The sequence below is a fragment of the Eubalaena glacialis genome, chromosome 11, assembly GCF_028564815.1.
Source record: "Eubalaena glacialis isolate mEubGla1 chromosome 11, mEubGla1.1.hap2.+ XY, whole genome shotgun sequence".
NCBI lineage: Eukaryota > Metazoa > Chordata > Mammalia > Artiodactyla > Balaenidae > Eubalaena > Eubalaena glacialis.
Genome location: NC_083726.1, coordinates 53,333,640 through 53,477,818, shown reverse-complemented (window position 1 = coordinate 53,477,818; position 144,179 = coordinate 53,333,640). Strand labels below are relative to the sequence as shown.

Below are 144,179 nucleotides of genomic sequence, written 5' to 3'. Positions count from 1 at the left end.
CCGTTACCCCCCATCCCCCTTGGCAACCACAGGTCTGTTCTCTATGTATGTAAGTCTGTTTCTGTTTTATAGATATGTTCATTTGTATTGTATTTTAGATTCCACATATAAGTGATATCATATGGTATTTGTCTTTCTCTTTCTGACTTACTTTGCTTAGTATGATAATCTCTAGGTCCATCCATGTTGCTGCAAATGGCATTATTTCATTCTTTTTTATGTCTGAATAATATTCTGTTGTATTTATATACCACATCTTCTTTATCCATTCATGTGTTGATGAACATTTAGATTGTTTCCATGTCTTGGCTATTGTAAATAGTGCTGCTGTGAACATAGAGGTGCATGTATCTTTTCAAATTCGAGTTTTGTCTGGGCATATGCCCAGGAGTGGGATTGCTGGATCATATGGCAACTTTATTTTTTATTTTTTCGAGGAAACTCCATACTGTTTTCCATAGTGGCTGCACCAATTTACCTTCCCACCAACAGTGTAAGAGAGTTCCCTTTTCTCCACACCCTCTCTAACATTTATTATTTGTAGACTTCTAATCGGTATGAGGTGATACCTCATTGTGTTGTAGTCCTGATTTGCATTTCTCTAATAATTAGCGATGATGAGCATCTTTTCATGTGCCTATTGGCCATCTGTATGTCTTCTTTGGAGAAATGTCTCTTTAGATCTTCTGCCCATTTTTCGACTCGGTTGTTTGGTTTTTTGTTGTTGGATTATATGAGCTGTTTGTATATTTTGGAACTTACGCCCTTGGTGGTTGCATCATTTGCAAATATTTTCTCCCATTCAGTAGGTTGTCTTTTCATTTTGTTTACGATTTCCTTTGCTGTGCAAAAGCTTATAAGTTTAACTATGTTCCATTTGTTTATTTTTGCTTTTATTTCTATTGCCTTGGGAGACTGACCTAAGAAAACATTGCTACGATTTATGTTTTGTCTATGTTCAGAGAACGTTTTGCTTACGTTCTCTTCTAGGAGTTTTATGGTGTCATGTCTTATATTTAAGTCTTTAAGCCCTAAAATGGTGAATTTTATATTACATAAATTTTATCTCAATTTTTAAATTGCAAAAAAGATATTTATAGTAATCTAATCTGTCTTTCTGAAATGTATTCACTGGTATTATGTTTGGATTTCAGAGAAGGCCAGCTTTATATAAATGGCCCAGCACACTGCTATGAAAGAATGGGTCCTACACAGACACATCTCCACTACTCTGGGTCAGATGCTGGGTTTTGGTTTGGGGGCTAATTTCCCTTTGCCTGTCAGATGGACAGAGACCCATATACATCTAACCAGGAAACTTTTGCACTTACTCTTTCAGAGGGGAAATACATATGTCATTCTTACTGCCGAGACCTGGTACATCTGGATTATCCACAAAATGGCAAATTAGCAAGCTGTATGCCCACTTGTGAAGTAAGGCACTCAAGCCAAAAGAACCCTCAGGTAGGTGCTACGTGGTGCTTGCAGTGTTCTGGGTTGGGGGCAGTGCCATCACTTGAATGCCAGTAGAATGGAGAGTGGGCTCCTTATCCCCATGGCTTACCTGTATTTCTTCACAAGTTCTAGCTCATGTTCATTCTTTGCCATGACTCCTTTCCTCAGGGCCTGTTGCATCAGAAGCTTAACCATGGGTCGTGATTCTAGAAATAACAGGATAGAATGTGCCGATAGTTTATCCAACAGATTTTGGATAAGATGCAAGGCGTCGATCTGTACAATTATTGATCCATGTTCAGGATGCGTTCTGGTTGACAGGTGTGCTCACTGCCGCTGAAAATAGGACTTGAACTTTGAATGAGTATGTTGGTTGTTTCTTCATCTGATAAAGAACCTCAGCGTGAACACTCTGTTCAGGAATCCATCATTTTTTTTTTTACTGGTTCTACTAAGGCAAAAGGATCTGCAGCTAGTTGGTCGTGATCTACTTCTGATCGATCCTTAGCCTGGTTTCTGCCAGACCTCCCTCCTCACTGTCCTCCCTGGTTTGCTGAGATTCCCAGAAGGAAGGCGATACCACTGGCAGTGAAATCCACTCCTCTGCAAACTTGACTATTTCTAGCATCTTCTCTCCTGACCTGTCAAGATTTTTCTTTAAAAGTTAGCTTTTTTCCCCCCAGGTGGTTGGGGTCAGTGGCATTAAATGATCCTTGAGTGTCTTGTCAATTTCTGGGAGCTCATTTTCGTGTCTGAATTGGATTACCGAAATCAGGCAGCAATATTCACCTTTCCTTCACATGTGTATGAGGTTATTATTCAGTCTGAGACCAAGAGGCTGATTCTCTACAGCCCCCTGACCAATGCTGAGCACAAAAGACCAGATCCATGATTTTGCCACTTGTTTTTCCCCTAACAAAGTTAACTTTTTAAAAAATATATTTATTTATTTGTTTGTTTATTTATTTAGACTGTGTCAGGTCTTAGTTGCAGTATGCAAACTCTTAGTTGCGGCATGCATGTGGGATCTAGTTCTAGTTCGATCTAGGGGATCGAACCTGGGCCCCCTGCATTGGGAGCGAGGAGTCTTAACCACTGGACCACCAGGGAAGTCCCCAAAGTTAACTTTTGATCAGAGCGGTAATAGCTGTTGTGATGAGTTTGTTCAGCGTGTGTGGCTCTCACATCTGCTAAATTCCCATTTAACCTAATTATGCTTGGCAGGGGCGTAGGGAACGAATGGGGAATCTGTAAAGGGCACGAATAATAGCTTTTCTGGCAAACTGATGGCTTCATTTTAACTAGTGACTGATGTGAATTTTACAACTGGAGTAGATTGGAATTCCTGCAAAGTTGTACCAGCTTTAAAACTGACTTCAGAAAATGCCTTCATCTCCGAAAGAAAAGCTTGGATTAGGGATGCAGCTTGTAATTTAATAGGATGCCTTTGGAGAGAGCAGAGAGAATAATAGAGGTATTGTGCGAAGCTCTAGGGAGAACAAATATATGCTTGTTCGGCTTGAAAAAAAAATGTAGAGTTCAAGTGTAAGGTTTAAACAAATTCTTTAGGAAGTTTCTTAAAAGGTACCTGAACTCTCAGTGCTTGACTAATTCATATTATTTTCTTATATAGATTTTTAAAAAGTAACACTGAGCTCTCCTATGTGGCTCTAAAAGTTTTAGAAAATTATAAAGTAATTTGATATTTAATTGATTTTAGTTCAATTATTTTTAAGTTGTAGAATTTAAGATTTAAAAGTTGATGTTCTGGGGAGCTGCAGATTCAGTTTGCTAGGTAGGGCCAAAGCAGAACATGTGAAAAATGGCTTCCCAACAGGCTGAGTATAAAATTTCTCTATTTTAAGGTAAGAATGCCCCCAACTGAGAATGCCAGTCTAGCATATAATTTCCTGCAAGTACATCTAGGGGATAATGATATGTACCTCACAGGGGGTGATGAGAATTAAATTCAATTTGGAGTATTTTTTATTTTCATAAGGCATACCCAATATAATACATTGTTTTAATATTCTACCTAATTAATCTGCTCTTGTGAGTTGAGTTGGGATTTGATACTGTACTTAGCTTTTCTCATGGGCTTTAAAGGTGCAAAATGATCAATGCAATGGTTCCAAAGTCATTTACAGGATTCTGAGTCCTGGCGATATCTCAAGACTCAGGATATTAACTTTTTGGAAGTGTGTGTCTCAGCTGATTGTGTTATAAGAGCTCTCAGACTAATTATAATCCCAGTGCTATTAGCTTTGGCCACTGCTAGAAGGATATACTTCAGAATGGTTTCAAGTCTGTGGAGACCCTCAAGAAGATTATTTCAAGCAGAATCACCTAGAAGCTGTAGAATTTGGCCAAGAACCAAGAAAATTATTCTCTCTTATTTTGCAACTGCTATTTGATATGGTGAGGACTTTGAAAGATGGGTGATGGAATAGACCCAAACGCAATCATTTTTCCACCTCACTCACCAAATCTTAAGGGACTATGCCTTTAAAAACAACAACAACAAATTTTGAATGCAATCCACTATGCGGGAGACTACATAAAAGTTTAAGATCTGGTGAGTGACGTTGGGAAATGATTGAATGGTTGGGTCTCTTCCGATTTTCCAAAATTGTAATCAGTAAAGTCAGGACTCAGAGAAGTTGTTGATTTTGTGACCTTCCACCCCTGAAATCTGGTCTTTCTCAGAAGGGCTACACAGACGGCGTGGGCTTCACAATCATTTATCCTCTTGAGGCTCTGAGAGTGGATCTTTTCTCAAAGTAGGGGAAAGAAATGGGAGGTCTTAGTGAACTAGCAGAAAAGGGGGTACAGAAGCCCCACCACCTGTGCTTCTGACTGAGGTAAGGATGGGCTTTAAGGATGAAAGATGCTAGAAAAGTTACAGGGGATTAGGGAAACAGCCCATTATTAAAATCCCTGAGGAGAGGTTGTCTTTTCCTCTTTCAGCTCCAGATCCCACGGGCCACAAAGTCATTCTTTCAGTCATTGTGTTTTGTTTCCGTTGTTTTGAGCATTTTAAATGACACACTCCGATTTTGAATTACAATGATTAGGTGCAACCATACAAAATTGCCATTTTCGTAGGTTAGAAATGGCTGAATAGCAGCTAATTTCGTAAGGCCCAAACTCAGACTAAGGGAATTATTCTTAATCATTGTGAGTCAATGATAACATTTTCTTTTTTTTTTTTTAACTTAAGTATAGTTGACTTACAATATTGTGTCGGTTTCAGGCTTCTCTCCTTTGGGTGCCTGCAGACTGGGGTCAACAGCAGGGCAGAGCCTTCATGTTAGGGTCCAGGGAGGCCGGGGTCAGGATAGTAGGTTTTGTTTGTGACAGCAGAGCCACCAGAGGGCGCTCTAGCACTAGCTACCATATGTTTGAGCGTTTGCCGCGGATTCCAATGGAAAAAACAGTAGACATACAAAGAATGCTAGTTTTTATAGAGCATGTATGGGCAGAACTAAGGTTTAGACATATCTTTATTATGTTTATTGCTAATATTAATTAAGCTTCTGTGTGCTTGTCACATATTATTTCATTTTATGCTTACTACAATTCCATCAGCAAGATATTTTCATTTTTACAGATGAGGAGATCAAGGTTTACAGAGGATAAGTGATCTTACAAATGAGAAAACTAAAACAGTGATTTTATCCAGAGGCTCAGCCCGCCACTAAAGCTCCCTTGCCTTCCCTTCCTCACCCCCCTTTTTTTTTAAATCCTTGCTTTAAAAGAAAAAGAGAAGAGTGGAAGCTCGTGTCCAAGAGGTCGGTAAACTTTCCAGTTCTGTCTGCCCGCTGCAGGATACCATGTCCTGCTCGGACAGCCCTGCTCCCACACATTTCTTAGGCTACTGTTTCTATGACTCCTTCCCCTCCCCCCCACCTCGAGCTTGCCCTAGAAGACTATTTGATCTCGGTTTCACCCTTATTTAAATTCAGAGGGGTGGGGGCCGATGAAAGGAGAGTGCTAGGGACCTCCATACCCTCAAAGATGGCAGCTCTCCTTCTATTGCACTTTACATTATATCCACTACCCACAGTGACCAAAGGCAAGGAGATAAAGGCATGCAGCCCCCTGCTAGCCGGGTGGCCTTGGTTACCAAGTCATTTAACCTCATCTATAAATGGTATGTAACCAATGTAGTAATATCTCATTCTTAGGGTCGTTGTGGAGATATAGACAATCCATCGAGAAGTACTTAGCCCAGTACTTGGCAGGAACCAATTCACCTAATGTTGCCTAATATTACTATTTTCTTTAATTCTCCCAACAAGCCTATAAGGTAGGCATTTCGCAGAGAACCTGGCTTAGACCATGATTCACTGAGTGCGAGTGCTTAACAGAAGAGGAAGTCTGAGTTCCAAAGGGCTAAGTGACTTGCCAAAGGTCCACAGCTAGTGTTACAACTACAGGTATTTCCAAAATTGTTTTCAGTTTCTCAGTAGGCGAGACTGAGAGATACCATTTTCAAATAAATCACGAGACGTGTGCCTTACACAAGTGCAAAAGGTCTTCCAACAGCCATCAGAAAACCCCTGGTGTTGGTCAGTAGGGAAACAACATCCCAAATTTAGGGGAGCCTTGAAATTGATCTAACTTAAATATTGTAATGTGACTCTCAGAACAATTAACATTTTCTTTATGGTTTGGTTGTGTTTAAAAGGATGTGGGAGGGGACTTCCCTGGCTGTCCAGTGGTTAGGACTCCGTGCTGCCACTGCAGGGGGCACGGGTTTGATCCCTGGTCGGGGAACTAAGATCCCACATTCCATGCAGTGCGGCCAAAAAAAAAGAAAAAGGATGTGGGATAATATAATTTTGGAGGCTGGGGGACTAGGTAGAAGGGGGGAGGGAGAAAGAGAAATAAAATGTGGTGGGAACACCAAGAACTGAGGCACAGAAGACCCTGAGCAAGAACTTTGAACCCTGGCTTCATTGTCCTTTTTTTCCAAAGTGAGCAACTTGGATTCTACTTCTAAAGTCCTGTGATTTGAATATTTTCTTTCTACCCTTATCTTGTAGATCTTTCCACCTTCTCTTTTAGATATCACACAGTGCTTTATATTCTCAGTATCAGTGTTAAAGGTCTGAAAGTGATCCACTTTTCCCCCAGTAACTTTATTATTATACTCTTAAAAGCCTACTCAATAATGCACCAGGTTCAGTCATTAACTAAAGTGAAGAGGTAAAGTCCTTTTGTAGATTACAAATGGTTGAGCAATAAGTAGGAAGTAAACAGCTGTATGTGTAATGATTCTGGGGTATGGAACTACTGGGCAGCGAGGCTGGACCAGGGTGTTAAATACCCAAAAGGGCAGTGTTTTTGGATCACTGTGGTGCTGGTAAATTACTGCTAGGAAATTTGGAATTTTTATCAAGAATTATAGTAGGGCTTCCCTGGTGGCGCAGTGGTTGAGAATCTGCCTGCTAATGCAGGGGACACGGGTTCGAGCCCTGGTCTGGGAAGATCCCACATGCCGCGGAGCAACTAGGCCCGTGAGCCACAACTACTGAGCCTGCGCGTCTGGAGCCTGTGCTCCGCAACAAGAGAGGCCACGACAGTGAGAGGCCTGCGCACCGCGATGAAGAGTGGCCCCCGCTCGCCGCAACTAGAGGAAGCCCTCACACAGAAACGAAGACCCAACACAGCCAAAAATAAAAATTAATTAATTAATTAATTAAAAAAAAAAAAGAATTATAGTAAAATAGAGAAATATGCCATTTGGGGTTACAAACATTTGGTGCTCTGTCAGGCCACAGAACCACCACATCTCGGGGGGAGACGAGACCTTGGGTGTCAATCCACCCAACAGCCTTCCCCATCGGGCTTACAGCCTGAGCCAGATGACCATCCAGTCTCTGCTTAAACATCTCCCCTGAAGGGGAGCTTATTAATTCAAGAAGTCATCTTCTACATGGTCAGGGCTGCAGACTTCTTGATACTGAATACGATATGTCTCCCTGAGGTTTTAGCGCACTGGTCCAATCTCTGATCCGAGGAACAATACAGAACATATCCTTCATCTCTTTTCAGACTTCTGACCATCTCCTTGTTTTCTGGGTCATTGTTCCCCTTAAAACGTGACAAGAATAAAAATTCAGGGTCAGTGCTGTCAGAATGCAGAAGGATCTGGTGTAAAGGTTTTCTTAAGTGCGGAATTCTGGCAGGTACAGAAACAGACGTGGGCAGATTCCTGGAGGTATCACAGCTAAGTGAGTGTTAAGAGGAGCCAATAAACAGTTCCTTTAGGACCATCCTAAGGAGATGCCTGGTCCCACCTCTGGCTCAATTCAATCAATGAGATTCAACAAGTATTTACTGTGTCTCCACTCTGAGTAGGACACTGATGATTCCTTGAAGAAACGGCCCTGTCTTCAAGGAGCTCGTCGTCCAGGGAGCAATCTTGACTGAGGTAGCCCTCCCCAGGCACTCTCCATCACGTCTTCCTATCTTCAAGGCAGAATTGTCTTCACTCAGGAAATATGCATTGAATACCAACCATGTGAACAAAATAGACAACAGTACCTGCCTTTGTGCAGTTTACATTCTGGTGGGAAAAAAACAGACCATAAACAGTAAACAAAATATATAATTGAATTATACAGCGTAATAAATGCTGATAAGTGCTTTGGAAAAAGAAAAAAAAGTAGAAAAAGGATAAGGGAATCTTGAGTGCCGAGGGGTAAGTGGTTTTCAAATGTTCTAGTGTGGTCAGGGTAGGTCTCATTGAGAAGGTGACATCCAGAAAGACTTGAAGAAGATGAAGAGTGAGCCATACAGATAACTGTGGAAGGAGCATTCCAGTTGCTGGTGCAAAGGCCCTGGGCAGGAGTGGGTCTGGCATGTTGGAAGCCAGTGTGGCTTGAGCAGAGTTGATGAAGAGGAGAGGTAAGGGAAGAGGTGTGGGTGATGGTGGGTGATCATGTAGCCCACTACACAGATTTGATTTTTACTCTGAGTGAAATGAAGAGCCATCACATGGCTTTGAAAAGAGAGTGACATGTTCTAATTTCTCTTTTAAAAGAATCACTGGGGTTCCTGGGTTGAGAATAAACTATAGAGGGGCAAGCATAGAATCGAGGAGACTCACTGAGAGGTTATTGTAGAAACCCAAGCAGAGGACTTGCCTGGCGGTCCAGTGATTAAGACTCTGGGCTTCCACTGCCGAGGGCATGGGTTCGATCCCTGGTCAGGGAACTAAGATCCCGCAGGCTGCGAGGCGTGGTCAAACAAACAAACAAACCCAAGCAGGAGTGTATGGTGGCTCAGACCAGGTAGCAGTAAAGGAGGGGAGATGTAGTCTGATTCTGGATATATTTGGAAGATGTAGCTGACACTGATGAGCAACTGGAAAGACGGAGTTTCCATCAATTGAGAGGGGGAAGGCTGAGGAGAACAGTTTTGCACATGTTGAGTTTGGGATGTTTGTTAGAGACCAAATGAGATGTAAATAGTTGAATATAAGAGGCTGTCTCCTCCACTAGAATATAAGGGAGGGAGGTGGGTTTTTGTGGATCCCAGATGTGCTCACATCTGCCTCCTTATAGGAAGCAGTAGACTTTCATTCAATCATCAGCAGGACTTTGTCTTTCCCCATCACTGTGATCTCAGTGTGTGGCACATAGTAGAGGCTCAGTGAATATTTGTTGGATGAATGAATAATTAATTTTGATATAATACTGCTATAACTGAAAACTGGAAGAGTCTGACTCTCAAAGTTTTAAACAAGAGATTTATTCCTCTTAAGAAACTCTTTGATAAAACTGTTATCTTTGTTATAGTGTCGAAAATCTCCATCTTAAAGTAGATTAATGCGATTTCATGATACACTATGTTAGTTTAGATCCTCAAAGAAGCAGAAGCCAGGAGGGGATTAGACAGGTAAGAGATTTACTATGGGACCATCTGTGACAGGGGGAAGGAGAGGGAGCCAGGGAAAGTGGGAAGAGACTCCAGGCAGCAACAGACCTGACACCTGAAGAGGAAGGGGAAAGAAAGAGATTGGGTAGAAGAGCCGGAGGCTGCAGCAGTTCTGAAAAATCCTTGAGTGGAGAGTCCTTGAGTCCATTTTAAAAATGGACTAAAAAAAAAAAATCTTGGACTTCCCTGGTGGCACAGTGGTTAAGAATCCGCCTGCCAGTGCAGGGGACACGGGTTCAAGCCCTGGTCCGGGAAGATCCCCCATGCTGCAGAGCAACTAAGCCCATGCGCCACAACTACTGAGCCTGCGCTCTAGAGCCTGCAAGCCACAACCAGTGAAGCCTGCGTGCCACAACTACTGAGCCCATGTGCCATAACTACTGAAGCCCGTGTGCCTAGAGCCCGTGCTCTGCAACAAGAGAAGCCACCACAATAAGAAGCCTGAACACCGCAACAAAGAGCAGCCCCCGCTCAACGCACTTAGAGAAAGCCCACGCTCACAGCAATGAAGACCCAACGCAGCCATAAATTAATTAATTAACTAAAAAAAAAGTCTTGGGGCTTCCCTGGTGGCGCAGTGGTTGAGAATCTGCCTGCCAGTGCAGGGGACACGGGTTCGAGCCCTGGTCTGGGAAGATCCCACATGCCGCGGAGCAACTAGGCCCGTGAGCCACAACTACTGAGCCTGCGCGTCTGGAGCCTGTGCTCCGCAACAAGAGAGGCCGCAATAGTGAGGGGCCCGCGCACCGCGATGAAGAGTGGCCCCTGCTCGCCGCAACTAGAGAAAGCCCTCGCACAGAAACGAAGACCCAACACGGCCAAAAATAAAAATAAATAAATAAATAAAAAATCTTGCCATTTGTGACGACATGGATGAACCTGGATGACATTATGCTAAGTGAAATAAACCAGACACAGAAGGACAAACACTGCGTGATTCTACTTATATGAGGGGTGTAAAATAGACAAACTCATAGAAGCAGAGAGTATAAAGGTGGTTGCCATGGACTGGAGGGCGGGGTGAGTGGGGAGGTATTAGCCAAAGGGTGTAGAGTTTCAGTTACGCAAGATGACTAAGTCCTAGAGCTCCAGGTACAGCAGAGTGCCTGTAGTTAACAATACTGTATGCACACTTAAAATTTTGCTAAAAGAGTAGATTTTATGTTAAGTGTTTGTATCACAAAATAATAATAAAAAGGAAACTTTTGGAGGTGATGGACATGTTTATGGCATAGATTGTGGTGTGGTTTCACAGGTATATACTTACCTCCAAACTCATTAAGTTGTATACCTTAAGTATGTGCAGCTTTTTTTATATGTCAATCATACTTCAATAAAGTGGTTTTTAAACAAATGTAAAGGATGGTGACTTGAAAAAAAATTGATCACTAAAGGAGTCTGCATCTTGCAGGAATGGGCCCACATTAGTCCCCTGTCCTTGCTCAGTCATTGACCGGAAGCAGCCTGTGGGAGGAGGGGCTCTGATCCAGAAGGTCAGCAGCTCTGGCCCTCAGTCCTACAAGCTCCCCACAGCAGGAGAGCTGAACCGTGCATTGGCTTATGGCCACCACAACCTCCCACCAGGCCCCTTAAAGCCTGCTTATACCACTGTTGTTCATACATCTTGTGAGTCATAGGATAAGGAAGCTGGCTCTAACCTCAGAAGTGATTTCATCTAATGTCTTCGTTTTAAAGATGAAGAAAGAGAGAAGCAGCAATCTTTAATAAGCTTTCCAAAGGTACAGGCATTTTGGATTGGACATTTGTTCTTCTGTGAAGACTGTCCAGCACACTGTAGCACATGGTGTGTTCCTGGCCCCAGGGACTGGATGCCAGTGGTCACATAGACCCCATATCCTGACAAGCAAAACTGCCTCTTCCCTTTTGTTGCAGGCAGTAGAGTTCCAAGTGGTACCATTGAACAGCTCATTGATACCAAAGTCAGAATTATTATGCAGATACGACCCCTATACAATGCACTTCTGTAACAACGGGAGCACATATAACAAAAAATGCCCCAGGGAGCCTTCCCCATTCCTGCTTCAGAGAGTGGTCTGCATCTTGATAGCGTTTATCTTGTATATAAATGCTCCTTAGACATGCTGGTGAGGAGGACCATTCTAGGCAATTCTGTGCTAGTTCAACTGGCCTTCTTTGTATCGCCACATGAGTGAGTGAAAAGTTCCTCAAAACCAAACTGTAGGGCTTCCCTGGTGGCGCAGTGGTTAAGAATCCGCCTGCCAATGCAGGGGGACGTGGGTTCGATCCCTGGTCCGGGAAGATCCCACATGCTGCGGAGCAACTAAACCCGTGCTCCACAACTACTGAGCCTGCGCTCTAGAGCCCGTGAGCCACAGCTACTGAGCCCACATGCCACAACTACTGAAGAGCCTGTGCTCCGCAACGAGAGAAGCCACTGCAATGAGAAGCCTGCGCACCACAACGAAGAGTAGCCCCCGCTCGCCACAACTAGAGAAGAGCCCACGTGCAGCAACGAAGACCCAACGCAGCCAAAAATAAATAAATAAATAAATAAATAAAATTTATTTAAAAAAAAAAACAAAAACTGTAGCTTTCCATCCTTTCCACGTAAGGCTCCTTCCTTCCCACCTCTGCCCCCATCTTTCCCTTCTAAATACATGACACCTCTCTGCAGCTAGCTGTTCACACTAAAAACCTGGGAACCTTCCTCCATTCTTCTCTTTCTCCCCACATCCAAAGAGCAGATTCAGTTGGCTCTGTCTCCAAAATATAACCAATATCTATCTACTCTCCTCCATGTCCCCTGGTGCCACCCTGTCCAAGCCACCATCATCTGTCACTTGCACCACTATGACAGGCTCCTGTGTTCCCTACTGGGGAGCATAGCAGCCAGAGAATATTTTTTAAATGTAAACCAGATTTTTTAATTTTTATTTTTATTTTACATTAGAGTATAGTTCACTTACAATGTTGTGTTAGTTTCAGGTGTACAGCACAGTGATTTAGTTATACATATATACATTCTTTTTCATATTCTTTTCCCATATAGGTTATTACAGAATATTGAGTAGAGTTCCCTGTACTATACAGTAGGTCCTTGTTGATTATCTATTTTATTTTTGTTGTTGTTGTTAGTATTTATTTATTTGGCTGCATCAGGTCTTAGCTGTGGCATGCGGGAGCCGAGTGCACACACACACGCGGGCTTAGTTGCTCCGCGGCATGTGGGATCTTCCCAGACCAGGGCTCGAACCCGTGTCTCCTGCACTGGCAGGCAGATTCTTAACCACTGTGCCACCAGAGAAGCCCTGGAAGACAGATTCTTAACTGCTGGACCACCAAGGAAGTCCGATTATCTATTTTATATAGAGTAGTGTGTACATGTTAATCTTAAACTCCTAATTTATCCCTCTCCCACCTTTCCCCTTTGGTAACCATAAGTTTGTTTTGTTTTTGAAGTCTGTGAGTCTGTGTTTTGTAAATAAGTTCATTTGTATCATTTTTTTAGATTCCACGTATAAGTGATATCATCTGATATTTGTCTTTCTCTGTCTGACTTACTTCACTTAGTATGGCAATCTCTAGGTCCATCCATGTTGCTGCAAATGGCATTATTTCATTCTTTTTTATGGCTGAGTAACAGTCCGTTGTATATATGTACCACATCTTCCTTATCTATTCTTCTGTTGATGGACATTTAGGTTGCTTCCATGTCTTGGCTATTGTAAATAGTGCTGCAATGAACATTGGGGTGCATGTATCTTTTCGAATTATGGTTTTCTCCAGGTATATGCCCAGGAGTGGGATTGCAGGATCATTTGGTAGCTCTGTTTTTAGTTTTTTAAGGAAACTCCACACTGTTCTCTATAGTGGCTATACCAATTTACATTCCCATCAATAGTGTAGGAGGGTTCCCTTTTCTCTGCACCCTCTCCAGCATTGATTGTTTGTAGGCTTTTTGATGATGGCCATTCTGACTGGTGTGAGGTGATACCTCACTGTAGTTTTAATTTGTATTTCTCTAATAATTAGTGACGTTGAGCATCTTTTCATGTGCTTTTTTGGTCATCTGTATGTCTTCTTTGGAGAAATGTCTGTTTAGATCTTCTGCCCATTTTTCGATTGGGTTGTTTGTTTTTTTGATATTGAGCTGCATGAGCTGTTTGTATATTCTGGAGATTAATCCCTTTTTGGCTGCTTCGTTTGCAAATATTTTCTCCCATTCTGTGGGTTGTCTTTTTGTTTCGTTTATGGTTTCCTTTGCCGTGCAAAAGTTTTAAGTTTAATTATGTCCCATTTGTTTATTTTTGTTTTTATTTTCATTACTCTAGGAGATGGATCCAAAAGGATATTGCTGTGGTTTATGTCAAAAGAGTGTTCTGCCTATGTTTTCTTCTAACAGTTTTATAGTATCCGGTTTTATAAATATAAGCCAGATTACATGACACACCTGTTTAAACCCCTACTGCCCTTAGAATAAAATATGCATTCTTTTTTTTTTTTTTTTGGTGGGATCTTAGTTCCCCAACCAGGGATCGAACCCATGCCCCCTGCAGTGGAAGCACAGAGTCTTAACCAAGGCACCTCTAGGGAAGTCCCTAAAACATGCATTCTTTACCATGCCTTACAAGGTCGTCCGTGATCTAGCCCCTGCCTACCTTGCTGATCGTGGCTCATACCACTGCCTCACTCAGTAACTATATACCAGCTCCCCTGACTCCTGCTGGACCTCTTAAATGGCCCAAACTCAGTCCTGAGTTCCTTTGCTGTTCACTCTGCCTAGAATATTCCCCCCAGATGGTCTCTCAACTGGCTCCTTGATCTAGGACTCAGATTAAATGTCACTTTCTCCATGAAGTCTTCCTTGACCACTCAGACTAAAACACCCCTCCCCCCATCATTATCCTCTAATATCCCTGTCTTGTCTTCTTCATGTCGTTTACCACCATCTGACTTTATTTTGTTTATTTCTTGTTTCCCCCTTGTAGAACGTAAGTTTCAGGGGAGGAGAGGCTCTGTCTGTTTTGTTCAAGGCTGCATCCCTAGTGCCTATCCCAGCCTGTAAAGATTGGGTTCTCAAAAATATGAATAATACTTTTGATATGCACAGTCACCGATTCCAATCAATTGACTAGATCTTTTGGCTTTCAATATACAGCCTCCAAAGTGCTGGGGTTGTTGTCTTAAACACTGCCAATTGTCAACATGGACTTCAACTCACAACTGGTAGACAATATTTGCTATTTGACTATGGAACATGTAATTTCAAAAGAATTTTTTTATAAACAAACAAGTGAGGGGCCCTTGCTCTCTGATAACTGCTATCGTACCTTTATTAGGTTGGGGGCTAATTCTTCCTGGCTAATCTTCCTCCTCTCCCCCATCACATTTCTACAAGCTGCCATCACTAACAGAGAAACAATCATGTTCTTTGAGAAAACAATTGGCTTTCTCTCCGTATATTTCCATACTTTTTTTTTTTCTTTTTTCTGTTTTTTTGGCTGCGCTGCGTGGCTTGTGGGATGTTAGTTCCCTGACCAGGGATTGAACCTGGACCCTCGGCAGTGAAAGCCCAGAGTCCTAACCACTGGAGTGCCAGGGAATTCCCTCACATACATTTTTAACAACCTCAAAACTATACTCTGCATACGTAAAAGAAGGTAAACTACAACTATCCTGCAAGCAAGAAACAAAAGGCTCGTTCATGAGCAGAGAAAATTTTCTTGCTTCAGTTGTGGTGTGTGTGTTAGGAGAGCACTGGGGGGACCTCTTTTTGCACCAGTCACCGATCCCTGAAGGACTGAAGTCTTGCTGATGGAACTCTACCCAGAATAAGAGAGGAGAGAAACTTTTCTAAGAATGCTCACCATCCTAGACATTTCTGGGTTTTTTTCCCCCCAAGGAATGTGAACTATCTTGTTACATTTTTTTATTTTATCATTTAATCCATTTGCATGGCACTGTTGCAAAGCAACTGAAAAACACATTCCAAAGCAGAACTCATTGGAAGTAAAGCCACTGGCCTCAAAATTCAGTGTTCAGCAGGCCTGGCACCTAGTGGACACTCAGTAAGTATATTAACCAAACCCAGAAGTTTGAGGGGGTCCTGAAAGGAGACCGAGCCCCAATTCCCAATGGCTCAATGATGAGTTCATTGCCACAATTACCAAGAGAGTAGGTGGAAATGTGGAGGCTGAGGTGGTAGTAAATAAATCCTAAGATGGCAATGCTGAGAACTCTAATCAAATATGAACTGAGGGTTCCATATGCAGACACTCCAAGAATTTTCCCAGGCAGAGACCAATAGACCACAGACTATTACTGTCAGAAGCCCATAGTGAGACTTAAACATAAAGATGGCGGCAGGTTTGCTGCAGATAAACAAGACTTTGCTTTTCTAACCCTTCTGTACATGCTGCACGTGTAAAATGGAGATTAGTATGCATGTCTGTCCCTATCCTCCTTGAGGGCTAGGGATCCTAGACTCTTGAAAGTCTGAGGTGGTGTTTTGTTGTTGCCAGGTGGGGATCACGGGTAAAAAGCAGTTGTTCAAGTGATTAGGTCCAGATTAAGTACAGCTTTATGGGCGGGGGGCTGAGACCTCGCATCCTATCCTTGGGCAGATCAGCAGCCGCTGCAGTTCACTGAGGGCAGGGATAATTGATTCTCTAGCTACTCGCCAAGGAATAAAAGAACAGCTGGGGTTTGCAACTGTTGCGGCAGATCGATTTCAACCGAGGCCTGGGGAGAAGGAGCTTGTGGCAGGAGCTGGGCTGGAGATAAAGGCTTGGGTGAGCACAGCGATTCCCATGGGAGGGACCTGGGTGACATTTCACCTGAAGCTGAGAGGGTGAGAGTCACACCCTGGTTCTTGGTCCTGCCTTTATCAGTCACAGCGACAGCAGCAACTCTCTTGCTTGAGCAGGTGCAAGTACAAAGAAATGGAAGGACCTCCCCCCGCCGTGGGCCACAAACTAGAACGTCCTCTGTGCAGAGAGGCAGTGACTGGCTGCACTCACGTGTCTACGGCCTGCTCTTCTTCCCTGGCACATAGCTGCCTTACGTTACCCAGGCGCCCTAGCGTCGATGGCCGTGCACTTGCTGTTCCTGCCCAGGAAACGTGGTGGAAGTGCCGGCCACACTCAGGCCCGGCCCCCAGGTGCAACCGGTCCTCTCTCCTCATCCACCAGCTGACCGGAGACGACTTCGGGAAGCTGAGGGGTGGCGGGAGCCCCGGGCCCCAGTGACTGCCCACCCATGAGGACTACGGCAGGGAGACTAGGACTTGGGGGTGCCCTACGACAGCTAACATACTCCGAACAGCACCCTTCTAGAGCTGCAACTGCTGGAAACCCCATTCCCTGAACGAGCCTCACCAAGTCCCGTTGAGGGAACTGCGCGTCTGGGAGATGGGGCTCCACACGCCCGAGCTGCCTCTCGGGGTGCTGGGCCTGCGGGGCTTCCCGGCCTCCACCTTCGAGCCTGCTGCCCGGGCTCGCTGCGGGGGAGAGGCAGCTTCGTCCCCCAGGCCGGCTCAAGTGCTGCTGTTTCTCTAAGTCGAGCCGATGCCGGAAGAGCCTGTGGGTAGGCTCTCCTGCCTTTGCCTGCATACCCTGGGCTGTGTCCATGTGCGTATGTCTGTGTGTGTGTGCTTGCCTGCTTTTTGTTTTTTAATTGTGTGCGTCTGTGTGTAACATAAAATTTTGCTATTTATTTTTTTCCCCAGAAATATCTAGTTTTTATCTAATATGAAACAATGAAACTCTGGTTATTAACTAGTTTAAGATAACACAAGGTCACTAAACACTTCATGAAAGAACATGAAACAAGATATAAAATTTGCTGTTTTAACCACTTGCTTGTTTTTCTTTCTTTCTTTCTTTCTTTTTGGCTGTGTTGGGTCTTTGTTGCTGCACGCGGGCTTTCTCTAGTTGCGGTGAGCAGGGGCTACTCTTCGTTGCAGTGCGCGGGCTTCTCATTGCAGTGGCTTCTCTTGTTGCGGAGCACAGGCCCTAGGCACCGGGGCTTCAGTAGTTACAACACGCGGGCTCAGTAGTTGTGGCTCGCAGGCCCTAGAGCACAGGTTCAGTAGTTGTGGCGCACGGCCTTAGCTGCTCCGTGGCATGTGGGATCTTCCCAAACCAGGGCTCGAACTCGTGTCCCCTGAATTGACAGGCGGATTCTTAACCAGTGCGCCACCAGGGAAGCCCCTTGTTTTTCTTCTTGCTATTAAAACAGAGGGCCCTAGGCCTTTGTAAGGATCACTCATCCCCATTGGAGTTGAGATAGGGTCATTTTTCCCAGCTCCTTTTCCTCATAGCCCCCAGCGTAGCACATAGTGGCCATTCCTCCTTCCCCCTTCCCTGTTTCCAGAACAGCCTCTGGACTCTGCCTGAGTAGGAGCCACAGCCGTGCGTTGCCTCATCTCTTTGGGGGTCACGTTCTATGGAAATTCCAAAAGGTGTCCCATTTTCATTCACCCCCGGCACCAGCCCTACGGTGTAAAGAGCCTTTGCCGAGGTAGCTGCCATGCCCTCACTGAAGTAGCCAGTTGGCAGAGGAAGTCTCATGGTGGAATGCGAGAACAGCTGACAGGGACCAAGTGTTGCCCCCAGAAGAGGTTCTGGTCAGGACGTGTTTGTGCCCACTCCAGCATTCAGTGACCCAGACTCAGAAATGCGTATGTGGGTGGCGGCTTTCGTCTCTTCCCCACCACTGATGTCCTCTTGTGCCCAAGTTTCCTTCCACTCTCGATACCCTCTTCTAGAAGAGCTGTCTTTCGCTGTTGCAGCTGAAGCCTCCAGAGTTCCTTTGGAGCATAGCTTTTGAGCACAAATTAGAAAAAAGCTCCTCCTCTGGCAGCCGCAGGTGCCTCGCTTCGGCTGGAGGAGGACGGACTGGATCCCAGCCCCAACCTGGCCTTCAGCCGGGCGCTTTGTGCGGTGCACCGCAGGCCCCTTCCATCTGGCTGCGGAGTCTTCCCGGCAGCGGTGCCGCGAGTTACAAATAAGCAGTCCCCCTCCTCCAGCTCATCACCGTCACCCAGGGGCTCAAAGGCACAGGCTTGGGGGCTTTACAATGACCAGAGGTGCTTTCGATTACACTGCGGCAAACAGAATTCTGTGGACTGATGAGAGAACACAGCTACCGTAACACTGTTGCTCCTGTGGGGAAATGTATTCCTAGGTCTTTTCAAACAACCAGCTGAAAAATAAGTCTCTAGGGGACAATCCGCCCATGAAAAACACAGGACCTGGGAATTCCCTGGCGGTCCAGGGGTTAGGATTCCACACTCTTCACTGCTGAGGGCCTGGATTCAGTCCCTGGTCTGAGAACTAAAATCCCACAAGCTGTGCGGCACGGCCAAAACCAGAACAAAACACAGGACCTATAGTGTGTGCGACTTTCTTTTCCTCATCCTGAAGCTTGTGAATGTCTATGGCTTACTCTGACTTTGGCCTTAGTTGGCTCAGATTTGATCTTGGCTCTCACAGACGCTGCCCTACAAGTTGTACAAGCTTTGGAGAATAGACATCTGCATGTAGGATTTTCTTTGCAACTTGAACCCCAAGCACAGGATGTATCTTTGTAAATGATTTTATTTATTTATTTATTTAGTTGCGGCACGCGGGATCTTTTCTCGCGGCGCATGGGCTTCTCTCTGCTTGTGCGCAGGCTCATTAGTTGCAGCACACAGACTCTCTAGTTGTGGCAGTCAGGCTTAGTTGCCCCGCGGCATGTGGCGTCTTAGTTCTCCGATCAGGGATCGAACCGGCATTGCATTCCCTGCATTGCAAGACGGACTCTTAACCACTGGACCACCAGGGGCGTCCCCTGTAAATGACTGATTTAATTAAAAAAGTGGACAGACGCTGATGATATGCATGGCTCCTCTCAGAATGCTTATTTTGGTGCCATCCTAAAGCTGATGTTTAGTGGCTGATGGGTTAGGAGGGCAGATGTTTTAGCTTAGCCTTTTCTCCTGGGTAGTTCTCATCTGGGCATCATATTGATATCAAGGGACAGACAAAGCTGAACTCAACACCATCACTTGACCTCTTTTCTGATTTAGGAATTCTCCCCACGACTGTGCAATTTGAGGAGGAGGCCATCTCTGAAGTGTGTTTTGAATTTTAATATCTTTTCATACTGGCCTCTTTCTTTGTCAAGGCACCATGTGCGCATCTGGCTTAACTTGCTGACTAGAAAATTGAAACATACTTCTAGCTGGTAGTCAGAAACAAAGGGAAAAATTGTCTGTCTAAAGAGCCATTGAGCTGCCTGCCTTCCCCCTCCCCTCACACTCTCTCCTATATGAGCAACCCCACAGGAACCTCACTGCTTTTGTATTAACGTCAGTCATGGCATTGCCCACAGGGATCTGTTGAGCGTTGAAAAAGTGAATCAGGTTCTGTTATTTCAGCGTGGTTCATCGCAGCCCGGTGAAGCCTGCCACAGGGGAGGGTCTTGAGAGGGTCTCAAGTCATCTGCCAAGCCAGATCCTGGCTTAAGATGTATCTAGAAACCTCGCTCAAGGTCGTGTCCCTTTACCTCTGACTGCTTCTCCGCTCCTTAGACACCACTCCGGATAGGTTCAAGGAGTTGGCAGTGATTTCATCTGGAACCATTTTCCTGAAACACGTAAATATTTGTACCTCAGGGGACTCTCCGACTCCAGAAAAGCTTACACCAGTGTACATGCTGTGGAGGTGAAGCCTAACTCATGGGACACTCTGAGGGGGGACCAAGTTTTACCTAAGCAATAAGAGAATTTTGAATTCCAGCAACAGGAATAACCCATGACAGGAAAGATCTACAGGAATAGAGAGGCAGGGTGGGTATGAAACTGGCAGTACCTGAAAGTCAAGCTTCCAGATGTTAACTGGCCTGTGGAAGAGGCGCCTGGGGAATGTCATCTCAGTTTGTCCTGCCCTGACCTTTATAGTGACACGCCGCAGATGCTGGGCCCCGACATCCTGCGTAGAGTAGAAAGGCTGTCAGGTTTTCAAGACAAGGGCTTCAGAGGACTGGGAGGCCACCGGGCAACAGGAAATGAGAACAACCCTCCTCCAACGTGAAGGCAGCTGTGAAGCCTCACTATTCCCTGGCACCGGAGGAAGAAGAGAAAGGCCCTGCGATGAATTCTGTCTGGAGATGGGCTGAGGCTTCAGCACTCGAGAGTTTCCTGATCATTCAGCACTTTCCTGTGCACTTTCTTTTCTTGAAGACACCTGTGTTTTTTGGCTACCATGAGCGGGGAGAAAGCCAGGCTCTTGGCAGCCTCCTCTGATCTGGTGTTCACAGCATCACACTGGTCATTTCCAGCAGTTATCTTCCTACCACAGGTGTTCTGTGGAGAGATTTGTGACATTTTCTTTGTACCGTTCCAACGCGTTCATTAAAACTGGGAGTTGAATTCTGTTCAAATGGTCTCTGCTCTCTTCTTGTCAGGTTCCCAGATGCTGGCCGCGCCTGGCTGTAAGTGGCTACATACACAGACCAAGGCGTGCTGGAGGACGGTGGGGACAAACAGAGCGAGTTTTGAGATTCTGTTGGTGCTAGAATCACTCGCTTTATTATTTTTTTTAAACATTTTTTAAATTGGTTCTTTTATTTTTTTATTTATTTTTGGCTGAGTTGGGTCTTTGTTGCTGGGCGCGGGCTTTCTCTAGTTGCGGCGAGCGGGGGCTACTCTTCGTTCCGGTGCGCGGGTTTCTCATTGCGGTGGCTTCTCTTGTTGCGGAGCACGGGCTCTAGGCATGCGGGCTCAGCAGTTGTGGCTCGCGGGCTCAGTAGTTGTGGCTTGCGGACTCTAGAGCACAGGCTCAGTAGTTGTGGCGCACGGGCTTAGTTGCTCCGTGGCATGTGGGATCTTCCCGGACCAGGGCTCAAACCCGTGTCCTCTGCATTGGCAGGCGGATTCTTAATCACTGCGCCACCAGGGAAGCCCTAGAATCACTCACTTTAATCTATTCTTTCTGATAGGTAAAGGGCAAACGTCCTTCTACCGAGCTCAGACTTCATAGTTTATGAGGTTTATAAGCTTCCTCTTACCCTGAATTAGGCCCAGTTTCCCCTTTGATTTCTCCCATGGCTCCCTGAACCTTTCTTTCACGGCTCCTACATCACAGTTTGTGATTGTAGATTTGTGTGTATGTATGTGATTATTTATTTTATGTCTTCCTCCCATTAGACTGTAAACTTTATGAGAGCATGAGTCACATCTGTTCTCCTCGTGATTGAATCCCAGCACTAAGCACAGAGACTGGCATATGGTTGGGGTCCAATAAATATTTATTGAACTAATGAACAAGTGAATGAATGAATGAATGAATGGAGCTTGAAGAAACCATAGAGAGTAAGTCTAGTGCCGTTGTTCAATAGATGAAAATACAGAACTTAAATTATTCAAGTCTATGAAGCTTGTTTTTTTTAATTTTACATGTATGAAGACAGATTGAATTTGTCAATTAATTCCAAAGCATTGATTGAACATGTATTCTGTTGTGAGTGTTAGGGAACTCAAGGATGACTAAAATTCAATTCCTACTTTTAGGAAACAGCAGTTAAACTGTTAAGAGAACAATAGTGACTATTCATTAAGTGCTTACTACTACGTTATTTCATTTATGAAATAGGTTTTAATGTTCCCATTTAATAGATACAAAAGGCAGGCTCAGAGGTAATATTGCTCAATTGTATTGAGCTTTTACTAGGTGCCAAAGGATTTCTACATGTTTTACCTCCATTCATAAATTTATTTACTCCTCAAGGCTTGACTCGGGGAGGATCCACATCCAAGCTTGGTCATGTGACTATTGACATCTTTACTCACTGTTGGCCAGAGGCTGCTCCTTGCCAAATGGACCTCTCCATAGCAGACTCACAACATGGCACCTTGCTCTTCCCGAGAGAGACAGAGAGATACAGAGAGAGACTGAAGTTAAAGTCTTTGTAACATAATCTCAGAAGTGACTTCCTATCACATCATTATTATCATTTTCTATTCATTAGTAGTGAGTCACTAGGTCCAGCCCACACTCAGTGGGAGAGTATTACACAAGGGTGTGAATACCAGGAGGCAGGGATCACAGGTCGTCCTAGAGACTGCCAACCACAATAAGGTTGGTTTAATAATCCAAAATCATTGTAATTCACCATGTTAAGAAAAGTATGAACACCTCAATATATGCAAAAAAAAAAAGTATTTGATAAAATGTGACACCACTGATGACAAAAACCCTCAACAAACTAGAAATGGAAGGGCTTGGTCTTATTCTGATAAAGATGTGATAGACTGCATTAATGGCCTGACTTCCTCACCCCTCCTGTGTCACACCCTTTGCCATGTAACTTTACGGTGCCCTTCCACCATGGGCAAGATTACTGTTGACTCTGGACTCAGCCATATGACTAATTTTGGCCATATTTGGCCATAATATTTAGGATATTTACAGATGGGATGCCAGCAGAGTTCTGAAATGAGACTGCCTATTGGGGCTTGCTCTTTTGTTCTTCTACCATTTACTATGAGAAGGACCTACTCAAGCTAGCCCACTGACCCCAGGAAGGGGATTAGAAACAGATGGAACACAGCTGGCCCAGCTGCGGTACTCAGTCAAGCCCAGGTGAGAACGTAGCCCCTAGCGACCTGCAGATGCATGTGTGAGCCCAGCCAAGGCCAGCAGAACAACCCAATGAGTCCCAGCCCAGATCAGCTGATTGCCACAAATGTCTATCGTTATATGACCCTGGGTTTTTGTGGTTCTTTCGTTATGCAACAAATGCAGGTTATCTGCAAAAGTACTGTCAACTAATATCAACTTAATAGTGGTATGTTGAAAGTTTTCCTCTGAGACTGGAAACTTGTTAAATTTGACTGCAATTGATGCTTCTTTTTAACTTGGTTCTGGACACTTTCGCCAGTGTAATAAGGCAAGAAATAGAAAAAAAACGATAGAAGGATAGAAAGAAAAAAAGAAAGTTGTCCTAATTTGCAGATGACATGACTATGTACACGAACAACCCTGAAGAATCTTCAGATCAATTATCAGAATCAATAAGTGAATTTATTTAGGTCACTGGATTCAAAGTCAATACACAAAACCAATTGTATTTCTATATGCCAGCAATAAAAAAATTGTAAAATAAAATTTTAAAAATACAACATTTATAGTGGCATGAACAAGAATCAAATACCTAGGAATAAAACAAAAATTTTCAACACATCTGTACAGAAGACTATTGAGAGAAACTAAAGAAGCTACACTGAAAGAAAAAAGGAGAGCTATGTTGTGTTCACGGAATTGAAGACTCAACATTGTAAATATGTCAGTTATCCCCAAATTGATCTCCCCAGTGCAATCCCAATAGAATTCTCAACAGGTCTTTTGTGAAAATTTACATATCAATTCCAAAATATATTTGGAAACACAAAGAGCCAAGAATAGCTAAGACCATCTTGAAGAAAACAATATGGAAATTATTTTTTTCTCAGAAAAATTAAATCAATATAATTAAGGCTGTGTGACTTTTTGGCTCAAGGATAAGCAAATAAACCAATGGAACAGAATTGAGAGCCCAGAAACAGACTCACACATTTATGGATATTTAATTTAGGACAAATGTGATGTTCTGAACAGTCTTTTAAATAAATGCTTCTGGATCAATTGGATATCTATATGAAAAAAGAAAAAGAAACTTGACTCCTATCTGACTGTATACACAAAAAATAAATTCCAGTTAGACTGTAGATCTAAAAGTGAAAACTAAACAATAATGTTTCTAGAAGATATCATAAGGTGTCCCCATGAGCTTGGGGTAGGCAAAGATTTATAAAGTAGGATGCAAAAAAACACTAACCATAAAGGAAATGATTGATATTGATAAATAGATTAAGGACTGGTAAACTACAGCCCACAGGCCAAATCTGGCCACTTGTTTTTGTAAATAAAGTTTTACTGGAAAGCAGCCATGCCCATTCATTTACATATTAACTATGGCTGCTTTCATGCTGCAGTGGCAGAGTTGAGTAGTTGTGTCAGAAATCTAATGGCCCACAAAGCCTAAAATATTTACTATCTGGTACTTTTCAGAAAAAGTTTGCCAACCACTGAATTAGACTAAATTAAAATTAGGAATTTCAGGTCATCGAAGAGCATCATTAAGAAGGTGAAAAGGCAAGTCTCAGAGTGGGAAAAACATATATCTGACAAAGGTCTCCTGTCCAAAATATATAATGAACACCTGTAAATTAGTAAGAAAAACAGCTCAATAGAAAAATGGGGGAGGTGCTTCCCTGGTGGTTCAGTGGGTACGACTCCGTGCTCCCAATGCAGAGGGTCCGTGTTCAGTCCCCGGTCAGGGAACTAGATCCCGCATGCATGCCACAACTAAGAGTTCGCATGTTGCAACTAAGACCTGGGACAGCCAAAATAAATAAATAAATAAATATTTTTTTTAAAAACAAGAAAAGAAAAATGGGGGAAAGAGATGAATAGGTACTCATCTCACAATAGAAGAATGGCCAACACATTTTTTTTTTTTGGCCACACTGCGTGGCTTATGGGATCTTAGTTTCCCGACCAGGAATTGAACCCAGGCACCCTGCAGTGGAAGCACGGGGTCCGAACCACTGGACCTCCAGGGAATGCCCTGGCCAACACATATATTAAAATGTGCTCAACAGCATTAGTCAGGAAATGCAGATCGAGAAATTGCTAATCAAAGGAGTTCCCTGGTGGTCTAGTGGTTAGGATTCTGTGCTTTCACTGCCTTGGCCCAGGTTCAATCCTTGTTTGGGGAACTGCAAGCCATGCAGCGTGACCACAAAAAAGAAAAGAAAAAAAGAAATTGTTAATCAAAACCGTAAAGAGATAGCACTATACCACAGAGTGACTAAAATTAAAAGACTGAAAATATCAAGTGATGACAAGAATATGGAGCAACTGGAACTCCCATATGCTGCTGGTGGGAGTGTAAATTAGCACAAGTACTTTGAAAAACTATTTGGCAGTATCTACTAAAGATGCAGATACTATAACCCATTATCTTCACTCCTAGGTATATGATGAACAGGTAAGCATGTGTTCTCCATAAGTCATGTACAAGATGGTAATAACAACATTATTTATAATAGCCAAAAACTTGTAACAATCCAAACATCCATCAGTAGTCAAATAAATTGTGGTAGTGAATGGAATACTATACAACAATAAAAATTGAGTAACTGCTACACTCAACACTGTGGATAAATCTCACAAACCAAGTGTTGAGTCTTAGAAGCCAGACTCAAGTAAAAACATACTATACGATTCCAATTAGAATTGGTTGAAAATCAGGCAAAACGAATCTGTGATGTCAGAAGTCTAGAAAGTAATTTCCTTTGGGGAAGATGGAAGTGATCATAACTGGAGGGGGCCTGAGGGGCTTGATGCTGCCAATGTTCTACATTTTAATCTAGGTGGTTACATGGGTATATTTACTTTGTGATGATTCATTGAGCTGTACTCCTAAGCATTACACATTTTATGTATGTAAATTATACTTAATTAAAAGACTTCAGTTTTGAGTTTCTGGGACTGAGTAGGGGAATGGCAAGGTCTGATTAGCTGAAGACTGGACACCTCAACCAATCACTGTGGCAAGGGCAATGAGTCTATCTAGACTGATTGTTGACAAGTATTTTTCAACAGGGGTGCTATTGGCATTTTGAGAAGTTAGGTCTTCAAGGTGCAAGACTGTCCCACAGCATCCCTGGCCCCCCAAACAGTAAATGCCAGTAGACGCCTCACCATCCCCCCATTTCTCAATTTGGTGTGTAGGGTGTGGGGGAGGGCACATTCTGCTTTGTTTGAAGGCAACCCCTTTATTGATTGATTGATTTTAAAGAATTTAGGTATTTATTTATTTATTTTTGGCTGTGTTGGGTCTTTGTTGCTGCACGCGGGGGCTACTCTTCATTGCGGTGCGCGGGCTTCTCATTGCGGTGGCTTCTCTTGTTGCAGAGCACGGGCTCTAGGCACGCGGGCTTCAGTAGTTGTGGCACACAGAACTCAGTAGTTGTGGCTCGTGGGCTCTAGAGTGCAGGCTCAGTAGTTGTGGTGCACAGGACTCAGTAGTTGTGGCTCGTGGGCTCTAGAGCGCAGGCTCAGTAGTTGTGGCGCACGGGCTTGGTTACTCTGCAGCATGTGGATCTTCCCGGACCAGGGCTCGAACCCATGTCCTCTGCATTGGAAGGCGGATTCTTAACCATATGCCACCAGGGAAGCCCAGGCAACCCCTTTAGACTAATCAGGACCAACTTTTGGAGCTGGAGTAAATCCTACCAAAGCCACAAGGCTGATACATAATTAAAAATGACGGATGGCTTTGGGGAGAAAACCACAAAGGCCACAACACACTGATGAAAAACTGGGACCGAAAAAAACACCCTTCACCCCTTTCTGCCTGCTCTACTGTCTTTCTTACAATGAGAGGGAAATTCCATCTTCCAGGGGAGATAGTGTGTTATGTTAGTGAAAATACTGATTTAATTGCTTTGATTGTGAGAAGTAGGTCAATGAAAAATAACTGATGGGCTGGTAAGTCTTATTTGCAAGTTAGTCTAATATCTCAAATGTCCATAAATGTGCTTCTGCTCACAGGAGGAAGGGAGTTAATTTGACACAAATGCTTTTGTGAATATATACTTAACTCCTGAAAACTAGTTTACATGACAAAAAATGGGGGAATGGCTTAGTAAATGATAGCGTACTCGCACAGTGGCCTAAGATGCAGCCATTAAAAATAATTTTTCTAGGAATTCCCTGGCGGTCCGGCGGTTAGGACTCTGTGTTTCACTGCCAAGGGCCAAGGTTCAATCCCTGGTCGGGGGACTAAGATCCCACAAGCTGCAGGGCACAGCCAAAAAAAAAAAAAAAAAATTCTTCTGATGAAGTGTAGGACCCTGGAAAATGATCTATATTTTGCAGAGTAAAGGATGCAGGATGCACAGAGGTACACACGCTATGATGGCAGATACGTAAAGTGTGCGTGCCTCTGACCAAGGACTGAAAGGTATTTTGCAAAAGCAAAAATAGTTGGTAGGATGATTTTTTTCTTTTCTGCAAATGATTCCTAAATTTGTTGCGTGGTCTTCCCATGAATGACAAACTAAAAGAAGGGAAAGCCTTTCTTCCCTTTCAGAAATCCCATTTCCCCCAGAAATGTACTGTAGTTTATTAAGCTCTACTCTGATGAGGTTCTTTAAAAAGGACTAGCCCACCCCATAGGGGTCGTGCTGTCAGGAATTCTACCTTCTGTTTCCAGCCCTGCTGACAGACAGATGATGGACCTCACGTGGGTCCTTTAAGTTTTTCCCATCTTTGAAGTTGAGAACAGTTCCACTTGCTGCTGCCATTTAGATTAATGAGGTACACTTAATGCCCATGAAGTTCATTGTGGCATTTCAGATTAGTCTTCCTTTGAGAAATTGGCGATGTTTATGCAGGAGAAAGAAACAGTAGGAGTGGTGTGTGTTCTCAGAAGTGAATTCCTTCAACCAATATTATTGCACAACGGCCCTGTGCAAGGCACTGTGTTGGAGTTATGCAGTGGATGCAAAGATGTCTAAATCATGGTTTCTGCCTTCAGGGAGCTTACAGTCTTTTTTTTTTTTTTTTGGCTGCATTGGGTCTTCGTTGCTGTGTGCAGGCTTTCTCTAGCTGAGGTGAGTGGGGGCCACTCTTGTTGCGGTGCGTGGGCTTCTCATTGCGGTGGCTTCTCTTGTTGTGGAGCACAGGCTCTAGGAGAGGGGGCTTAAGTAGTTGTGGCACACGGGCTCAGTAGTTGCAGCTCACGGGCTCTAGCAGGCTCAGTAGTTGTGGCGCACGGGCTTAGTTGTTCTGCCGCATGTGGGATCTTCCCAGACCAGGGCTCGAACCCGTGTTCCCTGCATTGGCAGGTGGATTCTTAACCACTGTGCCACCAGGGAAGTCCCCGAGCTTACAGCCTTATAATGATAAAAACATCTAATATTTACTGAGGGTTTACAATGTGACACGCACTATGTTTTATGCACATAAATTCTGTACTAATTATGTAATAGTTACCATTAGTAATATATATTAATTAATAGATAATGAATTTATTTGATCCCAAGGAGGTGGGGGTTATTATCATCACTGTAAGAGATAAGTAAATTGAAGCTGAGAGAGGCTAAATAAGAACCCAAGGTTGTGACCCTAAATCGACCTAACACTGATGGGCAACCTGACAGAAAAGTTGATGCCCTTTGTCATGCTGCTAGACTGTCTCCCGAGCATTAGCCAAGTTGGGAAGCGACTGCCTCCCTCAGCTGGCTCGCAGTTGATCAGCCCTGCAGGTAGGTTCTGATCTACAAATGAAAGAGTCTTTAAATTCTATAGTGCTTTATAATGTTCAAGTTTCACCTACATGATTTCATAAAATCCCATAGTAACCCTTTCTTTCCCCCTACTTCTATATTGCCCCTCCCTCCTTCCCTTTCTCCACTGGTAACCACTAGTTTGTTCTCTATAACCATGAGTCTGCTTCTTTTTTGTTTTATTCACTAGTTTGTTGTATTTTTTAGATTCCACATATGAATGATATCATACGATATTTGTCTTTCTCTGTCTGACTTACTTCACTTAGCACAATGCCCTCCAAGTCCATCCATGTTGCTGCAAATGGCAAAATTTCGTTCTTTTTTATGTCTGAGTAGTATTCCATTGTGTGTGTATATGTGTGTGTGTGTGTGTGTGTATACACACACCACATCTTTTTTTTGGGGGGCCGTGCTTCACGGCTTGCGGGATCCTAGGTCCCCAACCATGGATCAAACCCAGGCCCTGGCAGTGAACGTGCTGAATCCCAACCGCTGTACGATCAGGGAATTCCCTGTACCACATCTTCTTTATCCATTCACTTGTCGATGGACACTTAGGTTGCTGTTATACCTTGGCAATTGAAAATAATGCTGCTCTGAACACTGGGGTGCATATTTTTTGAATTAGAAAACAATGCCTTTTTGATAGGGGACTAGTCAAATCCACTTACCAAATAACCAGGTTGGAAAGTCTGGGTGCCCCCTCTTAGCTTCAGAGGCATTTCTAATAGGGCTGAAATTGTCAGTTTTTTAAAAAATTGAGATATAATTGACTTTATAGGAAGTTTAAGGTGTATAGCATGTTGATTTGATACATGTATATTTGCAATATGATTACCACATTAGCATTAGCTAATATCTCCATCACGTCACATAATTATTATTTCTTTTTTTGTGGTGAGTACATTTAAGATCTAGTCTCTTAGCAACTTTCAAGTATGAAATACAGTATTAACTATAATCACCATGCTGTGTATTAGATCCCCAGAATGTATTCATCTTCTAACTGCAAGTTTGTACCCTTTGACCAACATCTCTGGAATTGTAAATTAACCTAGAATGTTGGGATAAAATCATCACATTTAGGTTATAATTAGGTGGAGTTTTTAAAAAATAAATAAATTTATTTATTTATTTTTAATTTTGGCTGCGTTGTGTCTTCGTTGCTGCGCACGTGCTTTCTCTAATTGTGGCGAGCGGGGGCTACTCTTCAATGCGGTGCCCAGGCTTCTCATTGCGGTGGCTTCTGTTGCAGAGCACGGGCTCTAGGCACCCGGGCTTCAGTAGTTGTGGCACGTGGGCTCAGTAGTTGTGGCTCCGCGGCATGTGGGGTCGTCCCGGACCACGGCTCGAACCCGTGTCCCCTGCATTGGCAGGAGGATTCCTAACCACTGCGTCACCAGGGAAGTCCCATAATTAGTGTTTTAATAGCTGTTATTTGAAGGAGTTATGAGCAATAGCCAAATGTTATTAAAAAACAATCTCTTCTTAATGTTATAGCTTTGTGTTGTCTAAGATTAAAATATTTTTTTCCAGAATCTATAAGGAATTATAGGGTAAAGCTTGGTTATACTGAGAATAGAGTACAAAACTAGGTCTTTTTTGCGTTCTGCTGCTTCTGATCTACATCCCATTTGTGTGTCATAGAGTTACAGACTCTCAAGTTTTGAAAGAGCCTAAAGAGCACTTCTAGTCCAGTATTTTCATACTGTGGGTTGTGAAATCAGTGGACTGGGTTATGACAGCATTTTCAACAAATACAACAGAATATAATAAAATTGCACATGGTAAAGATAAGTATCATTTAGCAAAAACCCTGTTTTAATGATTGTATTAGTTGCATAGGGCTGCCATAACAAAGTACTACAAACTGGGTGGCTTAAAGCAACAGAAATTTATTCTTTCACAGTTTTGGAAACTAGAAGTCCAAAATCAAGATGTCAGTAAGACCATGTTCCCTCTGAAACTCTGGGTGGAATTCTTCCTTTCCTCTTCCTAGTTCCCCATGATGGCTAGAAATCCTTGGCATTCCTTGGCTTAACGGCTGCATCACTCATCTCTGCCTCTGCTGTCACATGGTGTTCTCTGTGTGTGTGTCTGTATCCAAATTTCCCTCTTCTCATAAGGACACCAGTCATACTGGATTAGGGCCCACCCTAATGACTTCATCTTAACTTGATTACATCTGCAAAGACCCTATTTCCAAATAAAGTCACATTTACAGGTACTGGGGATTCCAACTTCAATATACCTTTGGAGGGTGGACACAATTCAACCTATAACAATTATATATATGTAAAACCTATGTATTGAGTCACAATGTAAAGTGTGCTTAATATTAGCCGTGATTTAAGAAGAAGAGGCTTGATAAACACTGTTTAATCTAACCAGTCATCCAGTTCTTGACTTTTCTGTAATAAGTTCACAATGGTAGTTGGGGCCACATGGAGCACATCAAAAGTGGCTGAGCATCTCAGTAGACACCCTGTGGGTCTGTGGACAATTCTGATTGTTGGCAGGACTTTTATCAGGGAAGAATTTATTAGGACTGTATACACAGCTCATAAGAGATCTAACAGAGCACCGTAAACCATCAGATTGGTTTTTGGTGTTTTTTTTGTAGCAGCGGTTACAGATAAAGTGCTCTTTCAGAACAAAGTAAAATATGGAAATAATAATAAAATTCAATAATTTAATGATAATAATAATTATTATTATATGGAATTATAATACCAGAAAGTAGTCACATCTAGTAATGGAAAAAATAAAGATTTAAAAAAATCCGTTTTGGGAATACCCTGGTGGTCCAGTGGTTAGGACTCATCGCTTTCACTGCTGTGGGCCCGGGTTCAATCCCTGATCAGGGAACTAAGATCCCACAAGCCACGTGGTATGGCCAAAAAAAAAAAAAAAATCAGTTTTAGAGGCAAGTTTTAAATGTTACATATAAGGAAGATATCATTGCCAAAGCCTGAAGGATGCATCATCTTTTCAAATCTGAAAGCATTATTCAGAGATCAAGATACTTTTTATTGTAGAAGACAGAAAAAATGAACTAGGTCAAAGGCTCCCCAAGCAGTAGATCCAGGTCTGCTGTAAAATCGTGGAGCCTTCCCTTTACAGATCTCCCACTGTGTCACCACCAGTCTGCCCAGCTCTTTGAAATTCACCACATTTTCTTCCTCTGCTTAGACACCTGGCCACCAGCACCGGCCAGCTCACTCTAGTGAAAAGACTACGTCCGGAAAAGGGTACCTAGACTGACCTTTCCTTAGGTAATTTCTAAATAAATCATTATGTCTATTTTTACATTAAAAGCTTTACCATTTGATTCATAGGAGATCATTTTTAGAGTTTGAAGAACACTCTAGGTAACAATATTTTTTTGTCTCTAAGGCATTCAGGCTACAAACAGTCCTATCAGTGATAACTCGTCACCCTGCAGAGATTCTTGGAGGGGTGGGACTTAGGGGGGAGTGGCGGGGGGTACATCTTAAGATGAGAGAAAAGAAGGTATGGAGTTCGAAAAAATCTCATTCTGAAACAACCTCCCTCCCAACACCCACCTTCACACCTGCTGCAGAATCATACCTGGGGTCTTTGGTGGCTCCTGTGCTTTGGGCATCGCAGGGCAGGAAGGATGCTGAAGGTTGGGCCAGAGTTTTGATTTGGCTCTGCCAGTGATTTTCCTACCATTTTGGCCAGTTTGTATGCCCATGTATTTTCTCACCTCTCCCTGGGAAGGCTGAAAGCGCAGAAGGAGCTTTGAGCCACCACTCATTTTGAAGGGCTTGATCCACACTAGTACACAGTGGCGTAAACCCTAAGTACGCCTTTCAGAGAGAACCCTCTACTTTCTTTTTGCTTTCAACACGAGCAGTTTTCAACCCTCCAGAGATCTCCTTTACCCCACCTCCCCTCCACTCCCTACACAAGGTAATGAGAGGGACTCGGGAACATACACAAGGCACAGAGTATTTAGTCTTTGTCCCAAAGTGGGAACAAAATGGTCTCCACCCTCTGGCATAGTTAATGCAGCTGCTTTGTTTGGGCTCTTTCTGAAATGAAAAAGAATCCCTTTTTTTACTCGCTGTTCATGGGGTAAAGAGCTCAAGCGTTCCGTGTCAGGTAGGGGAAATCAGGCTTGTGTTTTAGTCATCCACACGATATTTGCTGGCACCAGGCACACCTCTCCACCCCCCTGTCCCTCAGGTCTTCCATCCTGGCAACCCTCACTGTACTAGACTAGAAGAGACCAAGGCTTCTGCGTGGAGTTTGCTTGACGTCTTGTCCCCCAGTCCTGTCCTATCCCCCCGAGTCCTCTTTTCTTTTGAACCTCACTGCCAAGGTCTTATTTTGCATGAAAAACATGGTGGGTTTATCTGTGCTATCAATTTCTGATAAACGTACATTTTAATCTTCGTCAGCCAATGTTCCAGGCTCTAACCTTGCTTCAGTGTAGCTGCACAGCTCTTGCCCAGAAATGCTGTCGGCCAACTAAAACCATGTATTCAGGCAGCTGATTACAGCCAGAGACCCTGACCTTGAGCTGCGTTGCTGTGCAGTAATCCAAGCCATCTGTACTCAGCAACAATTAAAACCTTCAGATCTCTCAGGCGTTTCCTTCCTTTGATGATAACTTATGGGTTGCAGCAAAACTCTGAGGGAAGCAGAGCAGTCTTTGGTGCCAGCTTGATTTCTGCAGGGCAGTTCTAAACAGAGAAATCCCCACTTGATGCAACAGTTCTTTTCTCAGCTGAATTGCAGGTACTTAACATCTAACAAACCCTGAACATTTAATTATTCTGATTGCCTCTTTTGCCCAGAGGGGCAGAGGGACCTTTTGTTTATGAAGCCAGAGTCAGACAAAATTATGAGGTAAAGTTTGTCGTGAAGAGCTCATGTCTCCCCTGTTGTCCAAATTTCTTTTTTTGGCCTCTCCTGCCAGCTTTCCATACCCTCAGAGGTCTTGCTGCCTCCTACTAATGAGATCCAAAAAAAAAAAGAAAGTTATTGTTCCACTCCTTATCTCCTTACCTCCTTTCTTTCCCTTCAAAATTCTTGAATCTTTATGCTTGTGACCTTTCCTATGAATTCCAGGGGAAATGCATATAATAAATACATTCAATCAAAGTGTCCAAGAAAGTCTGTCACCCTTGGGAGATGGAGGTGAGGAGTTATAAGGAAAAGTCCTTACAGGGAAAAGAATTTGAAAAAGAAGAGTTATATGTATATGTATAACTGAATCACTTTGCTGTACACCTGGAACTAACACATTATAAATCAACTACAGTCCAATATAAAATAAAAATTAAAAAAAAAAAAAAGAAAGAAAGAAAGGTCCTTACAGAGAATTGCTTTCTAATGGAAAGCATCAAAGCCTTAGCAAATCCCTGGGGAGGAGGAAAGAGTTGGTTGGCTGGAGTGTAGCAACTTACACTGTGTCCATTGCACTATTATTCTGTAGGAGCAAGCTGTTTTATCTATAAGACTGCTATGTTGCCTGGCCAGGGTATTGTTAAGTGGAATGTAAAATACATAATTTAATTTAGTTTTTATTTTATTTTTAAAAATATATTGAAGTATAGTTAATTTACAGTGTTATAGTTTTTTAATGTTATTTCTTTTTTAAAAAATTTATTTTATTGATGTGTAGTTGATTTACAATGTTGTGTTTATAATTTAATTTTAAAGTCCTGGGTTTTGATAGTGGTGGGTCACCATCCAGAGGACTAATGTGCCTGGAGCTTGGTGGTGTCACCCGGCCTCCACCCCCATTTCACGTGTGGGTTAAGGGACAGATGCTTCTAGTGCAGAGGGTGGTATTCTGTTGGTATTTGCCAGGCGCTTGAGCTTGCACAGTTGTGGCTTCTATACTAAGAGGCAAGGTCCTGGTTGGTTTTTATCATTCCAACAACTTACAGCATGTAACTGTGTGAAGAAAATGGAAACTGTAACAGTTCTATTTTTGCTCTAGTTAAAAATACCTCAACACAGACAATGGCATCTCTCAACCCAGTATTTTTTCAAGATCATAGTATTCAGTTCTTTCATGGCTGACCTTATTTATGTCTTTAAATAAACATGGCTGCATCTTTAGCTTTCTATATTTATCAAAATCCATTTGATAAATTAGTACATCAGGGAAGAGCAAATTATTCCAAGTTTTATTCACATGGTTACTGAGAATAAAGAAAGGGAATAAAGGAAGATGTCACAGGGGAATATTTCTTTACATTTGGGCTTTTGCTGCTGTGATGGATAGAAAACTGGAAAAGTGAACTGTGAACTGTCCAGTCAATTGTACATTTTGTAGTCCATTTCTACATGCCACAGAGTTGGTGAGGGCTCTGTATAATCACTATTTAAAATATTCATTCGTGTAGATTAAAATCTGGCATAGAAAAGATTTTTAAATATATTTTTCTTATAAAAGCAATATATATCTATTATAGAAAATCCATTAAATGTAAAAAAACATAAAAAAAGAAAAGAAAAATGACCCATAATTCCTCCAGGCTAAGATGATATATATAAATATTCTAGGCTTTTAATCATTTTTCTGTGCATAAATTATTTTTAGACAAAATTGGGGTTGTGCCATGTATTTAGTTTTGTATCCTACATTTTTTACTTGATATGAAATCGTGGATGTTTCTCCATGATACTAAATAAGATGATTTTAATGCCTATATAATATACATATATAAAAACCTGTTTTTATGTAACTTCTAATGTGGTTGAATATTTTTATTGGGGTAAAAATATTTACCTTTTAATTCCTATAATTTTTTCCATGACTTGCTTTTAGTTTTTAATTTGTAAAAAGTTTCTGTGACCAAAATTTTAAAAAACACTGAAGGGAATATAGCTGATATTTTATAATAACTATAAATGGAATATAACCTTTAAAAATTGTGAATCACTATGTTGTATACCTGAAACATATAATATTGTACACCAACTATACCTCAATAAGAAATTTTTAAAATAAAAATAATAAAAAATAAAAAAACTTAAGGAAAAATTAGAAATAATTATACTGTCTTTTGAAAAATAGTAAAACAAAGTATTCAAATAATACCAAATGTGTTGGGCTTCCCTGGTGGCGCAGTGGTTAAGAATCCACCTGTCAATGCAGGGGACACGGGTTCGAGCCCTGGTCTGGGAAGATCCCACATGCCGCGGAGCAACTAAGCCTGTGCGCCACAACTACTGAGCCTGTTCTCTAGAGCCTTTGAGCCACAGCTACTGAAGCCCGTGTGCTTAGAGCCTGTGCTCCGCAACAAGAGAAGCCTGCGCACCGCAATGAAGAGTAGACCCTGCTCGCCGCAGCTAGAGAAAGCCTGTGCACAGCAACGAAGACCCAATGCAGCCAAAAATAAATAAATAAATAAATTTATCAAAAAAAAGAAAAAGAAGAAGAGGAGGTGTTCAAGACTTCGGCTTGCCCTGTAACAGTGCATTCTGTGATGATTTGATGAACATTAACCTCCTAGCTCAATTCTTCCCTATATAAAGGAAAGGATAGTTTGTGCTATCTTGTGTCAAGATAGCACAAACACATTAAATAACCACTGTGTTCTGCCCCGATTATTTTGTAGACATATGCCCATGAACCTGACTTTCAAATAAACGGGAAGGGACACCCTTGATTTCCTAGTAGTGTTGAAAAGGAAGACAGGTGGACAAACACATACACACCCACCCCCCCACCCCCACCCCCCCACACACACGAAGGAAAAGCCCAAATGCATAGCAAGGTTTTTAACTAGTTCTAGACTATTCATTACATATGAAATTTAGGAGTTTAAGGTGATCTTTCTAATGTGTATACTATTTAACCAGAGTGCTCAAGTAAAAGCTAAAATATCATGAATTTTAATCTCATCTCTTGCTGTTAATTTCCTCTGTAGTCAGTATAAAATAGTTGAACGGGCTGGTGGGAAACCTGAGTCCCAGGGTCAGTTCAGCTGTGATCATGGGCCCATCGCTGAAATTCTCCAAGACTCAGTTTCCCACCTGTGAAGTGGCAATAATTACAGAGCCTTTAGGTGAAGCTGAGATAACTACGTGAGGAAGTGCCATGAGCATTTTAAAAACCATGGCCCAAGATACATCAAACTATTATTATTATACTCCTATTGTTTAATTTCTCCACGTAGAAATGCAGCAATTAACTGAAATACCCCCCAATGACACAATAAAACTCTTATCTTTGAGGTTTTTAAAGAGCTTTGAAGATGAAAGTATGCTAAGAGGTTTCTTCATCGGAGATCGGGTCGCAGCTGAATTTATTTTTAAATAATGTAAGAGAGTCGGTGATTGTATTCAAGTGGAGGTACTAAAAATAGCATCTTTGAAAAATTTTTATTATAAAACTTAACATGAGAACGAATTGTATAATGAATTCCCACGTACCCATCAGGAACATTCAACAGTTGTCAATATTTTGCCACCCTTGTTTTATCCATTCCCTTTTCCTTTCTTTTGCTCAAGCAATTCCCAGACATCATATCATCCATACATACTTCAAAATATATTTCTAAAAACTATGCACATAAAAACAATGCCTTCATTGTCACTTAATAACTTTATCCTACAAATATTCCTATAATCATTTAAAAATAATAATACCATTATAACACTTTTGCAGCTTAAGAGTACTTGGTAAATGTTTTATACTTAGAACATCTCACTAAGGGACATACAGTCAAAATACTATTTTAAAGACATTCAGAACAATTATTTTCTTTGTGTGTCTGCAATACTAAATATCGTTAGTTTCATTTATCTTAATGTGCTTTCAGTTTGTAGGGGGGTTGCTTTTTCCCCCTTTTGATAAAACTTTGATTTTAATTATGTAAACATTCACACAGTTCCAAAATCCAAACTATATACCAAGATATGTTCACATAGTTGTGATTCTATCTCCTGTGCCTCCACTGGTTCCCTCCATCCCTCTAGAAGTAACTAATTTTTATTATTTCTTTTTTTGGTTTATCCTTCTGTTGCTTCTTTTAAAAAATATTCTCCAAATAGATAGCATGTGACAAACTGTTCTGCACTATTCTATTGGAATGATTAATGCTGGAGATCATTCCATAGCAATAGGTTGAGATTGTTCTCATTTCTTTTTATGGCTACATAGTATTATTTAGCCCATTGCCCAATTGATGGATACTTGGGTTTTTCCATTCTTTTAATTGTTGTTATAAATAATGGTACAGTCATAACCTTGACCATGAAACATTTTATATTTTCGTCAGTGTGTCTTTGAAATTGTTTCCCACAAGAGGAAATGTATATGTAATTTTGCTAGATATTGCTAGATTATCCTCCCCTAGAGTTGTACCCATTTTGCATTCAAACAACCATATGTGATGTACAGCATAGAGAAATATAGCCGTTATTTTGTAATAACTTTTTTTTTGTGGCCACACCACGCAGCTTGTGGGATCTTAGTTCCCCGACCAGGGATCGAACCCAGGCCCTGGCAGTGAAAGCAGCAAGTTCTAACCACTGGACTGCCAGGGAATTCCCTGTAATAACTTTAAATGGAGTATAATCTATAAAAGTATTGAAACCCTATGCTGCACACCTGAAACTAATATAACATTGTAAATCAACTATACTGCAATTTAGAAAAAGAAACAAAGAGGATTGTATAATTGAAGATGTAATATAATGACAAGAATTAACTGAGTAAAAGACAAAATACTCTCATGATAAAAAAGAAAAAATAGTCACTGTGATGGTTAATTTTATGCATCAACTTGACTGGTCTGAGGGATGCCCAGATAGTTGGTAGAACATTATTTCTGAATGTGTCTGTGAGGGTTTCTTTTTTTTTTTTTTTTTTTTTTTATTTATTTTTGGCTGCGTTGGGTCTTCGTTGCTGTGCAGGGGCTTTCTCTAGTTGCGGCGAGCAGGGGCTACTCTTCGTTGAGGTACACGGGCTTCTTACTGCGGTGGCTTCTCTTGTTGCGGAGCACGGGCTCTAGGCACTCGGGCTTCAGTAGTTGTGGCTCACGGGCTCTAGAGCGCGTGCTCAGTAGTTGTGGCTCAGGGGCTTAGTTGCTCCACAACATGTGGGATCTTCCCGGACCAGGGCTTGAACCCGTGTCCCCTGCATTGGCAGGCGGATTCTTAACCACTGCACCACCAGGGAAGCCCTCTGTGAGGGTTTCTGGAGCAGATTAGTATTTGAGTTAGTACACTGAGTAAAGAAGACCCCCTCACCAGTGTGGGTAGGCATTATCTAATCCGTTGAGGGCACAAATAGGGCAGAAGGGTCAATTAGCTCTCTCGGCTTGAGTGGGGATGTTTATCTTCTCCTGCCTTCAAACATCGGCACTCCTGGTTCTTGAGCCATCCGACTCAGACTGGGACTTACATACATCATTGGCTATCCTGGTTCAGAGACCATCAAGCTTGGATGGGGACTATACCACTGGCTTTCCGAAGCCTCTGGCTGGCAGACCAGATCATGGGGCTTCTCAACCTCCATAACCGTGTGAGCCAGTTCTTCATAATAAATCTCTTCTTATACACCTAAAAAACCAAAAAACCAAACCAAAACAAGAAAACAATCATGTGAGAATGCCTGTTTCCCTGCAACCTCAATAACAAAGTTGTCTAACTTTTTTGGATTTTTGCCAATTTGATAGAAAAGATGTTGTATCTCGCAGTAGTTTTAGTTTGCTTTTTTTCCCTTTCCAGTTTTATTGAGATATAATTGACACACAGCATTGTATATGTTTAAGGTCTACAGCATAATGATTTGACTTACACGTATCATGAAATTATTACCACAATAAGTTTAGTGAACATCCACCATCTCATATAGATACAAAATTAAAGAAATAGAAAAAATTGTTTTTCCTTGTGATGAGAACTCTTAGGATTTATGCTCTTAACTTTCACATATAACATACAGCAGTGTTAATTTTATTTATCGTCTACATTATATCCCTAGTACTTGTCTCATAACTGGAAACTTGTACCGTTTGATTGCCTTCAGCCCATTCCCCCTCCCCCACCCCCATTTTGCATTTTTATTGTGAGGTTGCACATTTTTTTTGTAGGTTTAAGGGCTATTTTCCTTTGTTTTTCTGTGAACTATCTGAACTTATCTTTTGCCTATTTTTCTGTTGGGTTACTGCTCTTCTTGATGTTCAGGAACATTTTTTGGATTATGGATATTTGCTGTTTGTTACAAAATTTGCATTATTTTTGCCTGGTTTGTTAATTACCTTTCCCCTTATTTAAAAAATTAGGGCATAATTTATATACAGCCCAACTCACCCTTTTTAGAGCACCATTCGATGAGTTTTGACAAATGTATACAATTGTGTAACCCACCATGACCACAATCAAGATTTAGAATAGTTCCTGTCATTTATCTTTGACTCTACCCATTGTATTCTATTTTGCCATGATTTTGTACTTTTTTTTTAGCTGCTACAACCATAATTTAATGTAAACAGTTTCTTTCAACAAATATCTCATTATTCTTTTCTGGGTTTTAAACAAACATTACCTAGTCTGAATGTACATTCTACCTGGTAAGGACACATATAACTAATAAAGTGCATTTTTTTTTTTTTTCTGTTAAAGCTGTTAAAGCAAAGCTGAATAGGGTTGCTCTTTTTTATTTGAGGGGTTGGTTGTGGGACAAGCAGTGGTGTTGCAGGAAAGGGGGACCCCTTCCAGGGCCCGAGAGTGGGAAATGAATTGTCTGAGGAGACACACGTGCTGACAAAGCAAGAGACTTTATTGGGAAGGGGCGCCAGGGTGGAGAGCAGCAGGGTAAGGGAACCCAGGAGGACTGCTCTGTCACGTGGCTCCCAGTCTCCGGCTTTATGGTGATGGGGTTAGTTTCCGGGTTGTCTCTGGCCAGTGACTCTGACTCAGGGTCCTTCCTGGTGGCGCACGCATTGCTCAGCCAAGATGGGTTTCAGCAAGAAGGATTCTGGGAGGTTGGTAGGACATATGGACTGGAGTCTCCTCTCTCATTTTGACCTTTCCAGAATTCTTCCAGTTGGTGGTAGCTTGTTAGTTCTGCATTCCTTACCAGGGCCTCCTGTTTAAGATAACTCATGCAAGTGGTTACTATCGGGCCTGGCCGGGGTGGGCGGTTTCGGTCAGTGGTTCCCCCAATAGTAGGTTGAAGGTGCAAAAAGGAATATGGCAGCCTTTAAAGGACTTTTGGTAGTTTTGCTATTTCCAATGTGCTACTGCGGGGGGGTCAGGACACAACACACCAAAATACTAAAGATCCTTTTGAGTGGAAAGCAACTGAGAAACAGCCAACTCCAGAAAAGCTCTAAAACCAGAGTATAAATTTCCCTTTTGTAAAGGAAATTTCCATTTTTATAAAGGAGATTTCCATTTGTAAAGGTGTCTTCCTCTCCTGTAGGCAGAGAATGGCCAGAGACTCTTATCATATGAGAGGACTTAAGTCTGCTTAACTAATCCTACTAAACAACCCTTATTTACCTGGTGCCCTTCCTACAACCTCCCCTCCTCCTTTGCCGTAGTCCAAAACCCCCTTCACACTGATAGAAAGATATTTAAACCCTGGGTCTATCTGCCCCTTTGGGCTTTCCATCGTTTTCTGGGAAGCTCCCTCATGCCTATGTAACAAATCCTTTTCTCTAAATGTGTCTTTTGTCAGTTTAATTTGTAGGGCCCTAGAACCTGGACCTAAGAGGATAAAGGAAAAATTTTCTTCCTCCCCCTGTGACCTCCCCAGGTAAAATGTACATTCAGGCTGTATAATGATCATTTAAAATCCAGAAGAGAAACATGAGATAATTGTTGAAAGAAACCGTTGACATTAAATCATGGTTGTAGTAGGTTTTAAAAAAAAAGGACAAAATCATGGTAAAATAGAATACAATAGGCAGAGTCAAAGATACGTGATGGGAACTGTCCTAAATCTTGATTATGGTCATGGTAGGTTACACAGTTGTATACAATTGTCAAAACTCATTGAACTGTCATTATCACTTGCATTTTTTGAGTTTAGCGGGAGATTGAATTTTGCTAGGTTGTTTTTGACAGCAGCAGTCAGTGATACAAAGTTCAAGGATTTGGAGTCATGTCTCACAATGCAAAACCAGCACTCATCCTCTCTGCACTGTGAGAGTCCCTCACAAAACCACAGGAAGTTTCACAAGAGATGGTCAAGCTTGTTTGTTCTTCTCTGGTTGGTGTTACAACACAAGCCCCCAACCCTGCCTCCCAACACTCTCCTTCATGTCAAACCCGGGCTGGTAGTTCCCAAATGCCTGGCAGATAAAGTCTTAACTCTTTGGCTTATATTTATTTATTTATTTATTTATTTATTAAATTAATTAATTTATTTTATTTATTTTTGGCTGTTTTGGGTCTTCGTTTCTGTGCGAAGGCTTTCTCTAGTTGCGGCAAACGGGGGCCACTCTTCATCGCAGTGCATGGGCCTCTCACTATCGCGGCCTGTCTTGTCGCAGAGCACAAGCTCCAGACGCGCAGGCTCGGTAGTTGTGGCTCACGGGCCCAATTGCTCCGCGGCATGTGGGATCTTCCCAGACCAGGGCTCGAACCCGTGTCCCCTGCATTGGCAGGCAGATTCTCAACCACTGCGCCACCAGGGAAGCCCCTTGGCTTATATTTCTACACCATGGCCCCTCATCTCTCTTGTCAACTTTTCTTCTCCAAGTGTTTGAATCAGCCATTTAATAGGCTGTGCTTAGGTTTTTGCTGGTGACCTTTCCTCTCGTCCCTGAACTTCCTACTCTCTTCTCCACTTGTCTCTCTGCTTTATGTCTCACCAAATCTCTTCACATTTTCTGATCTTTGGGTTATATTTTGACACATCTTCGTAGATGGCCTTGGCACAGTCTGTCTGTCACCATTATGTAATGGTTCCCTTGGGTATGTTTTTCTCACCAACTGAAGTATGAACTTTCGAAGGGCAGGGAACCTACCTTACACTTCTTTTTTACTTTACCTGGTTTCTCTGGTGCTGTGCACATAGTGAGGTCTGAAATGGTACTTAATGCAACAAAAGAATGGAGGTTACAGAGCACCAGAGGAGAGCAGGGGAGAGCTTTAATCCTCCTCCAGAAATCTAGCCCCATCAGCAGTTCGTCTCTTCTTTTTTTTTTTTTAATGTAACTTTTTTTTTTTTAATTCATTTAATTTATTTTATTTTTTTGGCTGCGTTGGGTCTTCGTTGCTGCACGGGCTTTCTCTGGTTGCGGGGAGCAGGGGCTACTCTTTGTTGCAGTGCATGGGCTTCTCATTGCAGTGGCCTCTCTTGTTGCAGAGCATGGGCTCTAGGCATATGGGCTTCAGTAGTTGTGGCTCACGGGCTCTAGAGCGCAGGCTCAGTAGTTGTGGCGCATGGGCTTAGTTGCTCCGTGGCATGTGGGATCTTCCCAGACCAGGGCTTGAACCCGTGACCCCTGCATTGGCAGGCGGATTCTTAACCACTGCACCACCAGGGAAGCCCTCTTCTCTTCTTTTATGTGGACAATTTATGTAGCCCAGTTTATGCTGCCCCTAAGGCCTCCTCCATAGAAATTCTGAAGCCACCATTAACCTTTCTTGGACAAAAAAAAAAAAAGCATTAATATTTACCTAAAGCAGTTGTCTTAAGACACAGATTTCAAAGTCAGACATTTTGGGCTCTGGGTATAGGTACTATTTACTGAAAAACAGTCATCAGATCTCTGCCTTGTGTTTGTGATAAATGTTCCACAGTCAACTAGTGTTGAGGAGAATTTTCCTCTACCCTTCAAAGGTTCTTTTGGCTGGTCTAATAATCAGATTGACATCAGACAGATTAACAGGAGAAAAGCAAATTTAATTTCATATGTATGGGAAGTTCGAAGACAGAAGGCTAAAATGAGGTATATATGCCATCCCGAGCTAAGGAATGGGAAAGGGGCCTGGGTCTTCACAGGGAAGGAGGGCAGTTCACAGGACAAGAAGGAGAGCAGATGTTTGGTAATCAGACGTTTGCCCTGCCATGCAGATAGGTCACGCAGATAAATTTCTCTCTGGTAATAATTATCATTCTGGGAAGGACCCCCAATTTAAATTCTTCTAGCTAGTTAAGGCAGAGGCAGACGTTTCTCTTGAGCCTGCAGGGTTTTGACTGCCTTTAGCTCAAAATAATCCACATGCCAAAGTGGCACATTTGGGGGAAGCTTGTTCTGAACCCCTTCACCACAGAGCTCTCCCAATTCTCCATTCTTCCCTCCACCTCCCAGCCCCTTGAGATTAGTTAAATTTTAAGCAAAAATTGCAGAAAATGTCCTTTTATTCTTCACAGGTTATAAAGTGAACATGTCTGTGGAGAGAACATCCCTTGACAAGTAGGCTCAGCAATGGATAGTGACTCCTTTTTTTAAAATCTCCCGGTCACAGCTCTGCTTTTAGAGGCCCCTGCAAGAGATGATGCCCGTGTGAATGGGCCATAATAATGGTGACTATTCCATGGCCGAATGAGTGCAGGTTCTCCCTACCTGTATTCAAAATAAAAGATCTGGAGCTAAAAGCCCTTGGCAGAAGTGTCGGGGTAGGGTGGGGACTTAAATTAGTTGGAAGGACTGGTCAAAATAAATATTGGAAACTTCGAAGTCCCAGCCAATTGAATAAGAATAATCATTTCTCTCATTTAAAAACTTCAGATAGCAAATATTTTTCACACAAATACACTCTATTATAACGCATTTCAAATCAATTCACTACAAATCATTCTGGCTGGCAGAAACCTGGTTTTTCTCTGAGGCAGTCTGACTAGATTGGTCAAGTCCCAAAGGCAATGTAGTACAGTGGTAAGGAGGGCAAACGTAGGAGCTAAGACTGTTTCATCCAGGGTAGCTCTTAGAGTTACTCCATGCTTCTTCTTCATCAGGGTATAACGATGGGGCTTTGGGGGATTAAATGAGTTAATACAGACCAAGCACTCAGAATAGTGCCTGGCACATAGTAAAAGTTCAATAAATGTTCAGTGAATTTTATTTATTTATTTATTTTTAATTGAAGTACAGTTGATTTACAATGTTTAGTTTCAGGTATACAGAAAAGTGATTCATATACATATATAATTTTTCAGATTCTTTTCCATTGTAGATTATTATAAGATATTGCATATAGTTTCCTGTGCTATACATAGGTCCTTGTTGTTTATCTATATTTACTTTTGCCTTGTCTGAGTGATCCTCTATGGTAATAATATCTTAGGAATTAAAAAACAAGATACCAATCGCTTCAGGTTTTTTCCTATAGGATTTCTTTCATTGAACGTGACTAAACTAGTACTTTAATGAAGGCAAACAAAGTATGTTTACTCAGCAAAATTCCCAACTATTTGAGGAACAACTCACCTAATTAAGTTTTAGTTTCAAATGCCCTTTGGAAGTCCTGTATCTTTGCCAAAATGATTCAAAATGATGTTTTTAATGTTTCGTTTTGGGTTTTGGGGTTTTTTTGCTCATTTGAGGGCAACTAGAGTTTTCATTCTAGAATTTTCATTCACCATGTATAGGTCCATCTTTTTAGCTTGGCTTATAAAAATTGTCAGCTGACCCATATGTAGTTAATGGTAAGTGGAAAATACCAATGAACGTCTTAGACCCCCGTGGTGGTTTTGTGTGGTGTTGGGTTTTTACAATTTATGAAGCTATAGCAAACAAAATTTTATTTTTGCTATATTTGGTTTTTCAGTCTTAAACTGATTTTTACTCTGGGGTATTTTTGCTTGTTTTCTGTTGAGATTTGCATGAGAAAAGAAACGCTTAGGCATTGAAGTGCTAAATGTTTTTTCTCCTGTCTTCATAATTTTCTCTTACCACCATCGCAAACCCCCAGAGTGCCTAAACCAAGATCATATTAGATTTTTATCCATCTGGGCCTTATTGAAACTATTCTAGTAGTTATTGCCTTTTAAAATAAAATATTTTTCACAAAATAGTGAGTCTTCAGATGTTTTGGGTCTGAGACCCCCTCCTCTTATTCTATAATCCATGGATGAAGTTCCTTGTAGTGTTAAAATGTAATTGTTTAAAAAGTTGCAGTTACTATCTTTTAGTTTCCTTTTGATTTTAAAATTAAGAAATATTCCAGGCATACAAAAAAACACAGAAAATACCATAAAAAAATCTCTCTTCAATACCTATATAAAATATTTATTAACATTTTTAACATATTTGCTTTGCTCTTTTCCTTTTTAAAGAAATAAAATGCCACAGATTGCTCCCCGTTCTTCTTCTGAAGGGACGCCTTCTCATCTGTCTTTTGTTTATCTTTTAATGGAGACAAGCAATTATCACTTGAGAGTTCGTGTTAACGTCAAGGGCTTTGAGGGTCCGAGAAAGAAGGTAACATGATAAAGTATCATCATGATAAAGGACTTTTTCATCAGCTCTGTGCTTTCCCTTGGCCAGTTCTTATCAGAGTAATGAGGAAATGCAGAAGCCCAAGATGAAATCTACTTGGACACAGACACCAAACTATGGGGTTAATTTGGGAATAATCATGCCAGGTAGTATCCTTTGTGTAAAATATTTTGGCTCATTCTAGTAGGTCCTAGTTAGGTTGGATTGGCAAATCTAGCGATGGGAAAGACCATTTGTTTTTTCCTTCATCTTGTCCTATACACCTGGGTAACCTCCAGGTTCATAGGTAGTGTATCATTTTCTTGTGTACTGGGGATGTATCCAAACATGGAAATATTATCCGTACCTGTAAGCATATTAGCTGACATTAATTGAGTTGTTTTTATGTGCCAGGCACAGTGTATTATGAGCCTCATTTTATTTATTCCCTGTAAGAACTCTTCAAGATAAGTACTATTATCCCCCATTTTCCAGATATGGAATGGAAGGTAACCAAGTTAGACAATATGCTGTTGGTTACACCATCTTGGCCTGCATTTCAACATAGGCAGTCTGATTTCCAAGCCCATATAGTTAACCACCAAACACACAGCCTTCCGGTTATTATATTGTTTATTTCTGTTGTCATGAACAAAATGGATGTAACAAGAGTGATAGTTGATGCCACAGTCCCTGTTTGTGTTGAGACAGAAGAGTTACTGATTGTACTAGTGTAGCTACCCTGGTGCATATCCTCTAAGTATCAGCCCTGAAGTGATGAACTGCCATCATCTTTAAGTTTGAGCATCATAGAATTTTTGAGAGAAATTTTAGCATGTCTCGTTTCCTTTTATAAGCCATTTTATTTTTTAAAATTTTATTTTTATTATTATTTTAGGCCACGCCATGCAGCATGCAGGATCTTAGTTCCCCAACCAGGGATTGAAACCGTGTCCCTGCACTGGGAGCACGGAGTCTTAACCACTGGACCACCAGGGAAGTCCGTAAAGCCATTTTAAAGACCAATCCCTTTGGATGGGTTCTGTTTGTTTCAATGTGAGAGAATGACCTTTCTAAATTATTTTCAGGGGAACAATTTATCATTTTGAAAATCTTACTTCTGATTCTCTCTGTGTCTCTATTGATTCTATCCAATGTCAAGGAGAACAGAACTTGGCAGAAACATGATGAGAGGGACTTTCCAGCAGGAAAAAAAAAAAAAAAAAGATATGATGGGACTATCTCAAGATAATATGGGCTGACTCAACTGGCTTAAACAGTTTTAAAAAATATATTATCTCACATAACAAGGAGTCCTAATTGGGGCATCTTCAAAGTTGGTAAATTCAAAGACCCGTGCCAGTTCTTTGCATCATTCTGCTTTGCCATCTTTAGCCTCTCAGTTTTGTCTACAAAATGGCTACAGAACTCTCGGGAACCACATTTAGGGATGACAAGATCCAGTGGAAGAGAGCCTTATTTGGTGAGTCTCTTTTCAAGGTGAGGAAAATTTTCCCAAAAGCCACCCAGCTGACGTTCCCTCAGGTCTCAAAGTCTCAATGGCCAGGTCTGTAGGAGACCCGCTCACACCTAAAGGGATCCCTGGCAAGGGCCATGGGACACCACAACTGACTGAAAATCAGGCTTTCCTCCCAAGCTGGAATTGGATCACCTTCCCTGGGAGGGGAGGATTCCTGAACTAAAGTCCTTGTTCGGTTAACAAGGAAGTGAGTAGTGGATATTGAGTATGTAACAAGGTCTAATATTTAGGGCAAGAAAGACTAATATTTGCTTGGCCTTATTTTTATGCCAAGGGCTTTACATGGATTCTCTTGTTTAATCCTTAAAGTAAACTAAAGGAGCTAAAACAGGGACATTGTTATTTCCATTTTACTCATGATGAACCCGAGGCAGAGAAGCTAATTAAATTATTAAAGATCACACAAGAGTAAGTGACAGTGTTATTCAAATTCAGGTCTGTCTAACCTCTGAGGACACGCTTCTTCCATAGGACAAAGGTATCAAAGCAACAGTTGTCTGTTAATGTGACCTTTATTATAAATCTCCCAGATAAATTACCTCAGTTTTTAGCATAACTTAAGAATATTACCTACAATTATGGTTACACAAATGTAGTCATAGCGTACATGCTGTTTCATGACCTGTTTTAAAAATTACTTGCTAATCTCATGAGTGAAAAATGTACCTTGTTGTTTTCATTTGCTTGAGTTTTCATAAGCCTTAACAGTTTATTTTCTGCCCAGCAACCAAAGGATTCCTTTAAAAAGGTAAGTCAAATCATGTCATTCCTCTGCTCAAAACCTCCAGTGGTTTCTCATCTCAGAGTAAAAAGCAAAATCAAAGTCCCTATAATTGTTTTCAAGGTACTATAGGAACAGTAACCTTTCTGTCCCTGTAACCTTTTGTATCGCAATTCCTATAACTCTTCCACTCACCCATGTCAGACACACTGACTTCTCTGCTCTTATTCAAACATGCCAATGCACTCCTGCCTCAGGGCCTTTGCACTTGCTGTTCTCTGCCTGAAATATTTTCCCCAAGGATATCTGCATGGCTAGCTCCCTTACCTCCTACATCTCTGCTGAAAAGTGACCTTTTTGGCGAGAGTGTCAATAACAAGTATATTTAAAACATTCTTCATCTTTCTTCCATAATTTTTATGTGAGAGTACTTATTACCTTCTAACATATAATTTCCTTATTCATTTTGCCTATCTCCCTCTAACCTTCACTAAAATACATGCTCTCCTAAAACAAAGATTTTTGCCTCTTTTGTCCAGTGATATATCCTGTGCTGAAATTAGTGTTTGGCAGATAGCATGTGCTCAATAAATACTTGATGACTGAATGAATGTTTTAATTTATAAGTGACTGATAAGGTATTTCTATTTCTCCTTTTTTTAATAGTTTTTATATACTTTAAAAAATATTTATTTATTTGGTTGCACTGGGTCTTAGTTGCAGCAGGCAGGCCCCTTAGTTGTGGCATGCAAACTCTTAGTTGTGGCATGCATGTGGGATCTAGTTCCCCGACCAGGGATCAAACCCGGTCCCCCTGCATTGGGAGCACAGATTCTCAACCACTGCACCACCAGGGAAGTCCCTATTTCTCCTTTTATAAACTGATCGTCATGTCCCTTGCTTATTTTTTCATTAGGTGTCGAAATTCTAATAGATTTATATAAGCTCTTTGTATTTTAAGGATACAGTTATGTACAAAATATTTCCCCCAGTTTTTCCCTGTCTTTCGCCATTATGTGTGTTAAAATATTAAAAATTTTACATAGTCAAACCTAGAAGTCTTTTCCTCTGTGATCTTGTGTTTTATTAGGACAAGTAGACAAAAGAAAAATTTTACCTCTAAATATATTTAATCAAAGGGTGAGCTGTGTCTAAATTTTTTTTCTACATTTATTATATTGATATTTGAGTTTCTACTATTTGTGGATATATAGTACTTAAGGAATCTGATTTAAACTTCGTGATTTATAATCACATTTATAGGATTATTTTTCTCCTGGGTGGTTTATTTGGTGAGCAAAAAGGGTTAAAACTGTTACTAAAGTCTCTTCTTACAAATTCTTACAAATTCTCCTGTGTATTTGACAGTAAGTCCATTCAGCTGAACTTGGTTGCACACATTTTAGTTATTCCATCCCCTTCCCTGAATTTTAAATGTTAAAAATGCTTAATGTGACATTTTGAATTTTTACAGACAAATACTAATTTCATGAACCAAATTTTAAATTCATAATATTTTTTTATCAAGAATACTACCAGGGGAACTGCCTGGCCGTCCAGTGGTTAGGACTCCACGCTCTCACTGCCTAGGGACCAGATTCAATCCCTGGTCAGGGAACTAAGACCCCACAAGACACGTGGTGTAGCCGAAAAAAAAAAAAAGGTACTAAAGTTTGCCCAAGTGTTTAAAAAAAAATACTATCAGAAAAATATAGATATATGATTACTATGCTGATTTAGGAAACAGAATGCCAATTCTTCCTTCCTTTATTTATTTATTGCTTTTTGTTGTTTAAAAGCAGTGCTTCTACTTCATTATTCAATTATGCCTTTTTGTTACACCTGATTCTAATGGTGTGCTGACAGGTATAAAAATTAATTCTGTCCTTTGGAACTTAAAAACAATAACCAGGAAAAAATCCTATTTATGGTATTGTGGATCACAAAGCACTTTAATGTATTTTTTCTTTTAATATGTTTCTTCAGAGTATTCAGAAACTGCGTAAAATAATTTGTTCTGTGTGGGGTTATTTCCTTCTTTCCATTCACAATAAAACAAGTTATTTAAATTCTTTAACGTACACATGACTCAAATTGGAGTATTTAATGAGGATTATGTTAATGAAATAATGGAAACCAAATGACAAAAATCTATCATAAAGTAAGTATATCATCTCATTCCCTTACATTAGGTTATGTGCATGGCATACATAGGGATCAGCTTAGACTGGGTGAAACAATATAAAATTAGAATTCCTGGTTTCTAATTATTCAGTAGCTGTGTGGCTGGGAAGGCTTTAATGTTGCAGGATCTTTAAAATGGGCTGTAACTCCAAGGCCTGCCTCCTGGGGTTGCTGTGAATCCCTTGGGTTAATAGACAACTTTGCAAACTGGATGTGAGTAAGCCTGAAGGAAGATAGAGCAGGTATGCAAGCCTTCTTTCTGCCTGAAATAGGATGACTCAAGAGCCAATTCTCTCCTTCTTGTCATCTCTGGGCCAGCTCTCCGTCCCAGCTAGTCCACAAGCGACCATGGCTGACACGGACCAAGCAGAGGACCTAGAAGGGTATCTGAAGATCTTCAGATCAGAATGATCCCAGCCCTGCCACCTTACAGCGCCCTTCCTTTCTTTAAGCCTCAGCTGCTCTAGGTGTAAAATGAGCATAAAATAGTCCTAACTACCTTATAGAGTTGTTTTGAGGACTAAAGGAGATAATGCAAGAAAGTTTAGCTATAATGGCTGAAAAATTTGTTTTCTAACCCGTCTCTTCCCCTCCTAAGAAACCTCTCCTAAAGCCGGCTTACTATAGCAGGGCTGAAACTTCAAAACAACCTTTCGGTCAGGATCTCTGCAAGGAAATTAGTATGATTTAAATCAATTCAATAACACCAAGGTGTAAATGACTAACAGCCACAGGTGGCTTGGAGGAAAAATTTGCATTTTAAAAGAGGATTAGCTGACAGAAAGGATTCAGAAAATAGGGATTTTTTTTTTTTTTTGGAGGAGGGTGAATAGAGTTCCCTGAACCCTTCACCCCAACGCTGAAATCATGCCTTGTAGGTTTAAAGCGGATTGTGGAAGGAGACATTTAAAAAAGCACGTTTAATTAATAAGTACTCGAACTGCAGAACTAGTTCACCCCCCTTCGCACCAAGTGGCCTCAAAGATCATAATGACCTTGGCGGTCCTTATCTGGGAATGAACCCTCTCTAGAAAGAAGGGCGAGAGGGAAAGACCGAAGCTCAACTGAATTTCCGGAAAGGATGTTTTCATTTGAATAAACTCAACCCAGTCGTTACCTCCCCATTCGTCTCAGCTAACTTTTAACCCTCCTGGAGGGTTGAGTTGCCGGAGTTCAGGACGGGGCGAAACGGCTGCAGGACGCCTGAGGGTTTTGGGGTGGGGGGTGTCCCTCGGCCGGGCAATCTCCACTGCCACCAGCTGGACCCCGGGAGGGGGCGAGCAGTGCGGGGACAGCGGAGAAATTTCCCTGCTCTGCTTGGGCCCTCCCCCAAACCCGAGCTAGCCGGGCGTGGGGCGGGTGGACTGATCTCAGAGGAGTTGGCAGGATCCGGGAGGCTGGGGAAGCGACCGGGAGCACAGACGCAGCCATCGTGGCGGGGCTCCCGGGGTTCCCTAAATACTGCTAGGGAAGAGCAGCACGCCTGCAACAAGCCGGCTGCGCCGCCCCCACCTGCGGCCGCGCGGGGAGCGTCCCGGGCCTTTCGGGGCGGGGCCCCAGGGGCGGGGTCGCAGGGAGCTTCAGGGCCCCAGCCGCGCCCAGAATCGGGCCGGGAAGCCGGGAGGCGGCAGGAGGGCCCCGGACGGCCGAATTGAGCGGCGGGCGCAGCTGCAGCAGGACGGCCCGCCGGCGGCTCGGGGCCGCGCGCCGGGAACCTCGCGGGGCGGGCGGGCGCGGCACCCCCTGCCTGGCCGCCAGCTCCCCGGGGAGGCGGCCCGCGCGCGACGGGACCAGCAGCATGAGCAGCGGCTACAGCAGCCTGGAGGAGGACGCCGAGGACTTCTTCTTCACCGCCAGGACCTCCTTCTTCAGGAGAGCGCCCCAGGGCAAGCCCCGCGCCGGCCAGCAAGTGAGTGGCGTGCCCGGTAGGCGCTGTAGCCGGCGCTCGGTCGCTCCCGGGGAGTCCCGGCGCGGCGGGACCCGCAAGTCCACGAGTCTCCGCGGGGCGCGCGGGGGATGTTCGCGAGGAAGGAGGAGGAGGAGGAGGCCTCCGAGAAGGGGTTTCTGTCTTTCCGGATGCCGGGGTAGTGCCTTGAGCTTGTGCGTGCGGGCGTGCGCGGGGCGCCCTGGGGAGGGAAGCCGGAGGGAGGGCGGGGAGGCGGAGGGCCCGCTCCCGCCTGCCGCGCCAGATGGCCTCTGTTGCTCTGCCTCCGGCGGCCGGCGGCTGGGGGGCAGTTCTGAGAGCCAGGAGGTGTCCGCCGGCCACTCCCCGCTTTTCCCCTGCGCCTGGGGACGCCCTTCGCCCCCTCGCGGGCCTCACGCCGGCCCCCACTATTAGTCCGTTCCCTGGCCTGTGGCCCCTGGAGTGGCTTGGGGGCCGTGTAACAGCCAGGAGTGGACGTGGGGACCTGGCCTCCCCTACCTTCCCGGTCCAGGCGCCTCTCGTGGCGGGATCGGTGGGGGAGCGCTGAGAGGAACGCCTGGCCTGACCAGAGCAGGCGTTCATTAAATCTTGGTAGCGGGAGTCAAGGTTGTGCTTTTCCAGTAAAGTCAATTGTATAGGTGCCTCGAATGTTTTGCAAACAAGTTCCGGTGCTAGGTAGGATCGGCGGGCGAGAGCTGAGCCTTCGGCCGGTTTCTTCCTTTTTTGGAGGAAGCGTGCCGTGGGAAGCAGGACTTGGGAGAAGATGGGAAGAGTACTTGGGCCGGTTTCGACGACCGTGACAGTGTCTTTCAGGGAGGTTACCCCGCAACAGGACACTTGGGCAGACTTCGAAGTCGGGCGCTTGAACCCCGCGGCCTCCTGGCCCTGGGAGCCACACCAAAGAAGCCCTGCCAACCCAGACGTGCTCGTATCAGATGAGAGAAGGCTGGACCGGAACAAATTGGTTGCTCTTAAAAAACAGTAGGCGCGCTCCAGACATCGCCATCAGACTTAGTTCTGGAGACTAGAAGCAAGGAAAATCGTTCAGGCCGGGTGATGCCTTCTGGGAGGAGTGAGGACGGAGTAATGTGTCGGGGTTTCCTTGCCAGACTTTTAAAGTTTATTTAACCACTTTATGAGGTCAAATTTCTTGTTAAGATTCGGAAGTTTTTTGAACCTCTTAACTTCCAAACCAGAAGTAGGGGGGAGAGGGGAGAGGGAAGGGCAAGAGTGAAGTCGGGTACCCTTATTCAGTAGCAGGTAGCCCCAAGTGAAGTTCTGGTTCAGTAGGTCTCCGTTCTTTATTGTTTCTAAGCCTTAAGGCCATACTATTTACCAGTCACTTTAACCTGAGGCTGCTGTAACGAATGCCGCAAGCTAGGTGACTTCAACAAGTATGTGTTTCTGATAGTTCTAGAGGTTAGAAGTCTGAGATCTGGGTGCCAGCATGTCGGGTTCTGATGAGGGCCCCTTCCTGGCTTGCAGACAGCCGACTTCTGGCAGTGTCCTCACCGGGAGAAAGGGCTGCCTCTTTCCCGCTTAAGAGGACACTCATCCCATTGTGTGGGGGGCACCCTCAAGACCTGGTTACCTCCCAAAGGCCCCGCATCCCAAATCCTGTCACATTAGGGCTTCATCATGTGAACTGGGCAGGGGTGGGGCAAAACATTCAGTCCATAGCAAGTGAAATCTTATTTTTAGTGGAGTGTATTTTAAGGACATGAATTTGCTGTGAGGTTTCGAAGTCAGAAATACCCGCCCTCCAGTCATTCGTAGAAGGATTCCATTTCCTTGTGCTTTTTTCACTTTGCTTTTCTCTTTCTTTCTTGACCTCCCCTTTCTTTCCTTTCTCTACTTTCTTGCTGTCACCATTTGACACTTGGAATAGAGATTGTCAGAGATGGTTGTGGTAGTTTGAAGTCTCTTCCGGAGGTGACTAGTATCTCCAAAAAACTAGCTGGTCTTGAATTCTCCAGGTGTGAGATGCTCCTTGACAAGGGCCGAAGTATCCATGTTGAACTTGTATGAAAATGCTTTAGTGCTTTAAAAGTAAAAATATTTTTTTCTGGGTTTATACACACACAGTGTTTCTATGTTATACTCATTAACTTATGTAATATTCATCTAGTATCTATATATTATACTCATTTAATGTTACTTATTTAGCGTTTAGAATTGGTCTGACATCAATATGTATTTTGAAGATTGTGCTGAAAATCAGGACAGTAAGACCTAGACCTTTGCTTAAAGAGCTTCAAAGTATATTCTGAAACTTTATTGCTTGTGTCTTTCCCCTTCTAACATAACACATACAGGGTGCTGAGTTAGAGGACTTATTTGCCAGTTGGAGAAGGTGTTCTAATTGAATTTTTGTGGGCATTTGGGTTTATTTAAAGAGTGAGTCTGTTAAATTCCTGATAAGATTTGTGAGTTAAGGAAGTAAAACATCATAAATTTAAAGCAAGACACTCTTAATACAGAACATTTCTTTTACCGAAGGTTAGATAAGCCTTTTTTCATTTTTTACGCTGGTGATTGTAAGAATTAGGTAGGCACTTCTGACATATGGTGTAGAAGTGAAATTTATCTTTTCTTCAGAGAGGTGGAAAGAGAAGTGTTGTCAGAAGGATCTATTATTGATAATAGTGAGTTTTTTGGTGCTATACCACCTGGTGGAAAAGCCAGGAAAATATGGTTTCTAGAACTCTTGAAAATATCCAGGGAAAGCAAATTGTTTGTGGTAAAAGCAGGATGGGGAGAAAGGGGGAAGGAGGTTGAGAAATTTCTTTCTTCTCTTGCCAGGCAAAGGAACATGGCCCAACTTCTTTCTTTCTCCAAGAATAACAAAAATGTTATTTTCTTTCTTATTTTATATTGGTGCCCTCTTTAAGAAAGAAAAAAAAAAAAAAGGAAAAGGCTTAAAAACCGGTCTGAAAAATATAGAGGGAATGAACATGTGTGGCCTTTTGGTGGTAGTTTGAATGTCATGCTTACTGCTGTATCCCCAGGGCCTCCATCAGTGAATATTAGTTGAAATGAATGAATTCTTTCCTGGTTTGATAATTGTTGGCTCTCTATGGGTTTTCAATGTACCCTGTCTCATGATTCTTCCAAGAGTCCTCTGAGCATTAACCTAATGAAAGGTTAGGCCTTGTTAAGTGGTTCACCAAAGACCTCCATTTAGGTGGGGGAAAGGCAGAACTCGTTTTCCTGACTCAAATTCCGGTCTCCTTTTTGCTGCTTCTCGGCTATAAAAATAATTTTTGTTTGTTTGTTTTTTTATTTTTGGCCGCACCATGCAGCATGTGAGATCTTGGTTCCCCGACCAGGGATCGAACCTGCACCCGCTGCAGTGGAAGTGCTGAGTCTTAACCACTGGACCGCCAGGGAAGTCCCAAAAATAATTTTAATATTCCATTTTCCTTTTGCAAAATGGACATCTGTAATTTAGGAGTTTCTTAAAATTTTGACACCCGATAGGTGTCATTCATATATCTTCATTACAGTGTTCATAATTCATACTTTTGAATTCACCGTTTTGTTTCATGCAGAACCAAGAATGTCAACAGTCTGTTACCATAATTTTCCTTTTCTACACATTCAGGCTTCCAAGAGTAGAAATGGACTAAAATTGTTGGACTTCCCTGGTGGCGCAGTGGTTAAGAATCCGCCTGCCAGTGCAGGGGACATAGGTTCGAGCCCTGGTCCGGGAAGATCCCACATGCCGTGGGGCAACTAAGCCCGTGCGCCACAACTACTGAGCCTGCGCTCTAGAGTCTGTGAACCACAACTACTGAGCCTGCGTGCCACAACTACTGCAGCCTGCGCACCTAGAGCCCGTGCTCTGCAGCTAGAGAAGCCACCGCAATGAGAAGCCCGCGCACCGCAATGAGAGAGTAGCTCCCGCTCGCTCCAACTAGAGAAAGTGCGCCCAGAGCAACAAAGACCCAACGCAGCCATAAATAAATAAAATAAATAAATAAGAAATAGACTAAAATTATTAATATAATCTGTCAGCATGTCTTATTCTGCTTTTACTGTAAGCTAAGGCTTGAGCCTTGTGTAGATAATAGGAATAAGACATGACACTATATTTGTTTTAGAAGTAGAATAGTCAAGAAGTCTTGAAGAACTTGAAATTGTCTTCTGAACCATCCACGCTTCTAAAAAAGTTAAACTGAAGAATGGTTTAATAAGGCAAGCCTGTGAGACTCCACATAACAGGCCTCAAGTTTGCCCCTGGGTTTTTTTCCTTATTATAATTTAAATAGTTTTGTGGTTCTCTGGTTCTGTGTCTTATTGCTAGAATCAACAGTAATGAGTTGCACTGTTTTACTCAGTGTTTCCGTTGGAAGTTTTGGTGATAGACTGCGGGAGGTGGGGATGCAAAGAACCATGGTTTATAACATTAAAGGTATTTCGGTTAAACTTTTTATACTAACATTGAATCTCTATATTACTGAATATAAACATTCCCAGCAGTCAGTTTTGCCGGGTGCACAGTTATGTGCACGTTTTGTTGCCGTGTCCGATATATTCTGTTCTTGCACAGTATTAATCCATTGGAATTTTGTGTTTGTGTGAGCAGGACTCACAGAGGCACATTCCTTTAACTGAATTGCAAAAGGAAATTAGTCACCAATCTTATATACCCGCATACATGAACAATACGCTCTCTACCTCATTTCTTCTGGCTAACTTGCAAGATTTGGAATTATTTGGAAAGCAGTGACACAAAACATTTACGAAAAGAAAAGCTAAAAATATCCAATAATGTGGTTATTCTTTTTAGACTTCCTTTGGCCGTCAGTGCATGTCATACTGTAAACATTCATCTTATGGGACAAAAAAATGAGGCTGACCGAATGCTTTCTAGTGTGGCCTGATCACCAGCTTCTAGCCCGTAGCATCAGTTCTTGCTTACTCCCAGCTTCCCACATAAATATCTGCCTTTTGATAAAGGCCCCAGTTCGAGGCTTGTTTTTCGCTTCCGATTTGTCCCAGGGTCATTAGCTAGCCAGACCCCTCTTTGGAAGGGATGGTGAAAGACAACATTGGATATTATAAGATATATGCTTGCAAAGGTACATCTTGGCTAACTTGGCCCGTTTGCATCCTTGTCTCATTGAAGAGCTGATATATATGTTGCCTTGTAGGAGGTTTTATTCTGGCTCAGCAAGTATTGCCTATATTATATATGTTATATAACAAGGCTCAGCTTATTGTTCGCTCTCTGATGCAGCAACTTTTAAATAACAGCCTGTAACTAGGACCCTAGTCTTTTTTTTTTTTTTTTTTTTTATATTTTATTTTTGGCTGCGTTGGGTCTTCGTTACTGCGCGTGGGCTTTCTCTAGTTGTGGCGAGTAGGGGCTACTCTTCGTTGCGGTGCACGGGTTTCTCACTGAAGTGGCTTCTCTTGTTGAGGAGCACGGGCTCTAGGCGCACGGGCTTCAGTAGTTGTGGCGCACGGGCTTTGTTGCTCCACGGCATGTGGGATCCTCCCGGACCAGGGCTCAAACCCGTGTCCCCTGCATTGGCAGGTGGATTCTTTTTTTTTTTTTAATTAATTAATTAATTTATTTTTTAGCTGTGTTGGGTCTTCGTTTCTGTGCGAGGGCTTTCTCTAGTTGTGGCAAGCGGGGGCCACTCTTCATCGCGGTGCGCGGGCCTCTCACTATCGCGGCCTCTCTTGTTGCGGAGCGCAGGCTCAGTAGTTGTGGCTCACGGGCCCAGTTGCTCCGTGGCATGTGGGATCTTCCCAGACCAGGGCTCGAACCCGTGTCCCCTGCATTGGCAGGCAGATTCTCAACCACTGCGCCACCAGGGAAGCCCTGGCAGGTGGATTCTTAACCACTGTGCCACCAGGGAAGTCCCAGGACCCTAGTCTTATTAAGCCTTGTTCAGTTGCCTTCAGTATCCAAGTTATTCCCCATCACAGAACCTGGGCCTGGAATTGCTTCCCTTAGTTCCTCTTCCTTTGTCAGCTTACATGTCACCTTCCCAGAGAAGTCTTCCTGAACCACCAATCCGAAGTAGGCACCCTTCCCTCTTAAAGTCCTCTGCTCTTTCCCTTCATAGCAAAAATTATAATTTGTTATTATATTTTGTTTAGGACAGAGACTAGCACGTTTACCCAGGGTCTAAAATAAATACCCGGCAATTAGTAGGCAATTGAATGAATGGAAGCCTACTCATCATTTTGGTTGGAAGTCCCAGTACTTGGTACTGTGAGTTTTCCTTTATACACAAATGTACACAGTTTCCCCCCCTCCCAACTAGACCATAAGCCTCCACAGTATCTTAGCCATTTAAAAAAGGATGATATTGGTATGTCTGTTACTTCTAGTTTAGATATAACTCTATTTTTTCCCTTATTTTAAGAAAGCCACTCATTCATTCATTCATGCAACAGTTGAGTTTATTTTTGCAAACAGTTTATTTTTGCTATGAATGGAAAGAGTAGAAGGCTGAGGGGAGGGGTGCATACTCGGATTGCTGATTCAGGAAGACTTCTCTGAGAAGGTGACGTGTAAGGAGGATCTGCATCTCCCCCCCCACCCCCAAATCTGGCTCTGGGGACAGAGCAGTGAAAAAATAATGTCCCTAGCCTCATTTAGTAATTTTTAAAAAGCTTATCAAATACACAAATTAAAGCATCTCTCATTTTTCTTTAAAGAGCTAGCTCCTTTAGTAAAAGGGACCTTTTAACTGTTTACAGTTTTTCAGGAACCACCCCCATTGTGCAAAGTCTGGTAAAGCTATTACATCTATTTAGATGGAAACGTTGGCTGAGATGTGTACCCCTGTAAAACAAGCCATATTTCTCTGCTGACATCTGTCCTAAACTTGTAGATGATTGTGTTCCAGCAGAAACATAATCATCCTATAGTTAGTTCTGGTTTGCCTCTCAGTGGCTAGGTGAAATGGTTTTTGTTTACTTGCTATATACATATTTTTAATGGAGAGGGCCCAGATACACACTAGGAAAGAGATGTCAGAGCCCATAAAAAAGATTAAAATGTGAAATAAATGTAAAAATGTCACAAAATAGAAGTGGCCATCATTCTAAAACTGCGCTGGCCACATAGGGTAGTTATTAGCCACATGGCTGTTGAGCACTTGAAATGTGGCTCGCCTGATTTGAGAGAGACTGTGAGTCTGAAATACATACTGGATTTCCAAGACAAAGGAAAGAGAATATAAAATATACCAGAATAATTTTTTAATATTGGTTACATGTTGAAATAATACTTGGGATATATTGAGTCAAATAAAATTAATTTTTACCTGTTTATTTTTTAACATGGCTATTGGAAAATTTCAAGTTAGTGGCTTGCGTTATATCTCTGTTGGACAATGCTGTTTGCGCTAACTCTTGCCAGGGGTATGAATCTCCATCTTTTAGATGGCTGCAGATGAATGGATGTGGTACCAGCCAGGCCCACTGGGAAGATTTTTCTTTTTGAAGAGGAACTTGCCGTTTGCTGTTTGGTATAGTTTCTTCTCAGCCTAGCTTGGGTCACACATATAAGCATTTTGAGATTGTGAAACTTTTGTGTGGGGGGACTTCCCTTTTTTTCACTTGTGAGCTGATAGGATAAAACCATCCTAATGGCATTCTAGCTGCAACTGTGCCTTCAGTGTACAGAGGAGAGGGCTCATTCTTTCATAGAGTATTAAAACAGCCAGAGTAATCTGCATTTTATAGACTAATTGCTCACTGCTGCTACATGATTCCATCAGCTAAGATAATTTACCAATTATATATTGCAACACTCAGTTCTTTTGCCAGATACTAAACAAAGTGAGATAATAAGAGAAGGAAAAAGGATGAGTTGGGGAATTGGAGATGAGAAGAATAGATTTAGAAGATCTTGGATTTAAAAGATTTAGAATGTAAGCAGCAAAGTGTTTTCATGAAATTAATGCAGGTTGGGCAGAGAGTGTGTGTGTGTGTGTGTGTGTGTGTGTGTGTGTATGTGTGTGGATTGTGAAAGGAGTTTCCTAAATTCATTTCCCAAGTGTTTATTGAATATTCACAATGGCCTAGACTGTGCTAGGGAATCAGTGAACAAACCAGACTGAAACCTGCTCTCATGCCGTTTAGTTAGATCAACTCTTATCCATGGTAAAGAGCAAGATCTGAGTTCAAAATTTGGCTCCATGTTTGTTTTGTATATGATGAAAAAATGAGTAATTTCTCATATGCATGTCATTTGTACTGGAAAGATTTTAAGATTTTATGAATAGCTAGAGCAATATGTTCTTTAATTTTATTTTATTTTTTGTTAATTAATTAATTTTTGGCTGCTTTGGTACTTCCTTGCTGTGTGCGGCTTTCTTGAGTTGCAGCGAGCAGGGGCTACTCTTTGTTGTGGTGCGCGGTCTTCTCATCGCGGTGGCTTCTCTTGTTGCGGAGCACGGGCTCTAGGCGCGAGGGCTCCAGAGCGCAGGCTCAGTAGTTGTGGTGCATGGGCTTAGTTGCTCCACGGCATGTGGGATCTTCCTGGACCAGGGCTCGAACCCGTGTCCCCTGCATTGGCAGGCGGATTCTTAACCACTGCGCCACCAGGGAAGCCCCTTAAATTTTGTTAACCGTGCTATAAAAAGCACATCACAGATATTATTTATATATAAATATTATTTTGTAGAATTGTTTTCTAGGTTTTTTCACTTTTCTGTTTTACACGTGTATAATCATACTGTACTATCATTTTTTTAAGTTATGGTTTGGGAATTCCCTGGCCGTCCAGTGGTCAGGACTCTGCGCTTTTACTGCGGAGGGCCCAGGTTCGACCCCTGGTCAGGGAACTAAGATCCCACAAGCTGCAGTGGCATAGACAAAATAAAAATAAAAATTGTGGTTTAATACAGGTAACAAAATTTGCCATCTAAACCATTTTTAAGTGTTCAGTAGTGTTAAGCACATTTACATTGCTGTGTATCCAGTTGCCAGAACTTTTTCATCTTGGAAACTGAAACTCTGTCCTCATTAAACTACAATTCCCCTTTTCTCCTCCTGGCCAGCTCCTGGCAACCAGCATTCTACTTTTTGTTTCTGTGTGTCTCTCATAAGTGGTATCATACAGTATTTGTCTTTTTGTGACTGGCTTATTTCACTTAGCATAAGGTCCTTAAGGTTCATCCATGTGTCAGAATTTCCTTCAAGTCTGAATCATATTCCATTATATATATATATACACCTCATTTTGTTTATCCATTAATCAGTCGATGGACATTTGGGCTGCTTCCACCTTCTGGCTATTGTGAATATTGCTGTTGTGAACATGAGTGTACAGATATCTCTTAGAGACCCTGGTTTCAATTATTTCAGGTATATACCCAGAAGTGACATTGCTGAATCATATGATAATTCTATTTTTAATTTTTTGAGGAAAATTATACTAATAGATTTGAATCCTGCTATTTAAACTTAGAATTATGAGGTATTGCTGCATGATTTCAGCTATCATTTTGATGTCTACATTGTATTTTACCGAGTAGCCTGTTATTCCTGAAATAAGGGAAAACATGGATGTTTCTAATTTTGCTAATAACACTGTAGTGAACAAGAGCAAGAAACCTTTACCATTTATGGATTTTTTTCTATTTTTAAAAAAATTTTTATTTATTTTTAATTTTTTTTGGCTATGTTGGGTCTTCATTGCTGCGCGCATGCTTTCTCTAGTTGCAGCGAGCGGGGGCTACTCTTCGTAGTGGTATGCGGGCTTCTCATTGCAGTGGCTTCTCTTATGGAGCACGGGCTCTAGGCACGTGGGCTTCAGTAGTTGTGCCCCATGGTCTCAGTAGTTGTGGCTCGTGGGCCCTAGAGCGCAGGCTCAGTAGTTGTGGTGCATGGACTTAGTTGTTCCACGGCATGTGGGATCTTCCCAGACCAGGGATTGAACCTGTATCCCCTGCATTGGCAGGGGGATTCTTAACCACTGCGCCACCAGGGAAGTCCTGGATTGTTTTCTTTTAGGATAGATGTACAAAGTAGAATTTACTGAGCATGAGGGTGTAACCATTTTATGGCTCTAGTTATTTATTGTCAATTTAAGACTGTATTTTTATCTGGTTTCACTGCACCCTCAGCTCCACTGGATGTAGTCATTAAGAAAGAGGAAAAACTTCGTAAAGACACTTCATTGTTATTGCATTCCTTTAATTAACAGTGAATTTAGGGACTTCCTTGACAGCCCAGTGGTTAAGATTCCATGCTTCCACTGCATCACTGCAGGGTGTTCAGTCACTGGTTGGGGAACTAAAGATCCCACATGCTGCGCAGTGCGGCCAAAAAAAACCAAAAACCAAAAAACAACGGTGAATTTAATTTTTTTTGTACTTCTGAGTGGGTCTTCCTCTTGGTGTGAGCAATGTTCATGGCTTTTGACCATATGTTAGGTAGGTGGAAATCTTGAGAACACCGGTCTTTGAGTCTCATGCCTATTTAGCTGGGTAGATGCTTCCCCTTTTTTATGGTCAGCTGAACTTCAGGTTATTTTTGACTTTGTTTGTACCAAAGGGTGGTTGCATGTTCTGGCCTTTGGAAATACTTTAGAATGTGTTTCAGGCTGACATCACTGAAACTCAGAGCAAAATACTATTTTAACTCCTATAATTACAGCACAGGAAAGGCATTGCTAAGACAGCATCAGCATCCTGTGAATACACTGTGGAATATTGAGGGTGGGGAGCTGGATGATGTGTCTTTTGCTAACCGTGTGAAAAAGGGTGACTGGGAGTGCCTGCTTATCTTTGAATTTCAATAAATTTAGCATCAGTTTTCCAACCACTATGGTAGAATTTTGAGGAATCTAAGTTCTCTTGTAAATATACTGGGAACTGAAAAAAGTTTAGGACAAACTAGTAAAAATCCCACCTACGAAAGAGGATTTTTATACTGTTTACCTGTGAGCTTATTGTTTGTGGTTGAAAAATTGCAATTAGATGGAATCTGTCCCCACAGTCTGCTTTAAGGTTCACCTGTGTCCGGAATTGTGGCTTAATGTGTTATAATCTGGTTAACCGCTAGTTTGGTCTCATTTAATTTTTTCCTTCTTTCAGAATATTTTAATTAAGTGAATCTTTTAAAAGGATGTGAAGAGTTATTTCTGACTTTAGATAGATTATGAACCCTCCTTAATCCTCATATTCTTAGACAACTCAAATTTACCCTGAAAATTTCCTACAGATGCTTGTTTTGAGGAATATTTTGTTTTGGTATTTTGCCATTTAGGTCATAGAAATGTGTGTGTCTGATACAGTTCTTAAACAGCGAAACAAAAACCAAAACATCTTTATGAAAATAGAAAACATAGCTAGGTGCATTACATAGGAGAAAAAAAATACCAATACTAAAATGAAGTTTAGCATTCCATGATTTTTTACAGTTAAAGGAGCTTTCCAGGGGAATTAAGGTTCATTTGGTTTATTTGGACTCTAATTTCAGTGGAGCTTTGAGATGAGAAACAAAACAGAAGTTTTATTGGTTTAAGCAGATCCAGGTTTAATGGCACGGCACAGGTGAATTCAGGGGTTGCTTGAGTGTAGTCAGTGATTTCCCAGCTATGGGAAAATATAAATATTATGTAGGTGGCTTAAAGAAACAATATTACTTTTGTATGTTTAAGGTCTGTTTCTGTTTGTTTAAACACGCTTGTGGATTGCTTTTTCTTGCCTGTTTTCCTTTGGGGGGAAGTACTGCCGTTTCAGATCTGTCTGAGGTTTGGGAATTCCTTTCTTGCTTTTCCTAATGGTCTGGGGTGGGCACGCAACGCATTTAGCTGGCATGAGTGTGGTCGTTCTGCTGTACTGAGGTGTGGGGTTGGATCCTCGGCTGTATCATGAATCTCAGCTAGAGGATATTTGTCCTGTGAACTGTACCCAAAGCATAATTATTCCTGCCATTCAGTGGAGAGGATTTGGAGGTAGGTCCTGTAGAAGAAGGAGTACCTTTCAAAAAGGCAAACCTAGCACCAATATCAGCAAATCAACTTGAGATCCATTCTCACTGCACTAGTTCCTGTGCAGTTTTCATTAAAATGGATCTTAGCGGGGAGGGGCAAAATAGGGGTAGGGAGTAAAGAGGTACCAACTATTACGAATAAAATAAGCTACAAGGGTATATTGTACAAAATAGGGAATATAGCTACTATTTTATAATAACTATAAGTGGACTATAGCCTTTAAAAATTGTGAATCACTGTATTGTACACCTGTAACTTATATTGTACATCAACTGTACTTCAATTTAAAAAAATCAATCTTTATAAGAAGAAAAAATAAAATGGATTTTGTTCTTTTTAGGTGAGGCTATTACTATTAAAAAAAGGGGGGAACTGGATTTTGTTACAGGCTAAAAGGGTGGTGTGTTCGTTTTTTTAAAAAAAATTAATTTATTTTTGGCTGCATTGGGTCTTTGTTGCTGCACGTGGGCTTTCTCTAGTTGCGGCGAGCAGGGGCTACTCTTCGTTGTGGTGCGCAGGCTTCTCACTGTGGTGGCTTCTCTTGTTGTGGAGCACGGGCTCTAGAGCGTGCAGGCTTCAGTAGTTGTGGCACATGGGCTCAGTAGTTGTGGTTCACAGGGTCTAGAGCACAGGCTCCGTAGTTGTGGCGCACGGGCTTAGTTGCTCTGCGGCATGTGGGATCTTCCCGGACCAGGGCTTGAACCCGTGTCCCCTGCATTGGCAGGCGGATTCTCAGCCACTGCGCAACCAGGAAGGTCCCGGGTGGTGTGTTCTTGATTGACTGATTGCAAGCAGTCGTGTGAGGCAGCCTGAGTTAAATCTTTGCTAGCTGTGTTGTCTTGTGCAAGTCATTGCACCTCTTTAAGCCTCAGTTTCTTCATCTGTGAAGTAGTAGCATGCCTGGCACATAGTAAGCAGTAATTAATATTAGCCATTATTATTTGTAAAAGGTTCTACTGTATATAATCATGTACTAGGTTTGAGTGTACTAGGTTGAATGGAGAACTGACAGTGGTTGAGAGATTTGAAGTGAACCTAATAACCTAGCCAAAGAATGAAAGACAGCAGGAAATTAGGTTGTGTCTCTGACTTTACGGACCAAAATGAATTGGGAATCTCAGTGTAATTGATCAGGAAGGCGCTTCAGTCATTCCTGGAGGCTTAATTTTCTTTTTCTTTTCTTTTTTTTCCCCCCTTCTGTATCACTGTGGTGCCTTTGTTTTCTGGTAAAGGGCTGATTCCTCCTGACCAAGCCTGAGGCCACCTATCCAAGTCTTCACCCTCTTCTTTTCTCCTTTAAAGCAAGCCACCCCAGTGGAAAGAGAATGAGCAGGCATATGGAAGTGGGGTTCTTTTGCCCAAGCCTTTATGAAAAAGTTAACACACTGTACGAAAGCTTTTTTCTTTTCAACTTCCTCTGTTCTCCCTGTCTGATCTGCCTCTGAGTGCAGGATTTTAGCTGCAGTTTTGCTCGAGGCTGCTGGCTTGACCGGGTGACAAATTACGCTTCTTCCTGGGGGCTTTCCTTTTTCCTTCCGAAGGTCTAAATCGCCTTGTACTTCATTGTTTAGGGACTTAGTCACTGTCTTGTTTCTGGTTTTCATAGGGTCGAATCAAATGAGGTAATTGATGTGAGCTTTGTAACGTGCTGCAGGGGAGATGCTGCGGCTGCTGTGGAGACCCGTTCCACACGCGTGGCTAGCTTCCCACCCACAGAGTGTCTGTGTCCTCTCTTAGGCGTTTCAGTGTTGCTGGACGCATACGCAGTTTGGAAACAAGCTCGCTTATGCAAAATTTGAATGCAGGCATGAAAGAAGCTCAGTGAGTCATGTGACTTGTTTGGCTAACTCTTCAGAGGTCACTTATGCCCTGTGGAAGTGGTCCGAGTGTTGGAATCTGGTGGGAAACCTCTTCCTTTGGGCCATGTGAGCCTCCTGGGGTTTGCTATTCCCTTTCTGCCCCCAGCCTCCCCTCCCTTTGCTTGTGTGTTTCTTACAATAAATTGGTTGTCTGAAACTGGCTTTAGATTAATTCTGAATGCCATTGTGAAGAATTTTAATCACTTTAAAAAACTCTAATTTGACTGAGCTGTAGTATTGCTGATGTACTCTTATAAATAATATCATCAATTCGTATGAAAGACTTGGAACAGTATCTGGCATGTGAGTACATGTTTAATAAACTAATGTTAACTAATATTATTTCTACTGGTATTAGCATTATCAGTTTAAAACAATTTAGTAGGTGCTTATACTGAGACAGTGTGGTTCAGTAGAAAAGTCTAGGGATCTAGAATTGGGAGACTCTTGCTTTTGGATCTGTCATTTATCAGTTCTGAGAGCTGCAGCAGGTTCCTTAACTTCCTTGAGTATCAGTTTGGTAATCTTTAAAAGAAACTGTCATAGAGGAATTAAATGAGAAAATGCATATGGAAGGTATTGCTAGATTATAAATTGTTGCATAATTGTAAGTATGACAGCATCACAGGTGTGTTTAGAGACTACTATAAAATTTTCTCCTGTTTTTAATGTATATCTTGTCTTTTATAAATTGATTATAAATTCTCAGCCTATCAGTATTGGAGGTGACACTTGACAAATAGTTGTTGAAAAATGAATTTATTCCCCCATCTCATTCAGGTATGTCTGTTTGTATCTGCAAAGTGGTGATTTGTGTTTGGGGACCTGAACAGTTATATCTCCGCAAGTTTGAATTACTTTATGAATGGATTGTGCTGTTTATGAAGCACTCGGATGCTTTGGAAAAAGATGACATTCTAGTTCATTGTTGGATGCATCAGGGAACCCGAGTAAATTTCATTAGTTTTAAGCCTTCCAGATTATCCTGTCTGTAAGCTTCATGAGGGCAGACCACGTCTGTCCTGATCACCACTGTATCTTCACTGTTAGTGTGGTGCCTGGCACAGGGCACGGAGAGGGGCCATTGACATTTGTTGATTGACCAACTGATCAGACTTGATCAGACTTGCATCAGAATTATAATCAAGAAAAAGAAGTTGGGTGACATAGTGAAACAGATTTCTTTTGGTTTCAAGAGTAGTAATGACAAACAATGGTAATAGATTCTCTATCATGTGAAAGTGAGACATTAGGTGAAATGGAAAGTATGCTGGGCTGGGGATGTGGAAACCTCCTAGGCCTACTCTTTGTTAAATAGCGGATGTAACTATGGGAGTTACCTAGCTGCTTTGGGCTTCAGTTTCTTCCTCAAAGGACCTGTCCAGTTCTGTGACAAATAGTTAATTTATTCTAGAGCTGCATTCCTTACTGGAGGGAAAGTAACAGAGAAGGCTTGAAAGGGATTCCATGAAATGTATTGAGATGCCAAATGAATTAGTTTGGAAACAGCTATCTTAAGTCGTATCTGGTTGGGTAGGGTTGAATTTAAGTGAATTGATTAGTCATCGTTTGAGAAATGTAGAATATGTAGAATTATTTCTTTTCCTGAAGAGGGAACATCTTGGGAAAGAAATCAAAGGGGCTGGGACTTCCCTGGTGGTGCAGTGGTTAAGAATCCGCCTGCCAATGCAGGGGAAATGGGTTCGAGCCCTGATCCGGGAAGATCCCCCATGCCGCGGAGCAACTAAGCCCGTGCGCCACAACTACTGAGCCTGCGCTCTAGAGCCCACGAGCCACAACTACTGAGCCCATGTGCCATAACTACTGAAGCCCGCCCGCCTAGAGCCCGTGATCCACAACAAGAGAAGCCACCACGATGAGAAGCCTGTGCACTGCATCGCACCACCACGAAGAGTAGCCCCCGCTCGAGGCAACTAGAGAAAGCCCCTGCGCAGCAACGAAGACCCAGCGTAGCTCCCCCCCCCCAAAAAAAAATCAAAGGGGCTCTTCTGCGGTGTATTTAATTCATCCATGTATAGTGCCAACAAGAATGGGTTTTGTGCAAGTTGAAGGGAACAGTTAATTGTTCTGAACTTCTATATTGCAGGATTTATAAATATAGTGTCAAGAACTATTTAGGAAAGAGCCCACCAGGAGTGCCACATTCCTCAAAGACAGGGCAGGATGAGTGTATGAGAGTCATCTGCTTGCTGAGAATGCTAGGACAGGAGCCACGGTGCTCATGAAGCATGTGTGCTTGTGGGCTGGTGCAACATTTGGGAGTGAGGAACTGTATTCATTTCCTCTGGAAAATCTAATTTTTTTTGTTTCTAGTGTCTCCTTTATTCCAACTGCACATACCCTTGCCGGGTAAATGTTCCTTGAAAACTTCTTTTAGCAAGTTAAATCCTATTATGAAATGTCAGAGTCTATTGTCGAATACAACATAGCCAAATGCCAGACTTCTAGAGGCTTCCCTTGCCCACACTCTGTGTTGAGTGCCTTAAGCAGCCTCTCCATTCACTGATCCAAAAATACCCAGTTGAAGACTCGTTTCTTACAATCTCTTGTCCTCTGATTGCTACACGTGTATTTAAGTATTGCTGTCGTGACAGTGAAAATTCTTGAGGGCTAGGGACTTTTGCTTCATAGAGGCCATGTCGAATGATTCATGAATGTGATGATTAACTTGGTTCCTTACTGAGGCATTGTCTTTCCAGAGAAGTGGTTTTTTTTGTTTGTTTGTTTGTTTTTGGCTGTGCCAGGGGTCTTGTGGGATCTTAGTTCCCCGACCAGGGATTGAACTCGGGCCCTCAGCAGTGAAATCACGGAGTCCTAACCACTGGACAACCAGGGAATTCCCGAGAAGGATTATTTTTAATCTGAGCAGTTTATTTAGAACTTTCCTCTCATATGATTCTTTTTTTTAAAAAATTATTTATTTATTATTTATTTATTTTTGGCTGTGTTGGGTCTTCGTTGCTGCACGTGGGCTTTCTCTAGGTGTGGCGAGCAGGGTCCACTCTTCGTTGCGGTGTGAGGGCTTCTCATTGCGGTGGCCTCCCTTGTGGAGCCCGGGCTCTAGGCACGTGGGCTATAGCAGCTGCGGCAGGTGGGCTCAGTAGTTGTGGCTCACGGGCTCTAGAGCACAGGCTCAGTAGTTGTGGCACGTGGGCTCAGTAGTTGTGGCTCACGGGCTCTAGAGCGCAGGCTCAGTAGTTCTGGCACACGGGCTTAGTTGCTCTGTGGCATGTGGGATCTTCGGATCTTCCTGGACCCACTGCGCCACCAGGGAGGCCCCCTCTCGTATGTTTCTAATTTCATATATACTTTAGAGGATATTTCAACAAGAAGCTATGGGGGAAGCTTTTTCCTTAAAAAATTGGACTTTTAAACATTTGAGGGATTATTGATAATTTAGAATGATATAAATCTAGGTGGAGTGGTTCCTTTTTACCTGAGGAGTCTGAGGTTTTCAGCTGTTCTTTTAGCTGGAAGGAATATGCTTAAATGTATAATTACATCAAGTTTTGCTTTCAGCCATGGAAATCATAAAAAAATTATTTTTCTAGCAACAACTGTTTTCTTCATTAAACATATCCTAGTATTCCTGAAGTTTTGTGGTGCATTTTTGGTTTGGAAAGTGTGTGATGTGATAATACAGAAGAGATGGTTGATTTAGTTAACTGCTCACATTTTATGTTTGTTTTAATTTGAAATGTTGGCCTTATAAAAGTGAGTATCATGTCAGAATGGTTTATGTGAACTAAAATGTTAGCATTTTGTGGCAGTAAAGCACTGAGTGTCCAGATCCTAAATGTTACAGTTATTAAACACTATTTGCAGTATCTCTGAATTTACACAATGGCATTTCACTCATTTAGACACTTACTGATGTTAACAATTTTAGTGATCAAAAGGGAAAATATGGGCTGAACTATAAAGTAATAGATTTCTCCCAAAAGTATAATTTATGTCTCCAAAAAGGTTAGAAATATAAAGTTAAAAAGCTGCTTGGAGGGCTTCCCTGGCAGTCCAATGGTTAAGATGCTGTGCTTCCAATGCAGGGGGCACAGGTTCAATCCCTGGTCGGGGAACTAAGATCCCACATGCCGTGTGGTGTGACCAAAGAAATAAAATATAATAAATTAATTTAAAAAAAAAAAGCTGCTTGGAAACACTAAAAGTTCTTTGTGGCTATCAGAACATGTTATGTCCAGTCATGTCTACATCAGGAGTCAGTTCTAGCCAGTCCCCAGTGGTTGTTTAGTGATTGAGGAGGAATAAAGACAGTGAGAGTGGGGATAGAGTGGAGGCGGGGCCAGGTTGCAGATACTGCTGACTTGGGAGGATTTGGTAGCATTGAATATGTTGGGGCAGTGATGGGACGTCAGGGATGAATTGTGGGTTTCTGGCTTGGGTGACTGGGAAGATGTTGCTGTCACTCACCAAAAAAGGGAATATAGAAGAAAGACCAGATTTGGGAGGGAGGGTAAGTTCAGATAATGTATTGACTCCATTGCAGTCGATAAATGTGGGATGAATGAATCTGGGAATGTGTATTTTGAGATGTCTGTGGGGTATCAACGTTTACTGGGTTTGTCAACCTGAAGATAGAGAAGGTAGACATGCTCTGGAGACAGAGCTTTGGGATTTGGTGAAGCCATGGGGTCTTCAACCAGAAGCATGGAGAATACCAGCGTTTAAGGGGTAGGCAAAGCAGAGTGTGCTCACGGAGATGAGTCAAGAAGGAGTGGCTGGAGAGGTAGGAAGAGAACCCAGAGAGAATGGGTGTCCTGGGAGCCGAGGAGGGGGCCTGCCTCAAGAACAAGAGCTTGGCATGAAAAGATGCTCAACGTTGCTAATCGTCAGGGAAATACAGATCAAAACCACTGTGAGATATCACCTCACACCTATCAGAATGACTGTCATCAAAAAGAACATAACAATAACAAATGTTGGCAGGATGTGGAGAAAAGAGAACCTTCATACACTGTTGGTGGGAATATAAATTGATGCAGCTACTGTGGAAAACAGTATGGAGGTTCCTTAAAAAACTAAAAATAGAACTACCATATGACCCAGCAATTCCACTCCTGGGTATATATCTGAAAAAAACAAAAACACTAATTCACAAAGATAATGTACCCCAACGTTCATAGCAGCACTATTTAAAATAGCCAAGATATGGAAGCAACCTAAGTGTCTACAACAGATGAATGGATAAAGAAGATGTATATGTATGCAATGGAATACTATTCTGCCATAAAAAAGAATGAGGGACTTCCCTGGCGGTCCAGTGGTTAAGACTGTGCTTCCAATGTAGGGGGCATGGGTTCGATCCCTCGTCGGGGAACTAAGATCCTACATGCCGCACGGTATGGCCAAAAAAAAAAAAAAAACCAAAACAAAACAAAAAAAGAATGAGATAATGCCATTTACAACAACATGGATGGACTTGGAGGGCATTATGCTAAATGAAATAAGTCAGACAGAGAAAGACAAATACTGTATGTTATCACTTATATGTGGAATGTAAAAAATATAACGAACTAGTGAATATAACAAAAAAGAAGGTGACTCACAGATATAGAGAAGAAACTAGTGGTTTCCAGTGGGGAGAGGGAAGAGGGGAGAGGTAATATAGGAGTAGGAGAGTAAGAAGTACAAACTACTAGGCATAAAATAAGCTATAAGGATATATTGTACAATACTGGGAATGTAGCCAATGTTTTATAATAACTGGAGTGGGACTTCCCTGGTGGCTCAGTGGTTAAGAATCTGCCTGCCAATGCAGGGGACACGGGTTCAAGCCCTGGTCCAGGAAGATGTGAGCCACAACTACTGAAGCCCGCGTGCCTAGAGCCCGTGCTCTGCAACAAGAGAAGCCACCGCAATGAGAAGCCCGCGCACCGCAACGAAGAGTAGCCCCCGCTCGCCACAACTAGGGAGAGTCCGCACACAGCAACGAAGACCCAACGCAGCCAAAAATAAATAAATAAAATTTATTAAAAACAAACAAACAAAAAAACCAAACTGTAGCTTTCCATCCTTTCCACATAAGGCTCCTTCCTTCCCACCTGTGCCCCCATCTTTCCCTTCTAAATACATGACACCTCTCTGCAGCTAGCTGTTCAAGCTAAAAACCTGGGAACCTTCCTCCATTCTTCTCTTTCTCCCCACATCCAAAGAGCAGATTCAGTTGGCTCTGTCTCCAAAACATAACCAATATCTATCTACTCTCCCCCATGTCCCCTGGTGCCACCCTGTCCAAGCCACCATCATCTGTCACTTGCACCACTATGACAGGCTCCTGTGTTCCCTACTGGGGAGCATAGCAGCCAGAGAATATTTTTTAAATGTAAACCAGATTTTTTAAATTTAATTTTTATTTTACATTAGAGTATAGTTGACTTACAATGTTGTGTTAGTTTCAGGTGTACAGCACGGTGATTTAGTTATACATATATACATTCTTTTTCATATTCTTTTCCCATATGTTATTACAGAATATTGAGTAGAGTTCCCTGTACTATACAGTAGGTCCTTGTTGATTACCTATTTTATTTTTGTTGTTGTTGTTAGTATTTATTTATTTGGCTGCATCAGGTCTTAGCTGTGGCATGCGGGAGCCGAGTGCACACACACACGCGGGCTTAGTTGCCCCGCGGCATGTGGGATCTTAGTTCCCCGACCAGGTATGGAACCCGCATCCCCTGCATTGGAAGACAGATTCTTAACTGCTGGACCACCAGGGAAGTCCGATTATCTATTTTATATAGAGTAGTGTGTACATGTTAATCTCAAACTCCTAATTTATCCCTCTCCCACCTTTCCCCTTTGGTAACCATAAGTTTGTTTTGTTTTTGAAGTCTGTGAGTCTGTCTGTGTTTTGTAAATAAGTTCATTTGTATCATTTTTTTAGATTCCACATATAAGTGATATCATCTGGTATTTGTCCTTCTCTGTCTGACTTACTTCACTTAGTATGGCAATCTCTAGGTCCATCCATGTTGCTGCAAATGGCATTATTTCATTCTTTTTTATGGCTGAGTAATAGTCCGTTGTATATATGTACCACATCTTCCTTATCTATTCTACTGTTGATGGACATTTAGGTTGCTTCCATGTCTTGGCTATTGTAAATAGTGCTGCAGTGAACATAGGGGTGCATGTATCTTTTTGAATTATGGTTTTCTCCAGATATATGCCCAGGAGTGGGATTGCAGGATCATTTGGTAGCTCTATTTTTAGTTTTTTAAGGAAACTCCACACTGTTCTCCATAGTGGCTATACCAATTTACATTCCCATCAACAGTGTAAGAGGGTTCCCTTTTCTCTGCACCCTCTCCTGCATTGATTGTTTGTAGGCTTTTTGATGATGGCCATTCTGACTGGCGTGAGGTGATACCTCACTGTAGTTTTAATTTGCATTTCTCTAATAATTAGTGACGTTGAGCATCTTTTCATGTGCTTTTTTGGTCATCTGTATGTCTTCTTTGGAGAAATGTCTGTTTAGATCTTCTGCCCATTTTTCGATTGGGTTGTTTTTTTTTTTGATATTGAGCTGCATGAGCTGTTTGTATATTCTGGAGATTAATCCCTTTTCGGCTGCTTCGTTTGCAAATATTTTCTCCCATTCTGTGGGTTGTCTTTTTGTTTCGTTTATGGTTTCCTTTGCCGTGCAAAAGTTTTAAGTTTAATTATGTCCCATTTGTTTATTTTTGTTTTTATTTTCATTACTCTAGGAGATGGATCCAAAAGGATATTGCTGTGGTTTATGTCAAAAGAGTGTTCTGCCTATGTTTTCTTCTAAAGCCCGCGCACAGCAACGAAGACCCAACGCAGCCAAAAAAAAAAAAGCCTTATAATAACTGGAGTATAATTAAAAATGGAGTATAACCTTTAAAAATTGTGAATCAGTATGTTGTATGCCTGTAATTTATATAATATACATCAACTATACTTCAATTAAAAAAAAAAAGAACAAGAGCTTGGTCAGTAGGACAAGTGCTGCAGAAAAGCCAAGAAGGACTGAAGCGGAGCCAGTAGGAGGTCTCTGGAGACCAGGAGGAGAGGCTCTTCAGTTAACTGGAGGGGCGGTCAGACTGCGGTGGGAGGAGGAGTGAGTACCTGTGGACGGACTGGGGAAAGTGGCTGTAGGCTGTGCCCCCAGGAAGCTTGTCTGGGAAGGAGAGGACAGTGTAATAAAATGAGGAGGCCGTAGGTCGAGGAAGCTTGTTGGGGTGTCGTCATTTTTAGTTGAGAGGCTTGAGTAGAAAGAAGGAGTATGGGCAGTGAGGATGCAGGTGAGGGGAAGGGGATTGTTGAAGGGGATAGCTAGCTGCCTTCCCCAGTGGAAGGGATGGTATTTGGACCGTAAGTGGAAGAGGACTGCTTAGAAAGTTGGCTTCTTGGAGAACGGATGGGGAGTGAAATCTGGACGCATGTACATGGTACAACAGGAGGTGACTGGGAGTTTGAGTCGGTGGCAGGTGGACTTAGATGGAGGAGGGGGTTTGCACGGATGGGGGGCAGGGTGTGGGCAGAAACCCGCAGAGGCAGAAGAGGGAGTGCTGGTGTGCCTGGACAACCAGCAGGTGTTGTAGATGGGGCAGCTGGTGTCACCCTGTGGGTGTGGTGAGAGCCACGGCTGGAGAAGGAAGTTTGGCTGGCTCTAAAGGGCCTTGCTTGCCAGCCTGACGACTGTGGATTTTGTTTTCTGGGTAAGGAGTTGCCATTTAGGGAGGAATAATGTGGTCTATGATTTTGAAACCAATAGCAGCTTATGGCAGAGTTGAGAGAGAGACAGGGCTGTTGTCTGGGAGGCTATTGCAGTACCCTGTGTGAAGGTCGTTAGGGCTAGAAATAGGGCAGTTGCCTTGGGAGAGATGAGGATTCCAGAAGTTGAGTGGGCCGATTGGCACCTGCCTGACTAGGTGAGGGAGGGAGAGGAAGGAGAGGAGGAAAAAGGAGAAGGAGGTGTGGAAAGCAGCTGGGAGGATGGCAGCACCGCTGTGGAAATAGCACAGGAGGAAGAGAAGTGGGTCTAGTGAGGAGGTGTGGGACAGTTCAGTTTTAGGCACATTTACAGAACATTTATGTAGTATCCAGCTGACAACCAGGACCAGGGGTCTGGAGCTCAGGAGAGAGGTCAAGGCAAGAGGCAAAGATTTGGAAGCATGAGATCATCGTCCTTGAATTAGAAGTGGTTAAGATTTATTTCAAGGAACAAGAGAAAAGTAAATCTTGATGTGGACCTTAAATGTAAACTTCTCAGACCATTGCAGTATATTTTTAACTTTCTTAGAATAAAGCTTTTGATGACTAGAATGTGGACATGCCCCCCAAATAGCCCAAAATTAACATGACAAGAAGATGTTAGGAAATATATTTAAGAAGTTTCGGTAGGAATGCTGGTATCTTGATAGTTTTTTCTTCTCCCATTAAAATCTGTTTCTTTAATCCTTTTATTCTTTTTGATGTGACGTCAGAAGACTGATGGAGACTACCTGTTTGTAGTTTTGGAAAGTCTTTGAAGGTGAAATATACTGTCCTGAGTGTGGTATCATTGCATTTTGTTTCCTGGCTTTGGCAACGGTGGATACTTAATAATTAGGTAGTCTAATGCAGTGTCCAGGGATGGATTTAAATAGAAAACAACTGAAGTTGTTTATATATATATTTTTTTATTTATTTACTTTATTTATTTTTGGCTGCGTTGGGTCTTCGTTGCAGCACGCGGGCTTTCTGTAATTGCGGCGAGCGGGGGCTACTCCTCCTTGTGCGCAGGCTTCTCATTGCGGTGGCTTCTCTTGTTGTAGAGCACGGGCTCTAGGCATGCGGGCTTCAGTAGTTGCAGCACGTGGACTCAGCAGTTGTGGCTTGCGGGCTCAGTAGTTGTGGCTTGCGGACTCTAGAGCACAGGCTCAGTAGTTGTGGCGCACGGGCTTAGTTGCTCCGCGGCATGTGGGATCTTCCCCGATCAGGGCTCGAACCCGTGTCCCCTGCCTTGGCAGGCGGATTCTCAACCACTGCGCCACCAGGGAAGCCCTGTTTATATTTCTTTTCAGGAAGTAGGCTGATTACAGTTTGCATTTAGCTAAATACTAAATGAGCCTTGCCTTGGGATTGCCTATAAAGTCTACATTTTCCTGCTTTCCCTCCTAAAATGTGTAAGCAGGTAATATTGCTGTTCTGCGGAAATGTTAATTACACAGAAGTAAATTCTTTAAATCTATGGAATGTCCAGCAGTGTGGTGGGCATTCTGGAATTTGTGGAGGGATGTGAGTGATTATCCTCCCCTACTGCCAGCTACTCTCTGTTGAACTATCTCTACTACTTCCATTTTTAAAAAAATTATTTATTTATTTATTTATGGCTGTGTTGGGTCTTCGTTTCTGTGCGAGGGCTTTCTCTAGTTGCGGCAAGCGGGGGCCACTCTTCATCGCGGTGCGCGGGCCTCTCACTATCGCGGCCCCTCCCGTTGCGGAGCACAGGCTCCAGACGCGCAGGCTCAGCAATTGTGGCTCACGGGCCTAGTTGCTCCGCGGCATGTGGGATCTTCCCAGACCAGGGCTCGAACCCGTGTCCCCTGCCTTGGCAGGCAGATTCTCAACCACTGCGCCACCAGGGAAGCCCCTCTACTACGTCCATTTTGATTTCATGCCTAAGAGAGATTACTATGCCTGCTTTTCTGGTATCAGTGAACATTTATTGAGTGCCTGCTTTATACCCAGTCGCTGTGCTTGGCTATGGGGATTCAGAGAGGAATAAGCCAGTGTCCCTTCCCTCCAGAGCACACTGTGCAGTGGAAAGTCATAAAGAGCTGTTGTGATTTTGTGACGTAAAAAGAAATATGTATTTGTGCCTGGTACAAAGCTTCTAAAAACCCTTGGCATTTCCTAACTGTTAAGAGTGAGAAAAGTGAAAGGAGTGTCTTTTATTATTCATAATAAGTTCCTTTCAACCACCCTGAGTTTATGTTAACAAGGTGACTTCTGATAAGCCCCTAAGGTTTGAGGGGCTGGTTTCCAGGGGAACCAAGCACCTGATTCGAGGGTCTAGGGAGGGGAGAGGAGCTAGAGATTGGGTTCAATCACCAGTGGCCAATGAGTTAATCAATCATGCTTACGTAATAAAGCCTCCATAAAAATCCTAACTGAAAGCGTTTGGAGAGCCTCCTGGTTGGTAAACAAGGACAGGTGCTGGGAGGGTAACGTGCATAGCCGCTCTTAGCCCTTCCCACACACCCTATCCTATGCTCTCTTCCGTTTGGCTGTTCCTGAATTGTATCCTTTGTAATAAACGGAATAGTAAGTAAAGTGCTTTCCTGAGTTGTGTGAACCATTCTTGCAAATGATCAAACCCCAATTGGGTGGTTATGGGAACAACCTGATTTACAGCCAGTCGGTCAGAAGCACAGGTGACAACCTGGACTTGCCATTGGCATCCAGAGTGGGAAGGAAGCCGTGTGGGCCTGAGCTCTTAGCCTGTGGGGTCTGCTAACCCCAAGGTAGATAGTGTCAGAATTGAATTAAATTGTAGGACACCTAGGTGGTGTCTGCAGAGAATTGCTTGGTGCGGTGGGGAACTCCCACAGAGCTGGTGTCAGAAGTACAGTGTTGTATGAAGTGGAACAGAAAGTACAGAAAGAATTTTCCTTTCAGAGACCATTGTGGATGCACATGGAAGGGCCGTACTGATGGTTGATAACAACAGTGGCTCATGTTTATGGCCTCATTACAGTGCATTTTACCTTGATTGCTTCATTTCATCCTCACACTGACCCAGGAAGTAGGCATGGCTATTTTCTTTGCACAGAAGAGGCACAGAGAGGTTCAATAGTAGATGGTAAATAGAGGAACCAGGAATAGAAACTGGGCAGTCTGGTGTGAGAACCCACACTTTAAAAAAGTGAGGAAGAGAGTAGGGGAAGCGGCAGTCTAGTTAGGGTACGTCTGCCATGGGTGCAAAATCAGGGGAGGAGTGTGTGGAGCTTGGGCTGGGGGTAGGGGATGGTGGGATGAGAAATCATAAGGTTAAGGTTAAATTAAGCCTGATGGGCTAGTCTGAAGTCAAGTAGTGGCAGGTGATGCTAGAGAGGGGGATGGAGACCAGATTGTGAAAATAGGCTGTGTCTTGGGACTTCCCTGGTGGTCCACTAGTTAAGACTCTGTGCTTCCACTCCAGGGGACCCGGGTTCCATGCCTGGTTGGGGAACTCTAAGATCCCACACGCCACGCGGTGTGGCAAAAAAAAAAAGAAAGGCAGTGTCTCCTTTTATATCAAGGTTTACCATGAAATTCCTAAAAGTATACTTACAGTTTTGTGTCTATTGCACGTTTACTGTAGACGTTCAGAAGAAGCCTTTTGAATTTATAGCATTCTTATTTTCATCCCAATTGTATGCACTGTCATCTAAAAAATATGAGTGTACCATGTGGGTGGAAATTATAATGATTATGATTGTCGCTCACAACTCCAAAGAAGTTGGGGGTTTCTGCGTGGTTTATTGTAATTCAAAGAGCAGTCTGTAATTAGCAGGCTTTGGAAATTTGTTTCAAGAAGTGGTAGATGAAGGAGCTCTAGAGGCTGGTTGTACATCACTGAGTGTTTTCCTCGCAGATGAGAAAGAAAATTTAAAGGATATGGATGAGTTTCAAGAAGTAAAGTCAGACACTCACCCTTATTGGCACACTGAGATGGCTCAGATGTTTGCAGTAAGGATTATTGAGCACAGATCATGTGCAGAGTTTAGTACTACATGTAACTGGGTTATTATGAAAGAGTCCCGCTCCCTCCCTATAAAGAAGTCTGGGATTATATGGGGAGACCTACATAATAGGATGCAATTTGTGAATAGTAACAAATAGCTGTATAAATGAGCATAGAAGAGATTAAAATAAATACATTTAGGAGACATTTAAAGTAAACACGTTGTAATACTACCCCTGATCTATTCATCTGTGCAACTCTTGTTAAGCATGGGGGCACCAGGAGGCAGAATAGAAAAGGGCAGACCTAATTAGGAAAACCTCCTGAAGGTTGTAGAAGCTTGCTTGGATTTGGGTGTTGGAAGGATAAAAGCTCAAAAAATGATGGAGTGGGTGTGTCTTTTATTTTTCTGTAGAAAAAGCACTGGTGTGTGTTTTAAAAAGGTTTAGATTGCCTCCAAAACATAATAAGTTTTATAGACTTATTTTCAGAAATGCCATGTGTGTCTCTAATTGAGGTTATCTCCAGGGGTAGGTGGTTAGTGAGTACTTTCTAGAATCATTACAGAGTGTTATCTATGAGATTTGGATTGATCTTAAATTGGGATGTTCCTTCCCACTCTTTCTCCATAGTTTTCAAATCAGATATTTCTGCTAGGGAATCCAAGGTTGTAATAGAAAAGGAAATTATTTTTTAACTGTTATATTGTCAAAGTAAATAGTAATTTCTTGAAGCAGGTCAAAATGCTAGGAAAGAATGTTTTTCTTTTTACTATTGTAAAGTAATTCTGAATACAGTAATTATATAAAAGGAGTATGAATACCTTTGTAGCTGCCATCCAACTTATAAGACACTGCAGATAAGAGTTGAACTCTGGGTTTCACTTCTGGCCCCATTTTCTCTCACCCTCCCTTTCTCTCCATTTCTTTTTTTACCACTGCCACCCATGTATTTTATATTTTTACTGTGGGTGTCTATGTAAATATTCATCATCAATAGTTAGTGTTAATTTTACATATTTTTAAAACTTGTAGCTGTGGTGTCATAGTGCATGTTTTCATCTGTCACTTCTATTGTTCAACCTTGTTTTTGAGGTTTTTGCTGCTCTAGTTCATTCTTTTTAACTGCTCAACACACTTTAGTGTATCCATTTTCCTGTTCATGGACATTTAATTATGATTTCCTCCCATTTTTCTCTCATACAAATGATATTGCAATACACATTTTTACGTGTGTGTGACTTTCTGTAGGTTATAATCCCAGGAGTGGACCTACTTAGTCATAGGGAAGGGAATGCATCTTCATGTTCTTTGGGTACGTTCCTCAGTCCCATCTTTGAAATGGAAGCTTGAGGATTAGGACATTATTTCTTTTTAACTTGTATACTAATTTTCTTGAGACTATAATGGGCCTCTGAAACCTTGTGGTTTGGGGAAAAATTGGAATGCAGAAGAGGTAATGTTTATTATGTGTTAGTGGTTTGTAACTTTTGGTGATTTATGTAAAGTTCCATTTAACTGAATAATGTATGGTTGCATATCTTCACCTAGGAACTATAAAAAAGAAATTCCTAAGCTCTATTTCTTTGATTACCAGTACCCACTTGAAGTTACAGTGAGTGTGGCTTGGTGGGGCAGGGGAGACTTTTTTTTTTAATTTTTATTTTGTACTGGAGTATAGTCAATTAACAATGTTGTGTTAGTTTCAGGTGTACAGCAAAGTGATTCAGTTATACATGAATAGTTAACATGTGTCTATTCTTTTTCAAATTATTTTCCCATTTAGGTTATTACAGGATATTGAGCTGAGTTCCCTGTGCTACACAGTAGGTTGTTGTTGGTTGTCTGTTTTATTTATTTATTTATTTATTTATTTTTTAATAAGATAAAGGTTTTTATTTTGAAGAACATTTGGGAATAAGAAACAATAACATAAAAATAAAATAAGTGTGGTTTTGGCAGTGTTTTCTGTTGAACCCGTTTGGGGAAAGTTCTTTTTTCCAGCTATAAGTCCAAATAGAGAAATTTAATTTAGCTACTGAGAAATACAGTTAAGTTTAAGTGTACTTCACAAAGAAAACTTGTGCTTTTTTGCATCTAAAAAAGACTGACTTTAAAACATTTTTAATATGTTGTATTTTTCTTACACATTCTGATATGGTTGTCTGTTTTAAATACAACAGTGTGTACATGTCAATCCCAAACTCCCAATCTATCCCTCCCCCCCACCCTTCCCCCTGGGGGAGACTTTTGAATAGATTATAACATTTTTTGGTGGTGTTTAAGTTTCATACAGTTTACTTGAAAATCTCTTTAAATTAAAAACATTCTGTTGAGGTATAATTAACGTGCAAACATTATATTAGTTTCAAGTGTGCGAACATAGTGATTCAATATTTGTATATATTGCAAAATGACCACCACATTAAGTCTAGTTAACATGCATCACCGTACATAGTTACGGAAGTGTTTTTTTCCTCGTGATGAGAACTTAAGATCTACTCTGTTAGCAACTTTCAGATATGCACTGCAGTATTCACTACAGTCGCCATGCTGTCCTGAATATCTGTATTTAAATCCTCATTATGTCTCAGGGTGATCAAGTGGAAGGGAACAGGTGCCTGAATTATTAAGCGTGGCGTAAATCACGGCAGGATCTTTTTGAAATAACCTGGTGTGCTCTCTTTGGGTGAAAGAGTGTTCTGTTTTCTTATCATAGTTTTCCTGCTCAAGCTGCCTATGTGTAACTTGTGGCTTCCAAGATACCCATTGGACTGTCTTTAGGCTGATAATATCAGTTCCTTCATGTTTCTTCCGCTACTTATATTTTAGAACTTTTTTGTAACTCTCTTTTTAATAAGATCCTAAAACCATTTGCCATTATGGTTTAGTTGTTTCTCCAAACATTTATTTCCTTCTGGCAGGAATCAATAAGAAAGCTACTTCTCATGGCTGTTGGCCACAAGCCCTGTGATATGTCATTATTGACAGAGACCTTTTTTTTCTAACTTTATTTTTATTGATTGATGGGTTGATGTACAATATTGTGTAAGTTACAGGTGTACAATATAGTGATATACATTTTTTTTTTTGGTCAGTCCCAAACTCCCTAACTATCCCTCCCCCGCCCCTACCCGTCCCCCCTGCTAACCATAAGTTTGTTCTCTGAGTCTGTGAGTCTGTTTCTGTTTTGTAAATAAGTTCATTTGTACCATTTTTTTTAAGATTCTGCATGTAAGTAATATCATACAGTGTTTCTCTTTCTCTTGTCTGGCTTACTTCATTCAGTATGACAATCTCTAGGTCCATCCATGTTGCTGCAAATGGCATTATTTCATTCTTTTTAATGGCTTAGTAGTATTCCATTGTATACATGTACCACATCTCTTTATCCACTCCTCTGTCGATAGACATTTAGGTTGCTTCCATGTCTTGGCTATTGTAAACAGTGCCGCAGTGAACATTGTGGCGCATGTATCCTTTCGGACCATGTTTTTCTCCAGGTACATGCCCAGGAGTGGGATTGTAGGATCATATGGTAGCTCTATTTTTAGTTTTTTAAGGAACTTCCAAACTGTTCTCCATAGTGGCTGTACCAATTTACATTCCCACCAACAGTGGAGGAGGGTTCCCTTCTGACAGAGACCTTTTGAGCAGCATAGACAATCTCCTGTTATTTCTATGATGAAGAAATGAGGGGTAAACTTTGCATTTATGGATTTAATGTAGATCACTAATTCATCTGAGGCTTCTGAGGGCCTTTTATACTCTCCTCCACTGTCCCACTGGTTTGGACTTGAAACTTTAAAGTAGGTGATGGTCAAAACTGACACAAATGGGAAATCCTGTGGATGTGGTATCCTATGAGTCTGTACCGTTGTTGACACTGGGTTTGAGAAGTAACTGACTCCAAGGAATATTTAAGCAAGTAATCTGTTCTTGAATACCCGAATTTCTTTGGTCATGTAAAAGTACATAGTAATTCTTATTCCTATACCTGGAGCCATCTAATTACAATTATTTGTTGCAAATTATCTTTTCTACTGCATTGGGCTTCCTTGTAAGCTGATAAGAATGAGCTCTGGTTGACAGCTCACCTGGTTAAATTGTTTGCTTTATCCTCTGACCTAACACTTATTCTAAAAATTTATCCTTAAAAAAACAAAACTATGTAGGGACTTCCCTGGCCGTCCAGTGGTTAGGGCTCTGTGCTTCTGCTGCAGGGGGCACAGGTTCCATCCCTGGTTGGGGAACTAAGATCCCACATGCTTTGCGGTGCTGCCAAAAAACCCCAAAAAACCCAACTATGTAAAGATCTGTTACAAGAAGGCTCATCAAAGTCTTGTTTTTAATAGTGGAAAATTTGGAAACAATTTAAAGGCCCAACATCACATTTGTCAGGTATGTAGACGTTCTACTGTTTTAAATTACTTGCAGATCACAGTGGTTAAAAGTATATGTGTGTGTGTGTGTGTGTGTGTGTGTGTGTGTGTGTATATATATAACAAAATTTACCATTTTAATCCTCTTTAAGTATATAATTAAATGGTATTAAGTGCTTTCACACTGCTGTGTGGTCAAGTTTCTTAATGGAGTTGATAATTGTAACTATTTACAGCTTTCTTTGGGTTATTTTGGATATCAAAGAAGTTAATACATGTAAAAAGCTTAGACTGTGCCTGGTCCATTGTAAATATTCAATAAATATTAGCTATTTTATTTTTATGTAAAAATAAAATGTATGTATACATATATATTCATTCTTTATTTTAACATAACATTGTATATAAGGTATACAACATGATGATTTGATATACATAGTGAAATGATTACTACAGTCAAGCTAATTAACATGTGATTTCCTCACATAGGTACCATTTTTTTTGATGTGTAATGAGAGCACCTGAAATCTACTCTCAGCACATCTCCTGTATTCAGTACAGTATTCTTAGCTGTAGTCATCATCCTGTACAGTAGCTCTCTAGACTTATCCTGTATAACTGCAACATTGTACCCTTTGACCAACAAACATTAGCTGTTGTTGTTAAAGTATTCAATACGCAGATACTCACGGAATTTTTTTAAATGGAAAAGATTTTTTTTTATATATATGAATTTATTTTATTTATCTATTTTTGGCTGTTGGGTCTTCGTTGCTGTGCGTGGGCTTTCTCTAGCTGTGGCGAGCAGGGGCCACTCGTTGCGGTGTGCGGGCTTCTCGTTGCGGTGGCCCCTCCTGCTGCGGAACACGGGCTCTAGGTGTGTGGGCTTCAGTAGTTGTGGCACACGGGCTTAGCTGCTCCGTGGCATGTGGGATCTTCCCGGACCAGGTCTCGAACCCGTGTCCCCTGCATTGGCAGGCGGATTCTTAACCACTGCACCACCAGGGAAGTCCTACACGTGTTGTTTTAAAAATCTTTTCCAGGGGCTTCCCTGGTGGCGCAGTGGTTAAGAATCCGCCTGCCAATGCAGGGGACACGGGTTCGAGACCTGGTCCGGGAAGATCCCACATGCCACGGAGCAGCTAAGCCCGTGCGCCACAACTGCTGAGCCTGTGCTCTACAGCCCGTGTGCCACAACTGCTGAGCCCACGTGCCACAACTACTGAAGCCCGTGCACCTAGAGCCCATGTTCTACAACAAGAGAAGCCACTGCAGTGAGAAGCCTGCGCACCGCAACGAAGAGTAGCCCCCGCTGCCGCAACCTGAGAAAGCCTACACGCAGCAACAAAGACCCAACGCAGGCAAAAAAAAAAAGAAAAAAAAAGAAAAGAAAATCATCTGTTCCAATCACGTTAAAAAAAATGTGTAGTTTATCATTATATACAGAAAAAAAACAAAACTGGCAGCATCTCTCTGGGTAATAGGTTAATCTCCTTTTGCTTCTGTGCTATTTTTCCTCCTATAATTGTCCTGTTTTTCTTTTGTAATATATATAAAAAAAAATTTTACATACAAATTTTTTTCTGGAGTCTTTGGGTAAAAACACCCAGAGGTTGTTACTGGCAGGTTAATCCTAAAAAGGACAATTTGATTTTTCACTTTATCTCAGAGTTTCATTTGTTGTTGACTAATTATGTAAATAAAGTTAAGGTTCATTGTGGCTTGCATACAGTTGTGTCGAAAATATGCTTTCATACAAAGGCCACTTCCTTAAGGGTATCCTTAAAATTGTATATCGTTTGTTAATCTTACTGTGGTATTTTGTTTTTCTTAACTGTAGTTTCCTGTTCTTTCGATTTTGCATGTCAACATTGCTGAAAATAAATATTTTGCTCTGCAGGGTTAGTAAGCCAGATGGAGTGGTGTTTCTAATTTAAGGAAATAGCCTAAACCGTCATCAGTTAAAATTGCATAAAAAGCCAGGTGTACTTTGATTAGAGTAAGGTAGAGAGCCAGGAATAGTCTAGATTCCCTGTGCCCATGCTGTTAAAACTGTTCCTGAAGTAAAGGTGGAGAGAATATAGGAAGGGGTGGGGAACCAAGGACCGAAACATTTCTCAGCAGGGCCATGTGTTAGCAAATGTTGTAGTCTTCTTAATACCTGTTTATTTTATTGTATTTATTTTTTAAAACATGTATTTATTTATTTATTTGGCCACGCCGGCAGCTTATGGGATCCTAGTTCCCTGACCAGGGATCGAACCCAGGCCCCGGCAGTGAAATCACGGAGTCTTAACCACTGGACCGCCAGGGAATTCCCTTAATACCTGTTTAAACATCAGTAAGTTTTCTTCTCAATTTTTAGTCAGATTGCCTTAGGCATATGTGCCATATTTGTCCTGATTTCGAGCATACTTTGGAATGCCCAGAGGCTTGTGTAGGTGCTGGTATGAGAAGCAACGCCCAGACAGCTTGGGTATTTTCTTATGGATTCAGGTGGAATTGTTGATGGTTTGCATGCTTTGAGAGAGCTTCTCTGCGTTTATTCAACAAATATTGAACACTCACTGGGTTGAGAATTTTTGTGGGTTGGGCCAAAAGGGAGTGAAGGAAATGGACAAATAACGCAAACAGTTATTAAGTGATGAATATCGTGTACTGTATTAATGTGTACTGAATGAGTGAATTATTAAGTGATGAATAGGTACTGTATTAAGTGCTTAATTGTATTATCAGTTCATCATCATCACAGCAACCCTATGAGACAGGTACTATTATCTTCACTTATAGGAGAGAGTACATTAGGGAAGAATTTATCCTTTCTTAAAAAATATTTTCATCTTTAAAGTTTTTATGTACTTTTGGTATATATTCTGTTTTTTGGGTATTTTTTGGCCGCACAGCGTAGCATGTGGGATCTTAGTTCCCCGACCAGGGATGGAAGCCTCGCCCCTGCAGTGGAAGTGTAGAGTCTTAACCACTGGACTGCCAGGGAAGTCCCTATATTCTGTTTTTTTCTTTTTTTTTAATAAATTTATTTATTTTATTTATTTTATTTTTGGCTGTGTTGGGACTTTTTTGCTGCACGTGGGCTTTCTCTAGTTGCGGCGAGCAGGGGCTACTCTTCGTTGCGGTGCGTGGGCTTCTCATTGCGGTGGCTTCTCTTGTTGCGGAGCACGGGCTCTAGGAGCGCGGGCTCAGTAGTTGTGGCTCATGGGCTCTAGAGCGCAGGCTCAGTAGTTGTGGCGCATGGGCTTAGTTGCTCTGCGGAATGTGGGATCTTCCCGGACGAGGGCTCAAACCCGTGTCCCCTGCATTGGCAGGTGGATTCTTAACCACTGCGCCATCAGGGAAGCCCTATATTCTGTTTTATAAAGCAAAACTTTTTATTACTAGCCCTCTATCTTGCCATCTCTTATCAAAAGAAGAAAAAAGGATAAAGATTTTATTCCTGAGGTTAAGAATGGAGTATGTTGTGTCTTCAGACACAGAAGGTTCATCTTTATTTGTGTAGATATTTGAATGTTAAAAATTGAGATATAACTAATATAAAGTAAAATATACAAATCTTAATGGTACAGCTTAATGCGTGTCTCTCTCTGCCCCTTCCTCTCTCCACCACCAACTATCACCCAGATCAAAATAAAGTACATTCTGCCACCCCAGAAGTTTCCTTTGTGTCCATTCCCAGTCAGTAATCTCCTCGCTCCTTGGCTAAAACCACTGTTCTGACTTCTGTCCCTGTAAATTAACTCTGCTTCATCTTGAACTTCATATAAATGAAACCACACACTCACTATGCAGTCTTTTGCCCAGTGCAATATCATGTGATTCATCCATGTTGTTGCATGTGTCAGTAATTCTTTATTTATTTATTTATTTATTTATTTATTTATTTATTTTGGCTATGTTGGGTCTTCGTTTCTGTGCGAGTGCTTTCTCTAGTTGTGGCAAGCGGCGGGGGCCACTCTTCATCGTGGTGCACGGGCCTCTTACTATCGCAGCCTCTCTTGTTGAGGAGCACAGGCTCCAGATGCACAGGCTCAGTAATTGTGGCTCACGGGCCCAGTCGCTCCGCGGCATGTGGGATCTTCCCAGACCAGGGCTCGAACCCGTGTCCCCTGCATTAGCAGGCAGATTCTCAACCACTGCGCCACCAGGGAAGCCCTGTCAGTAATTCTTTATTGCTCTGTGGTATTCCATTGTATGAATATGCCATAATGTATCCATTTTCTTCATGAACATTTGGATTGTTTTCAGCTGCTTTGAACATTATTGTAGTACATGTCTTTTGATGGACATATGCCCTCATTTCTCTTGGGTATATACTGAGGAGTGGAATTGCTGTGTCATGGGGTGAGTGTTTGGCTTTAGTAGATATGTATTCTGACATGGTTAGACCAATGTAAATGCCCACCAGCAATGTATGAGGAGAGTTCCTTTGCTGCACATCCTTGCCCACAAGTTTGTTTTTAGATGTTTGAATTTTTGCTGCATCTTCAAGTACAGAGCTTGGGAGAAGTTTGCTGATTGCTGCAACTTGGATAAGATGAAGATAAATTAACAATATACAATCAGCCATAAGATTTTGCTCAGCAACTTATTCAGATGTAGTGGTTGTTTCAATGACAATTGAGAAAAGGCGGGTTGGACCCCATTCATCCACTTTTTCTTTAAATCAACTTTGTCAAAATTCTAGCCCAATTATGCTTATGTTTTTCCAGGATAAGAGACTCATCATTTCCCCCCTCGTTTTCATGCTGAACTATTAAAAAAAATCACTTTACTTAAAATTCTTGTAGGAAACCTCGTACTTCAGAAGGGATAAGTGTTTGATTTCTCTCCTTTCAACACATATTTCTTCTATTGATAATGGAGTGAAAGACCCAGGAAAAAATGTGTACATTTTGACAATCTAATAACAGTTGTTACAGCTTTTGTTGAGGGCCTCCTCTGGGCCAGTCTCTGTTCTAAGTGATTTGTATTCCTTAGCTCCTTTATTTTCCATCACAACCCAGTGAGGTATACTTACTATTCTCATTCCCATTTTACAGATGAGGAAACTAAAGCCCCGGGAGGTTAAGTAATTCGCCCAGGTTTATCCAGTAGTAAGTGCAGAAGCTGGAATTTTAATCTAAGTCTATCTAGCTTACAATGAGCAAAATTAGCCTCCCTCCTTATTATTACTAGTTTGTCAATCATTAACTAAATGATAGATCTCTACATAGTTACGATTTACTAACTCAGTTTCTTTTTAACCGAACATCCCACTCCTTATCCCCATCTTGGCAAAAGATAAATGAAGCCCATATTTGTTTTATTCCCAAGATTAACTGTTTTTAGGCCCTCCAAGGAATATATGAAACAGAATGAACAGGAAATAGGTCCAGTCTTCAGCAGTGCTGTATGTAGTCCCCAAGATGAGAGATGCATATGCCCGACCGTGCCCTAGAAAGTGTGTGACATGGATGAAGAGCTGTGACTCTCGAGGTACCAGGCTTTGTGTAGGAGGTGTCTGGCCTGCGCTTTGAAAACTTGCTGGACCTTGGACATGTGGGCACTAGAGGCTGGGCCAGGGGGGATGGGGGGGGGTGGAATCTGTGCCCCAAGTTGCAGGTACTCGTGTTTGATGGGGCATGAGGTTATGTGTCAGGCATAAACTTGGCGAGTAGTGGCCTCCCAGATCCTGATGAGGTCAAGGAGGCTCTTGAATGTCTGGCCGAGCAGCCTTTTGAGGTATTCCCTGCTTTGGGAAGATGAGGGTGGGCAGTAGTATGGCAGCATGTGGAGGTGGAGAAGCCTCTGGAAGGTTTGCAATAGGATGTCAGCCTTGTGGGATGGAAGGTCAGGAGGGAGACCTGCGCTGGAGAAAATAGACACAAAACTGGTTGTAGGAGCTGTGGGAGTGGACGGAGGCTCCTGGCTAGCTCTCTAGAGGAGGGGTGTTAACCAAGGGTGGGTGTCAGAATTGCTCATAAAACTCTTGAAGATACACAGGCCTGGGCCGACCTCGGAGCTTCTGATTGGTGGTTCTGGGATGGATTTTAATAGGAGTCTCTGCTTATTCTAATGCACTTTCCTTCCCCACCCTGCAGGTTAGAATCTGAGGAAAACGGGTCTGGGAAGACCCCTTTAGGACCCACTCACGTCTCAGGGGCAGGAGAGTCAGAAGACAGAAATTCTTCTGTCTTGAGAGGCAAGGGAGCAGCGTTAAATATCTCCAAAAAGGCCTTGTTTCCAAAGTGGTCACGCTGTCGCTGCTCAAACACTTCCAGAGCTTGCCAACTTCCCAGGCAGCCGTTTTTGGACAATTTTGAGGATCAGAAAAGCTTTTTGGTGAAATAAGCCAAAGTATCTCCTTGTATAGCTTTCACAGGGTGGGCCTTCCCTGCAGGGAGCGCAAGGCTGGTCCTGCCTACCAGTGATACTCTTTATGGTTATAAAGACAGTTTTCACGTCTCCCCAGTTTCCCTTTTTCCTACCCTAAACACCACCAGTGTACCCTCGTGTCGTTTTCAGAGTCTTCATTATGATCCCCTTTGAACTGTTCCTCTTTGTCACTATTGTTCTTCAAAAAAGGCCTCCCCGCATTTAGGCGTTTTGACCTGCACAAAATAGAGGGGGCCATTTACTCCTCTCTTGTTATATAGGTAATACACTTCTGCAATTTTTTTTTTTTCCCCCTGAGGGAGTGGAGGGATCCCAAGTACAGACCTTAAATATACATTTAATTTCATCTTGGATTCATCCTATTCTTTGAACCTATGGATCTTAACTGTGTTAGCTGGCCCACCTTCCCAGATGTCATTTTGCCAATTTGATAAGCAAATTTGATCCTCTCCCAGCAGAAGAGGAAGCAGGCCTCAAAGTCAGGCTGAGGTAGCCACACCTGGATATCTTTATCACATGACCTGTGAGTTCAGTTAGGAGCTGACAGACCAAATGCTAGTATCTAATCAATGCTGACTAATATATTACCTCACACCAGTCAGAATGGCCATCATCAAAAAGTCTACAAACAATAAATGCTGGAGAGGGTGTGGAGAAAAGGGAACCCTCTTGCACTGTTGGTGGGAATGTAACAGCCACTATGGAGAACAGTATGGAGGTTCCTTAAAAAACTAAAAATAGAACTACCATACGATCCAGCAATCCCACTACTGGGCATATACCCTGAGAAAACCATAATTCAAAAAGAGACGTGTACCACAATGGTCAGTGCAGCACTGTTTACAATAGCCAGGACACGGAAGCAACCTAAGTGTCCATCGACAGATGAATGGATAAAGAAGATGTGGCACATATATACAATGGAATATTACTCAGCCATAAAAAGAAACGAAATTGAGTTATTTGCAGTGAGGTGGATGGACCTAGAGTCTGTCATACAGAGTGAAGTAAGTCAGAAAGAGAAAAACAAATACCGTATGCCAACACACATATATGGAATCTAAAAAAAAAAAAAAAAAGGTTCTGAAGAACCTAGGGGCAGGACAGGAATAAAGACACAGACATGGAGAATGGACTTGAGGACACTGGGAGGGGGAAGGGTAAGCCGAGACGAAGTGAGAGAGTGGCAGGGACATATATACACTACCAAACGTAAAATAGATAGCTAGTGGGAAGCAGCCACATAGCACAGGGAGATCAGCTCGGTGCTTTGTGACCACCTAGAGGGGTGGGGATAGGGAGGGTGGGAGGGAGACGCAAGAGGGAGGAGATATGGGTATATATGTATATGTATAGCTGATTCACTTTGTTATAAAGCAGAAACTAACACACCATTGTGAAGCAATTACACTCCAATAAAGATGTTAACCAAAAAATCATCCTCATAAAAAAAAAAATACTGACTGAGTTGTGCTCCGGATGCTAACATAAAAAAATTGCTTTTGCACCCTAGGAGATGTTTACTAGGAAAGGAGTTTTAGGGGTCTTGCCTTTTCCTGCACCTTAAAGAGCCAATTGCACTAGAGAGATTTACTGTTGCAGGTGTTTCATGTAGATTCTTACACATTTCTGCTTGAAATATATTGCGTGCATTGGAATGTCCCTGCACTGGATGTTTACTTTTAGTCACACTGTTCTGCAAACTTTATGACTTGGGCCTGTCAGATTGTTTGTGTGGCTAGTTCTTCTGCTTCTACTGCTGTTGACACTGATTTCTTACATGCTTGTAGAATAGTGTCCAAGAGGTATTTGCTATATGTGCTTGGCTGCATTTGATATAAATAGATTTCAGGTTGGTGTTGGAAAGTGCCCTATAACCATATACAGAGCTAACTTATTAAGGATATGCTATTGCATTTCAGACACTTAAATCTAATAATAGCAAAAGCAGTCTCTTAACAGGCTGTGCCTCTCTCTGATGCCCCTTCATTTTTATTTTTTTTAAAGTGCTGACTAAATGTCAGGAACTTTGGCAGCTTACCTAATTTAAGGCCCAGGATATTTGGAGAGGCAATAAAAATGATAATGACCATGGTGCCTTAAGAGGCATCTATTGAGAGTTACTTTTAAGGTACCATTTAATGTTTAATTGTAGACTTGGTGATTGTTATGTGTAAATTATTAAACATTCTTGCTTTGAATTATTGGAAGTGCAAAGACAGTTTTGAAGTTTGCTACAACAAGCTAGTTGGTGGTTAGATATAGATTACCATGCTTTTCAGTATAACAGCAGTTTCCTTTTCTTCACTTATTGAATAGAGATGAGGAAGGGTGGTATCTTAGCTAAAAACTAGAGGACAGAGTTTCTAATGACAGAATAAACATTGTAATCTTACGGTTTCTTGAATAATGTAATTTTCTGAATAGATAGTGTATTTTTATTTTGCTTTATAGAAACCCATCTGTGACTTCTTTAAAGACACTGTCCATTTTTAAACCTTCTATATCTTTCAGTGTGTGCTATATATATATAGCACAGTGTTTTTCTTCATGGCAGGTGCTCAGACTGTTGTTTAAACACACATCCCTGGCCCATGGTTTACAGGCATTATGTCCATTTTGTAGAGGAAACAGATTAATTTATTTGCCTGGCCAGTGCTTGAGCGGCACTCATACTCGGAGACCATCCAGTACTGAGATGAATGAGGCCTTTGCACTTTTCACTTAGTGTTGTCTTTTGCTGCCTCTTACCTCCAGGAGAGGTCCTTGAACATATGATGGAATTATGTCAAGGTTATCGCAGTAATCCCATACTTATATTACCTAACTGTGCGGTGCTTGGAGATCTTTGTTTCGGTATGTAATTCTCTTATCTTTGAAGTCCTGGCATCTTCAGCAGCCACCCGTAGCATGCCTATGGAGTGATGTCTGAGGATGAGGACCCAGCTCAGGTTGACGCTGAAGGATCACCAGGTTGGCGGAGGGCAGTTTTCAGTGGAGCTCCTTTTCTGGATCATGAGCAAGTCCATTTTGGAAAAAGATCTGCCTGCTCCAGTGCCAGATGGCAGTTTTTCCTCTGTCAATTCGTAGCACCGGGAGGAGTCATTTCTACCTGGGCATAATGATCTTGCCGATAGTCTGACTGCTTTTTAATTAACACTCTATATTCCACCTGGAACGAATTCACCAAGATTGCCTTCTCTCATTTCCAAGTAAACGATTTCAGTAAACGTCCTGGTCTCCTTTGTTGCAGCGTTAACTTCTGTGAATGCTATTAAAAAAAAATTACTTATTTGCTAAGATTAATTGACTGTCGAGAACAAATGAGACCAGTACCTGTCCCAGGAGGAATCAGCTCCCATGAGAAACGAGGGTAAGGGGAGATTTTAAATTCAAAACTGGTTCATGGACGGAGCCCATGCTGTCCTCTAAGCAACACTGGTGTAGATCCACAGAGGTTTTGAAATCGGCAGAATGCTCACAAGTTTTTTATCTAGTATTTAGCTCTCTGTGATTATGAGTAAATAATCAGCCTTTTTTTGTTTTTTTAAAAGCTGTGATATCCCATTTCTTTGATATTGCTTTATTTAAGAGGACACAGCATCAGAACTTTAAAGCACACGTTACCAATTGAAGTGTCATTTCATAGCCTGTACTGTCATTATTGATGGGAGAGAGGCTGGAATCTCCATAGAACAGGTGGGCAGATCTAGTCTCCCATGATGTCAGTGAGGCAAGGCCCAGAGAAAAGAACACTGGACGTTCTGCAGAGGAGGCCTCTCCTGAAATGCTTATCTTAGCCCCTGTTTGTTACTGCTTTAAAATTATTTAATTGTAAAAAACGCAACAAAAACAAAAGTTACTTTTTTAGGAACATACTTTTTTAAAAATCATAAATTCTTTTATTCTTAACTAGAATCCAAGTTAGTGGGGGAGGAAGAGATCTTGGCATATGCCTAGCAACAAAATTTCTGAACACAATGTTTACTGGAAGGAATTATTTTTGAGGTTATTTGCGGTATATGTATATATGCATTTGACGGTAGTAGACAAGTATTTATGGGACTTTCAAGTGCCTGCTAAGTACTTTGGGAGATGTGGAAGGAATATAAGACTATCAGCTAGAGACAAAGTTTAAGATCGTATTAATGGGAAGGAGTGAGGTGCCAACTACTAAGGGGTATAGGGTTTCTTTTTGGGTTGATAGAACTGTAAACTTGGATTGTGGTTATGATTGTACAGCCTTGTGAATATACTAACACCATTGACTTGTATGCTTCAGATGGGTGGATTTTATGGTATGTGAGTTATATCTCAATAAGGGTGCTTTAAAAAAGATCTTATTAATGAGTTCACAGTGCAGAGAAGATTCCAAAATTGCCTGTGACTTCCTGCTTTCCTTTTTCCATTCTCCAGCTCTCCCAAAGTAGTTGAGACGAAAGATAAAAAAGACCAAACACTCTTCTGTTCTGGTGCTGGGGAAATGCTGAGTGAGTGGCCCCAGATCTGTGCAGTGAAAGTTGTTTACACAAGCCTTGAGGCTGTAAGCCCAAGAGATAAGAAAAATCAGGCTGAAGGCCCACTCAGGCAAAAACTGACCAGAGAAATAGGCCTGGCTGCCTGCTGGGAAATCTGGGGTTTCCTGAAACTGGTCCCTTAATTTGTGGACAATGCTAGGCCGTCAACAAAGTAGTAGTGCAAAGTAAGAGTAAAATTGTGGCACGTGCAACAGCATGGAGGAAACTTAAGACGTGATGCTAAGTGAAATATGCCGGTCACAGAAGTGTGATTCCACCTCGGTGAGGCACCTAGAGTCGTCGGATTCATAGAGACAGAATGTGGAACAGTGGTTGCCAGGGCCTGGGGCGAGGAGAGCATGGTGAGTTAGTGTTTAATGGGTAGAGTTTCTGTTTGGGAAGATGAAGAAATTCTGGAGATGGACGGTGGTGATGGTTACACAACGGTGTGAATGTGCTTAATGCCACTGACCACTTAAAATGGTTAGAATGGGGACTTCCCTGGCGGTCCAGTGGTTAAGACGCTGCACTTCCACTGCAGGGGATGTGGGTTCCATCCCCGGCCAGGGAACTAAGATCCCACGTGCCGCACAGCCAAAAAAAAAAAGGTTGGAATGTTATAAGTTCAGTGTTATGTTTATTTAACCACAATAAAAAAATAATAAAGTGAGAGGGAAAAAGGAAGAGACAGGGTATTTGGATTCTCTACTAGACTGGACACCTTCTTTGGTGGCCTTGCCTCTGCTGCTGTCGTGTGTGTGTGTGTGTGTGTGTGTGTCTGTGTGTGTCTGTGTGGGTGTGAGAGAGAGAGAGAGGAAACCAAGGTGCTTAGTGAGGCCTCTACCTGCCCCACTTTCTTTCTGGTCCTTCCACCAGTCCCTCATGGCGCATCCGCTGTGTTCAGAAGCTGGGCTGGGCACCGGGGAAGGATAAAAGTGTGTCCACAAGGCACTTATAATGCAGAAGGAGGTTGGAAGAGGTGCGTTTGCTTTTTTTTTTTTAAATGTGACTTGCCTTCTGCTCGTGTGTGGTAGGAAGTGTGGGTGGCGCTATTTAGGTAGTACTGGATGGGGGTGGGGTGGGGCTGACCGTGAGATGTCTGGAAGCCTAATTTAAAGTGGTAAAATCAGCGTGTGGCTGAAATTTGATAGTTGCAGAGGTACTCTTTGGAAAGACAGAGTGTCTCTAGAAGAGTAAGACTTGTCGCTAGCTTAAAAATTCTTCGTGGAAGAAAGAATTCCTCATGGTGCTGGAGGAACCGCCAGGATGACAGTGAGGTAATCCATCTGATGGCTACTCTTTCCTGAGGTAACAGAAGAAAGACACAGCTAATTTTTTTTTCTTAAATAAATTTATTTATTTACTTATGGCTGTGTCGGGCCTTCGTTGCTGTGCACGGGCTTTCTCTAGTTGCGGCGAGTGGGGGCTACTCTTTTTTTTTTTTTTTTTTTAATTAATTTATTTATATTTATTTTGGCTGCCTTGGGTCCTCTTTGCTGTGCGCGGGCTTTGTTTTTTAGTTGCGGTGAGCGGAGGCTACTCTTCGTTGCAGCTCGCGGGTTTCTCTTTGCAGTGGCCTCTCCTGTTGCGGAGCACCGGCTCTAGGCGTGCAGGCTTCGGTAGTTGTGGCACATGGGCTTCAGTAGTTGTGGCTCGTGGGCTCTAGAGCACAGGCTCAGTAGTTGTGGCACACGGGCTTAGTTGTTCCGTGGCATGTGGGATCTTCCCGGGCCAGGGATCGAACCCGTGTCCCCTGCATTGGCAGGCGGATTCTTAACCACTGAGCCACCAGGGAAGCCCGGGGGCTACTCTTCGTTGCGGTGCGCGGGCTTCTCGTTGCGGTGGCTTCTCATTGTGGAGCACGGGCTCTAGGCACGCGGGCTTCAGTAGTTGTGGCTCGCGGGCTCAGTAGTTGTGGCGCATGGGCTTAGTTGCTCCATGGCATGTGGGATCTTCCCGGACCAGGGCCCGAACCCGGTCCTCTGCATTGGCAGGCGGATTCTTAACCACTGCGCCACCAGGGAAGTCCCAAGGGAGGGACCCGTTTTTGTGGAGTACTTTATTCTGATTTGAGATTTGTTTATGAATTTCACAATACAAGTAAATCATAGTCTTTATTTTCCTGTCACCTTTCCACTCTGTGTGTGTGTGGTGGTTTGCAGCAATTCAGAATACAGCAAAATTTGAAAGGAAGTTTAGAAAAATCAAATGCTAAGAATTATTATTCTAATGTTGCTGGAAACAAGTCCTCTGTTTTTTTTCAGAAAAGGAAAACTAGAAAATAATTGCACTAGTGATACTTCTTTCTTTCCACTTGCTCACAATTCCCTTCTCATTAACCAGTTACATTTAGAAGTCATTGTAATAGGCATTTTAAAGGAAGCGAGTAACGGGCTATCTCATTGTGTTTAAAGCTGGTGAATACTGAGGAGTTTGTGTTGGCCTGTGTCGTGAGAAAACTGCTGCCTGAACCTGGCTTGGTGCTGTTAGCTATGAGGGACAAAGGCTGCTACTTTGTCGTTATACTCAAATTTCTTGACCTTTAAGGAGTAGGTCACAAATATATATATTTTAAAAATAGGGGGTGACACTGTCGTTTGTTTTTCCTCATAAAAGCAAGGGAATTTCTTTTTAAAATAGACTTTCCCCAATGACTAAAATAATATATACCCAACTCAGAAAACATGGAAATTAGACAAAATGGATACGTTTCTGGAAAATCTCTTTCTTTCAGGGAAGCTGTTTGTTTTGTTTTGAGCAAACTTTGTTTCTGCTGACTTGCATCTTTCTCATCCCAGCAGTTCTTTCTGGTTTGGAAATCTGCTTTGTGGAGGAGCTCGTCAAGGACACGGCTCTCCGGTCTCTTGAGTTTGGAGGACTTGGAAGGCAGTCACCTGGCTTTCTCGCCCCATCAACTTCCTGTCTTGCAGTTTGTTAAACGCTGAAATCTGTAGTCTGGTTAGTGGAACGTCCCTCAGCGGCTCCTCACTTGTGAACATGTGTCACCAGGGCTTGTGTCTGAGTCTGAGGCTTGACAGTCAAGAATGCATCTTGCAAAGGGAAAGAGCCTTTGTGTGGGAGGCCCTGGGTCCGGATTCTGGCCCCGCTACTCAGTCGAATTGTAGCGGCGACAAGTTCCACTCAGCATGCTCGTGTGTAAGTGGTGTCGACTGAAACAAACGCACACCCTAAAAGCTGAGAATTATGTTTTATTTGGTGGACATACTGAGGACTTAAGCCTGGGAGGCAGCCTCTTAGATAGGTCTGAAGAGCTAAGGGAGGAGCCAGGGTATTTGCAAAACAAACAAACAAAAAGCCCCAGGTAGTCGGAACATCAAAAGATTACTGTGTTTCGTTTTTTTTTTTAAATAAATTTATTTATTTTTGGCTGTGTTGGGTCTTCTTTGCTGCACATGGGCTTTCTCTAGTTGCGGCAAGCGGGGGCTACTTTTCCTTGTACGCGTGGGCTTCTCATTGTGGTGGTTTTTCTTGTTGCGGAGCATGGGCTTTAGGCGCGCGGGCTTCAGTATTTGTGGCACGTGGGCTCAGTAGTTGTGGCTCACAGGGTCTAGATCTAGAGCACAGGCTCAGTAGTTGTGGCGCACGGGCTTAGTTGCTCCGCGGCATGTGGGATCTTCCCCGACCAGGGCTCGAACCCACGTCCCCTGCATTGGCAGGCGGATTCTTAATCACTGCGCCACCAGGGAAGTCCCCAAAAGATTACTGTTAATTAAAGAAAACCAGACCTCTCAAGTTAGTGCATTTAGCGCTTTTCTATGTATGGGAAGATACAAGAGTCTGGCTCACTGACATAATTCCGTTGATGTGCACCTCAGCTATCCAGAGCCTGTATCCTGTGCTTTCCCATCCTGAGTCCCCTCAGGGTGCACCACTGGGGGTGCCGCAATGGCTGAGGGCTTGCTGGCCACAACATCCTTTGTTTACTGATACAGTAGGCGACATTCTTTGTCCACAGTGGTGATAACATTTTTTTAGATAAAATTATCTGACTTATCTGCTATGTAGCAGGTTCTCAGAAAGAATCCTTTCCATGGATGTTATGCCCACCAAAACCTGCTTGTTTCTTTCGTTCAGAAATGTTTACTGAGCACCACCTGTGTACCAGGACTTGCCCTCGGGACTGGATCCCAAAACAGAAAAATCTCTGTCTTCAGGGAGTGCAGATTCTTGTGGGTGAGGCAGTAGTAAATAAGATGACTAAATATATGATATTTTAAATAGTGGTAAGTGCTGAAGAGAACCGAGTGAAGCATGGAAGGTGAGATACGGGGTGTGTGTGTGGTGGGGGGGGAGAAGGAGCACTGAATTATATAACCTGTAGTGTAGCTGCATGCTGTTTCCGTGTGTAATGGGGTCTTTAGGCTCTAGCTGGAGGCCAGCACTCACCCCTCTGTAGAAGTAGAAATTCCTTGCTGTCCCTGGCGTGGTGTTTCTGGGAGAAGGTAGGTTCAGGATCTTGCTTGGCTGGGAATGAGGGCTCCACAGCAAGGTTTAAGGTTTGAGAGGTAGGTGTGTGTGTGTGTGTGTGTGTGTGTGTGTGGTCTTTGGATATCCATGCAGAGTGCTTAGAATAGTGTCAAGCGTTCAATAAATTTTAGCTGTTATATGTTAACACTGTGTTGTGTCTTCTGTTATAAAACTCAAAGCTTTAAATAGAAACTGGAGGGACCACTTTCTTGGGAAAAAAGTGCCCAGTGCTAGAAGAAGTAATTACGTAAGTACCAAATTTGGAGCAGAGATGTAATGTTGACCGCCCCCCCTCCATCTTTCCCACACTGGTACTTCTCTTTTCAAACACCCCGTCTTCTCTCCTCCTCCTCCCCCTTTCATCCCCTGGGGCCATTTTGGAGAAATAGGTTTTTAAAGCAGGAACCACAGTTAATATTTGCGACAAAGGCCGCCTTGTGTGATTATCTGCTGAATCAATAGGTAAAAGGAAGAAACTTTTCAAAGAATAATCAGGTTTCTAAATATGTACATGGATAAAGAGAAGAGGATAACAATCTAGGAAAGATGTGGTGCGTGCTGACTGGTGAAAAAAAAAGATACAGTGCTTTCTTAAACTTTGGCCATCTCTTGTTTAGTGGCTAAATGTGGGTTTTAGAAAATACAGAATTCCATTTAGGAGTGCAAGCTTATTCTATGTGGTTTATACCTGCAGTTTCTCATTACTTCTCAATGTTGTTTTTTAGTTTAAGGAGTATGGATTTCTGGTTTTAAAAGTTATACTGGAAACTTTATTGAAGGCTACTGCTAAATCATCTTCTAAAATCAGAAAAGAGGTGAAGTATTGTGGTAAGTTTCAGAATTTGCATGGATCTGGGTTAGAATGTCAGCCTCCTCTCTCAGCCAGTTGTATAAAATTTGGGCAGATTAATCTCTCCATCTCAGTTTTCTCACATGTGTAATGATTTCTCGATCTTTTTTTAAATAAATTTATTTATTTATTTATTTTTGGCTGAGTTGGGTCTTCGTTGCTGCGTGCGGGCTTTCTCTACTTGCGGCGAGGGGGGCTACTCTTCGTTGCGGTGCGCGGGCTTCTCATTGTGGTGGCTTCTCTTGTTGCGGAGCACAAGCTCTAGGCACGCGGGCTTCAGTAGTTGTGGCACACTGGCTCTGTAGTTGCGGCTTGCTGGCTCTAGAGCGCAGGCTCAGTAGTTGTGGTGCATGGGCTTACTTGTTCCGCGGCATGTGGGATCTTCCCGGACCAGGGCTTGAACCCATGTCGCCTGCATTGGCAGGCAGAGTCTTAACCACTGCGCCACCAGGGAAGTCCCTCACATGTGTAATGATTATTATTATCTCACAGGGTTGTTGTTGTGATGATTAAATGGATTAATATATGTGTGAGTGTTTGGCACAAGGTAGATGCTAAAATTTAACCTGATTTATCTGACTTCTGTCAGAACTAGTTTGTTCATTCTTAATATTGATTTTGAGAGCCCTCAGTCAGACTGCCCAATTGACAGACGTTAATTTTTAATGTTAGCTTTTCACTTAATGTTATTATTAAACACCAACTTTAATAATAATAGTAATGATGGTAGCCAGCCATCATTATAAGGTGCTTTGTGTGTGTTATCTTGGTTACTCTGAACAAAGACCACCTGAGGGCAGGTATTTATATCATGTTCATTTTGCAGAAAAGAAACTGAGGACAAGAAACTGAGGCGGCTTCGTGAGATTAAGAGATTCACAAAGTAAGGAAAGAAAAATGTTATGTTAAAAGATCACTCTTTATTGATCAAGATAACATCTGAGCAGAAAGGTCGTTGGAGGTTGCTTATACAAGATAGCATTTTGAAGCAGTCAGCCTTTTGCAGGGCAGAAGCCCAGTCCTGTGGCTACAACGTGGAACCACTGTTTGTTTCATGCATGCAGTACTGGGCCCTTTGAATGCCTATTGAATGGAATCCTAAAGGTCTGGTATATTTGCATAGTCTCCCTGAAAATTCCCAGGAAGTTTCTAACTTTGCTTTCTTCTAAATTGACCTGTTCCCCTGGGAAATAACTGGATTACTGCTGATGACTGTCAGTTCTCACTGGAATGAGAGTCCAGCCTATAATCTCTGTTTTGCAGAGAAGGAAATCGGTTGGAAAACAGCAGATAGGCCTGCCCAGGGTGTCTGGTGACCAAGCTGAGACGTGCATGATTTCTCTCACTTGCTCTCTTCCTCCAGGATTGCTGAGGCTCTCCAGGCCGTTGGGAATTTGTGGTGAATCAGCGGTTGCCTGTCCTTAAACTTAGCAATTTAGAACTTTTGATATACCCAATACTCCAATTACCTGCAAATCAAAAATTTAAAGTTCTAGAACGTGGCATTTCTCCCCACACTTATACTTGTGCTTATTTCTCTCTTTGAACGCCAACATTTTAGTGAATACGCAGAGAAGTCATTTTTGGCTGTGTTGGGTCTTCGTTGCTGCGCGCGGGCTTTCTCTAGTTGCGGCGAGGGGGGTAACCTCACCGCAACAGCGTTATGAAAATAAGTCCAAAGGGACATGGCAAACCAAGGTAAGAACTTTGATTGGATCAAAAACAGCTATAAAAGGTATTTGTGGGACAAATAGGGAACTCTGAATATGGAATTGATATTGGATGATGAAACGAAATTATTGATTTTCTTAGGTATGATAATAAGGGTGTTTTGATTATGCAGGAGAATGACCTTATTCTTAAGATTCTCATGCTCAAGTATGAAGGGGTAGAACGCCATCATGTCTGCAATTTAGAAATGATTCTGCAAAAAATAAATAGAGGGCTTCCCTGGTGGCGCAGTGGTTGAGAATCTGCCTGCCAGTGCAGGGGACATGGGTTCGAGCCCTGGTCTGGGAAGATCCCACATGCCGCGGAGCGACTAGGCCCATGAGCCACAATTGCTGAGCCTGCACGTCTGGAGCCTGTGCTCCGCAACAAGAGAGGCCGCGACAGTGAGAGGCCCGCGCACCGCGATGAAGAGTGGCTCCCGCTCGCCGCAACTAGAGAAAGCCCTCGCACAGAAACGAAGACCCAACACAGCCATAAATAAATAAATAAATAAATAAATAAATAAAATTTAAAAAAAAATAAAATAAAAATAAATAAATAGAGCTCACCCCCTGCACAGCGGTGGCATTAAACGCACTGAGGGCAGTCGCTACACCGGCCCGAGTGCCTGACACGTGGTGACATGCACAGTAACTGTTGCTGAGTGGGAGTTCATTACAGAGAAACTAGCCAGCACTGCCACCTCTTCCCCTACACTGAGCTCCTCCAGGGTCCGGTCTGTCTTTGAGTCTTCCCCAAGCACCTTGCACAGTGTCGGGCACTCATTAATCTCTGTTAAAGGAATGGGGAAAATGCTCAACTAGTATTGATATAATAGCAATGACCATCTGAAAGGGGTTGTTGCTTTTTCCTTGCAGACTCGCTGACTGGCAGGAATCCAAGGATGAAGGGGAATCTGTCTAGTTCTAGGGGGCGTTTTTAGGGAAATGAGGCTGAGTTAGTAACAGATCTGAAGAAGGAGCCGCAAGGTACTGGGTGATGCAGCCGAAATCCCCAAGACTGATGTATTTTTGCAGAAAATAAGCAGGTGCCATTGTGCATCGTGAAAGCTGAGCTTTCTGGAACTTCCCATCGTTAACTTTGGAATTTGGTTTGGTCTTAGGGTGGGCTAGTTTTTAGGTTTTAAGAGCATCGGGTAGACCTGCGGTTGCTCTCAGGTTATGAAACGTGATTAAGCCCCTTCTTGGGTGGTATTGGGAAGGGAAGGAAAACAGCATTTTGTCCAAATTTATTGCCTGTTGCTCATGTGTGTTTTACATTGTTCAGTGTTTTCTCAAGATATGCAGTGAGAAGTTCAGGCTGTAGTAAACTTTCTTCCCCAAGTACTAAGCAAATACTTATGGTATTTAGATATAGAATGGAATTAGTTACAGATTGCCTAATGCCGATTGTTTATTTTCTGTTTTAGGGTGAAAGAAATGGGACACAAAGAGGGAAGACCATTTTTTATTTGTTACAAATTTGAAATCTTCCTCCCTCCCTCCCTTCCCCTTGTCTTTCTTTCTTTCTCTTTTTCTTTCTAACTACCGATAAGTCAGAGTGGTTAACTGAAGCAAACTCTAAACATACCCTTTAGCAGCATGCTAAAGTATTTTCTCTTTGTCTAAAATTAGCTGATTTGAGCTAGGCGCTCTGGTATTCAGAAGCCTTCCATTAGGTGCTCCAGTTCCTCCTCTCTGGTTTTAAGAGCTCTGGGTAGCATGTTTGATGGGGAAGCAAACTGGGAATGACTTTATCTTTTGCAGAAGAATTTGCAAATATCTGAGGCAGGTTCCGGCTTAGATCTCACCTCCTCCAGGGAGCCTTCCCCAGATTTTTCTCTCCTGCACTCTCTTCTGGACCATCTGTCACTTTATCCTCCACTAAAACCACTTTTCATGTCCCACCCTGCCCTGAAGGGCAGACGCTGTGCTGCTTACTGTCCTGTCTGTGCCTCACACAGCTGTTGGCTAAATATTTACGTGCTTAACGGATATTTGTTGAATACTAAAACTGGTCCATTGACTAAGCAGATAGAAAGGAAAATACTACTTGGTGGTGAGGTTGAGCAAGAGACTTGTCTTTTCACATGAAAATTAAGAAGGAAGTGGGGATAGAAAAGAAAGTGGGAGAGAAACTAGTTGAAGTGGGAGTGGCTCAGAAGTGTTGACAAGGTCAGAATGTGGTGGGAGAAGCCCCTTGCCTGGAGGAGAGCTGGAGGAGGGTGGGAGTGGGGGTCTCCCACCCTCCTCCAGCTCTAGGGCCCATCCTCCTCTGCCTGAGCCCTAGATGGCTTTGTGCATTTCTAAGTTGTGTTTTGCTTTCCTATATATATATATATATATATATATATATATATATATATATATATATGTATTTAAATTAATTTATTTAATTAATTTATTTATTTGGCTGTGCGGGGTCTTACTTGCAGCACCTGGGATCTTTGTTGCAACAATGAGGGCTCTTTTAGTTGCGGCACGCGGGCTCTTAGTTGCAGCACGTGGAATCTAGTTCCCTGACCAGGGCTCGAACTCTGGCCCCCTGCATTGGGAGCACGGAGTCTTAACCACTAGACCACCAGGGAAGTCCCGTGTTTTGCTTTTTAAAACAATGTCTGTGCTTTCAAAAATATGGTTTACCTGCTTTGATTGGGAAATGACATTTATTTTTGTGAAATTATGTGTACTTAGTAAACAGATTCCATTTGTTAGTGTCGGGAAATGTTTTTCAGTTGGGGGGGTGTCCGTGTGTGTGTGTGTGTGTGTGTGTGTGTGTGCGCGCGTGTATGTTCTATCAGTAGTTCCTTGAGAGAAGGGGGCTATAGCTTCTACTCTAGACCAATAGAATTTCTGTCTTAGACATGTTCCCATTTTACAGGACCAGACTACATCCCATTTCCCTGCCTGAGTTCTCAATCAGTTGAGAAGACTGGAATAAGGATAGAGACCAAAAAATTTACCTGTACCGCTGGTAACAGATAAAGCCGATGTGGAGACTGCAGCTTATCCCTGTTGGCAAGGGGCCATCCCGAGGCTGACCTCCTGTGCTGTGCTGGGGATGGCCCCCCTATAGGGTCAGAGCAGGATGCTGGCCCCTACTGAGGACAGAGGGAAGGACCGGCTATGCATGCATGCCCACTTTCTCTCCTTCCAGAGTCACTGCTCCCATTCTCTTTCCTTGTGGGCACAGAGACTGATGGGGTGGAGAGAGGAAGCCTTCTTTTCCTTTTAAGAGGTAAGAAAATGACACCTAGAGAGGTTGTACTTTCCTAATGTACTTTCCTAAGGTCACCCAGCTAGTTGGCAACAGATTTTTCTCCTGGCCTCTCCAGGCCATCTGGTATGCGTAGAAAGGACATGGTTTTGGAGTTGCCCAGGCCTCATGTTCACATGCTACCTCTGTGACCTTTGCCTGGGTTTATGCGTCTATACAGTGGGGTTAACTTTCTACCTCAAGGGCTCTTGAGGGTTACATTAGCTCTAACCTGTGTTTAATAACCTGGGCCAGGGACTTCCCTGGTGGCGCAGTGGTTAAGAATCTGCCTGCCAATGCAGGGGACACGGGTTCGAGCCCTGGTCTGGGAAGATCCCACATGCCGCGGAGCAACTAAGCCCATGCGCCACAACTGCTGAGCCTGCGCTCTAGAGCCCGTGAGCCACAACTACTGAGCCCGCGTGCCACAACTACTGTAGCCTGCGCTCTAGAGCCCATGCTCCGCAACAAGAGAAGCCACCGCAATGAGAAGCCTGTGCACCGCAACGAAGAGTAGCCCCCGCTCGCCAACAACTAGAGAAAGCCCGCGTGCAGCAACGAAGACCCAAGGCCACCAATAAATTAAAAATAAATAAATAAATAAGTAAACTTATATATATTAAAAAAAAACCTGAGCCAGTCCATTTCCTTAAATAAGCATCACACATGTCACCCTGCCAGCCTGGGGCAGTTACCAATCCATCAGTTCTTTTTTGAAAAAATCTGGCTTGGAGCCTCAGACAACTTGGTGATTGGGGGATGGTTCTCAGCAGAGTGGGACTTGGAAGTTGACTATTTTAATTTTGATGTTTTGGAAGGAAAAAAAATTGCTTCTAAGGAAGAAAAGTCCTAAATTGAAAGAAATTTACATGTTACACGCACCCTAGAAAAACTTGCATCAGAATTGATTTTATAGTCAGGAGTTGAAAGTGGCCTGCTTAACCCTGGGGAGCTAATGCCTTTCAAATCTAAATATTCTCATTTCTAGGACATTCTTTAAGTAGCTGTTGGAGAAGTCTTGTTTTGTCATGTGTTAGAGGAGTCTGTGAAAAAGTTCGGGGTGGAGGGGTGGTGTGTGCACATTAGTGTCCTAAGTGAAGGGGTGGAAAGGTGAAACAGCCTTTGTGTAAGGGATCTGGCCCAGAACGTGTACGTTGTGATGGGATGTAGTCCCTGTCTTAGATGTGTTTCCTTAGATGTACTGGATGAACCAGTTACCCATGCCCTCCGGGACACTGTTGTTTCAGGCGATGCCCCCCTTGGGGACAAGGATGCAGCTCCAGGCAGGCGCACATCCTGTGTTGAATACTGCGCATTGACCCTCCACTTGCAGTGTCTGCTATTTGCTTCCTGTCTAGATCTTCAGTTTAGCGAAGTACACGCAACTTTGATCCGCATGTTTGTTTCAGACCCCTAATGCCAGCATATTCATTAAGTTCACTTCAGTTTCTCTTCTTTCTTACAGTTCAGGTCTGCCTTTCACTGTATAGCCCACACCTCTCAGCTGAGCAGCACCCCGAAACCGGCTCCAGGTGCCGGGGGCCGGGGGGCGGGGCAGGGCAGCCGGGCTGCCGAGGACGCCTAGTACTGAGGAAAGGCGGGGCGGGAGGGCACTTCCTCAGGCCTTGGGTTTCCTGTGCACGCCTGGAGGAAAACGGAGCTGGAGGGTGTGTGAGCCCTCCCCTTGTGCAAGTGACAGAAACATTCCTGCACAACAAAGAAAATCTAAATTGCTTGTAAATGACCCCCGCCCCCCCACTGCCAATTAATGGCAATTCAATTTCCAGGGCGACTAGAATATAGCTTTTATTTATAAATTAGTCGACTAATAGGGTAATGTTTAAAAAGCTACTTTTCCTTTTGTCAGTCCTTGGCAATAGCAGTCTTTTTTTTTTTTTTTTTAATAGCTAGGGAAGCCTTCTTTATTTTCCAGACTGCAGTGGCTTATTGTCACCTGGGAGATCTCTAGTTTGCTCTCTCTAGCAACTTCCATATGTTGACCTCTGTAAGTGCATTTGGCTGCCAGCGTTAGCTTTGTCACTTCGGTGCGTCTGTTCTCAATGTCAGAGTTGTTTCCCTGAGGGTGGCTCGCCCGTCAGGGGCAGTCGGCACATCAAAGTGTGTTCAGTTACTCTGGCAGAGTGCTTGCACTGCTTTTGTTTATTTTTGTTTCCAAGGCTGTTTTTTAATTTAATTTTTTTTTAATACATGAAAGTCTTTTTCTCCCACTGGCACTAGATTTTACTCCCTACTCCCTCCCCAGTTAACAGTCATACAGACCAGAGAAGTTTTTGAAAATTTTGTAAAAGTTTTTACAGAAAGAAAAAAAGAAAGCCTCAAATCTTACCAATCAGGCATAAACCCTCTTAACATTTTGGAATATTTCCTTCTAGTCTTCAGGCACAGTTTGTTATACTGGATGTGCAGTTTCTCCTCTGATTTTTTTTTCCCCCATTAGAATCTCTCCGTAGGCTTCATGTTAACAGCTCCTGTATGGTCCCTCTTAAGGTGTATGGAAGTATTTAGCCGTTTCCTTAACGTTGGGCATATAGTTTGTGATTTTTAAACTAATTCTCTGTGGACCTGGCCAGTTTACCAATTCCCTAGTAAATTGCTAGTTGTGTTAGTACCTCACCCTCCAAAACTCAGGTTGAATCCTGTGTAGCAAACACCTAAGCCTCAGGAAGCCAGTGATGCACACAACTGAGGGTCTCCCCACGCACTTTCACTGCCTTTGTCCACAGTCCTTCTCTCCTCTTTCTCCTTTCTTGGCTGAATTGGCTTTGCATCAGACAGGCCTGCTGTGAACCTCAGCCCCTGCACTAACTGCGTGTTCTTGGGCCCATGAATTCTTCTAAACCTCCATTTTCCTATTTGCAAAATAGGGATAAGAGTGATTCCCCATCACAAGTTATTTTAAGAATTGTGAGTCAGGTGTGAAGGGTGTGGTGCGGTATCTGGACCTGGGGGATGCAGCTGCTTCCATCCTCCTGCTGCTCTGCCCCTTCCAGGGGTTTGGGTTGGCTAATTCTGCCCGTCCAGTTTTGGAAGAAGAACAGAAAGGAAAGGGAAGCAGAATGGGGGAGGTGTATTGAGAAGAGTGTAAAGTTCAAGTGTTTGTTTCGGCACCGCCTGAACCCTCCAGGGCAGGACATCTGGGCCCGGATTGAGCCCCCTGGCTGGGGTCAGTGAGGTGGGAGGGGTGGTCCAGGGGCGCCAGGCCCTTGGGCATTCACCTGGTGGGGGGGTGTCTGCCTCCCTAGTCTCTCTTCTGGCCTGTCTGTGGGTGTCACCTGACTCACCCCAAGCCTCTGCCTCTGCCTCTGCCTCTCTGATGGAAGACTCCGCCGAAAGTCTTCTCCTGAAGACTTCCGTGTTTCTCACCCCGTCCACAGCGAAGCAGGAGGGCAAGAAGGGATTTCTGTAGAAAAGAGCATCTTTAGCAGTTACTTGTGTGAGGCTCTTCAAGGCACTAATCCCTCTGATTTCTGTATGAATTGCTCTAACTTATCTTTTAATTACTCCAGAGTCCTGTCACCTCCTTGGTAGGAAGGAGGAAGGTGATTCCTCAGATAAAACCCACACCCGGGACAGCTGAGGTAGAGCTGAACGTGTAAATGTTCTTCGTGTGCCCATTTTCTGCACAGATCATTATCCTTCTGAGAGTGGAGCACATCATGTATTGCCTATGATGGATACATGGATACAGAAGAATGAGTCCTCGTACACTTGGTACTTCAGCCATGCCTTTTAAGGGCTATGAACAGACTTAATCAGAAGAGCCATCTTGAGTGCAGTGGAGTGCGGGGGGGTGGGGGGGGGAGGAGAATTCAGGACGAGGCTGTGGATTGAATTAATGGGAGCAAGAGTGATATAAAGCAGCTTAACTCCTCATGGGTCCCTTCAGACTTTCACCTTCGTCTATTAAAAAAGAAGTTCATGGTCTGTACACGTGGCTTGGAAGGACTGCCGATTCTCTCCCTACTCCTGTGGTGCTATCTCGGCACCTCAGTTGGTATGAGAGCGAGCTGTACAGATGTGTTTGGACTAGTGCATTAGTAGGGCTGCACTGAGTAAGAATTGAAGATTTACAAATCCAGGCCTTAGAGGAGCTGGATGCGATTGTCTCCCTGGACATTGTCATCCTGAACAAGTTGTTGTCATCTACGTTTTTAAACTCTGTGTCACCTGAAAATGGAGAATCTAAGTTGCTTTTAAATCTCCTTTTATTCTGTGGTGGCAACTTTTTAAAAAAAAATTAATTTATTTATTTTATTTATTTACTTTTGGCTGCGTTGGGTCTTTGTCGCTGTGCGCGGGCTTTCTCCAGTTGCGGCGAGTGGGGCCTACTCTTTGTTGCGGTGCGCGGGCTTCTCACTGCGGTGGCTTCTCTTGTTGCAGAGCACGGGCTCTAGACACACGGGCTTCAGTAGTTGTGGCACGCGGGCCCAGTAGTTGTGGCTCATGGGCTCAGTTACTCCATGACATGTTGGATCTTCCTGGACCAGGGCTCGAACCCGTGTCCCCAGCGTTGGCAGGCGGATGCTTAACCACTGCGCCACCAGGGAGGTCCTGTGGTGGCAACTTAGACTCCGTATTATAATTGGCAAGGAAGAAGACACCAAGCTTGCTTCTCATAGCTTTTCTTGGAGTGCTGGTCTACAGACATTTCTTACTTGCTTGAGGCTCTCCGTCCTCTGTTCAGATTCGGTTGCAGCTGGCAGGGGGATGACTCCGTTGGTCTGCAAGCCTCTGCCCTTCATTCTCGGATCCCTGCTGTCGTGGAGCTGGAGCCTGCTGAATTTCCCAGATGGGCTCCACCCGCCTCCTCCCTGGCTGCTGCAGTGTTCCTTCATACTTCCTGTTTGGCTTCCTTCCAGACGAGCCTGCTCACTTCCTTTCTCTGGAACCTCCCCTTATTGCCAAGGTTTCACCAGGGATGTGGTGGTCACCAGACCTCACCTCCAAACCCTGACCTTTGAAAGAGCCTCTCTTGTCCCTGGGGTAACCTGAATTAGGGAGCTGTGGCTGGTGATTGCACCCAAAGGAAATGGACGGCTGCTGGGTGACCCGTAGAGCCTTGAGCAGTGACAGGTCTTAATCTAAAATTTAGGGCGGGCATTATGTCACCACTCGACATTGTAGTGCCAGTCTCCCTTCCCTCCTGGTTTCTCAGCCATCTCTTATATGTATTTTTCCCATTAATTTTCCTACCGCCCAGTGGACTTCGTAAGTACTTGATTAGGGTGGTGTTGTAGATGGTACAGAATCGTAGAAAACTTACTGCTGAAAGGGACCATAATCCAATGCTCTCTTAATAATCAAGGAAACTGAGTTTTTGAGGCCATGCCTTCCTTTGGAAACCTGAGTCTCTTCTTACCGAGATCTCAGAGATGTGGGCCGGGGCAGGGGCAGGGGCAGGAGTGCTGGCTCACCTCAGGCCACATTCTTTTTCTAATTATCGCGCGGGATTTGGATGTGCTTGGCTCTGAGGCCTTTCATAATCTTTCCTTTCTTTGTTGCCTAGAATTTAAAGAAACTTAAGCCAGTTGTGAAATGTATCACCTTTCAGAAATGAATAGCATCTGAATTGACTCCCTTTGAAAACATGTCAAACTGGGATTTTTAAGTCCGAGTGTAATCTGGTATGCCTTGAGGTTGGGACCTCCAGCTGGGGCACGCTGGTGAGACTGGTCCACCTCCAAGTTTGTTTTCTGGCTCCAAACAAATGAGTGGCTGTTTGACGATTGGCACGCGACCCGGTTTTAAAAGTACAACCATATAGGGTATGGCAGACTGGTAACCGGGGGGGTTTACAAAGTGAGGTCATGGAAGGCCCAGATGAAATGCTTTTAATGTGTATCACAACTGCAATTAATCTTATTAACACGCTGGGCCTGGGCCTGCTCTCCTGCCCTGGGTGTGCAGGGGTATTCGAGGGGCATGCTTTGAAGGACTCTCTTCTTTGATGGTGCAGATGGATAGCAGAAGCGTATCAGACTTTGTATCTGGTACCATAAAGGCCTTTTGTGTGCCCGTGCAGATGCATTCAGTTTTGAGAAGCAAACAAAACGATGCAGCTCGATAAGATGTACAAAAGAGGATGGGTTTTAAATGCAGTCTTGTAGCTGTGGGCTCTGGGACCAGACAGAATCAGGTGAAAAGGGATGGAGCTCCCTCCTAGGTGCCCAGCATCCAGCTCGTTCCAGTTTTGGGAGTGAAAGATTTAAAAACATGACTTGTTGGGAGGCAAGAATAAACACAGGAAACAGCAAACCATAGAAGGTGCTGCGATGCTAAGTCTGAATTGATGGGGTAGTGCAGGGGTTCCTGAGGCTGCTGTGGTTAGGATGGCTTCCTGGGTGGGGTGGCCTTGTGACCCTTGGGAGGGTCACAAGGTGAGGGGGGCTGGTGGGGGGGACAGCACATGGTACTCTTGGGGGAGAGATAAGTGGGCCGAGTGGTAGGGTGGTGCAGTGGTAGGGGTAAGGCTGGAAGAATTTAAAGGCAATAGATGGCACACTTTGATCTTTCCATCTCTCTCTTTCACAAGTGCATGTAAGAGAAGGCTAGTACAGTATTGTGTCCTTATAAGGCTGCTGCCCAGTTGTTTTTGCGGCCCTTTTTTTTTTTTTTTAGAAGTCCTCTAAAATACCCATCTAGACTCCCTTCTGCCGTTCTCTTTGTTATTGTTTAACAAGTAGCCTTGCAGACAAAGAGGTTGTTTAAAATTGTTGGGTTCAACAGATGTGGTTTGGGTATGCTAATATATTCTAATAAATACAGAATCTACTCACTAAGCGAATAATTGATGAGAAAAGAAATATCTGTACCTGTATAATGTACCCATTTGTTCATAATTAATTAATGTTTATTATTAAAGGTCTGTTCTCTTCAGGTTTCCTTGCTGTGTGCACCCTATGCGGGTTTCTCACCTGCAGGACTTCTCAGAGCCTTTAGCATTCTAAAGTGCATTGGGAATCAGTGCAGTGGGGGGTAGTGGAGGAGGAGGGGGGCAGCCCTTTCTGTCCACAGGACATCTTGGAGGATTAGTGGTCCATGGGGCACCCTGCTGTTTGACAGTGCTGTGTGCATTGCCCTTGCCCTCTTAGCTGCCCTCCATTTGTCCATTTACTTTTCCTACCCCAAGATAACAGTGATGCATATCTTGAACCAGGGAGGGTGAGGGGGTGTTACATCCCTCCCTTCCTTGTTCTTTGCTATTAGAGCAGCAAACATCTTAGATGGCTGCATAGAAGAGTTGCCTACAAGCTAAATTTGGGCAAGATGAGTCCCCAAATCCTCATATAAGTGGAAATAGAGTCCTAGCTCTATATCCTGCCATTAAAAAAAAAAGAAAAAAAAAATCTTCCCGTGTGGCAGGGGGAACAACCTGAGAGTGGCCAGGATGAATCAGCATGCCGTGGCCGGACACCAAGATAAGTGTGACTCTAGGCGTGGCACTCGTCCTGCGATCAACCCTGGTGATCAACCCTGGTGCGGTGAGAACACAGCAGCAAGCAGCAAGCTGTTCTTTTAAGGTCAAGAACAGCAACATCCAACACCCCAGAAACAAGTGTTCTGGTTCTTTCCTTCAGGAATAGACTCTTCCTTGCTCTAGAACAGTTGTCTTTTTACTGTAACATATTATTTTACTTTGCTTTCTTGTGGCTTTTCCTCCCTAGTTGTTCATTTACACCTGTGCACATTACAGTACAGCTTCATGCTGTCCACTGGAGTCCCACAAGCTGCATGGGGCTATGTACACTTAAATTATTTAAAATGAAATAAAATTTAAAACTCAGTTCCTCATTTCAAATGTTCAGATACCATGTGTGGCTGGTTCTTTTTTGGACAAGGTAGATATAGAATGTTTCCATCATTGCAGATAATGCTGGTGGATGGCACTGATGTATATCAGCCATGCCGATCCTTGTCTGGGAAAACTTTTCTGGGTCCCCTCAGCACCTCTGGCTACTTTTTTAAAAGTTGTTTTTGTTGTTGTTTTGTTCTGTTTTAGCATTTTAATGTGCTTCCGATTTTTTTTTGGCTGCATCTTGCGGCATGTGGAACTTCCTGGACCAGGGATCGATGCTACGCCCCCTGTAGTGGAAGCATGGAGTCTTAACCACTGGACCACCAAGGAAGTCCACCTCTGCCTACTTTAACATCTTAGAGGTTGTGGTACCGCAAGTTAGGAATGTCTGACAGACATCAACTGTAAATACGAAGCTGTCCCCCGTGGCCTTTCTTGGCACACATTCATCAGGGTTGAGCAAGACATGCTCTCAGCCTAAAAGACCCTCTTGGGGCTTTGCAAGCTTAGCTCTGTGTGACAGCCCTTCCTGTATTCATCACCGGGTTTCCACTTTGCACACCTAAAGGACATCTCAGGACAGTGTTTTCCTGCTAATCACACTTTAAAATCTAGTTCAGGAGCATCTAACCTGACTTGTTGAAAGTTTCTTTTGAGCCCCCCAGACGGCTTGCCCACTAGCTCCTAAAAACCAGTGCTGCATACTGTGCTTATGTGCAAACCTGCTTTGATTTGCTTGTAGGTCCCTCCCTGATTGCAGTAGAAGGATCTCTCCCAGAGGAGATTTTTCTGTTTTGTTTAGGTACACGATACTTGGTTTGATGTCTTTTGTTGGAACAGAGCCTGGAAGAAAGACATGTGAAGGAGTCATTACCTAGACTCCATTCCGTTTGAGCTATCCCTGAATTCCATTTGCAGCAGGGCTGACTCGTCCAGAGAAGTGTGGTCTTAAGGATGAAAGGTGCTTGGTGTTTTATTCCGTACACAGTAAAAGGCTGGCATTTGTTCTATCTGTAATTGCGCTGGGTACCCCAGTCTATTTGGGACATGAGTAGGTGACCGCCTGTTTCTCCAACTGGAGAGAAGATGAAAAGTAGGAATTCATGAGTTTGGAATGGAGCCTCACTTAGAGAAGGCACCTGTTGACTTGGTAAGTTTACCCTTATCCACTGACACAGGCTGGACCCCAAACCTGGCCAGGAGTCAGAGCTGCTCCCCATGAGAGCGGCAGGACCACCAGTGGGGAGGTGATGACACTCTTATTGTCTGTCATGCTCCTGTCACGGGCACGGTGCATATATTGTCCTCCACTCAATCAGGGAATCTATGCTATTTGCATTTTTAAAAAAGGGTCGGTAGTTTTATTTTTTAAAGAGGTCTATGACGCAAACAAAACAACCCCACACATGCCAGGGGGTGGGGCAGAGAGTAAGACAAACTTGACTAGACTGTGAGCCAAGAAAAGGCAGAAAGGCAGGGACCACAGTGGTCTCTCCCGGCTTTAAGTGCTTGGTACAGAGATGGGCACCAGTAGGCAGGCAATAAATAGTTGTTGATGATAAATGAGTTGTATTATATTATATTTTCATAACAGTTCTATAAAGTCCATATTGCTTTTCACATTCTAAAGAGATAAGAAAACTGAGACTCAGAGAGGTTAAATAACTTGCCTATGGTCACACAGCCAGAACGTGGCAGAGCTGTGATTCAGACCTAAGTATGCCTAAGCCGTAGACCACACACCTTCACCAGGCTCAAACAGAGGGAGCGGTAGGGCCATATTCACCTTATCGCTCTCCCTCTTTCTCTCGCACATAGTTACTCTCAGATGCTTTGTATTTGTTAGGTTTATTTTTATTGTTGCATTTTTAACTTAAATTATTTTATGCTGCATTTTATATAGTCCTGTCTGTCAATTATATCTCAATAAAACTGGAAGGAAAAAACTTTAATTTTGATATTATTTCAGAATTACAGAAAAGTTAGCAAGAAGGGTATGAACAGTGTCCAGACCCTTTGTCCAAGTTTGTAGGGGTCTGTATATTCTTGGACAATCTTGATTTGCGATCCCCTCTTGCCTAGGGCGGGGCCACACTGCCTGGGATTCCTGTGTGTCTGCGAGGTAGGGCGTGTCCTTTATGGAAGGTCACCGGTGTAAAAACAGTGATGTGACCCCACCCAGGAACTGAGGCAAACCCGAGAGCAGCCGTCCAGGGCTTGCTTGCTAGATGTAAACATGAGAGAAGAGTCTAGGGTTTATAATTTTGCGTGGAAGAACTCTCCCTCTGAGAAACTGGAGGGTTTGGGGAATGTAAAAGAAAAGTGGCTTATAAAAAAGATGACTTGTAACTTCCCAAACAGACACTCTCAGGCGTGGCATCATACCCTCCTCGGCTGCCAAGAACAATAATGGATGCGTTCACAGACTCATGCGCCCATGCCATTTCCTCTCCTCGCCATACAATTAAAGATGAACGTCTGTGCTCCGCTGTCTCTGTTCCATGCCCACCACACGGGGTTTTTTTTTTTAACCCTCTGCTTCTTGATTTCACTTCTGTACGCATTGTACCTACTTCCTCCCTTCTGGGTTCCATCCTGCGAAGATAGCCGTATTCCCAAAGGCACTGTGTTTGGAGGACAGGCGGGGTTCTTCCCTGTGTGAGAGGAAGAGGTGGGGGGTCTCTTTTAAAGGGGCAAACAATCCGGACGTTTTCCAGATCAGGAGACTTTCTCCAGTTCTGACACTGAAAGAAACCAGTGTCCTCCGCTCCAGGGCCTGAGCTTGCGACTCCTGTGCCTTTTTCCCTCTGCTGCCAGACTCCTTCACTCGGAGGAACTGTGCTTAGTTATCTTGGAGGCCTTTTTTCTTTGACATCCCTCACTCATACTCCACCTGTGCTGGACAGGAAGTGCCGTGAGGGCGGAGGTGACGTCTGACGTCCCCACGCAGAGCAAGGCCTGGCCCACAGCTTCTGCTCAGCAAATATTTGCTGAATGAATAGGCCTTGATCTGTGGCCTTGGTGTACAGTTGCTGCCTCAGTTGACTTAAATATACAAGATCACAGTGACTTCCCTGGCGGTCCAGTGGTTAAGAGTCTGCCCTTCCACTGTAACGGGCACGGGTTAGATCCCTGGTCGGGGAACTAAGATCCCACAAGCTGCGGGGCGTAGTGAAAACAAACAAAAACAAGATCACAGAAGAGAGTGTAGATCTTAGAAGTTCTCATCACAAGAAAAAAAAAATTATGTATGGTGATGAGTGTTAACTTACTGTGGTGATCATTTTTATATACATATAAAATTACGCTGTACACCTGAAACAAATACAATGTTATATGTCAATTATATCTCAATTGAAAAAAGAAGACAACTAATTTCTCATCAGAAATAATGCGAGCAACTCTTTTCCTGTTATTATGACTCAAGGCCCCCCAAAAAAAATACAGTGGTGATTGTTTTCTAATGTATAAGAATATTGAATCATTATGTTGTATACCTGAAACTAATATAATATTGTAAGTCAATTATACTTTGATGAAAAAATCATAGGATCATAGCCCTTTAGGTTTTAGCTGCTTCTCTGGGATTTGCTTTCCAGTTGATCTCACTTTTAATAGTGAGATTTTAGCTTTGGAAGGGATCTTTGGGTCCACCTGTTTTCTGTCGTTGCTTCCTACAGTTTCCTGGGTTTTTAATCTCTGATGAAGGCAGCAGAGTGGTTATACAAGCATGTCTCAGTTATCTGTATTTGGATGACCCAGAGCAAGCTTCTCTTCCCAGACTGGCTTGCTCCTTTGACTTTGCTCAAGCTTCTGGGAAGGCTGACTTGAGGAGGCCTCAGGATGGATGCTAAGTCCAGTAGCATCAGCAAAACCTGTGATTAAGAACTCACCAAAATGGGGCAGTTCCCTGGTGGTCTCGTGGTTAGGATTAGGCGCTTTCACCGCTGTGGCCCAGGTTCAGTCCCTGGTTGGGGAACTGAGATCCTGAAAGCCTCATGGCGTGGCCAAAAGAAAAAAAAAAAGAGGCAAATAAATTGAACAGACATTTAAAGACAAAAAACAAAAAACTGACCAAGATAACTTGACCACCCTGCCCTCTGCTCTTAATCACTCCCATCACCCCTTCTCCGTCTCTTCATTCTTAGACTTCTTCCTTCTTCTTTAAGTAGTAAGCCCCTAGGATGTATCTGTGCTACAATATTCATGTAATTTGCTGTTTTGTATATTTTTAATGGTGAGCCTTTGGTTTCCTCGATTCCTTGAGTGGAGCCATCTTGTCCCATTGGTCACACCGGGGAAGCAAATCTCTGCAAGCAGGGAGCACCTTGGAGATGTCTACTTCAGTCCCTTTATTTGATAGGAAACGAGGGAGCAGATGCAGACAGGTTAGTAGCCCAGGGCACAGGATTAGTCAGTGACAGACCCGGACTAGGCCCAGGTCTGGCTGGAATGTGGCACTTTCCCAGCACCCTTTGCCCTGCCATCATCACATCCCACCCCCATGAAATGGAAAATCTCCTATTGTATACTTTTTTTTGGTCTTTAAAAAAAAATTTTGTTTTATAATTTTTTTTTATTGAAATGTAGTTGATTTACTATGTTTCAGGTGTACAGCAAAGTGATTCGGTTTTATATATATATCTATAGATACATCTATAGATATATATATATTTTTTTTTAAATTTATTTTCCTTTTCTTTTGGCTGCATCGGGTCTTAGTTGCGGGACACGGGATCTTTGTTGAGGCTTGTGGGATCTTTTCGTTACGGCACGCGATCTGCTTGGGCTTCTCTCTAGTTGTGGCGTGCGGGTTTTCTCTGGTTGTGGTGCACAGGCTTCAGCGTGCGTGGGCTCTCTCATTAAGGAGCGTGGGTTTAGTTACCCCACGGCATGTGGGATCTTAGTTCCCCGACCCGGGATCGAACCCACGTCCCCTGCATTGGAAGGTGGATTCTTTACCACTGGACCACCAGAGAAGTCCCCAGATACATATATTCTTTTTCAGATTCTTTTCCATTATAAATTGTTAGAAGATATTGAATATGGTTCCTTATACTACACTGTAGGTCCTTGTTGTTTATCTATTTTATATATAGTAGTGTGTATCTCTTAATCCCAAATTCCTAATTTATCCCTCCCCCCTCTTACTGTGTACTTTTTAGGATATGCTTTGAAGAGTCTTTGGACAGTTCATAGTGAAACATGAATGTTGAAAGAGAGACTGTCTCATTTTCTCCTTTAGCTATGGCCTGTAGCTGTCTAATTGTGGATTGGAAGGGGCAGGGCCAGCAGAGAAATGTGAGAGACACGTTAGGAATAGTCATTGAAGCTTCTGAAAAGTTATTTTAATCTACGGCGTTTTCTCCCCCTAACCACTGACACCAAAAATAAGACTGCATTGGGGTTTTACATTGATAGATAGAATGCTCCCAAGGGACTTCGAGGCTTGCTCCCAAAGCTGGGCCATGATCATGCCGTCCCCCCAACACTGACCCCTCAGTCCACACTAGGACAGGGCTGGAATCGAAAAGTTACTGAGATGACTTGTAGTCAGCACACCCCTCTCGGGGTCTCCAATCCAGGAACTTGAGACCTGAATGGATTTTATACCCTTAAAGCTCTTCTGCAATTTCTGTCGTGGCCGGTCCGTGTGTACCTGTCACAGTAGCTCACAGTGCGTAGGTGGGAGCAAACACCTGCTTCGATAACCTCCAGCTGTGAGGTTGGGGTGATTATCTGGCTGGAAAAGAGGTACCTTTTTAAAGGTTTTATTTTGGGGGAGAAATCATCCGATCTTATTGTTCTTCCTCTCTGTCCTGAAGATTGTTAGGACCCTTCATCTTTTTTGAGTTGCTTCTCAGGTTTGAATCTGATTATGCAGGCTTTCTTTACATTTTCAAACACCCACACGGGAATGGTGGGGATCTATTCGATTTACTGGAAACAACATAGAGGACCTGGATTAAAATTGAGCTTGGTCTCTTAACCAGTTGGGTTGTCCCTGGCAAGCCACTTGACCTCTGTGAGTCTCAGTGTCCCTGTCTGTAACAAGGGGATGCTAATTAGTGAGGATTAAATGGGGATGCCATATGGAAGTACTTGGAGTTACTGAGGGTTGGTGGGCTTTGGAATCAGGTTCTTCAGGTAAGCTCCAGCACTTCTGCAGAGCAGTTAAGTTTTTATTAGTAGGTTGATTTACTTCTTAGAACTTGATCTCATCTAGAAACCAGAGTAAAAATGCCGACTTGGTTAAGTTGTTGGGAGAAGTAAATGCAATATAAGTCAGGTGCCTGGTATACCAGGCTTCATGGGGCCAACATATTCTGGAGTGTGGCCATCAGTGATTGCATATTAGCCATCGCATGATGTCATGCACTGGTTGAGCTCTTTAGACAAAAACAGTTAGTGAATGTTTCACAGTGATGAGAGGATTTAACTAAAATCTTCCCCTCCAGAGTGTGGGGAGGCAAGGGTGGGGTGAGACTGGGAGGGGCAGGGGTTGAGAGTGGGTGGGTCCAGGAAGTCTGGTTACTTGTATCTTGGCATGAGGATTTGTTTGGAAGATTAAATGACCTTCTTGGTAGTTGTATAGAATTTGACAGGTCAGTGATTAGTGCCAGTTTAACACTTATTAACTACCATACTTTTTGCTGATAAAGATGGTAAAGCTATAAAGATCATAAAGTTCATAGGATTTGTGTGTGTGTGTGTGTGTGTCAAGGTAAAGTGCTCCGTAGTTGTTGTTATATGGAATGTGAAAAGAATCCTGGCTTATCTGCATTTTTTTCTGCGATTGCTCATGTGTGACTTGGCTTATTTTTCTTCTAGGATGTGGAAAAAGATAAGGAAACCCACAATTACCTCAGCAAAGAGGAAATCAAAGAGAAAGTTCATAAATACAACTTAGCAGTCACAGACAAGTTGAAGATGACCTTGGTGAGCACCCATACTAATAATACTGTTTAGGTTGACACGTGTTGAAAGACAACTATAAGTTGTTGCTACTACAGTCTGTATGTTTTAAAATCTCTGAATCATACTCGCAGAAGCTTAATGGTCAAGGTATACAGGACCGGAGAATGGGATATTTCTGCATCTTTCAAATGAAAGCTGTATTTTGAAGTAGCTTTATCTCAAAATCAATCAGCACTTCCTAAAATTTTATTTTAAAACATGTTATGACCCCCAAAGGATTTTTAACACTGAGTGTAATCCCTTGCCTGTTTAACACATGGGCAGTAACTCAGATTCTAATAAGGCCTTAGATAAGTTTTATCTTGTGTAAATAAATTTGGAAGTGTCAGGAAAAGGATCTTGTGCCCATGGATTGGGATCTAATTGAGCTCGGATTTTTCTCAGCTGTAGAAAAATGTGTAAGATGGAGTATGTAATACTCAGCTTTCTACATTGTTGTTTCAGGCTCCTGCAGCTTTGTGCCCATGCTGTTAGAAGATCGGTGGGGAGCAAGGGTGTAGGAGGGAGAAGTACAGGCTTAGTGACAAAGAAAGGGGAGCCCAAGGCAGAGCTAGATGCACGTTCCTCTAACTGGTCTGGCCTCGCCCATCCGCTTGATGACTTTCCTCGAGGCACCTGCCATCCCTCGGTGCCAATGTCCAGGGCCCTTGGACCCCTGCCTGGCAGTCTATTGACTGTGAACTGACAGAGTTCAGCAAAGGACAGGGCGACCGGTTAGAACAGGCCCTACTGAATTCTGTGACCCTTGGGGAGGAGCTTTTAAATATAAACCCTGGTGATAAAGGATCCCTCCCTAGGGGGACTCCACCAAAAAGGGGAGACAGCGGATGATCTCAAGATTATTCCTCATTATTCCAGCAGTCGTACTTCTCCTTCTTCAAACACGGTTTTTATCAAAGCAGAAAAATTCCACATCCCTCCTCTTCCCCTTGGAGATTAAAACAGATGCAAGTTTCCATGTCGTTTCAAAGATTAAAAAAAATGTGAAGTGTTGTATAATACTTTCCACAAGAATGAATGAGTGAATTAGTATTATAAATTGACCTTGTGGAAAGGAAGAAAAATAATGGCCTATAAAGGAGATTTTTCATGTTCTGTGTTAACTGTCATTTATTTATAACACCTGAAGATTTGTTTAAATAAAACATTACAATGTTTTTTACCTAAACATACTAAAAGTTAAAAGTGAAGACCAGACTGTTGTAACTATTTTTAGCAACTAAGAAATAATAATTCTACATCAATTAAGACAAGTTCTAAACTCATCAAATTGTGTATATTAAATATGTGCAGTTTTTTGTATGGAAAAATTGTACCTCAATAAAGCTGTTAAAAACATACTTATATATAGAAGGAGACATCAATACCATGTTAAATCAAAAAAGACAAGTGCTTGGGAATTCCCTGCCTGTCCAGTGGTTAGGACTCCATGCTTCCACTGCAGGGGCCACGGGTTCTATCCCTGGTTGGGGAACTAGGATTCTGCATGCTGTGTGGCCTGGCCTCCCCGCACCCCACACACCCCCCCCCCCCAAAAAAAAGAGAAGTGCTTGTATTATAATGTCTATAGTTCACATCATAGCTTGAATTTGTTTTAAAAATGTTGCTGCTTGAGGTGTCTGAAATGCCTCATCATGTATCCCATGCTGTGGCAGATCCCATGCTATATAAAATAGGTTAAGCAAAATTGGTAATCTCTGGTACCACTAGGAATGAAAATAGCTTGTTTTCTTCCCGTCTGCTCCTTGTTACTTGAGTATTTCAAAGTCCTAATTGTGACTTTCCTTTTTTGTGTGATAGCTGGTCATCAGTTGATGTTGTTTCCTTTGTGCAGTTAGCCTGGACATATCCCCAAGCTTTAATAAGCCTTGTGGTTTGGCCAGCATCTGTGCCAGGGGATTGTAACCTCACCCGTGGGCCCTGACCTTTCACATGTAGCTTCAGTGGCAGGAGTCCTGGACTTTGGTCCCACATCTGCCCTGCAGACCTCGACTCTGGAAGCACTTTCCTGGAGCGTGTTAACCTCCCCCGAGGTCATTCCCTGAGGGGCAGTCTTGAGTGAGGTTCTGCCACAGAGCTGAAAAAGAAAAGAACAAGAGAAGGAGTGTTTCACCTTCCTTTTTTGTTGTTGTTTTGATATGCTCCTTCCCTAAAATGCCCAGCTAATGTGTGTGTTTTTATTCCTGCTTCAGAATTCAAATGGGATTTACACTGGCTTCATTAAAGTACAGATGGAACTCTGCAAACCTTCACAGACTTCTGGAAAACTTGCTCCCAGTAGCAATGGCTGTATGAATACACTTCACATCAGCAGCACCAACACTGTCGGGGAAGTGATCGAGGCCCTGCTCAAGAAGTTCCTTGTGACCGAGAGCCCTACCAAGTTTGCACTTTATAAGCGTTGTCACAGGGAAGATCAAGGTATCCTGCCACACTTAAAATGAAAATGGTCCCTGCTTTTATTTCTGTCTTCTGGCCTCATTAGTGGAAGGGAGTGATAGGTGCGTCAGTTATGTCAGGGCCCAGGGCCAGATTCTGGAATAAATGGTGATCACGGTGTGTGCTTAATGCTTCTTGGCTGTCTGTGTCTTTCAGTTGGACAGTTGTGGGTCTTAGGAGCCCAGAGGCATCCATATGTGATGGGTATTTATGGAGGATTTGTGATGTGCACAGGAGGATAGCCTTTTTTCTTTTCTCTTTTCCGTCGCTTCGATTTTAATTCTCTTTCGGACAGAAAAGAATGCATCTGCGCTTGAAGTTTTCAGTAGCACATCGACATTGGATGTGCATCCGAACATGGAGTGATTGGTGGCCTTGCATTCCCGAGACCTGGATCAGGAGGCACATGTGTATTAGTGCACATTGCAGACTTATGTAAATGGCACAGCCTTGGACTCTCCTTTTCCCTTAGCCTGCCTCGCACTAGGTGTTACCCGGGGGCGTGTTGGCACCCTGGCCCCCCAGGGGCGCATGCAATGGGCAAATAACGTTTTGATCTGAGGTCCACCTGTCTGAACTTAATACCCACAATCAGTGGATTAAAAAGAGAATCTTAAATTACTGCATGAAACTGAATACGGTATTCCAGGTCAGGTCATCATTGAACAGAAATTGATACCAATGGGGGGCAACAAGTGATTCAGTGATTCACTAAGTGCTAATTTGAAAATGGTGTGTATATGTGAATATTTAAGCTTTCCCTAATTTTTCTGGGTTGAGCCTATAGCAGCTGGAGCAGAAAATAAACTCACCTTGGCATCATGGGAAAATCCTTTGGTTGCCTGGGGATGAAACCCAGCTAGATGCTGAGTATGGTCATGTTTCTTCAAACCGTATTATGGGCTGGGCCTGCAGGATACAGAGATGAATAGGGTAAGGTTCCTGTCCTCCAGAGGCCACAGGCTCAGCAGTGGGGGGAAGTTTACATCTACAGGGAAATCAGCACCTACAATGCAGTTGTATCCAGAAGTACTGAAATAATACAGATCAATTCAGATGGCATTTTGTCCTGCCAGCTTCTTTGCCTTCCCACCTGGACTTCAGCTGCATAATCTGACAGTGATAGCATCTTGCTGATATATTATCCACACGGCAAATCTTTCAACCCTACAAGGCAATGTCAGTACTGTGTGTGTGTGTGTGTGTGTGTGTGTGTGTGTATAGCACAAGATACATGTAGCTGGGCTTAAAGCCACCAGAGCTTGTGTTTGGACGGACTGCTTCGTTTGTTTGCGGCTGCTAATTCTAAATTAATCTGTAGAGAGATTTGCTTCTAGAGTTCTGATTTCATGTTCTTGGGATGGTATTTTTTTATTGTTTTTAAAGGGGTTTGCAGATCCTTTTTTTAAGTTTATTTTGCTTTCCAAAAAGGAGGAGCAGAATTAATCATAAGCCCATTTGAGGAGCGATACTCATTTAAATTCCTTCTTGAGAATGGTTTCCTTTTTAATCAAGGCACAGTTCATATTATGCAGATAGAATAGAAGTAGTATAGAATTCATTCCACTGTGGGCTATTTATTGGTAACAAGATGAGGAGGATGGTGCCTTGGTAGCCAGGGTAATAACACTGTTGCCTTGATCTGGGGGCAGGGTGGTGAGGGGTGCTGGTCTGGGGAATGATGTCGTGCTCTGTTGGTGACATGGCGCTTGTTCCTCACCAGTCTACGCCTGCAAGCTCTCAGACCGGGAACATCCACTCTTTCTGCGTTTGGTAGCAGGGCCCAGGACAGACACACTCAGTTTTGTTCTTCGTGAACATGAATTTGGAGAGGTAAGTGATTGTTCCTTCTTGCTTTAGACTCTACAGACCAGCTGGCCCTGTCTTATTGCTCTGCTCTAGTGACTTTACCATTGCAGAGGAGGACGGGTTGGGGGCGGCGGAGGGGAGAGGGAATGTGTGTGCCTGTGTGTCTGTCTGCCTGTCATGGGGGGAGAGGTTGTCCTGTGGAGGGAGGGTAGCTTCCTTTGTGTTTTTGAGTTGTCAGAAATGAACCCAAAGTTAGCCTACAGTATAATTCTTTTATAACACTCATTATGTTTGTCTGTGATTTTCAGAGGTGGGAGGAAATAAAATTTTTTTAACTTGATCTCCACCCAGAGAGTCATTTTCACCCCTCTACCTCCAAATTACTCTAATCCAGCTGAGCTTTGAAAGTCGACACTCTCCATATGTTTGCTGCTAACCAAAGCCCCCAGGCTCCTTCGCTCTAAAGGGAAGTAAAAGGAAACGCCATCTCTTTACTACGAAAGACATTTAACTTTCTAGAATCTTTCTTTCCTCTTTGCCCAGATGATTAAGAAATTATGTTTCTACGTGCATCATTTGCCATTTTCTCTCCAGTGAGGATTGTATTTAGGTCAACTCAGTTGAAGGAAAAAGCACTTCAGGCTGTCCTTCTAGATAAAGTGTCACTTGAGGAAATCTGTCAAGCTCTGGGTCTCAGCCTTTTGTCTGGAATCGGAAATGGCATGAATTGTCCATGCAGAACATTTTGTAATGTGGTGAGAATAGAGTTTCTAGGTTAAAAGTTAGGAAACCAAGACTCTGCTTCCTACTGTTTCTCTTGTTAGATTAGGAGCACGAACTTGGGTAAATGTTCTAATCTTTTCAGTCCTCAGTTTTAAAATCTGTAAAGTGGGACTGAAGACTTGAAAAGTTGGTTTTGAGTCGCAAATTAGAAATGTATGTAAACATGCTTAGTAAAGAGTATGTTTATATGTCTGTCAGTGTAAATTGGAACTTAACTAGGAAGTTTTAGGAAGACAATGATTTTGGACATTTTGGAAGCTTCTTTCGATTCTCATGTTTTGAAATTTTTAAAATCCACTCTCATTTTGGGGAGAAAGCTGGGTGCAGAAGTCTAAAATTTGGCTTCTGAGTTTGGCACATAGCAGCCTTCCCTCTGCAAGCCAAGCCAGACGCATCAGCATAGTCTTGTCAGCGTCTTATCTTTCTTGGTGCTGGTTTCTAAGTGTTGCACATAGTTTAGTGCAGTTGGAGCTACATTGTCTGGGAGGGAATTATGTTGGCTTAGTTTTGAAATTCACTTCACATTGTGTTCTAATGTTCCGGACTGCTGTTCTGACCTCTGTATTGTGTTCTGTTTCTCAGGTTTTCAAGGTTAACTGAATTGAGGGAAGAAACTTTCCACAGCAGTCAGGGAGTGGGAGGGAGATGATATTTTATAATGTCTTTACTTTGAAGAATTTATGTGAAAAATAAGACGTTAATTTTTAAATTAACAGAATATTCTAATGTAGAAAGTTTTGCTCTCCTGCTTCACTTCTCATTTTCTTTAATAACTAGCTCACACTCAATCTCTGAGAGCCTTCTGTCATTGGCCCACTTGGTGGTTTTATTGTGTCTCCTCTCTCTGCACCTGTATTAGGTTATCTCGTCTTTTCCCTATGCCATACCCCTGGGAATTCGCCATCAGAAATTGCTCCTGGCCGAGACAGTGATTCTCAGCCCAGGACCCAGGGCCTCCTTTTGGGCGGGGAGGACGTGTAGGTTGAAAAATAAAAAAAACCCTCCCAGGTGAAGCCATATACCCTTCTTGATACTTACTGCTTAAATTTAAAAAAATTTTAAAGAAAAACCCGACAAACATTTATTTTGTGCCTGCTAAGTACCAGCTGCTGTTAGAGAAAGAGAACTCAGAAACCCAAGGGCCAAAGACAAAGCCCAAATAGTGAGAAGTACAATAGCTGCAGTGTAGGCGAGAGAGATACTAAGCAAATAATTATAATAATTTTTAGATCTTTTGTGATCAGGTTGTGTTCAAGGCTACCAGAGCCCAGTGAGAGCCTCTAATAGACTTAATCCTGGCTGGGAGAGAAGGGGAGGAAATCATGGCAGGCTTCTTAGAGAAAGTGGCATTTAAGCTGGGACTTGAAGGTTGAGAAGGAGTTCGCCAGGCGAAGTGGAGGAAGGGAGAGCATGTGCAAAGCCATGTCAGGTAATGAGTGAGGGGCACAGTGAGAGAGATGTGGCTGGAGAGGGTAGGGCCTTTCAGACTTAGCAGAAACAACCAAGGGAAGCCATTGAATGATTCCAAGCAGGGGAGGGTCATGCTTAGATTGGCATTTTACAGAGAGTATTCATATTCAGGCTGGCTGTTTGGTGGAGCTAGGAGGCTGTCCCAGGGATGGAGGAGAAGATGGCGGTAGACAGCACTAGGGAGAGCTGCCTAGGAGGTGGTGAGATTGATCATGGGAGCTGGGAAAGAAGACAGTGACAATGAGGGCTCCACGTAGAGGGAAGGTGGAGGGAGTGTGGAGTTATCTCTCATGCCTCTGGGGGTTAGAGTGTCTAATGGACTTAGGCATAAGGAGGACTTTGGTCTTAGAGCCCTTTTGGAGGAGGCTGGGAGGAGGGGAGCAGAGGGCGATGGGAGGGGCGGGGCGTGAAGGGCGTGGAGGTCTGGTCGGGAGGCTCAGCTCTTGTCCAGCAGGACTTCCGAGAGGGCCGGGCGGTGCTGGGCAGTGTGCGTTGGGAGGGGAGGGCAGCCACACCTCCCCGTGCTCTGCTTGCCATCCGCATTCCTAAGTCTTGACGCTGAATTAAACACCTGGCATTTTTTCATATTTGTGTTCTCTCACAGTGGGAAGCCTTCAGCCTGCCAGAGCTACAGAATTTCTTGCGGATCTTGGACAAGGAAGAAGACGAGCAGCTACAGAACCTGAAGGAGCGCTACGCGGCCTACAGACACAAGCTGGAAGAAGCCCTCAGCGAGGCCTGGAAACCCGGGTAAAGCGTGGGGCTCCCTGCCCCTCGGGGACAGTGCGGGACCTGCATGCAAACCAGCAGCCAGTGTGTCTCTTGTCGGAGGGCGGTTTTCTTGCCCCATGATGCTAGGGCCTTTCCCCTTTAAAAATCTCTAGATCTAGTTCCCCAAACCGGTCACGCAGCATCCTGCACCTTGGGCATCCTCTGTAAGGGATTCTGCAAGCTTGTTCTGTTACAGCACTGCGGTGTTACCTCTTGGCAAGCTGTGAACCTGTGGTCTCATCTGGAGCATTCTAGAGTGTTTTGAAGCATGGACTCTGGGTTTTTTTTCCCTCTTCTCTATTTTGTTTTAGTTATTTTAAGTATGTGATGGTGATGTTAAGCTTAAGGTTGTGCAAATGATTTTTTAAAAGCTTAACGAAACTATCTGAATACTTGTCTTATGTTGAAACTACCTGTCTGTTATTGTTTGTTTGTCTTTTTTAAAGGTCACAGGAAACGATCCATGTGAATTGACGGGCACAGGAAGCTAGGAACTCTGAGGGGTTGGTGAAGGATTTTGGAGGAGTCTGACAAAGGAAGTAAAGGGCAAGTTTGGAAGAAGGTGGGGTGGAAGTGGGGAGCCCCGATGGGGGAGGTGTTTTGGGCAAGTGGATGGTAGAGGAGAAGGTGAATTCGCTTGTAGACGAGTTAAAAGCTTTCAGTTTAGAGACATGAGATCCATTGTCATATTGCTTGACAATATGAGTGAGTAAAATGTGGCAGCAGAACCAAAGAAAGTAGGAGCTGGACCAGAAGGAGGGACTAACTGCAGCTGAGCAGAGAAGGCAGGTGGATCTTTCAAACAGGGACAGAGCCGCCCTCTCGGTGGACCAGCGCCCCTTCTGCCTTCCTTCCCGGAGTGGAAGGTCTGATTGGTGCAACTTCTCTGGGCCGATGGGGCAGTGAGCATCTGCTACGACTCCCGTGAAGTGACAGTTTTCCCCTGAGGTCGTTTTCAAAGTGGAAAAGGAGTTTGGGGAGGAGGCACTTGCCCTGATTGTTAGCATCCGGGGGACTTGTCAGGTGAGGAGCTCCCAGTATACTTGTGACAGTCACTCCCTCCTCTCCCTCGGTTTCCCTTTTGTCTTTCCCTCCCTTCTTCCTCCTTCCCTCTCCTCCCTGCTTTCCCTTCTCCCTTTGTCTTATCAATAGAAGTGCGATCTTACATAATGTAGAACAGGGGTATGGATTAAAGACCCAGGACAGTCAGACCCTCAGTTCCAAAAGGGTGACCTGACTGTAAGGAGGTGGGCAGCGTCCACCCCCAGCGGACCACACAGGAGGGGGGATTCTTTATGGAAACATTTTAACAGAAGTGCGTGTTCCTGCAAACCAAAGAAATGCATGTGCAATAAGAGCCTTCCTTAAAGCAGGTTAATAACCTCATTTTACGCAGCAGTTAATCTGAAAACAACAGGAAAGGTGTACTGTGCCAGTCTATTTTTAGTTTAGATATTGTTTGTTTATAAATTCCCAAGGAATTGTTAACACTTTGGTGACACCTAATGGATTCTTTTTGAATTCCAAGGTGCTTCAGTTCTTTGCCTCTTAAGTGAACTGTGCCTTTTTTATTGCATTTCTGTTCCCTTCTCGGTGGCTCTTCTGACTTTTCAGAGAACACCCGTCTTGCTGGAGGCAGATGTAAGTGTCGCTTCTACTGTGCCACACACGTACTGAGACAATCATATCTTCCTAAGCTTTTTAAGGAAAGTTGGAAAGAAAAAAAAAGTAGAAATAGCTATAAAATATGTATGGCACATCTTGTTTAATTTTGCATGTAAGTTCTTTTTAGTGCATCAGTGAGGTTTTAGTGACATTGTCATCCAACGCTTTTACCTTCATTGTTCAGGGAACGCCTTCATGATTTTCATACTGGTTTTACTATTCAGATGATGGCTTGGGTGTGAGTATACTGTTATCGACCACCTGGTCTTTTAATTACCCATCCCAGTAAGTTCATATTTTGTGAAGCCTTTGTTGCTCAGATGAAGACACTGTTAGAACCTTAAAGTAGTAGCTGATGGGTATCTGTGAAATTTTTTTTTTTTTTTTTTTACTTGAAGTAGATTGTCTAAATTAGGCATCCTCGTCTGTATTATCCAGGACCTCGCTCATTGTCATGTGCACTACAAGTTGCAATTTGGAAAACTTACTGTGTTGAAATTCTGTCGGTTCGTGGTTCTTGAAGACCGACGGTCTCTCCCAAACACTGGTGACTGCAGCAGCATTTTTAATGTGTAAAAGGCCACTGAGGCCAAAGATTTTTAAAAATCATTGTACAAATTCTTATGTTAAATTAAACTATCTAAGTTTTGCTGTAATGCTGTTTTCTCTTCAATATGTGATGGTACAGGAACGAGGTTAAATGAAGTGGTAGTATTGCAGGGGAGCATTTTAAATCGCAGAAGTAAAAAAATTATAATATTTATAATTTTGATGAGTTTATTTTTATGGGGAAGAGTTTTCTTCCCTAAAATTGTTTCTGGTATGGCAAATCGTTTCCATTATTAAAAGTTGAAGTTGTTAGTTGATGTCTGTGTGTTTTTATTTATGGTTATACGCCAGATAAAAGAAGGTCACGGGTGGAAGGAGCTGCTTTTGCAGATACGTGGGGACACGGGCTGGAATGTGACAACTTTCACTAGGTTTGAATGGGGCACATTTGTTCTCCCAGATGTCATTTTTTCCTTTGCCTTATCCTCTGGGGAGAATAACCAGAGATGAGTGTCTGCCCATACAACACATTCCTAAAACAATTGTTTTGTGAAATATACATATATTTACAAGTTTATAAAGCATGCGAATAGGTTAAAAATTATTATAAAGTGGCTGCCCTGTGACCACTACCAAAATAGAACATTGTCTCTTTCTTAGCCTCTTCCTTCACCACCCATTCCTGCCCAGAGGCCTCCTACCCTTAAAATAGACCACTTTCAACATTAAAGTATCTTTTTTGGGGTCAATGTGACTGTCTCACATGGACTGGGTGCACAACTGCTTCTCCTCTTAGGCTTCCAAGCCTGCTGGAGGCAAGTGTTCTTACTACTGCGCTGCCCCCTAGAGGCACTGGTGAAGCAGGTGCAAGTGTTCTCACTACTGCGCTGCCCCCTAGAGGCACTGGCGAAGCAGGTGCAAGTGTTCTCACTACTGCGCTGCCCCCTAGAGGCACTGGCGAAGCAGGTGCAAGTGTTCTCACTACTGCGCTGCCCCCTAGAGGCACTGGTGAATCGGTAAGGAGGAAAGCATTTCAAGTACCATAGCTGCTTTGTAAGTGAAAATATTATGATAGAAATGATGGCTCAATATAGATCTTTTTCACCAAAATATCCAGAAGAATCTAGTTTGGAAGTTTGGCCTGGGTTACTACCCAAGGTGCAGTGGGAGTGTTTTGGAATTTTTATCCCTTAAAGGGAGTTAGCTTCCTGCCCTAGGAACTTGTTACCTGTTGATAATAGTTTAAATGAATATTCTTATGTTGCAAAATTAGTTCTCAAGAATTGTACACTGTTTTGGGACTCTGTCAGGTGATCCTGATTACAAGTTTTGTGTTTTTGAAAGAAGGGGGAAAGTCTCTATACAGATCTTCATTAATCTACAGTGGGGTTATGTTCTAATAAACTCATTGTAAGTTGGAAATATCATAAGTCAAAAGTGCATTCCATCCACCTAACCTACCGAACGTCATAGTTCTGCCTAGCTTAGCTTAAACCTGCCCAGAACACATACATTAGCCTACAGTCGGGCAAAATCATCTGACACAAAGCCTATTTTATTAGAATAAAGTGTTGAATATCTCATGTAATGTACTGAATACTGTCCTGAAAGTGAAAAACAGGATGGTTGTCTGGGTACAGAATGGTTCTAAGTATATTGGTTGTTTACCCTCATAAACAAAAAATATCACTAGCCCGGGAAAAGATCACAATTCAAAATCCAAGTACAGGGGCTTCCCTGGTGGCGCAGTGGTTAAGAATCCGCCTGCCAATGTAGGGGACACAGGTTCGAGCCCTGGTCCGGGAAGATCCCACATGCCATGGAGCAACTAAGCCTGTGCGCCACAACTACTGAGCCTGCACTCTAGAGCCCGTGAGCCACAACTACTGAGCCCGAGTGCCACAACTACTGAAGCCTGCGCGCCTAGAGCCCGTGCTCCGCGACAGGAGAAGCCACCCAATGAGAAGCCCGCACACTGCAACGAAGAGTAGCCCCCGCTCGCCGCAACTAGAGAAAAGCCCACGCGCAGCAACAAAGACCAAACGCAGCCAAAAGTAAAAATAAATTAATTAATTTTAAAAAAATCCAAGTACATTTTCTACTGAATGCGTATCACTTTCACATCATCGTGAAGTCGAAAAACTGTAAGTCAAACCATCATTAAGTTGGGGACCTTCTGTACTATAATACCAAGTTCAAACACAGTGCTTACCATGTGCCAGGCATTATTCTGAAAAGCTTAATAGGTATTAACTCATTTTCTCTCCCATGAGATAGGTATTGTCAACATACCCATTTTACAGATGAGGAAACAAACGCATTGAGGTCCAGCAACTTGCCCGCGGCCCCTCTGGGAGTGAGTGGCAGAGCCGCCCTGCCTGTCCACCGGCTTTTCCTATAAGCTCTACCTAGTTTTTCAGTAAAACTACATGTGAAGGGCCCATGAGGATGCCTCGAATGGGCAGTTCATCTGAAAGCAGGCCTCTTTAGGCACAGTTGGGGTTTGTGGCTTGATGTCAGAGTGCTCTATCATCCTTTTGTTGTTGCTGTTCATTTAGCATTCCATTTAAGTGATTTTACTAAGTTACGTAGAAGGAGACGCCTACCTGTGTTTTTGTTTACAGGTTCTGTTGCATGAAAGAAACTGACAGAGAGCAGGTAACCAAACCCCGTGTTCTCACTGTAATTAGTAAAATAATTCCCTGGAACCACCAGAATAATAGCTTCAGGGAGAAGTCACAGTTCCCAGGAGCCACCAAATACTTGCAAATGCTGGAGTTTTACTCCCTCATCAAGGATGATCCTCTCCAAAGAAACATGGGAAACTAAGTATTCAAAGTCTTGAAAGTATGCATCTGTCTGGTGTGAATCACTACTTGCTTAATTAAGTGCTAAATTAAGAAGGCAGCTTTGTATAAAGATGGGGGGAGAAATGGGGCGGAGGGGGGGTTGGTGGTGGAAAGGAGTGGGCAGGTTAAATAACTGTGAGGTAAGATGTATTAACTCCATCTGCAGGGTTAGTTTGTTTTTTAATTGGAGTATAGTTGCTTTACAATGTTGTGTTAGTTTCTGCTGTACAGCAAAGTGAATCAGCCACATGTATACATATATCACCTCTTCCTTGGATGTCCTTCCCATTTAGGTCACAACAGAGCGTTGAGGAGAGTTCCCTGTGCTAACCGTCTGTTCTCATTAGTTATCTATTTTATACATAGTAGTGTATATATGTCAATCCCAATCTCCCAATCCATCCCACCCCCGGGGTTTTTAAGTTCTGTTGGTTTTTGTTTTTTGGGGGGTTGGTGGTTTTGGTTTCATTTTGGTTTTTTGACAGATCTTTCCCTTTAATTCTATAAGGTGAGAATGACCAGGTAGAGGACAGACCTTTTCATCTTAGTTTCCAAAGTCACTTGTGACTCACTTGGTGGCAGCTGAACTCCAAAAGCTCCTCTTTTCTCCTTTCTGAGAAAGGTGAGTATTGGCATTTGAAAATGTTTGCACACAAACAAAACATCAGGACTCTTTGTAAGTTTCAAGAGAAGTTGGGTTTTTGCTTTGTGTTTGGGAGGGAGTTCCTTTTTTTTTTTTTTTTTGGCTGCACCGCGCGTGGCTTGTCCTCACCGGTGAAAGTGCAGAGTCCTAACCACTGGACCACCAGGGAATTCCCAGGGAGGGAGTTCCTTTAACCAGGAGAGTTGGTATTGATTTTTCTAAACAAGGAGGCTTACCTTGAACGTTCCTCTGTCTTTAGTGGCACAGATCTGGTTGTTTGCCTGGTGTGTGCACCCTCCCCTCAATTTAGCCACCCTGTGTGGACACAGGAGATTAATTAAACCCTGTGCAGTTCCTTTTCTCTGAAGTGGGATTCTAGGGGGCTCTGCTCGAGAGGGCTTTCTGATTTTCAAGTGTGATAAAATTTGCTAAAGTTCTAGTAATTCTGGAGCAGCACACTGAGGTGTCTTGCCAAAAGTTAGAATCCTTGAATTATTAATCTGTGGGTGGGAGGCGATAGCTTAAATTCAAATCTTTTATAAATTCAAATCTTTTATTCAAAACTACAAATGGTGTCTTCAGATTCTTTTTAGAATGGCAAACATTTCAAATGTTTTCTCTTGCATGTGTGATCTCTCAAGGAAAATTTCCAAGTCAATGACTTTTAGGTAAAATCAAGCATGTCACTGAAAGCCTTATCAATAAAAGATGATTGTCTGAGAATACACCGCAGCCTTAGAAATCAAGGAACCTGGCTATCAGCTTTCAGAAAAGCCCAAGCCTCATTGCCTTTCTTCCAGATAAACTTGCTGCAGGAGTTTGTGTGTGCTGGGGAAGGGCGTGTGCTTCAAGGAAGATAACGAGCTAGTGTGTAGGGTGTGGGTGAGGCTGGAACCATGTTCCTGTCCCCTGTGTCACCTTCCACCCCCAGCTTGCTTTTTTAAATTTTTGTTCTTTTGCAAGTAAGGCGATGCAAGCAGAGGCGCAGTAGGTCTTGGGGGAAAAGTTGTTACGAAGCTAATAGTTGGGAAAGGGCAGTGTTTAAGATCTGTTGGAAGAGATTTCAAGACAAAACTGAAGTTATTACTCTGTCTCTTTATGGACCACCTCCAGAACTACTGGAGGTGCTGATTTTTAAAAGGAGGATTTAAAAATCTTCCCCCACACCAAAGCTAATACTAGGCCCTGAGAATCTGCTACCTTAATAAGCACCCCATGTTTTTTCAAATACTAACTGTAAATCTTAGAGCTCTCCAGAGTATTTCAGAGACCGAAAGGATATATCCATGTGCACAGTTGTACCTCTCTCTCTCTTTTTTTTTTTTAAACAAATTACTTCCATACTGAGAGTAATGGCTAGCCTGCAGAGAGGCTCCCTGACCTGCCTCATTTAGCACTGGAAAGGATAATTCTGTACATAGCTTGACCCTGTGCCCTGACCATGGCTAATTGGATCTTAGTTAGACTTCGGATACAAGGCTGTTGATCAGTTAAACTTTCTTAAAATTTTAAATAAAGAAACAAAGGAATTGTAGTTAGTCTGTGATGGGTACTTATAAACCAGGGGACTGAACCCACCATTGGGCCTTGTTTCAGGGGCAGAGAAAGACTACAGAGAAAGCGGGAGAATAGAGCAGAGAGAAGCAGAGAGGAGAGGCCGTGTGGCCTCTGGGAGATGGAAAGTAAATTCAGAACCTACTTGATATTCGTTAGCTGTTGGATGCCTAATCATACCCTCTTCCTTCAGGAAGGAATTATCTTTGTTTACGTGAGCTGTGTACTCATGTGCCCATTTCTACGATGGGATCCAGAGTAGAAATAGAGGGAAATTTATAGTATTGGGTTGGCCAAAAGTTTCGTTTGTTTTTTTCCGTAAGATGGCTCTAGTAGCACTTAGTTGTCTTTAACTTCATTCAAAACAATTTTGTTAGATTGTATGTGACAGCTGTCTTATCAGCGTGCATTTAAAAAAAGACTTATCAAAATTGGTGAGCTTTTGTGTAGCCATTTTAACACATTATTGACCGGGGGATTTTTGCAGAAACTAACGCCTGTGGCTGTAATACATCTCCGGTCAAAAATGTGTTAATATTGAAGGTGGAAATAAAAAAAGCAACATTTTTGGCATATTATGCTTTATTATTTCAAGAAAGTTAAAAACGTAACCGAAATGCAAAAAAAGATTTGTGCAGTGTATGGAGAAGGTGCTGTGAGTGATCGAACCTGTCAAAAGTGGTTTGTGAAGTTTCGTGCTGGAGGTTTCTCACTGGATGATGCTCCACAGTCGGGTAGACCAGTTGACAGCCATCAAATCGAGACATTAATTGAGAACAGTCAACGTTATACCATGCGGGAGACAGCTGACATACTCAAAATATCCAAATCAAGAGTCGAAAATCATTTGCAGCAGCTTGGTTATGTTAATCACTTTGATGTTTGGGTTCCACATAAGTGAAGAAAACCGTGGCCGTATTTTCACATGCGATTCTCTACTGAAACGTAATGAAAATGTTCCATTTTTAAAATTTATTTATTTATTATTTATTTTTGCTTTGTTGCTGCATGTAGGCTTTCTCTAAGTTGCGGCGAGCAGGGGCTACTCATCGTTGCAGTGCACGGGCCTCTCACCATGGTGGCTTCTCTTGTTCTGGAGCACGGGCTCCAGGCATGCGGGCTTCAGTAGTTGTGGCATGCGGGCTCAGTAGTTGTGGTTCGCGGGCTCTAGAGCACAGGCTCAGTAGCTGTGGCACATGGGCTCAGTTGCTCCGCGGCATGTGGGATCTTCCCAGACCAGGGCTCGAACCCGTGTCCCCTGCATTGGCAGGCAGATTCTTAACCACTGCGCCACCAGGGAAGTCCCGAAAATGTTCCGTTTTTAAAACAAATTGTGACGGGTGATGAAAAGTGGATACTGTACAATAATGTGGAACGGAAGAGATCATGGGGTAAGTGAAATGAACCACCACTAACCCCACCAAAGGCTGGTCTTCATCCAAAGAAGGTGATGTTGTGTATATGGTGGGATTGGAAGGGAGTCCTCTATTATGAGTTCCTTCCAGAAAACCAATCGATTAATTCCAACAAGTGCTGCTCCCAATTAGACCAACTGAAAGCAGCACTTGACAAAAAGCGTCCAGAATTAGTCAATAGAAAACACAAAATCTTCCGTCAGGATAACACAAAGCTGCATGTTTCTTTGATGACCAGGCAAAAACTGTTAACAGTTTGGCTGGGAAGTTCTGATTCATCTACCGTATTCACCAGACATTGCACCTTTGGATTTCCATTTATTTTGGTCTTTACAAAATTCTCTTAATGGAAAAAATTTCAATTCCCTGCAAGACTGTAAAAGGCACCTGGAACAGTTCTTTGCTCAAAAAGATAAAAAGTTTTGGGAAGATAGAATTATGAAGTTGCCTGAAAAATGGCAGAAGGTAGTGGAACAAAACGGTGAATACGTTGTCCAAAAAAGTTCTTGGTGAGAATGAAAAATGCGTCTTTTATTTTTACTTAAAAACCAGAGGTACTTTTTGGCCAACCCGTACTAAATGCCTATTAGAAAAGATGAAAAGGCTCAAATGGATGACCTCAGCCTCCACTTAAAGATACAAGAAAAAGAAAAGCAAACCCAAAGTAAGCAGAAGAAAGGAAGTAATAAAGAGTGGTAATAAATGAAATAGAAAACAGAAACAAAATCAATGAAACCAAAAGTGGGTTCTTAAGAGATCAACAGAGTTGATAATCCTCTAACCATACAGACCAGGCAAGAAAGAGAAGATGCAAAGTACCACCTCAGGAACAGGAGAGTTGACATCACTACAGATTCTACAGATATACTTAATATGTTTGTATTTAAGGTCCTTGCATTGAAGTAAGTTTCCTTAAAAATTAGTGTTATTTTGTGCAAAAAAAAAAAAAAAAAAAAGGTGAGTTCTACACATTCCTAATTTGGCCTAGTTTTGAAAAGTTTGCCAAATGACAAGTGCTGATGTCGCTTGGTGCTATCAACTTTTTGGTTCCCTCAGAAATTTAGTTATTTACAGTATGTAACTTTAATGCATATGATCAATAATATTCTAACTTAATATTTAAGCCTACTTTCATATTATTGGAAATACAGTAGGGTTTATGCTTATTAAAATGTGAATTATTATTGTTTCCTTCCTTCCTTCCTTCCTCCCTCCCTTCCTTCCACCCCTTCCTATTCTCCTCCCTCCTTCCCCCCCCCCGCACCAACAGCTTAGAACAAATTGTAATCATATGTGAGGAATGAGTGTATCTGTTTACTGTTGGGTTCTGTGATAGCTGTATTCTTACAACCATGCTTTTTCTTTTTTTTTTAACCTGTCACTTATATTAGTTTGTTCTGTTCTTCGCATAAAAAGAAACTTGAGTAGAACACCAAGTGTTTTAACTTCTTTAATTCAACAAGTATGTATAAATTACCCAAGGATGTTAGGTACTGGGTAGATTATGCTGAGAAGGAACATCATGGTCCTGTCTTCACGGAAACCAGACTATGAGCAATGCAAACTGGTAAGTGTCACAAAGATAAAGTACAGAGTGCTATGAGAGTCTACTACTTAGGCAGTTAGAGAAGGCTTCCTTGAGGGAGTGACTTAGAGCTAAGATTTTAAGGATGAGCAGGAGTTACCTGGCAGAATTCATGATTTACATGAAAATTTTCTACACAATGGCCACTGGTTTCTCAGGCCTTTTTTTGGCAGCCTGTTATATGGGCGTCACGCTAGCTGTTTTTCCTCTGTTATGAGAAAGGAACTTATATAGGTCTAAATAATTCTCCACAGGTTAAGAGTTCATCTTTGGCAAGGGCAAGTTAAAATTTACAATGGCAATTGCTCTGGATCAAGCTCAACTTTTTTTCTCCTGTAAAGTGGAGTGGGTATCATGTGTTTGCTTTCCTCACGGGGCTCATGTGAGGACTGAATAAGATAATGAAGGTCAAGGTACTCTGTATACCGCAAAGCCTGACATAGTGTAAAGTGGTATTATTCTCCAAGTTCTTCTTCCTATAGTGATATGGCTGCTTTACTACTGGGCCAAGATGTTTACATATCATGTTGACACTAAAATTCATCTAAGAAGCAACACCTAGGATGTGTAATTTCCAGGAGGGGCATTTTTTCAAACAAATATTTTCTTGGTTTTTGTTTTTTAGACTCATGTTCAGGGGAGGCAAAACAAAAGATTCTAGGGCAATTAGTAGACCAAGAAGTCTTCATTCAGTGCCTTTCCTTGTGCTCCCCATAAATACAGTGGCAGAGTGTTGTCTGACTTCTCTGACAAGTTAGACCCAAAATGCTCAGAGCAGCTGGGACTAGGGCTGCCCGTGCCGTCATGTTACTGTGAGGTGCTGAGCGATTCAGACCAGAGGGTCACACGTAGGTGCTGTCTGGGGGCCTTGGCCTTGTTTCTGCTCAATGTCGTCATGCATGTGAATTCTCACGCCAAGACAAGTGAGCCTCTACCACTAGGAATCTCTGTGGGGACTGGAGCATATCTTCAGTTCTTTCTGTATCTCTCTGAGCTGCAGGGCATAACATCTGTGGGACTAAACATGTCACAGTGTCTGGAAACAGCTACTTGGGCAGCTTTGAGAAGGGATGGGGCTGCTCTACAGGCAGACCCTGAGCTACAGCTTCCTGCCTCTCCTCGTGAAGTCAGTGTTCACCCCTGGCTGAACCGTTAACTAGGGCCTTAAGTGGCATTACAGGAAGAGGAAGGGGGCAGGATGACCGAGGCCCCCAGTTTTTGTTTTCCCCTGCTGTACAGAGGACTAGACTCAGCACCCTGGGCTTCATTTTTTTATGGGAGCATCCATCAAAGTGCAGTCACAGGCTGAAGGCTGCTTGATAGATGACTCAGTTAGTAGTCACTCATTCCAGACTGCGGAAAGAATCCAAGATGTCATGTTGATGTCAGGCCTAATAAAGTTGCTCCTCACCTGATCTGGGAGGAGCTGGGAAAAGCAGGAGGATTGGGGAAGAAAAGGACACAGGGCAGCCACTTTCTTAGGGACTTAAGCAAGAACAGAATCATTCGCATTTCTGAGCTACTTTCCTAGCATTAGGATGAGGCAAGGGAGTAGCGTCTGATGATCTTGGACAACAGGTGCCTCAGAAAGCAGGCCAGAATCTCGGCCTGTAGCAGCTGCTAAAAGAGCAGCTCCACCCCTGTGCTGTGCTCTCCCCTGCACCAGCCTTTGTGGGTTATGGAGACCCGCCTGGAGGGAAGACTTGGATTTGTGTCTGGGGTCTGCCAGCCGAGAGAGTCCATTAAAATATTTTCCAGCATGTGCTGAGACCAACAGTTGAGCAATCATTCCAACAAAGCAGCTTCTACTTGGTTTTAGTAATTATAGCTGCAAACTGGCGTTTGCTTATACTCTTAAAGTATATAATGTATGTAAGACTTTTTTATTCCCCCTTTGGAGACAAGTCGAGCCTCTACCACTGGACAGCTTTGCCCTGTCGCAGGTACCTACAATTGGATAGGTTTTGGCAAAAGGTTTGCCCCAGTTTCTCTTGGTAAACCAGGTTTGGTCACTATATTAGTCATACATTGCCATACATAGTTACACATTTTTTTTTCTTGTGATGAGGATGTTTAACATGTACTCTTCAGCAAATTTCAAATATGCAATTTAGTAGTATTAACTATAGTCACTGCGGTGTACATGACATCCCCATGGCTTGTTTTATAACTGGAAGTTTGTGCCTTTGGACCCCCTTCACCTATTTCTCCCACCCCCCCCCCCCCACCTCTGGCAACCATCTTTCTGTTCTCCATATCTATGAGCTTTGTTTTTGTCCTGTTGTAGTTTTTTTTTAATTCCACATATAAGTGAGATAATAAGGGAGATTAGCTCGGTGCTTTGTGACCACCTAGAGGGGTGGGATAGGGAGGGTGGGAGGGAGACGCAAGAGGGAGGGTATATAGGGATATATGTCTACATATAGCTGATTCACTTTGTTACACAACAGAAACTAACACACCATTGTAAAGCAATTATACTCCAATATAAATGTTAAAAAAAATGAGATAATAAAGTATGTGTCTTTCTCTGACTTATTTCACTTAACATAATGCCCTCAAGGTCTATCCATATTGTCACAAGTGGCAAGATTTCATTCTTTTTTAATGGCAGAATAGTATTCTATTGTATGTATATATATACATCTTCTTTATCCATGCATCCTTTGATGGATAGGATACTTAGGTTGTTTCCATATCTTGGCTATTATAAATAATGCTGCAATGAACGTGGGATTTCAAATCAGTGTTTTGGTTTTTTTTTTCAGATAAATACCCAGAAGTGGGATTACTGGATCATAGGGTAGTTCTATTTTTAATTTTTTGAGGAACCTCCATACTGTTTTCCATAGTGCCTATATCAATATACATTCCCACCAACAGTGCACAAGGGTTCCCTTTTCTTCACATCCTTGTCTTTGTCTTTTATTATTTTTTTAAAAATTAAATTTTTTTTAATTAAAAAATTTTTTAATTAAAAAAAAATTTTTTTAATTTAAAAATTAAAAAAAAAATTTTTTTTTTTTGGCCATGCTGCACAGCTTGTAAGATCTTAGTTCCCCGACCAGGAACTGAACCCGGGCAATGGCCGGTGAAAGCGCCAAGTCCTAACCACTGGACCTCCAGGGAACTCCCCCTTGTCTTTTTGTTTGTTTTTTAAATACATTTATTTATTTTATTTATTTATTTTTGGCTGCGTTGTGTTTTCGTTGCTGTGCACGGGCTTTCTCTAGTTGCAGTGAGCAGGGGCTACTCTTCCTTGTGGTGCACAGGCTTCTCATTGCAGTGGCTTCTCTTATTGCAGAGCACGGGTTCTAGGTGTGTGAGCTTCAGTAGTAGTGGCGCACGGGCTTAGTTGCTCTGAGGCATGTGGGATCTTCCCGGACTGGGGCTCAAACCCGTGTCCCCTGTGTTGGCAGGCAGATTCTTAACCACTGCGCCACCAGGGAAGCCCCTTGTCTTTTTTTGATAATAGCCATTCAAACAGGGGTGAGGTGATATCTCAGTGTGATTTTGATTTGCATTTCCTGATGATTAGTGATGTTGAACATCTTTTCATATACCTGTTGGCCATCTGCATGTCTTCTATGGAAAAATGTCTATTCAGATCTTCTGCCTATTTTTTAATTGTTTGTTTTTTGCTATTAAGTTGTACATGTTCTTTACACGTTTGGGATATTAACCCCTTATCATACATGATTTCTAAATAGTTTCTTCTATTCAGTAGGCTGCCCTTTTATTTTGTCATTGTTTTCCTTTGCCATGCAGAAGCATTTTAGTTTGATATAGTCCCACTTGTTTGTTTTTGTTGCCTTTGCTTTTGGAGTCAGATCCAAAAAATCACCAAGACTGATGTCAAGCAACATACTGCCTATGTTTTCTTCTGGATTCTTATGGTTTCAGGTTTTACATTCTTTAATCCATTTTGAGTTAATTTTTGTGTATGGTGTAAAATAGTAGTCCAGTTATACTCTTTTGCATGTGGCTGCCAGTTTTCCCAGAACCATTTATTGAAGATACTGTCCTTTCCCTATTGTATATTCTTGGCTTTATCATAAATTAACCATAAGTGCATGAGTTTATTTCTGGGCTCTCTATTCTGTTCCATTGATCCATGTGTCTCTTTTTATGCCTATATCATACACTTTTGATTACTGTAGCTTTGTAATATAGTTTGAAATCAGGGAGCATGATGCCTCCAGCTTTGTTGGTCTTTCTTAAGATTGTTTTGGCTATTTGGGGTCTCTTGTGGTTCCATCCAAATTTTAGGATTGTTTGTTCTGTTTCTGTGAAAAATGTCTCTGGAATTTTGATAGGGATTGCATTGAATCTGTAGACTGCTTTGGGTAGTATGGACATTTTAACATTAATCTTCCAATCCATGAGCACAGACTATCTTTCCATTTATTTGTGTCTTCTTCAGTTTCTTTCATCAGTATCTTTTAGTTTTCAGTGTGTAGGTTTCTGACCTTCTTGGTTAAACTTATTCCTAGGTATTTTATTCTTTTTTGGAAGGCAGCTATGCTCACCACTAAACCACCAATGCTGCACTGTTTTTTTCTTTCTGATGCAGTTATAAATGGAATTAATTTCTTAATTTCTTTTTCTGATAGTTTATTAGCATATAGAAATACAAGATTTTTGTATGCTGATGTTGTATCTTGCAGCTATACTGAATTCATTTATTAGTTCTAGCAGTTTTCTTGTGTGGAATCTTTAGGGTTTTCTGTATATGTCATCTGCAAATAGTTAGTTTTACTTCTTCCTTTCTGATTTGGATTCTTTTCATTTTACTTGCCTAATTGCTCTGGCTAGGGCTTCCAATACTATGGGTTTTTTTTTTTCTTTCTTTCTTGACTTTTTATTAGAAAAAATATTTTACATATAATTTTAGTTTTTTTTAAACATCTTTATTGGAGTATAATTGCTTTACAATGGTGTGTTAGTTTCTGCTTTATAACAAAGTGAATCAGCTATCCAATACTATGTTGAATAAAACTGACAGTGGGCATCTTTGTCTTGTTCCTCATCTTAGAGGGAAGGCTTTCAGCTTTTCATTGTTAGCTGTGGACTTGTCATCTATGACTTTTATGTTGAGGTATGTTTCCTCTGTATGCACTCTGTATGAGTTTTTATCATGAACGTTGAGTTTTGTCAACTGCTTTTTCTGCATCTATTGAGATGATCATGTTTTTTATCCATTTTGTTAATGTGGTATATAGCACATTGATTTGTGGATGTTGAACCACTCTTGTATCCTTGTACTAAATTCCACTTGATCATGGTGTATGAGCCTTTTAATGTATTGCTGAATTCAGTTTGCTAATACCTTGTTGAGGATTTTTGCCTCTATGTTTATCAGGGATATTGACCTGTAATTTTCTTTTCTTATGGTGTCCTTGTCTGGTTTTGGTATGAGAGTAATGCTGGCCTCATAAAATGAGTTTGGAAGTGTTCCTTCCTCTATTTTTGGAAGAGTTTGAGAAGGATTGGTATTAGTTCCACTTTGAATGCTTGGTAGAATTCACCAGTGAAGCTACCTGGTCCTGGACTTTTGTTTATTGGGAGGCTGTTTGATTACATTCAATCTCCTTACTAGTGATCAGACTATTCACATTTTCTATTTCTTCATGATTCAGTCCTAGAAGGCTGTATGTTTCTAGGAATTTATCCATTTCTTCTGGGTTATACAATTTGTTGGCATATAATTAGTTGTTCATAGTACTCTCTTATGATCCTTTGTGTATCTGTGGTACAGTTGTAATGTCTCCCCTTTCACTTCTGATTTTATTTAATTGAGCCCCTTTTATTCTTGGTGAGTCTAGTTAAGGGTTTGTCAGAGGAGCTGTTTTCACTTTGTTTTCAAAAGTCATGCTGTGGAGCATGACAAGGAGCCCCTTGAATGGTAGTGTCACCTCCCCTTCTTAGTCTGAAACTGTGTTTTCCCTGTAACTACAGATATCGGGGATGAGTTCTCAATCTACACAATAATGTCCTGGGCGTCAGGAAGAGAGTAATTTCCTTTCATAACCCAGCCCACATCCAGGCAGAGTGGGCACTCACTCAAGACATATGAGGGAGGGTAAAATCCTTCTTAGATCACAGAGAGAGCAGAGTTTAATAGACAGACGTCTTCAAAGCCACGTCTTTGAAATCTTGACTCTTTGATTAATGAGCTTTGTGAGCTTGGATAAACTAAGCTGAGGAAATAAGCTTGTTGGCAGAGCCATTTTTATCACAATAAATACTAATTACAACCATTCTATGTATTTCTCTGCCATTTGAGGACCTATCAGCATCAGTCAGAGGGGCAGGTTGTGAGAATATATAAGATCTCAGGTCTCACCAGCAGCAGGTGGTTATGAAAGCTTCCTCTCAAAGTCTAAGATTTAGAACTGTCATCTACTCTGTGGTACTCCTGAAGCCGGCTCCCATGTCCTCCATGCAAATCTTACATAGTAATTCCTAGGCCATCAGTAAAGGTCTCTGCACAGTGCGTTCAGCTTGGGGCCTTATATAGTAATACCTAGGCCATCAGTAAAGGTCTCTGCACAGTGCGTTCAGCTTGGGGCCTCATATAGTAATTCCTAGGCCATCAGTAAAGGTCTCTGCACAGTGCGTTCAGCTTGGGGCCTTTAGGTTCTCTGCTCTTGCTGCTACAGACTTCAAGGTACACACGTGACTAGCCCTTTAAACCCATGGCAGGCAGAGAAAGAAGGTGAAACAAATACTAAATCTGTACAGTTGTCTGTTTGGTTCTACAGGGCAGGGTACAGTCTCAGTGGGAATGGGGTGGGGGGCTACAAATTAGAAAAATGGATTTAGTAGAGTCTGTACTTACCCTCACTTTGAGTCTATGTAAATAAATGTTCTCCTCTTCCTTGGTGGCTTGATACTGTGATAAACTCAATTGTTTTTCTGATAGTAGTCTGGAAACTTTATGGGTATCTTCTAACATCTTGTTTTTCTGCTTGGTCTTCAGAACTTGTAAGAGGCAACCTACTAGGTCTGGGGTTGGCAAATTATGCTTTTTTTTTTTGGTAAAGTTTTGTTGGAACACAGCCATGCATATTCATTTGTGTTGTCTATGGCTACTTTTGTACTGAAGCAGCAGAGTTAAGTAGCTGTGATAGAGACATAGCCTGCAAACCTAAAATATTAACTATCCCTTTAAGAAAAAGTTTGTCAACTCCAGTAGGACT

At 42.6% G+C, this 144,179-nt stretch overlaps 1 protein-coding gene across 1 annotated transcript; it reads left to right on the top strand.

The window, feature by feature from the left end:
- Positions 1-51,772: 51,772 nt before the first annotated feature.
- On the top strand, positions 51,773-129,224 carry RASSF3 (Ras association domain family member 3). Its single transcript, XM_061204485.1, has 6 exons — positions 51,773-52,497; positions 119,299-119,406; positions 121,638-121,866; positions 123,608-123,717; positions 126,551-126,696; positions 127,164-129,224. The coding sequence occupies exons 1-6, from the start codon at positions 52,387-52,389 to the stop codon at positions 127,189-127,191; spliced, it is 732 nt and encodes a 243-aa protein (XP_061060468.1). The 5' UTR covers positions 51,773-52,386; the 3' UTR covers positions 127,192-129,224.
- Positions 129,225-144,179: the final 14,955 nt, after the last annotated feature.

Bases quoted from the DNA above. Each gene is read 5' to 3' on its own strand.
- RASSF3 (XM_061204485.1), top strand. From the start codon at position 52,387: ATGAGCAGCGGCTACAGCAGCCTGGAGGAGGACGCCGAGGACTTCTTC. The intron at 119,407-121,637 runs GTGAGCACCCAT...TTCCTGCTTCAG, and splicing joins ACAAGTTGAAGATGACCTTG to AATTCAAATGGGATTTACAC. The intron at 123,718-126,550 runs GTAAGTGATTGT...GTTCTCTCACAG, and splicing joins GTGAACATGAATTTGGAGAG to TGGGAAGCCTTCAGCCTGCC.